This window comes from Emys orbicularis, chromosome 7 (assembly GCF_028017835.1).
Source record: "Emys orbicularis isolate rEmyOrb1 chromosome 7, rEmyOrb1.hap1, whole genome shotgun sequence".
In the NCBI taxonomy this organism is placed as follows: domain Eukaryota; kingdom Metazoa; phylum Chordata; order Testudines; family Emydidae; genus Emys; species Emys orbicularis.
The window spans coordinates 108,652,808-108,775,478 of record NC_088689.1 but is presented as its reverse complement, the minus strand read 5'-3'; the positions used below and the strand labels follow the sequence as shown (position 1 = coordinate 108,775,478).

The following is a 122,671-nucleotide window of genomic DNA, read 5'->3' as shown; positions in this document are numbered from 1 at the left end:
GGCTTGGTGCCATGCAAACTGGGTTGAGAAAACATAAATAAATCATAATCTCTCTGTTGATCAAATTCATGCTTAATGATGGCCTCAAAGACTAGCTCTGCAATGGCCTGCTGTCCTTTGGGCCCATGCACCAATTCAAAGTCAGTTTGACTTTAGAAGGAGGGTTTAGAGCAAAGACCTGAGAACCAGAAAACCTATTTCCCGGCTCTTCCATTGACTTGCTGCCCGAGTTTAGGAAAGTCACTTTGTCTCTGTTTCTCTGTCTGTGTTCCAATGGGAATAATAATACTTAATCTTTAAAACACTTTAAGACCCTGGATATGAAAGCAAAGTCATCTCATTTTGTGAAAGAAAATGATTAGTGTTCATAAGAGTCCTACTTATTTGCAGCAGAGAAGAGATTCTTTTTGCCAACGGTCCGATCCTGCTCTCATTGAAGCCAGCAACAAAAGTCTAGCTTGGTCTACACTTAAAAATTAGATCAACCTAGCTATGTTGCTCAGAGCTGTGAAAAATTTTGCACTCTCAGCACTGTGGTTAAGTTGACCTCACCCCTGATGTAGATGCAGCTAGGTTGACGGAAGAATTCTTCTGTCAACCTAGCTGCTGCCTCTTGGAGAGTTAATTTAACTTTATCAATAGAAAAAACCCTTCTGTCGATGTCTACACTACAAGCACTACAGCGGCATTGCTGCTGGTATAGCGTTGTAATGTAGACATAGCCTCTCACTTCAAACAGGACTACTTATATGAGTAAGGTGAGCAGGATCTGGCCCTAAGTCTCCCTAAATACACATATTTAAAAAAAATCTTGTGTTTAAAAATACACAGTTTGAATATGTTTCAATCTTTTTCATTAATGTTTAAAAGGTGACCCCCTCCTACTTAGTGTTCTAATTTGAGAGCTGGCTGTTTTAATGAAAGAAGCAATAAATGTTAAAACCCATAGAAGAATATTCCTACTGAGAATCAGAGGCATTGTGCATACAGAAAACATGAAGCACACACCCTTCAAAGATAGACAATTCAAAGCTAAAGGCTGAAACTCCACCCCAAACCGTTGTCTCCCTGACAGAAATTGACCAGCTATTCCAGAATAACTATTCCCATATAATTTAGTTATTCTAGAATCACTGTCCTATGTGGACACTCTGTTCCAGAATAAAAATGATTTGTGGAAGGAGTAATTATCTTGGAATAGTCACTTTTATTCTGGAATATTGTCCACACAGGGAGATATTCCAGAATAGCGATTGTGGAATACTTATTCTGCCACGGCTATGCCGGTCAATTTCTCCATGTAGACAAACCCTAAGTATCATGACTGTTACGCTCAGAGGTTGCAGGAGGTAAATACTGCAGTACTTGGGCACTAGAGGCACAGTAATAGCTTCTCTTTATCCATGGCACATATGGGTATTTTGAAGACTATATTTTAACAACCTTCCTTTGTCATGTGCTTTCTCAGTATTTCCCTTTTTGTGTCATTACCAATATTTGTTTCTAAACAGAAGCTTCCTGTTATATAATTAGCCTGTTTGTCCTGCATGATTCACTCACATTGTGAGAGTGAATTGCCATGTTACTACTGAAGCACTTGAAGGGAAATCCTGTCCCCGCCATTATTAGGATAGACAGCTTAACAGATCTGTTCTGGGACGGTATTTCCTGTGTTACTGTGGTGTGGTTTCATATAGCCATATTAGTACATTGATAAGATGTCAGTCCTAACAGTAGAAACAGGAGTTTTTCAGTGCATAGTATGCTATCGAAAGATGCCTTAAAGGAAAAGGTTCTAATCTTTGAACTTTAAAATACATAAAAATAAGCATATGATAACATGGCAAATTCTCTTGTATCTCTTTGTACAGCCTTTTATTTCAAAAGTGCCTATCTATTCTTTTCTCATTTTACTGATGATGGCTACATAATCCACTTTACAAACCTGGCATAATTGTGTCAGGACTAAATAATATAACAAAAAGACATGGTAATTCTGTGGCGGATGGAGTGGTGCTTTATTTTGGTAGCCAAACTGGAAGCATTGACTGAAGAAGAGGTGCTATTGTGCGGCTTGGTTCTCTTGCTGCTTTGCCAATTGACAAAGCATCATCCATCATGTTTTGCATTCCAATTTATCCTTGCATGTTTCTCAGCTCATCATAACATAATTATGTTTCAGTTTCTTCTCGTCAGGGGCCGATACTTTCTTTTACTAAGACAACAGCTGCACAGCACAACCTTGATGAATCCCCATAAGGGCAAAAATGTGTCTGCAGTGTTTGTTTCTGCCTTAGCAACCCAAATGTTAAAGCTGCTTCTGCTTCTTCTTCTTCTTCTCTTTTTTGGGGACAAATGATGCTATTGCTTCTCAAATGCACCCAAGCCTGGTGCTTTCATAGCAGTTCTCAAAGTGGCACCCATGTTGTTTTATACTGTAATTTGTACTTGAAATGTTAAGCATCTTTGCTGGGTTGTAATTTTTAAGTGTTGAAAGGCTGATTCTGTGGAATTGCCTTTTATAGGCCCATAAACACTGACATGGTGTTTTATAGGATCATAATTACTGATAAGGAATTTATTTTATGAATGACTGAAAATCATCACAATAGAGGCTTCCATCTCCCTCTGTTGTGCTTCTGCGATACATGTGAAGTAGGCTTCAATATTGTATATGGCCTTATTAAAATACTTAGCTCTTACATAGCTATTATCAGTGGATGTCAACGTGCTTTGAAAAAGAAGATATGTCATAATCTCTGTTTTATAAAGGGGGAAACTGAGGCCCGGAGCAGTGAAGTGACTTCCTAATGTCAGAAGCAAGCTGGGAACAGAATCAAGTCTCCTGGCTACCAGTCCAGTGACTGGTTCACTGTATCACAGTATTCCATGTCCTGGAGTAAATTTCACCCATAGGCACAACAAAATGAGACTCCATCTTTTGGATCATACATAACATGAATGTTGTGACCCTGTCGCACTCCTGGCACTCTTTGGAAGTGCAGAGATGTTTGCTACAGTGTCCTGGCCAAAATACGGTTTGAGTGATGTAACAGGGTGGTCTGTCCCCTTAAAGGTAATGGGGATTAGGGGTCAGCCAATCCCTGTTCCATGGCATAGCCCTGTTTGGGAGTTCTGACGAGGGCCTAGGAAATGGCAAAGGCAGATACTGGGAGAGAGGAAGTGGTCCTAGGGAAATAATGAATATTTGGGGGAAAACTCACACTACTGTTCCTTTAAAGGTCCGGGACCAGGAGCCTTGTAGTGAAGGATGGAGCAAGGCTCAACTCTCCCATATATGCTGCCTTTTGCCCTCTTCCCTCACAACAAAAAGACAGTAGAAGGGAAAGGACTGTTTGCCTGCTGATCCATCCCAGCCCAAGGGAGAAAGGATTGAGGGGGTGAGACCTGGTCTCCAAGCCATGGAGGAAGGCTGGAAGACTGCACCCCACCAGAAATGCCTGGGTGGAAAGGACTTTGTTAGGAAGGTTTTGTTTTGTATTCTGTTTGTTTGAAAGACTTTGTTGACAGTTCAGGTGGAACTGGATGAGGGTGATTTAAAGGGGCCAGCTGGGAGAAGCTGGCCTAAAGCAGAGTACAGCCCCATGGAGGAGGGATGTGGGGAGGTCACAGACCTACAGAGGGGGGCTTTACTGATCCCTTTTCCAGGAAGTGGCAAGGCATAGCTCTATGAAAGAGGACTGTGGGACCCCCAGAGGGCCAACAAAAACTGTTTGTAACGACTCAGTAAATTAGTCATCCCCTGTCCTGTCCCCCGCAGAAGGGGAGTGTTGTTTTACGTACTTGACTGTGGGATTTATTAGGAGAGTAGTTCTCAACCAGGGGTACGTGTACCCCTGGGGGTATGCAGAGGTCTCCCAGGGGGTACATCAACTCATCTAGATATTTGCCTAGTTTTACAACAGGCTATGTAAAAAGCCCTAGCAAAGTCAGTAGAAAGTAAAATTTCCTACAGACAATGACTTGTGTATACTGCTCTATCTACTATATCAGCAGTTCTCAAACTGTGGACGAGTTTGTTTTAATGGGGTCGCCAGCGCAGGTGTTAGACTCGCTGGGGCCTAGGGCACAAAGTCGAAGCCTGAGCCCCGCTGCACAGGGCTGAAGCTGAAGCTTTTAAGTGAAGTGAAACTTGGGGTACACAAGACGAATCAGACTTCTGAAAGGGGTACAGTCGTCTGGAAAGATTGAGAACCACTGTATTAGGAAGAACTGAGGATGAGGTGCCTGCAGGGCCACTCCATGCTATGAGGGAGTGCTCTAGAGCAGGGGTTCTCAAACTGGGGGTCGGGACCCTTCAGGGGGTCGCGAGGTTATTACATGGGGGGTTGCGAGCTGTCAGCCTCCACCCCAAGCCCTGCTTTGGATCCAGCATTTATAATGGTGTTAAATATATAAAAAAATGTTTTTAATGTATAAGGGGGGGTCACACTCAGAGGCTTGCTGTTTGAAAGGGGTCACCAGTACAAAAGTTTGAGAACCACTGCTCTTGAGAATGCACCCTGCCACAGCTGCCTCTAATTCTTCCTATAGTTTCACTTTCTGGGCTGATCTTTGGGGGTTTGTTACTGCATGCTGTTAAACAGCTGCTACCTTCCATTCCAGGGGTCGATGCATTTCAGCAGTAATAATAATAGTAATAGTGAAATAACTCCTATAAGCAGAGCCAAATCAGGCAACCATGAGGAACTCCACTCCTGTGAGTGCATAAATATGTAAATGATCTAGTCCATTTAGTTTCTAATGTGCTTTGAGATCCTTCAGTATGAACGGCATATATACCTGCTGTAATAATAATTTTTGTTACTATCCACCACATTAATTCCTGGTATAACTGGATGAAACTCCCTTTGGTGTGGATGGAAGTTGCACTCACTTATGCCGGGTTAAATATAGCTCTTCTTATATCTAGCCAAAGAATTGTGAGTACAATTACCAGCCATTCTTGTGTGTTTAAAAAAGACAACTTGTTTATGGCCTTGGTCCTTACCACATATTTATGGATCACTAGTATCAGTATAGCTGGATAACTTGCCATGTATTATTTCTTACCTATAAAAATGTGTGTAAATTCCAGCGGTGGGAATACAATCAGACGTCTCTCTAGGTTTTCTCGCATTCATATTTGGTTTCTTTGCTTAATCCACTTACACATACCAATATATGGCTGTATAAGATGTGAATTTTCTTTGATTTATGTGCAATAATTACTTCCTAACATCTGCATAACAGATTTGGTAGGAAAAGTAACTCTGCAACGTTAAAAAATAAATGTATGAAATCTTTAACATCTCTATTACTGGGTTTTGTTATCCACAGCTGACTGGATATATTCCCAGCCAGGAAGCTGGTTCAGCAAAACAGCTGCATTAGTGATTTAACTGTGGGCCTTAGACTGCTCCTATTTACACCAATGTAAATCAGGAGTGATGCTACTGAAGACAAAGGAGTTACACCTGTGTGAAACTGGTGTGAAAGGAAAAGTAAGCATTAGGGTACAGAACAACCAGGGAACATTCAGATATGATGCTTGATGGTGTAGGATACTGTGTTAGGGCCTGATCCAGCAAACACTTCCTACCAGATACATTGCTTTCCGGTGAGATTATTATTATTTAATAATTTTATATTGTGGTAGGGTCTGGAGGCCAACTAGGTCAGGGCCCCATTGTGGTGGGCACTGTACCCTAGTCCCATGGACTTAAGTGAAACTACTTTTGGTAGTAAGCACTGCACTCAGTAGTGAGTATTTGCAGTATTGGCCCCAAATTATTCATTCTTATTTATACAATGTCTAAAATGTTCTGAGTTCATTATAATTTACTGTGTGATTTGTAGTGCTGGGAAATGTATTCATAGACATTCTTTCAACACTGCCTTAGTACAAGTGATAATTAATCTGGAGCTCTCCTTTGAGAAAGGGAATTTTAACCAAGGAATGTTGAAGTCAAATACAAGCTAGAGCACCTCTCAAGAGACCAGTACATTCCCAGTATTGGACTGACTTCTACTCAGTTGTAAAACAATATACAGTTGTATTACCAGAAATCTTATCATTCTGCCTTGTAGATGGGCTTTCAAGTAGGACAGATATTAAACCTCTCTAGGCCTCTACTGCTTCCTTTAATGAGCTGATTTGTTAATTATTTGCCAATAACAACAGCTACTGTTACAGTATGTGTGAGCTCAAAGAATGCCAGCAATGAATATCGGATCTTGGATCTAATCTCTGATTACTCTTCTAGCAAAGGCACAGGTAGTTTTGTAAATGATTTGGACTCAGAATTATAATGAGCACTTTATCTGGAGGGTTGGCACACATCATAAGAACATAAGAACGGCCATACTGGGTCAGACCAATGGTCCATCTACCCCAGTATCCTGTCTTCTGACAGCAGCCAATGCCACGTGCCGCAGAGGGAATGAACAGAACAGGTAATCAGCAAGTGCTCCACCCCCTGTCGCCCATTCACTGCTTCTGGCAAACAGAGGCTAGGGACACCATCCCTGCCCATCCCGGCTAATAGCCATTGATGGACCTATCCTCCATGAACTTATCTAGTTCTTTTTTGAACCCTGTTATAGACTTGGCCTCTATGTGGATTCATACTGGAGTTCCATGGATAGGACCCCTTGTATTCCAAGGCACAATGGACCTAAATTATGCAACAGATACCCATCAATTCTGGGGCAGAAAACCCTCTATTCTATGGCAATGATAATTAAGGCTATGACTTAGTCATGGGTAATTTTAGTAAAAGTCTAAACACTATGCCCAGCAGTAAGCGTTTGCAGGATTTAAGACTTTTGAAAATATTCTGAGGATGCCCAGCATGTCTCAGTATAATATGAGGGCACACTTGTGCAGATAGCCCAAAGTTTTAACACTATCTTCCTGTTTTGGTTTGCTTAATTCCATGTGAAATGAATTTTTTCCTCTCAAAGAGTTTGAGCTGAACAGTCTGTGACCATATGCCAAATCTCAACATGCCTGAGGGCCATCCTGCATCTTCCAAAGAGAACCTTTTTTTTAAACCAACTTCCGCTGAAATACTGGAACTTCACCCATTTATGTACGGCAAGGCCCTTCTTTTTTGATCTTTGAAGGCAGCAGTGACATGATGGCTGGATAAAGTGCTCATTATAATTCTGGATGCAGTGCAACACATTTTAAAAGCTTTTTACTTAGAAACTAAATAAATTTGTTAGTCTCTAAGGTGCCACAAGGACTCCTTGTTGTTTTTGCTGATACAGACTAATACGGCTACCACTCTGAAACCTGTATGCTATATATATATTCTGAGGTGTTTTTTTATTATTACTAGGAGCATATGTATAAAAACATGATTTTGTATTTTTGAAATCAGTAATTCATTGGCTTCTGTTGGTTATGTCTTACTTGAATAATTAGTATCATAATACACTTTTATACAGGGCCTGTGTACTCTGTGGCAAGCTGGACCCAATTTCTGGAGCAAGGTCTCCTGGTTTCTGAGGTTCTCTGGGCCTAAATTCTGCAGAAAACTGGAAATTCTGTGGCACCTTCAGTTAACGTCAGCGTCTACTGATTTTAAATATGAGTATGAATAATGAATTAATTGCAGTATCCCTGGTGCTGTTCATTTTTATGATATTTAAATGAATTTTACATTGCCTCAGATTTTCAGTCTGCTGTACATTTTTGTATGGACAATACACAGTTGTATGTTGGAACAAAGCCAGAGATTTTGGCAGCAACTTGGAGTTTTTGGCACCTGGGAACATATGGCACCCAGGATGCAGTTGGGACTTTCACAATGGAGAGTGGCTACATTTCTTCTCTTCCTCCTTGTGGACAAGGGTGGAAGGGACTTGAAATTTTGGGATGGTATGTGCCCGCCTAATTCCCCACCACAGCAACTCTTGACACAAACATTGTCCCAGTTCCCCCTGTTCTAGTATCAACAACTATGGTTAAGCAGAATTAGCTAGATATCACTGCCGAAATGATCAACAGTGAAACAGTTAACAATATTGACAATTAAGTCATCATTAAGTTTCAGAGTTAACGCATCACTACAATTAAGGAAAATCACACATCATAGAGCTATTGTTTCAAGCCAGTCTGTTTGCAGACTCAGGAAGCTGAGACAGCAATTTGGTTCACATTTGGTAGTTTTCCTTCAAAACAACAAAATTTTGAAATGTATTGTTTAAAATGAAAGCTTAGAGTCTGTTGCTCAAATCTGCAACAGGATGTGGATTTTGTGGCAGTGCTGTAGCTACAGAACTTCAGAATACAGGAGACGCTTTTTAGCATCTTCCACGTAAGGATCTCACAGCACTCTGAGTACTAATTAATCCCTGTGTTGTAGGAAAGTATAATTATCCCCATTTTACAGATGAGGAAGAGAGGCCTAGAGAGGTGAGAGGCTTGCCCAAGGTCACGGAGAAAGCTGAGGCAGAGCCTGGATCAGAACCCAGGGCCAAATTCTTCCCCAGTATAACTTCACTGGAGTCAACTGAATTACACCCAGGACAAATTGGCCCCAAGTCTCCTAACTGTACCTTATCCAAACAACCACTCTTTGTTCCTTTATGACTTATGGTCATAATCCTCTGTTTCATCACAACCAACTCCAGAGCAACCAACTGAAGGCGGGGCTGGGGGAAGCTCCTGGTACTCCTCTTCCAAGAGTGTACTGGGGCCATTTAGGGGATGTCTCCACAGCAAAGGAAAACCCACGGCTAGCCTGTGCCGGCTGACTCAGGCTTGCAGGGCTCATGCTGCAGGGCTGGTTCATTGCTGTGTAGATTTCTGAGCTTGGGCCTGAGCCTGGGCTCTAGGATCCTGTGGAGTTGAAGCCTGCGGCCCGAGCCCTGCAAACCCGAATTGGCTGGCATGGGCCAGCTGCAGGTTTTTCTTTGCAGTGTAGACATACTCTAAGTGGCTGCTAGTTAGTCAATACACTCTTGGAGTTATAATGCCTCCAGCTCCTGCTGTTTCAGACTGTGCACCTCCTCTCCCCACTTTCAATATAGTTCTGCTTGTGGTATCCTTAATTTGGCCCCATATGTCTAATACAATTGCAGCTATACTATTCTTTCATATCGTAAAAGCACTAAAAATGATGTACAGAAATGTATTTCTGCAAAACTCATTAACCTTACACTGTAAACTTCTTTGCATTTCCTTTCCCACCTCAGCTGATATAAAGAGCTGTTCTGTCCTGTCTCATCAGCCTCTTCCCGCTATCTGATTAGTTCACTGACATCACAGTTCTTTGCGCTATTCCAAGTCATTTCCAGAGAAAGAACCATGATGCTGAGATGCTGGACTGTGGCATTCCTGCATGAAACAGGCTGAGGGACAAGGAAGAGGAAAACTTTTCTTTATATACAAAAGATTTAGTCCTGCCCTCCTTACTCAGGCTACACATTTGCGGAAGTCAATGGAGGTTTTGCCTATAAGCCTCAGCCAGCACATATTACTCAGTAATAACCACTTATCCGCAATGCTCAGAAAGGAAACCCCAGAAGAACTACTATACATGGCAGTTACGTGGGTTGTTTTAGTTTTTTTAAAGCCACCTCAATGTGATGGAGGCTCCTTTTCATGTAATAGACAGAAAGAACCTACAAATGAAACAACATCAAGCCCTAAAGTGCAAAACTGCAATTTGCATACTTCGGGGCAGCTGCTGTGTCTGTCCTTATTACCACCACTGGGGTGCTAATTTAGCCACAACTTTCTCATTTATTTAAATGAAAAAGCAGCGGGTGGCTGGCATGCCACATTAGCTGCAAGAGAACCCGGGAATCAAGTTGACAGAGCTAGAAAGAGATTTCAATTCAGAGGGACTTAGGGGTCTTGCTCCCTGGACTGGTAGACACTGGCAGGTTCAGAATTGTCCTTGGTCTACAGTATAGGTCAACACTTATCTTAGAAAAAAATCAGTATTTGTATTTTGACTGAAATGGAGAACAGATAACAGGATTGAACTGGAATTCTCCATTCAAGTAATCTTTCTCTCTAAAATATATCTTCATCAAAATAGTCTTGTCTCTACAGTAATATAAATAATTAATACTACTCATCTGTGTTTGTACAGCATCTAGCGTAATGGAGTGCCGGTCTACGACTAGGCTCTTGGTGATACAAATAGATAATAATACTCTTCCGCACTCATTCCTCCTGCTACCCTCTAGTGTTCTCACATTGTAAGTGTATTGCATTGACTTGCTCCTTCTCTGTTCAGCCGGCCTCCGGTACAACAGTCAGGTACCCTGCTTGTGCACACCGGCCCTGGTTCAAAAACGTACTTAAACATGTGCTTTACTATAAGCATGTGAGCAGTCCATTGTCTTCAATGGGATTACTCACCTGCTTAAAGTTAGGCACCTTGCTGAACTGGGGCCATCGTGCTGTAGATGATTTCCCAGGGGAAGCAGTAGCGTGCCCCATGTCCTAGAGAAAAGGACTGAACTCTAGAAGAGAGAAAATATTCAGTCACCCTGGGCCACATGTGGAGAGAGTCTGGGCAGCCCCTTCAGTGTGTATGCTGCACCAATTTAGACTCCATCTAGACTTCCTTAGGCCTTCTAGACCCATGTTCACGAACATGGAACCCAGATGTAGTCCACCCCAACTCACAGATCTGGAGCCCCAAGGAACTCCCATGTAGAGTCTTCTGTGGGATCTATAGAGGGGAGTGGACTGGCTAGGGAGCCATTCACAGAGGTGGAGGGAAGCCTAGGGCCTTATAATTTTAGGCTAGAACTTTGTGAACCAGTTTAATGAAACACTTGTGTGAAATTATTAATTTGTCAGCTCAGCACAGGCAGGAACAAAACCACTGAGCAATGACAGGATTGATAATGAGTGAAGACAAGGTTAAACTAGCATGTAGGTCTGAATGTTTGAATGGTGGCAGTAAAAGAAAGTGATCAGATGGTCATGACCCTAGATTGGCAAGGAAATTAAACTATGCTGTATTTTCTGAAGCGGGTATAAAAAGTGACCAAAACCCCCCTACAAAAACCAATTAAAAGTCACAGTTGCTTGTGTATCTACCTGTCACTAACCATGACACAGAGAAAAACTATATATATGGAAGACTTGCATGTATAGCAAATAAGCTATATTCAAAATAGGCTTTTATTCATGGATGAACTGTAACTATAGTGCATTCAATCCTGCTCTCTTTACTCAGAAAAATGTACTTCCTGGAAGTCAATGTGTGTTTTTCTTAAAAAAGAAGGGCAGGATCTGGTCCATACAGCTTGGTATTCACTAATGAGCAATGATCAGAAAGAAAACCCTCTGTTCATGCCAGTTACATGGAAGTTAGTATGTACTGCATGGACAGTGCCATGCAAAACTCCACACCAAAGCCCCAAACCCAACCGGGATTTCCACTCCTTTATATTTACCTGTACATCTGCCTTTCTATGTATGTATCAGTCTTTGTATATATCAGAATCAAATAATACACTAACCTCTGCACCTCCCTGTAAAGGCATTTATATTTTTAAAATGTTAAAAGAATCACTTATTTGTCCTATTATCACAAGTGTTTTTTCCTTTTGCTGTTATTACTAATTTGCTGAAGTTAAGTAAAAACGTTAGTCCTCACCCACTCCTTAGTCAGTCATATTATACTTATAATCACCATGACAACAGATAATGATCTCATAAAGGAAGGATTATGACTCAATTGTATGAAGAAGAGGACGACAGGGTAGGTTTACACTGAAGAAGAGCTTTAATTTAAGCAGAAACATCTTGGGCCTGATTCACCACTATGTTACTCCAGCTTTACACAGGTAAAACACCACTGATTTCAGTGGAGTTACACTGGCATAAAACTAGAGTATTATAGTGATGAGTCAGGCCCCTTGATTAATTTCAATTAATTGCAACAGAAATATTCAGAATTACATTAATGACAAAAATAAATTTGTTTTAAAAGCCTCGGTTAGTGTTTTTATGAAACAGGCTCATTATCCAAATTAGCTCAAGAAATGCACCCAGAAGTGAAACATGATTATTATTGTCAGCAATATGATTTCAAATAAATATAATTTATTACATAAGCAGTCTGTGCTAACCACCAAGATACTATAAATTGTTCCATTTAATAGGGGAACAAGGCAAATTGGGGGATATGGTTCACTTTTATCACAGCTGTGGCTTTTCATCCCCAGTCTAATGTTCCTTCTTGGCTTCTAAAAAAAATATGGTGTCAGGCTGGATATTTTTATTTCTAAGTTAAAGCTGAAGTTTTAACAAGAACAATCTAGTAATTTATACAACCATATATCCATGCAATGTGGTCAACAGAAAAGAGGCGCAGGCATAAAATTTTATCAGCTTAATTTTTTCTTAGTTCAACTAGAAAATTCTATGGCAATTTTTTATAGATGTATTTTTTGATGGGACAATCATCTTAAAAGCAAACAAAATCAGCGGTAGCAGCTGAGTGTGCCTGAGTGTTCTTCCTGGTGCTTTTGAAAAACCTATGATAACAAACCACTGACTGCAAGTAGCGGAATAAAAAATCTTGATAAGGAAACATATTTCAGTTTCAATTTTCCAAGCTATTACAATTAATCAACAGTGTGTTTAAAAAATAAAAAAGAGGGGAAAAAAGATTTTCAGTACCATGAGACCTGCTTTAATATCCCTTTCAAGTAAAACTGTAGGCATAAAATTAATCCATTGTGTGACTTTAATTCTAAGATATATCTTTTCTGTCCTTGCTTCAAAATATATTAAGATTTAAATGATTGATCGAGGGCCTTCAGATTCTCCTCTAATTTACACTGTTTTACACTGGTGGAACTACATTGGCTCATATCCTCAGCTGGTGTAAATCAGTGTACTGTAGCGTCATTGACCTGGCCTCTTGACATCAGGGGATTTACTCCTGATTTGCACCAATGGGAGAGGAGAATCAGACCCTCATGTCTTCATATCTAAATCTCTAACCTAAAATGTCCTTCCCTTTTTTTTCTGCTCAGAGCTGAGAGTTAAGGTCTCAAAGTTCAACTTTGCTTAGGAAACACCCCCAAAAACCTTTAGTTTTAAAAATTAATGCTTCCCTTTTAAAAGGGCCCAATGTCACTTACTGAGCTACCTCAGCTTTAAGTGACCTGATAAGGGCAGAAGAGAGGGATAAATGGCGGGTGAGGGGAGGAAAAGCGCCTCTTGGACGCTGCAAAGCCATTGTCCCTGATTCTGAGCTGTGTCCAAGCAGAATGCAATGCAGCTTAGGGAGTGGTTGTGGACCAAATGATGGTGTTCACCACCTTTCTGGCTTCCCGAATTCTGGGGCAGATGGAGACCAGTTTGATCCCTGGCCTAACTTAGAGCTACCTAAAGGGGCATTACAGAAGCCAAGAATAACTGGAACAGAGAGGTGTTTTAGCCCAATGCCCGTGACAAGCCCTCTATGTCAGGGATTGTAAGTGGGTGGCGTAGAACTATAATGTGGCCTCTGTGCCTTCCAGGGATTTTCCTGAACTGGGGAATATCCAAGGTAGTTGGAGTGGCACAAAGCCACAAAGAGGGGGGATTGACATTATAGCATCAGAGGTGGAAGCCAAACTTGACCAGCTAAACGGGACTAAATCGGGCGGACCGGATGATCTTCATCCTAGAATATTGAAGGAACTGGCGCGAGAAATTGCAAGCCCCTTAACGATAATTTTTAATGAATCTGTAAACTCGGGGGTGATACCGTTGGACTGGAAAATAGCTAATGTGGTTCCTATTTTCAAGAAGGGGAAAAAAAGTGACCCGGGGTAACTACAGGCCTGTTAGTTTAACATCTGTAGTATGCAAGGTCTTGGAAAAAATTTTGAAGGAGAAAGTAGTTAAGGACCTTGAGGCGAATGGCAATTGGGACAAATTACAACATGGGTTTACGAAAGGCAGATCGTGCCAAACCAACCTGATCTCCTTCTTTGAGAAAGTAACAGACCTTCTAGATAAAGGAAATGCGGTGGATCTAATATACCTCGATTTTAGTAAAGCGTTTGATACTGTGCCGCATGAGGAATTATTGGTTAAATTGGAAAAAATGGGGATCGATATGAAAATCCAGAGGTTGATAAAGAACTGGTTAAAGGGTAGACTGCAGCGGGTAGTACTGAAAGGTGAACTGTCAGGTTGGAGGGAGGTCACCAGTGGGGTTCCTCAAGGTTCGGTTTTGGGTCCGATTATATTTAATCTATTTATTACTGACCTCGGAACCGAATGTAGGAGTGGGCTGATAAAGTTTGCGGATGACACAAAGTTGGGAGGTATTGCCAATTCGGAGAAGGATCGGGATATTCTGCAGGGAGACTTGGATGACCTTGTAAATTGGAGTAATAATAATAGGATGAGATTTAATAGTGAGAAGTGTAAGGTGATGCATTTAGGGATGACTAACAAGAATTTTAGTTATAAGCTGGGGACGCATACGTTGGAAGTGACGGAGGAGGAGAAGGACCTCGGAGTCCTGGTTGATCGCAGGATGACTATGAGTCGGCAATGTGACGTGGCTGTGAAAAAAGCTAATGCGATCTTGGGATGCGTTAGGCGAGGTATTTCTAGTAGGGACAAGGAGGTGCTGCTTCCGTTATACAAGGCGCTGGTGAGACCTCATTTGGAGTACTGTGTGCAGTTCTGGTCTCCTATGTTTAAAAAGGACGAACTCAAACTGGAACGGGTACAGAGAAGGGCCACTAGGATGATCCGAGGAATGGAAAACCTTTCCTATGAAAGGAGACTCGAGGAGCTCGGTTTGTTTAGCCTAACCAAAAGAAGGCTGAGGGGGGATATGATTGCTCTCTTTAAATATATCAGAGGGATAAATACCAGGGAGGGAGAGGAATTATTTCAGCTCAGTACCAATGTGGACACGAGAACGAATGGATATAAACTGGCCGTGGGGAAGTTTAGGCTTGAAATTAGACGAAGGTTTCTAACCGTCAGAGGGGTGAAATTTTGGAACAGCCTTCCGAGGGAAACGGTGGGGGCGAAAGACCTCCCTGGCTTCAAGATTAGGCTAGATAAGTACATGGAGGGAATGGTTTGATGGGATAACGTGATTTTAGTCAATTAGGCAATAACGTGCCATCGCTGGTAAAATGAGGGTCCGGCTGGAGATTCTTGCCTGTATGCTCGGGGTTCTACTGATCGCCATATTTGGGGTCGGGAAGGAATTTTCCTCCAGGGTAGATTGGCAGAGGCCCTGGAGGTTTTTTGCCTTCCTCCGCAGCATAGGGCAGGGGTCGCAAGCTGGAGGATTCTCTGCGACTTGAAGTCTTTATATCACGATCTGGAGACTTCAACAGCTGAGTTAAGGGAAAGTGGGTGGGTCAGCTTTTGTGGCCTGCATCATGCGGGAGGTCAGACTAGATGACCACAATGGTCCCTTCTGACCTTAAAATCTATGAGTTTATGAGTCTATGAGTCTATAAAGCAGGAGGAATGGAGTTGTGGGGGCAGAGTCAGGGCCAATAGGCCTGAAGGAGTTCATACCTCTGTAATATAGGAACTGCAAAAGGCACCCTAGAAATAAGAGAATATTCTGTACTGACAACACAGTAAGGGCCAAATCCTGCCATTCATACTCAGCTGGAGTTGTGCACATATATCTGAAGAAAAAGTTTGGCTCTTAGAATTAGGGATGGAACTCTATCCTTAATTCGTCACTATGGTAGGTCAAACCCTAGTCTAAATGTGCTTGGCACAGTGGCATCCCATACTCTCGGGTTTGGGACGGAATCCTACCCTATGAGAGCAAGAGTAGAACCATTTTCTACTGAAGCCCCAGTCCACGTTTCCTTTTATGTAGGAGTGGAGAAAGGCTGATGGATCTGTTTAGGACGGATCTATAAACTTAACTTCTGCCAGTGAGAAGGTGCAGTGGCAGCTGTCTGGTCATGCAAGGATCCCAATGTTTTCTTAATAGCTATATGTGGCTGATGACAAATCAGTTAGTGGAAGGAAGAGGGGTAGTGGGAGACGCCAGTGCCAGTCCAAGGCCTTTCATTTAGTCCTAATGTACTCTGCATGTGACATTAAAACGGCTCCCTCTCACAGCCAGGAACCCAGCCAAGCCTAATAATAGACCCTGGCTCCCCCTCTGTCCACATGAGGCTCTCAGATAAGCAGCAGCCATATGAGGTATCTCTTTGGCTCCCGTTTGCCCCCTCATCTCTCTCTCATGCAGTCTCCCAGACATATGCAGATCCAGAGGCATCGGGGACAATAGGGAGAAAGGTAGATATATCCATTCCCATCTCTAGGCACAAGAGAGAAGGGGATTTGCTGCTGAGGCTCACAAGCAGTGAGCAAGTGCCACTGTGGATTGTTGGGTCGGTGTTATTGTCATGGGCAGGGTTGGAGAGGCCCTGAAGATCTTAGGGGGCCATGTAGGGATGTCAAAACTGGGGCCCATTGGCAGTTACATGGGGAAGATAAATTGGAGCCCTTTGCACCTGTTGGGCACCCCCTGGAGGTGCTGAAACAAAGGTCCTCTCACTTCCATATAGAGCTGTCATTTCAAAATGGGCATATGGGACTCATTCCCAGGGATATCACTATGGGAACCCCTGAGAACAAAACCAGGGGTCTATTTGTACTTATATGGGGTTTGCAGTAGATGTGAAAACAGAGACTCTCTGCAGATGTAGAAACTTGGGGGCCCCAGTGCTGCACACACCAATATAGGGACCTTTGCACTCTCCACAAATCTGAAAATTACATGCACTTTCAGCAAGGGCTCTTGGAGAACCAGTTGCTCTGCTGTCTTAGGATTTTCATGTGCCTAGGTCGGGCCTGGACTGTGGAGTTCTGAATTTGTAGTGTAGGTGTGTAATTGTGAATTGTGGGGTTGTTATGAATTTAACCTGTGTTATTGTGGGGTTGTTCAAGATTTACTGCTATGTTGTTGCCCTGGGTTGCTGGGTTGTTATGGGTTTGAGGTGGGGGAGGGGGGATATGGCCCTACAATGATATTTGCCTGCTACTGTCTGAAACTGAAGCTAGGGAAAGTTATAGGAAAGGATAGATTCACATAAATTGCACAGTGACTAGTGAAATGCTAATGTCAAGGGGTCAGGGTTCTACAACCAGCAAGCTATTTGACTCTTACTGTTGATTGACAGGAGATGTTAACTCTTAGAACACTAGCATTTGCTAACCAGATGACTGCTCTGGTAAGTAAAGTTTTTCAAGGAATTATTGTCAATTATATTTCACAAGTTTTGCCAATTTAAAAAATGAAAGTGGAAATTGGTTTACAAATTATTAAATTACACGTATTGTAATCGCAAAGTAGACCAAACAATTTATAAAAGCAAAAACATGAATAATATTTCAAGCTTTCCAGAATTTTCTGGTATATCAAACACATTTAGACAAACAAAAAGAGAAACTTGAGAGCTTTGGCAGATGGATTTAGCTAACAGAGGAAATTTTAGAAAAATGGCCTTGTTTTCTGAATACATAATTTTGGGTGTGTAAAATACTTGTGCATGCACTTTTTGTGCACTATCACTTCTCTGTGCAAAAGATATTTTTATATACGGAAAACCCATCTGCAAAGTGCAATGCAAACTGAACAAAAATGGGTTTTGTGTGTATAACTTATATCACTTTCATGTACCACTGATTAGTGCACAAAAACTGCCCACACAGGAATTTGCTTGTGCTAATTTTTATGTGCACAAAGTGCCTGATCTAATGCCCACTACAATCAATAGGAGTCTCTTCATTGATTTCCCAGGGTTTTGGAGCATGCTCAAATTAAAGTCAGGCTAAGGCATAATTGAAAAGGTAGCCCACTTCGTCATTTCATTCCTAGCTCTTTGATATTTATGAATCTGTAACATTTTAAAGAAAAAAACATTCCTGGTATTTGCTGAGATTGAATCAGTATTAATCTAACTCCACTTCAGGGCTAGGGTGACCAGACAGCAAGTGTGAAAAATCGGGACGGGGTAGGGGGGTAATAGGAACCTATATAAGAAAAAGATCCAAAAATTGGGACTGTCCCTATAAAATCAGGACATCTGGTCATCCTATTCAGGGCTCTGGGCTGGCAATAAATGCAGCTCTCAATGTCAAAACTTTTCAGGATCACACACCACACAACCCCTTTGAAAAGCAATCAAAGCATCTTCAAGGGTCCACTGATCAAAGACACAGCCAACAGTTTGTGTAGCATTGTAAAATGCTGAAAAGCCCATTGTTAGGTCTTGTGTTGTTTCTCCACACACAAAGAGCAAAACACTATGTTAAGTCCGAATTATTTTTACTTTAGTTTAAGAGAGCAACAAAACCAGGAAGAAGAAAAGTGAGTGCCCATGAGGGAGCAGTGTGTGCATGTGTGTGTGTCCTCTGTAACAATCTGACCTGAATGTAACACAAAATGGCTGTCAGTCTCTGCTGACAGCAGTTAGCATTTTAAAAGTACAGTACACACAAACAGGGTCATAACAGTTACATAGCTATATACATCACAGTAGGGAACACAAGGTCATGTACGCTGCTTGTCAGTAATGATCCTGGGTTTTTTTAAATGAAAGCTGTCAAGCACACCATGTGCATACTGAAGATCACTGGGGAGCCTATCAAGAGCATGTCTAGCAACAAGCTTTCTAGCAGAAGCCAGCCCATGTGTGGGGTGCATAAGAACTCACATTGCCTAGAACTGGGTGAAAATAAATATGTACTAAAGGGTTTTGAAAGAAGAAATGAGCAAAATACACTCACACTGTATGTTATATGGGCCAATCTCATCCCAAGGACAGAATTCTACTTGCAATGTCTACAACCTCAGAAAAGTTTAAAGACTCATCACCCCCATCCATTCCAGCTCAAAGCAACTCAGTGCAAATCACCTAGAACAAGGAAGAGACATATTAGTTATAGGTCTGATCCAGCTCCCATTTAAATCAATGGGAGCCATTCCTTTGACTTCACTGGGACTTGGATCAGGCCCTATGGGCAAAATTTTCAAAAATGCCTGCGTGACTTAGGAGCCTATGTCACAGTGAAAGCCTAAATCACTTTTGAAAATGGAACTTGGGCTCCTAAGTCATTTAGATGGAGGTTTTACAGAAAGTAAAGCCCATTACTAACAACATCTAAAGGCCGTACAGTAATATAATATTGGGATTCTAAACACACAGTTTATAATGTTATCACCCTGATATTGATTTACCTCTCTAGTGGCTGCTAGCCAAGGCATAAAAGTATGTGTAATCAACATATTTTCTTCATAGCTCAGCAGAGCATAGAAAACATAAAGAATATGTAGGCAGAGGCCCCAGTTCTTGGCTTTGACTGAGCAGTGCTTTGTACACAGGGCCGGCTCCAGGCACCAGCTTGTCAAGTAGGTGCTTGGGGCAGCCGCTCCGGAGAGGGGCGGCACGTCCAGGTATTCGGCGGCAATTCGGCGGACGGTCCCTCACTCCGCCTGGGAGCGAAGGACCTCCTGCCGAATTGCCGCTGCAGATCGCGATCGCTGCTTTTTTTTTGTTTTGGCTGCTTGGGGCGGCCAAAACCCTGGAGCCGGCCCTGTTTGTACAGAACCCAAAGGAAGATGGGACAAAGGAGGCTTTGTACCACCTTTGTATCCGCCAGATTCTAGGACTAGCCTGAAGGCTGCTCTATCTTACATCTACAACAAGGAGTCTGGTGGCACCTTAAAGACTAACAGATGCTACCAGACTCCTTGTTGTTTTTGTAGATACAGACTAACACGGCTACCCCCTGATACTATCTTACATCTGACTGCCATCTTCCACAAGGGCTTATTCTGGTGGCTGGGAATTGTTGGAGCACAAAGGTAATCCAGCCACACCCTTTTCCCTCAGCCAGGCTGTCTGTGTAGGGGCTAAAAAGGAATGATAGACTCACAGTGCTGACTCTACCCCAATTGAGAAATCTCTCTACACAAGGGAAATTTTGGGGGGGATGGGCAGCTCTACCTGGTTTACAGTCCCTTTGCATTGGAGCAGCGCAAAGGGGCTGTAGTGGAACTGAGAATCAAGGACAGAGTACGCTTACAGTATGACAGCTTCATAAAAGCTGGAATTCAAGATTCTGAGATCACAACTGTGTATTTATGTTTTTAACTGTTCATGCAGCACCCTAGAGCCTCGGAGAGAGTAAGCTTTCGTTTTTGCATAACATGATGTATTATTATTATTAATAAGGTGCACTTCACAAAGAAGAATATTAAATTAAACTAACAGAACAGGTAACATAAAAATAAAGGTAGCAGACGAGAACAGGAAGTAAATCAACAATGTTGCTCTGAAATAAAGTAACATTTGCAATTGAAGATTTGCAACTAGATCCATTTTTCACAACCAAAAAATATGAAATCATCAAACAAGGCTATAAATATATTTCGGGCGTCTGGTGACCTTACAAAACACTCGAGCATTGTCCTGGAAGTTTTATAATGACATCCAAGCCCTTTGCTTGATATAAATACAGTATCTGGCTGCAATTTACATTTGTCTCATTTATCCTTTCCTTAATATAAATGTTCCATCTTTTCCCTTTATAAGCCAGAGCAGAAAGCAGAGCAGCCCCATTTTATTATTATCCTTTTAATAACCTTTCCAGTAGTGTACATGAGAGTAGTAATGTCCTTCCAGTTACCTCACCTAAATGAAATGTTAAACTAAAAGTCAGGAAGAGAATGATGGTTTTGTAGCTGAAGCATAGGAGTTAAATTCTGGATCCACTGAAGTCAATGAAAGGATTTTTTCACCCCTGGGTTTTATTCCTGGTTCATCTTCAATCTTCCTCAGTAACCTTTCAGTTCTTTGTGCCAAAGTTTCCTCATCTGTAGAATGGGGAAAAATCCCTACCTCACAAGGGGGGTTGCAAGATTTCATTCAGTAATGTTTGTGGAAGTGCTTTGAGATATTTGATTGGAGGAGGCTAAAGAAATGCACAGTTCTTACGAGGAGAGGTAAATATTATAACTTCAGATATGAAAAGCGTTAACTCTGCAGTTAACGTTGAAGTAATTTTCATCCTTCTTCATAACAAAGTATAAAAAAAAGACAACTCCTACTTAAAAAATCATTTGCTATTCAACTTTAAGACCCAATTAATCCTACAAGCCCTATGCAGAACTCCCAGTGAAGTCAGCTACTGGATCAGTAGTGTAATGGGTTGTCGTGGAAAAAGTCACCCACACATTGATTTTAGTTCACAGACTCAAGCCTGAGGCCAGTTTATTGCAATACATACCAACGCATTGGGGTAGCAGTCCGAAAACTACCACACCCAGCACAGCGCGCAGGCTGCTTTTATTCTTACAAACCACAAACATAGTACAAGTTATACGTCATTTACGAAAACAAGCTTCCCCGCTTTATTCCCGGCACCCCCCCCCCTTCGGTATTTTCCGAGAATGGGGTGCAGAGTGGGGGGGTTTCCCATTCTGGTCAGGACTTGGCATTTATCCGGGGTATATTCTCGGCAGGGTGCATAGTACCTTCCGGGGTGTTACGGTCAGTGTACCGGGGCAGGGTTGACAGGACGCTCAAAGAAGGTATCTAATTGGCTAGTTTTGCATTTAGCTGGAATTACAGGGTGCTCACAGGAGAAGTTGCATTTAGTCAGTTTGCATTCAGCTACAGTTACCTATTGCTTCACACAAGCGGTTATTATATTTCAATCAGCCATGAACATATTTCATTAGTGCTGCTGCTGGGGCTTTTTATTCTTTCCCTCCTTGCCCCCCCCCCCCCCTCCTCTGGTCATGACCCTTGACTGAGTTTGGCAGGAGACTGTGTCACTTAGCCTAGTTCAGGCTTGTGGCCTGCAGGGCGGGCCTATATGACGAGTCTTCGCCGATGTTCTGATCGGTGCAAGGGAGGCCAGCCAGGCCTATTCCCCCACAGGGTTCTCAATGTACACAGCAAAAAATGGCTATACTGTCACCTTTGTCACCTTTCACAAGCATAGGGCCCAGTCCTAAGGTCCTTTTTCATTCTCCACTAAGTCTTTATTCCAGCAAAATTCTCACATCCTTTCACTAAGTACAAACTGAGTCATAAGCTCAGAATTTGGCCCTCAGAGATACTCGTTATGGTTTGTTTTCCAGATACATTTTTAAAATCTGGTAATAATCCTGATCCATTGCTCAAATTTGTTGTGTTGAGCTCAAGACTTGGAAAATGGAAAGAAGTGACAAAGTCAATTGATGTGTCTGGCTTTTACTGTAGGTTCAGTGTAAGAAATCCACATAACTTGCTAAAACAGCATGATGACTAGTTATGCAAACATCTTAACAACTGAAAGCACAGTCCTGGGGCTGGTACTGTAACTGCACAGCCCTTCCTCACTTGGGAGATAATTATGATTTCTAAACTTTGACACTACAGAGAGATGTGGACTCTGCCGTGAGGAGCCCCTTAGTGGATTTTTTGATAATTTCATACACTTATGTTTTTCATATTGATGTCTTTTTTGTTAATGAAAATGAGCCTACAGCCTAGAGTCTTGTTAATGCTACAGGGAGCTGCTCACCACAGCTGCAGACTGAGATCCTGCTCCTGCTTGTGTATAATGTTTCTTATTTGAATAGTCCTATTTAGTGTTTGCAGGATTTGGGAGCAGGTTTATGACCGTCTTTATAACAGCTTTCAAACATGGCTATCCCATGACTTTACAGCCTGTCTACAAATCACTTACCCTGTGACATGATTCCTTAACACAGTTCTGTAACAGTACTGTCTCATTATCACCCTACAAACAAAAAGTGTGTTAAAACACCGATGCCTCTAGACATGACAGATACATGTGCATTGGCACAGATTTACAAGGCCTCATTCTCCCCTCACACCGGTTTTATATCAGTGCATCTCCAAGTCCATAGCTTTTCAACTGAATTGGGGAGGTTGTGAGGTACAAAGAAAAAGATTACAAAATCACAGTGTCCTTCACATTTTTTCCCTTTGGATAAACATAAAGATACAGTATATAAATAATTAAAATTCAATTAAAATACCATGTGGGGCCACGATAGATGGCACCAAACTTTGTTAAACAATGTCACTGAACTACGTAAAGGCCTTTGGAAAGGCTGTAGCACACAGTTTAGAAACATGGGCCGGATTCTCCCCTCAGATACCCTGGTGCAAATCAGTAGTAAACGGAGTTACACTGGTGTAAGACAATGCAGACTCAGGCCCATTGTTTAGTCCCAAGCCCCTCCCAACAACACTACCAGATCATATTATTTTAAGTTAATAACTATGCTGGGAGGAATGGCTGTGTTTTAACGGGGTTCCACAACATGGTAAATTTCATAGTGCAGGCAGACAGGACTGTATTTTGAAACACTTGGGAAGAGTGGAGGTCCTCAGATATGATGGTGATGGGTAGGCAAGTAGATAGAACCTAACTCTCTCCCTCCATTCCTCTTTCTTCTGCTTTCCCTCCACTGGTTCTGATGTTTGTCCTCCCCTCCCCACAGCACACTGTCCTCAGATCTAAGAACAATCCCCCACCCTATGTATCCCTGTGGGTCTCTCCCTACTTCCTGCAGCCTTTCTCCCGCTCACCTGGGGTCCTCCTCCCCTCCCTTGCCATGCGAGCACCAGGTCTAAGGTTGCCTCTCCTCAGTAACATCTTCTCTGCCTGCCCTACTCTTCTCCTCAAACCCACAGAGAAGGCTGCCAGCAGGGGGAGAGGCAGGGTGGTATCTGCTACTGCACCAAGTAGGAGGCCGCTTCATGGCTGTCCCTGCTAGTGGGAGGACAGAAGTGCAGGGATTTTTTCTCAATATCCTTCTGCATGCTGGGAGCTGAGCTGGGAGATGCAGTGGGGGACAAATGGGTAGGTGGTGCCACCCAATGTCTGCCGATTGCCCGTTACGTCTTTGACCCCAGTTTGAACAGAGAACCAGGTCTGTTGTGTAAACAGGGCCTTTCTATGGGCTCAGTGGGCTTGAATCTCTACCATCTTGCGTTATGTACATTTACTCTGGTGTAAAATGATAGTGAATCTGAATTCTTCACTCACTTGCATTGGTGGTCATGTTTTACACTTGCTTCACAGAAGTGTAAATGACTATACAAGGTGTGACGCAATGAAGACTCAAACCCACGATTGTTGTTAGCCTTGTGGGCCCATTTCCTGAAGTCCTTACCCAGACAAAACTCCTGCTGAAGTCTTTAAGGAAGAGTGAGCACTGAAGTGTGCTACTGAGCTAAAGAAGCCGAACTATAAGGTGACATTCAGCAAAATCTGCGTGGTGGACTGGTTTTCTTTAGGGGTGTGTGTGTGTGTGTGTGTGTGTGTGAACTGAAGCTTGAAGGCCTGATCCATGAACTTTTACAGTCATTGAGAATCTTTCCATTTGCTTTAATAGACTTTGGATCAGGCCCTAAGAGAGGTGACAGCAGAGAGCCACAAAAGAGAACTCTGAAAGGAAGGTTTGGGGTTTCTTTGACTGACAAGAAAACTGAGGGGAGAAAATGGAAAAATTACTTAACCCCAAAGATCATTTGAGGTGGCCTTTGTCTTTGGAGAACACTGACTCACAAAGTGTTATTCCAGTTATTTGCCAGTGTAAATGCCCTGAAATCAGGCCCTTTGTCTTTAATTTTTATATCTGTGACATGTCAGGAAAAAGGGAGGAAAACTGTGAGCCAAATGGCAGAGATAAAAATATAGTCGTTGAAAGTATATTTTTTCCCTTGGAGTTTTATCACATCTAAAACTAGTCAAGGCAGGCAAAAGACTTTAATTAGGGATCAACCCTGCATTAATTGCACTCGCAGAACTCCCACTGGGTTGCAGAGTTTGCAAGGCAAATACTGCAACATTGTGCTAGCCTATGACAACCTGAAAGTGATTCTAAATGGACTATAAACAGAAGTGAAACTGACCAGTTGATTCTCAAAATCCAGGCTGAGATCAATGTAAAAGGTAATGGTGACAAGTAAATTTTAAATTTCTTTCAATTTTAATAATCTGAGCTGTGAAACCTATTTGTCACATAGGTAAGGTCAATAAAACATATGACTTTTAACCTGTCAGCGTAAGTCAAAATAGGCTCAAATGATGAGTGTCATTGTCAATACCAATAACTGATTTTTAGGCTAAGCAGAAACACAGGGCCTGATTTTCAGTTAGCAGGTAGCTGGATGTCTACACATAATATCAGTAAGAGTTTTGATTGAGTGAGGCCTGGAGGACTTGGCCTTGTAATTTTAGTTCCAGTTGGGACGTAATATTTAATCTCTTGGATCTCTCTAAACAATACCATAAATATTTGGTAGCATGCATTACATCATTATAACATTACTGTAATGCAATATTTTTTCTATTAAACGCCAGTGAGCAGTCAGAATATTAAAAATATGTATCAATTGTAGATGCAAAATGAAAACTATATTTCATTTGTTCAGGCATCAAAAACAAGAGTGAAAATGATATAGTGGTCATCTTGGAATCAAGCTCAGTTTGAAAGTGAAACTGTTATACATGCTCAAGTATGTATTAATGTTTTGTAACCTGTCCTCTAGAAATGCTTACTATTGTTAGGATTTAACAGCAAAATTCAATTGTCTGAGGATTTATTCTTATAAGAAAATTATATGCTTTCCTCCCCCCAGAAATATTTTATGATGAAGTTCATATACTTTGAGAGCAATCGGACATGCAAATAGCTCTTCCAAAAATCAAGCAAGTTCTTGAAGAGATTTAAAAATAGAAAATTTGGAGTTTTATCATGGATCACAAGACCGAAGGGAAAAGGAAGCAGCGACATAGCTTGACTTTACTGGATCAATTAAACAGGATGAAAGAATTAACACAAATGATTGATGTGGTCCTTGTAGCAGAAGGTGAGAAGTTCCCCTGCCATAAACTGATATTGGCTGCGTTCAGTCCCTATTTCAAAGCCATGTTTACCTGTGGCTTGCTTGAATGCACCCAAAGAGAAGTGGTGCTCTATGACATCTCATCAGAGAGTGTGTCCATAATACTTAACTACATGTACAGTGCAGATTTGCACCTCACTCATTTCAATGTCCAAAGTGTTGCTGTTGCTGCATTTTTTATGCAGATGGAAGATGTTTTCAATGTGTGTCAGAAATACATGATGGACCATATGGATGCTTCCAACTGTGTGGGGATCTACTATTTTGCAAAGCACATTGGGGCAGAAGAATTGTCCGATCAAGCCAGGCAATATTTGTATCAGCACTTTGCTGAGGTGAGCTTGCATGAAGAAATATTAGAGATTGAAGCACAGCAATTGCTGAGTCTCATAAGATCAGATGATCTGAATGTATCCCGGGAGGAGAGCATTTTGGACTTGGTCCTCAGATGGGTGAACCATAGCAGAAAATCACGTGTCGAGCACCTGATTGAACTCCTGAAGCAAGTGAGACTGGAACTTGTAAGCCCTTCTTTCCTAGTGGAAGCTCGGAAAAGGAACACGGTGCTTCTGTCTAATTCAGAATGTCATGATATGATTGATGGAGCATTAGAAACTATAAAGAAATCCAACCACCCCTCTCTCAGTCTTCGCTATGGCATGGAGACCACCAGTCTTCTACTTTGCATCGGCAATAATTCTCTGGGGATTCGATCAAGACATGGTAGCTATGCAGATGCCAGTTTTTGTTACGCTCCTGCAACACAAAAGACTTACTTCATTTCCTCCCCGAAGTATGGTGAGGGTTTAGGATGTGTGTGTACCGGTGTTGTCACTGAGAACAACGATATTATTGTGGCAGGGGAGGCCAGTGTTGCCAAAATGTCTAGACAAAAAACCAAGAACATTGAAATTTATAGGTGTGTATCCTCAAACGGGAGGAAAAAATTAATCATTGTTTTAAAGTTAAACTATAAATAATGTTCCTGGAGCAGGAAAAGGTCACCAGAGAAAGCATTCTTCTCCCCATATGTTTGTATACGGATTTCAGTTACCCAAAGCAATTTGTTACAAAGGGCAATCTGTCCCTCTCCATGAAACAGGGAGGCATTTCCTTCTATATTTAGGGCCAAATCCTTACCCTTTTACTCATGAGAAGGCCCATTGACTTAGATGGAATCCTTGTATAAGTAAAGTGAGCTGGATTTGGTCCTAAGTCTCTTTCTGTATACCTCATATTCCCCTAACCAAAAGGTCACCAGTTTGTTAGTATTTTCTTTCCTGGATCATTCCTCCAGGTCATTTATTTAATAGTGGTGCTGATATCTGAGATGTGGAAATTAATGAATGAGTTTGGTCATTCGTGAATCTACACCCAGCTTTAACTATACCATGCTGATCATGCATGGGAGCTAAAATGTAATAAATAATAATAATAATAATAATAATTAATAATAATTAATAATCTTGAAACCTTCACTCTGTTTTTACTCATTCCTCACTCAGATAAACCCACGTTAAGGACATGAGAGCTTTGCCGGAATCAAGACTGATAAAAAACTGAAGCCAACATCAGCAAACGTGGGGCCTAAATTGAGGCGCATAAATCCATAATTAGGCACTTAAATAAATGTGGCCTTCGTTTCAGAGGTGCTACTGCAGCTCTCACTGAGTGCAGTGGGAGTTATGAGTGCTCAGCTCATGCAAAATAAGGACACTTTAATTATGGTCAACATTTTCAAACTTAAGTGCCTAGAATTAGGTTCCTAAATCCCTACTAAAGCCCTGATAGTGCAAACACTTATGCATGTGAGTAACTTAATGCACATGACTAATCCCACTGAGTTCAAGGCTAGAAACTTTTCTTCTCTGTTGACAAGAGAAAGAACTTCTGTTGTCAGTGTAACATCATCTGAAACTGGAGAAGGGAGATGTAAATACAAAATTGATATGATTTTATCAGAACCACAGTTTCTAACTTTGGATTTTCCTACAGGTACCACAGTAGAGGAAACCGGTTTTGGCAAAGTTTGTGCACTGCTCAGTTTCGTGAACTCTATGCCTTGGGCACTGTTCATAATGACCTGTATGTCATAGGAGGGCAAATGAAACTGAAAAACCAATATCTGGTCACAAACTGTGTTGAGAAGTATTCCATGGAGCAAGATAGCTGGAGAAGTGTGGCGCCTCTTCCAGTGCAACTGGCCTGCCATGCTGTGGTAACAGTAAATAATAAACTCTATGTGATGGGAGGCTGGACACCACAGGTAAAGAAGTTTACTAATTATTTTATTATATAAGAGCTAGCGAACCTGGCTTATGTGCTGCCTAACTTTGTGGCTCTTCTTACATAGTTAAAATACCTCAGTTATAAGCAAAAAATAAATTGCACTCATTCCTCTCACATCTTTAATGGGAAAATCAAGCAGGCCAAGGGGAAATAATGTCCATGTCATATAATCTTCAATTTATATGCTACCCGTAATAAAGCCAGTTGTTTCAAAGGGAATTTCTCAGTGAGAAAAAAATTTAAAATGCATCCTGTCTAAACACGATTTCACTCACGTTCCATTTTTACTAAGGGTATGTCTTCACTACCCGCCGGATCGGCAGGCAGCGATCGATCCAGTGGGGATCGATTTATCGCGTCTAGTCTAGAGGCGATAAATCGACCCCTGAGCACTCTGCCGTCGACTCCTGTACTCCAGCTCCGCGAGAGGTGCAGGCAGAGTCGATGGGGGAGCGGCAACCGTCGACTCACCGCGGTGAAGACACCACGGTAAGTCGATCTAAGTACGTCGACTTCAGCTATGTTATTCACGTAGCTGAAGTTGCGTAACTTAGGTCAATCCTCCTCCCCCTTCCACATTGTAGACCAGGGCATAGGCCTGGGGTAAATCCTGAAGTCCTTACTCAGTTTTTAATCCAGCGAAATATTAATTAAAAATAAATCATGGTGATGATTATACTTGGCTCTTCCCTGGCACTATTACATCCCACTAATTAATAATTGTCCTCTATAACTTTTCTATCAGCAGCAAATAGTTGTGTTTAAGAGATGCAACAAATCCTGCATCTTGGCAGGGTTTTAGACTAGATCAGTGGCTCTCAAACTTCATTGCACCGCAACCCCCTTCTGACAGCAAAGATTACTATGTGACCTCAGGAGGCAGGACTGAAGCCTCAGCCCACCTGAGCGCCGCCACCCCAAGTGGGGGGGCCAAAACTCAAGCCTCACCACCCCATGTGGGAAGGGGGGCAAAGTTGAAGCTCAGGGCTTCAGCCCCAGGCAGGCGGCCTGTAACCTGAGCCCCACCACCACCCAGGGCTGAAACCCTTGGCTCGGCTTTGGCCCCAAGTGGTGGGGCTCGGGCTACAGCCCCGGGCCCCAGCAAATCTAATACCAGCCCTGGCAACCCCATTAAAACAGGGTCGTGACCCACTTTGGGGTCCTGACCCATAGTTTGAGAACCCGTGGACTAGATCAGTGCTTCTCAAGCTATCTGATGTGGGGGACCAGCAATTTTTTTTCCCAATGTGCCAGGGACCGGTGCCATATTATTATCCTATTCGACGCTCTTATGAAGAAACTCGCCGGGGATCGGCAGCCGATTGCTCGCGGACCGGCACCGCTCCGCGGACCACCACTTTGAGAAGCACTGGACTAGATGACCCTTGCAGTCCCTTCTAACTCTATGGTTCTATGATTCTAAGACATGGACCCATACTGGAATCCAAAATCCAACCCCTATAAACTCTGGTAAATTTCAGGTCCAAATCCATATATAAGCTTCACAGCTCAGCTCCATTTCTTGGGGAAACTTTTCCGTTTTTAGGTGTTTGGGGTTTTTTTTTATAAAAAGTTAAAACTTTTAGTGGAAAAGCAGATTCTTTTCATCAAAAAATTAGTTTGGTCACAAATGCAATTTTCCTCCAAAAAAATTTGTTAGACTTTATGTGGGACATTTATAATATATGTTGTTGTCTGTAGGATATTAAAAATGTGATCACATCTTGTTGGTTTGGGACCACTTTTTAGAAACAAATCTTTAAAAATTTAAGACTAAAACATGTTCAGAAAGCACAATTTGCATCTGTTAAGATATTCTGAGTGTGGAAATCCCTAAGGAGGCAACAGAATGATAAGAGAGTAGGTCTGACACTGAAACTGAGCAAAGATACTTTCTCTTTTTTAAAATAATTAAAATACAAGAACATACGTAACATGGAAATAATATGGCTGTAAAAAGCTCAAGCTGGGTGGTTTGTAATATAACAAAGATAGATGTTAAGGTAGACACCCAGCTTTTGTCTAGCTTGATAGTGCTCTAAAACTAAGAAGAAAAATGCCTGAGAAGCTATTGTCCTGAATATTGAGCCGAGACTGGTAAAAATACAGGCACCTGGGAACTGATACCTGCCAACTAGCACTTTCTGTGACAATTCACGAGTACGTATCTATGCATACAGTTGTTTGGGATGAGCAGTTTAGCATTAACTGATAAGGAGTTACATAAGAATCTACCTGCACAGGTCAGAATGCATTAGCCACAGTGGTGAAAGACCCAACGACCCAGTGGTAGGTGTGTTGCTTCAGTATTAGTATTCCCCTCTCAGGCACTAAGGGTGTATATCAGGGGAGGGCAAACTACATCCCGCGGGAAACATGCGGCCCTCCAGCCAATTTAGTCCAGCCCTCGAGCTCCCGCTGGGGAGCGGAGTCTGGGGCTTGCCCTGCTCCCGTGCTCCAGCTGGGGAGTGGGGTCGGGGGCCACTCGGCGCGTGCATGCCACCACGCCGCATGACTCCCACAAGCAGCAGCATATCCCCGCTCCGGCTCCTACGTTTAGGGGCAACCAGGGGGCTCCACACACTGCCCCCACCCCAAGCGCCATCCCCGCAGCTCCCACTGGCCGGGAACTGTGGCCAATAGGAGCTGCAAGGGCGGTGCCTGTGGATGGGGCAGCGTGCAGAAGCACCTGGCCACGCCTCTGCGTAGGAGCCAGAGGGGGTGCATGCTGCTGTTTCCGGGAGCTGCTTGAGGTAAGCGCTGCCTGGAGCTTGCACCCCTGAGCCCCTCCTGCACCCGAAACCCCTGCCCCAGCCCTGATCCCCCTCCCGCCCTCCAAACCCCTCAATCCCAGCCTGGAGCACCCTCCTGAACCCCAAACCCCTCATTTCCAGCCCCACCCCAGAGCCTGCACCCCCATCCCAGAACCCCCACCGCAAACCCCTGCCCCAGCCCGGAGCCCCCTCCCGCACCCTGAACTCCTCATTTCTGGCCCCACCCCAGAGCCCACACCCCCAGCCAGAGCCCTCACCCCCCCAGCCCGTGCTCCAACCCCCTGCCCCAGCCCTGATCCCCCTCCCACCCTCCAAACCCCTTGGTCCCAGCCTGGAGCACCCTCCTACACCCCAAATCCCTCATCCCCAGCCCCACCCCAGAGCCCGCAACTCCAGCCGGAGCCCTTACCTCCTCCTCCTGCACCCCAACCCCATGCCCCAGCCCTGATTCCCCCTCCCGCACCCTGAACTCCTAATTTCTGGCCCCACCCCAAAGCCCACACCCCCAGCCAGAGCCCTCACCCCCTCTTGCACTCCAACCCCAATTTTGTGAGCATTCATGGCCCACCATACAATTTCCAAAGTTTGCCCACCCCGGTGTGTATGTATTATATTGTCAAATGAGCAGTATGAAAGCATATTAAAGTTCCTCAGGTTAGGGGTTATCTTTATATTTGCGCAACCCTGAGCACTCACTCCATCAGCCTTGACAAACATTAATGATATAACATTGCTATAGTGCCATAAGTGTACATGTCAATTCACAGAACATAGTCAAAGACATATGCCCTCCCCACTGAGACCTTATAATTGAAATAAGACAAGACGAACTCAAGATAGGTCATATCACAACAGCTCAGGAGAGGGAAGGCCTGACTCACCACAGCATTACTCCAGTTCTGCACTGGTGTAACTGCACTGACGTCAGTGTAAACCTGGAGTAGTGCAGTGAGTGTCAATCAGGCCTGTGGAACTGGGAGTTGTTAATAATGAGAAGGAAAGAAGGATTTTATGAAGGGGTTCTGTCAGAGGGTAGCTGGCCTCTGAAGGGGTCAGGGGCTCAGCCAACCCTATGAAGGCTCAACAAGGGGTACATGAGGCTGCCCAGGTTCACCTGGGACTAATTACCTCACTGAATAACGGGAGGCCATTAATTAGGTAGGGAAGCACCTCGACGTAATAAAAGGAAGCTAATCTCTGTGGGGATGGGCCAGAGAATAGAGGTTCCTGGGGAAGGGAACTGTCCCTACAAGGAGAAAGTTCTCAAGGGGAGCCTGGTGAGGGGATTCACTAGAAAAGGAAACCAATGAAGAATGTTCCTAGGTGGGAGAGGTTCCGAAGGGGAAGAGCTATGAATGCCAAGGCTCAGTGGCCCCTGTGGAAGGACTTCAACAGGTAGCAACAGAAGCCCCTGATCATAGGAATTATAGGCTGTTCTGAGGATGGGTGGTCATGGTTTGATGTCTGTGGGGATCTTGACCCAGAATGAGAGACCCTTCCCCAGCCAATGACAAAATGCCCTGGCTCCAGAAGATGATTCTGGGACAAGAGGGCCTTGCTGGTAAGGGACCTGGACATAAGTGGGGTTGATGGACTAAGGTTAATTCAGCCCCCTCCCCCTTCAGCTAGAGATGCTGAGGGGGAGGCCTGTTTGTATACTGTTCCACCTTTGGGTTACATAAACTAGACCCCTGCAGGGGCCCCATTCAATACACATGTGTCTTGTTGCCCTTATTGAAAGCCCACTGGGGAAACTGAGGCAGGGATGTAATGGTGATGCTATACTGAGAGGATGCTCCAGGAGTGAGGGCCGCCATCACAGGTAGGTTTGGGAGGAGGCTGATGAGGGCAGTGAGATGGTTGCGGACTCTGGGAGCAGTGGAAGAAAAGTGTGAAGTTAAGTGTTCCGTGCACAAAGAGCAAAGCATGCACGTTCAGTGTAATTTACTTTCATTATCTAGGCTTTTATTCCTTGCCCATTGCCATGATGTCAGAGTGTCTTTATACTAAGGAAAACAACAAGCAAAAAAGAACAAATATAACAACCCCATGAGTAAGCAGAGGATGCGTGTGTGCGCTCTCTCTCATTGAAATACTTCAGAGCCCTCCCCCACAGCAGACTGCTTACATTTAAAGGCACCGTACTCTGAAAACATAATTATAGCTACTTACGTAGCACCAAAAGGGAGAGAAAATGGGGAGGAAGACTGGAATGAACAGGGGGAGCAGGAGTTGGTATGGGAGGAGTATAATGGGAACAAAGCTGTAGTTGGAAGCCAGGGGTTTAGTATTAAAACTATTAAATGGAAAGATTTAGCAATTGTTCAGTTTTAATTATTTGTTGATTAAATAAATATATGTTAATTCAGATCAAATATTGTATATAAAGAGGTTCTTAGAGCAGCCTTTAAAGTACCCCATCAAAACTCATGGTACAGCATGAGTAACCAAGTAAATAGAAATCCAGTCTTCAGGAGGAAAGGAATGTATTGAAAAAAGGTTTTGACTTATTCTTAGAGCTTCACAGAGGCCTTATAAAAGAGCTATGTTCTGTCAGAGCTGTGTCTATAGATGTTTTGTTATTACCCAAATCCTCAGCTTTTTTGCTATAGAATATAAATGCACTGTTATTCATCTGCCTTCTACAATCTACTTCCAGCCACAAGTCATGGGTACTGGTAAATCGTAGTGAGTATGAATCACTTCACAGCTATAATTGATGTGTTTGTTATTTATCTGCTCCGCTGTCTGCTGTGATTAATTGCACGCAGGCATGTCCAGAGGGCTCCAAATGTTGTATTATTATATGGCTGTCATATTTCATACAGATGGATCTCCCTGACGATGAGCTGGATCGATTAAGTAACAGAATGTTGCAGTATGACCCAGGCCAAGACAAATGGACAGAGTGCACACCAATGAAGTACTCAAAATACCGCTTCAGCACAGCTGTAGTCAACAGTGAGATTTATGTCTTGGGTAAGAGGAAACAGATTTTTAACAGATAGCACAACCACTTTTTATTTTTCCCAGCAATTTGCCTCCGTGAAATGAAAGATTGCACCTTTTGTTTTCAACAGTAGGGCAAAGTATATTGGACTAAATGGATTGAGGGTTTTTTTTATTTTTTTCATAATTTCTTGCATTCTTAAATTCAGTTAGGTGAAGTTGAAATGAAACTTTATTGCTCTGGCTTAATATAATTTCTTTAACACCTGAGGATCTCAATATTAATGAATCAAGACTCACAACACAGCCCTCTTGGGTAGGGAGGTCTCATTACTACCATTTTACAGCTGAAGAAACTGAAGTACGGAAAGGTGAAGTAACTTGCCTGAGAGATCTGGCAGAGGAGAGACTAGACCCCAGCAATCCCAATCTCATGCCTTAACCTCATGACCAGCCTTTTTTATTTTGGGGTCCAGTGCAACTTCCATTAAAGTCAATGGGAAGATTCCCTTCCCCTTTGCTACTATCAAACATCTTGGAAAATAAAGATAAACCAGAATGAAGAAAAGGTGATGGTTTAATGCAGAAAAAGAATGAAGGTGTTTCAGGCATAGGGAATAGCATAGGGGGGAAAAGTGGGGAAAATATGTAACTTGGAAGGAGAGTAGACAACAGAAAGGGGAGTGGGTGGAAATGAGAGCAGAATTATAGGCAAGGGCTTGACTGTGCAAGGCCTTGAAGATGAGGGTGAGAAGCTTGAATGTGACATGGAATACAAGAGACAGTCAGTAGAGGATTTCCAAGAGGGGAGTGATTTGAGGGGAGTATCCTTGGGTAGCAGAGGAGGAAAATGTCTTCCACCCTGCCCTTATCTTGGTTTAGAGAGACCCTTGTCTACAGTGGAACTGAGTGTCCCCATAGGCATAGCCAGGAATAACCGTCAAAAAGTGGAAAATGGTTATTGCCAAAGGTCACTGGCAGGTGAACTTCAGCATCTTGTCCGATCAAGATAGTGTAGCCTATGTAGGTTCAAAGGTGCTTTGAGATGATCAAATATAGATGAAGTCCGGTCCTCTGTGGTAGGTACAATAATGAAAGCTTGAAACAGGCAATGTAGTGCATAAGTAGAGGCAGCAGCAATGTCAATGAAGAAAGAGGCTCTATTCATGTATTTCAGGAACAAGTGTCCTGAGATCAAGACCAAGAATTCTGTGATGATACAAAAAAGGCAGGGAGGGAGAAATGAAGCAGTCTTCGGATGCATTTGATTAAATAGATTGGCAGTCTTCTATACAGTGAATGTGATACTGTAACACAGAGAAGCTTTCTGAAGAGCTGTGGTTAGTAAAGAAAAACTACATCCAACGTTCTCAGTCTAAAATGTCACATGGCAAGAAATATGTACCGGAATGAATAAAAGAATGAAATATATAATTTTGCTGAAAGTGCCATTTTAGTCTGAAAAGTGGCTGAAAGAATGGCATTGTGGAGTGCCGTGTTTATGGTCTCTTCCTGCCCTTAACTGGAGATTTGCTTCGTTCACAAGTGAAAAGCTGTATTCTGCCATTTACAACTGTCAGTGCCACAAGCTGAGTCAGGGTTCCAAACGGCAAGTTGGGTTCTCTCTTGCTTGCCAGTCAACACCAATAGCAAAGATTCTGTATGTGGAACTTTGCTAACAATTCTGTTGATTATGTGTGAGCCAGGCAAGAAGCCTGCTCCCTCTCCCATCACTGTGTCAATTCTTCAGGTCTAACAGGAGCAAAAGGAGGTTAAACCAGTGGGGCTGACCTTGCATACCTTTATATGCATAGTCCTTCCATTATAGCAGCTCCACTGAAATCAAGGGGATTACTCATGTGAGTAAGGATTTGCAGGATTGGGCCCTGTCATAGGCTTGCTGGTCCTTCAAGAGGATTTGGATTTAGCCTCACCTGTGACAGATCATCTACCCTCCTCCACCCAGCTGATCATGATCAGGTGGCTCAATTCACTTATCAGATCCAGATGGTGAAGAGTTGGGTGGGAGAGCTTATTTGTGGAAGAGAGCTACAGGAAGGAGATTATCTCCTGTGTTAGGCCCTGAAGGGAAGAGGTGGTAGGGAGGAAGGAGTCTCCTGGGGCAGGCCTAGGAAAAAACAACTCCCAAGCAAATGGGCTGGAGGTAGGTTGGGATTAAGGATCCAGTCTGGGGAAAATCAGACTGGGGGAGGGAATCCAGGGAAGAAGCCCTGAGGGTCAGCAGCTTGTTAGGAGCAGGGTCTCTAAGGAGAAAGTGTGGAGGGTCTGCACTCTACAAGAGTAGAGGGTAACCCTGAGGGGCAGAAGGCCCTTTCGTTTTATATTTTCTTTGAACTGGAGACTGCTACTTGACAGAGCCTGTTGGCCTGTTGCAGGACAGTGGTTGGGACTAGGAGGGGAACAGATAGTGTCACTATCTGCAATATGTCACAGCAGGGGTACCAGGATGCTGTGCTGCCACAGACCTTTAGTTTTGTTACTAAAATAAGCAAATGGGATTAAAGTCACGGAGGCCAGAATCTGATCTCTCATATAACAGTGTAAATTGGAAGTAACTCCACTGAAGTGAGTAGAGTTACTTGGAATCAGGGTGACCAGACAGCAAGTGTGAAAAATTGGGACAGGGGTGGGGGGTAATAGGAGCTTATATAAAACAAAGACCCAAATATTGGGACTGTCCCTATAAAATCGGGACATCTGGTCACCCTACTTGGAATTTACATTGGCATTAACTCAGATCAAAATCTGCTCCAGGGAGCAGATCTCTTGAGAAAGACAGTGCTATGTTTCCAGTCACACTGCTGACCATATTTGCACTTCAGTTAAAATTGGCATTTTGTAGGCTGGTTCTGGCAGTGACCACCTTGCTAACAAGACAGTTTCTTCTAGTGTTTAAAAAAAATACAGAAAGAAAACAAAATACAGATTTCTGGACACTTTGTGCCTTTAAATACACTGCAGAAACTCTGTTCTATCAACAGAATTACTGCAGATTTACACCAATGCAACTCAGGGCACAATTGCACTTAGAATTCCTAACAGTAACCATCTGAGTGTCCTGTGTAAAAGATTGCAAACCATTTTCCCTCTCCAAGCCTCAAAAGAATTCTAATATTAAAACAGGTTGGTGACTGCCTGGTAGTCACTGGTATTGGTGTTTCATTCTGCTAGTGTCACAAATGGTCTCATCTCTGGCACTAGGCTCCCACATGCCAACTAGAATTAAAACCTTGCACAAAAAATACATGCTATGGTTTATTCACAGTGACAAGTGTGTGTTACCTTGTGAATTCTCAGACTGTTGGGCTGCGAAAATGGATACACTTTTCCTTATAAAGACAATGGTGATGGTGTCCTTGCTAGGCAGACAGACAACTCGTGACAGTAAAAAGAACAAGTTGAAAGCTTTCTTAATCTGGTTGGTGAAGCTCTTGGTCATGCAGATGACATCCATGAGAGAATGAGAGTGGAAACAACTAGGGCTGATGTGGACAGACCAAAGAATAACTGTCATGGGGAATGGTTAAAACCCATGGCAAGCTGCTCAAAGGCATGGACTCTCAGGACATTACATGGTTTCACAGGGAATGTCAAGCACTGTGGGAGGCTAGAAAAAGACTGACAATGCCAATTTGTTCCAAAAGCCAGATTCTGAAGACACTCTGAAGGAGTCCCTGTATATGGTGTCCCCAGAGATACCAATACTATGCATTATGGCTAGATATGCCATTCCAGAGAAGCTATGCAGACTTGTTAAATCTGCAGCCAATTTGCAGATTATGGTGCAATTTCAGTAGATTTGGCAAAGGGAGGTGTAACTTTTGGTGTTGCTAAGTTTTTGTGGCCTGGGGAGAGAGTTACTCTAGTGGAGGCAAGGTAGTGTTCCTCCCTCTGCGAGGATTCCAGATGATGGGTTTGGCTTTAATTCCCACCAGGGCTCTATACAAGCTCTGCTTTTGGGAGCATCTGAAGTGGCACTGAACAAACCTACTGTACGGGGACTCTGACCATGCTTATCTCCCTCCTAGTGCTACCCTCTTCTCGGGCTGCACTTATGGTATCTGTTGTAAACGTAGTTGTGGCCTTTGTGTGGAAGAACAGTGTCTCCGTGGGTTCCCTGAGAGCTGCATGCATCTCAGAAGGTCCACTGGTTTGTGGAACAAACCTCCCCTCCCCCCATTCAATAAGGGGAAAACCCTATCTTCTTAATAGAATGATGAGAAGGAAACTCCATGAAAGAAAGCTCATGGAGATCCCTGCTGCCTGTGTGATTTAAATAAATAAATGGGAGAGAATATAGCCTCTCCTTGAATAAATGCTCAGCTCATAAGAACGGTATTGCAGAAAGGCTGGACTTAACTCATTTCAAACAAAATTTAACACCTGCATCCAAACTAAATAAGATTTTTTTTTTTGAAGCAGGGTCCGTGTCTTCCTGTATGTTTGAACAGCACCCAGCACCATGAGGCCCCAAGCAGGACTAGGGCCTCTGGGTGCTACTGCAATACAAATAAATAACTAAAGAAATTAGCTAAGACCAATATGAAGCAAAAGGCATGCATGCCGTATTTGCTTTGAGTAAATTGCTGTAACATAATTTTTTATATTCAGGTCCAGATTCTGCTCTCAGTTCCATGGTGTAACTCTGTAGTAACTCTATTGACTTCAGTGGCGTTACTCCAGACTTACACCATTCTAACTGAGATCTGTATCTGGCTTTAGTCTTTCATGTGTTAATTTCTGAAAAGATCTGCTGGCACAGAACATAGAATACACAGACACTGCCCAAGAGTACTTCTCAATCCAAATGAGAACTGAGCATGCTGACCCTGAAGACTGACTACTCCAGATCCTTTGGTTTGAGAGAACCTGTGTCAGAATACGGAAAGTGCTTTATTTAAATTCCAAACTAGAAATACACATTGATAATTACATAAGGCCAGATTCTGGTCACACACCAACTTTACACCTATGTAATTCCACTTACTTAAATTGAGTTATTCCTGTTACACTGATATAAGGGATATGAGAAACACTCGTACTGTTTGAGGGATTGTATTGTTCATAGAACCTGTACCATGTGTCTTTTATCAGCTGTTCTACGTTAGAATTGGCTGTTGCAACAGATAATGTTCCTGGAGACTCTTATGCTATTTAAATGACATACATAATCCTTCCAAGTAAATGAACAGCCTTTCCTGAGGCTCAAAATCCTTTCTCCTATTCACCACATTCGACTGATCTTAGTTCTTTCTCTCCATATTTTCCCAGGAACATAACTATATTCGTTAGAAAGCTCAAGAAAGAGTGGTATTGTGTTCTTAATGACAGAGCCAATTGAGATACTTCTGGAAGAAAACCAGATGGGAAGGCTCTATTTAAGGTCATGCATTTTAATCTCTTGCTTAAAAAAAAAAAAAAAAAAAAAAAAAAAGAAATCCTTTGCATCTGAGACTGTGAAAACTCATTACGACTGATGGGTAAATTAGAAAAAGACCTGCCAAATGCACCAGCTCATGCTAAAACACTTTCAAAAGAACTACAGTCTTTGAAATATAGGTCAGTGGTAAGCGATATTGCATTGGCATAAGGGCATTAGTTCTGCATTGTTTTTATGTTATGTAATCCCTGTTTTTATAAATAAGAAAATATAGAAGGAATTAAATGAAAAATCCTGTTAGTAAGGACTTGGGAATCAAAGAATCTTTGTTTATCCTCCTTACCCTGGAATACCACCTCATTAAAACTGAGTTTTCCCCTGAGCTCTTGCTGAGAGCTTCTCTTTAAAGTTTTAAGCAGTTAAATGAGGTTCAATTAAATTCTGAATGTCTCCCTCATAAAATACTTATTTGAATATGGTACTCAGGGGTCTCTCTGGGAAGGAAGGTTTGTGTAGGAGGAACTGGAAGGAGAAATTTTAACTTTCATGCTTCAGTATTAACTGTGCCTTTGAATAAATTATGCTGCTTCTAAAGTAAACATGTCTATTCATAAATACATTCTGGATTTCCTCTGAGTAGCAGATAATGGGCCCAATTCTGCCCTTGGTTATCCCTGTTCACATCTGACTGTGGTAAGTGAGCTTGCATGGCAGTTGAACCAAGAGCAGAATTTGGCCTGATTCTGGCTATCCGAAGCTCCCCCATGCCATTGAGAGACTACCAGCGTGTTGTAGGAGAAGCTGGAACTGAAATTGTGGTTTGTGTTGGCAACCGTTTGCTTTTCTCATCCCTTCTTCCAGTCAAGCTTTTCCTTCATGTTTTGCTACAAGACGCGTTACGTCATCTGTTTTCTCTGCAATAGTAAAGAATGGCAGGTGGTTTTCAATTCCATCTCTGTAAGAGTCTGTCGGGGCTAGCATTATGGCTCCCTTATTTCTCCCTTAAACCAATTATGCAGCGCTGGTTTACAGGGAGTGAGAGAGCAATGCAAGTCCTAATACTCAGCTTGAGTGCTGTTAAAGAGTAATGAAGGGAAATGTTACATAAGGGTTTAGAGCTATTAAATCCATTGTGGATTCTAGAGATCAATTTAATAGTGAATTATTTTACAGAAAGAGAGGGAGTGAAGGAGCTTAGATTTCACTTGCTTATTGGTGAACCTGCTCTGTTTTTTCATCTTCATTTCTCTTTGATAAAAATTCAAACAAGGACTAAGAATACTTTTCACTGCCTGTGTATTGTGATCAAAGGGCGTGAGACGGTGGGGAAGTATTACAGTCCCCATTTGACTGAGCTTAGATGATCTGTAATTTCAGCTGCATATGTTTTTTTGCACACCCAACTTGGGACCCCTCGGTGCTAAATACCCACCACATTCATGGAAGTTAGTGGGCTTTGTGGGTGCTCAGTTCCATTGAAAATCAAGCCCCATATGTCTCAAGTTGAGTATCAGTAGCACCCAAAATTAGTGGCCACTTTTGAAAACGTAGGCTTCAGTAGCATGGCTGAGGTAACATAACCCATGGCTCTTGATGCCGAGGTCGGTACCGGACCCCCCGCACACACACAAAAGGGATATATTCATGAGTATTTTAAGGCTCTAATCACCATTCCAACTAAGCACCAGCACAGCTGAGTATTACTCGTTACTTCCATCCCTCCCCCACCATCTCTACAGAGATACCCACCCAAAATCCTGATTACTCAATTTTACCAGGAGTTTGTTTACCCATCTTTTCATACCACTGTTCCCCGTACCATTTCCTAGGTTTAGTTATTGTGATGGATGTGACTCAAATCCCGTTTAGTCTCACTGTGTAAGAATAAGGGAGGTGGAGGGGAAGAGAGTTGTCCTAAAGTGAAACAATATTCTTTGCCTTCAGCCAATCAACAACAATGTGTGGGTATATGTAAGGCACAGCACTGTATCTCATTGAAATTCTGAGGCTGTACTGATCACATCACCTACCCTGCGTCGTCGTCTTTCATCAAAAGGCTTGTCTTGTAATCCTGATTTCTCAATAAAGTCTATGTATTGTATTTATATATTTATTTTGCTAATGGAGCCTCAGGTTAAATTTAAAGTCCATTAGAACTGCTGCTTGCAGAGTGCCCTTGAAAGTGTGTTTGATTGCAGAACCATCCAAGCATGATAGGGAAAGCTCTGAAGCATTAATGGCTTTGGGAACACAAAGGTGGCTTTGCTGACTTATTTTAGTCCCACAGTGGCATCTGAACTGTCTCCTGGGGAAAGAAAATAACATAAAGGGTCTATATGTTGAAACGGTGTGTTTGCAAGGGTAGGGACAGTGCTCTGGAATTAAATCCTCTTTTGTGACAGATGTGAAAATGACAGGCAGAGAAATGTTCAAAACTCCCAGGGTGAAATCCACCTCTCCCTGCACAAAGGTCAAGTAATCGGGCTTTGTGCAGAGAACTAAGCTGGGTGGTGGTGGAAAGGAGATTGAATTCACCCACTCTGTTAATGGCAAAAGTCCACAGGGAGGTGGGGCGGGGGAAGGGGAAAACAATGCAGACCTTCTAGCTGCTGTTCCAGACTATAGGCTGAAACAGCAGTTGGTGCTCCTTCACACACCACGTACAGGAGTTTTAGGTCAGTGGAGCCATTTATTTTTCATGGCACCTCTCCACAGCTTTAGGTAGTTTAAGATATGCACAATTAAAATGGTAAAAGTCCAGAATAGAGAGGCATGCCCCCATCATATCAATGTCCTGCCAGAATATTTGGTAGGACAGCTGCCTCCCCCCAATCAGCTATCACATCCAATCTCTTCTGTTTTTTTTCTGGATGCTTCACGAGGCTTTTCCCACTATCTCCATCTTGTGTGGATTGAGCTTCAGCCAGCTCACCCTCATCCATTCCCCAGTCTCAGCCAAACACTGAGTCAGTTACTTAACTGCTCCAGCCAGGTCAAATGAGGTAGAAATGAGTGTCTCCAGCAGCCTGAAGGTACCACAGCAGTCCACATGTCCTGACTAACCCTCCTGATGACTTCATAAACTCATTGTACAGGACGGGCAATAAGGTAGAACCCTCTGGAATGGAGTGTGAGCAGTTGCAATATACAGTAGATTCTGACAAAGAAAAGTTTCTTCATTTCCAACCATCTCCAACCATGCCTCCACTCAAGGGCCGATTTGAGTTTCCTTCACTGTGAGGAATTTCTGTGTTGTGGATTCAAGTTGAAAGGACAGGCCTGAATTGTCAGCCTCTGCGGAACAAAATCTGTGTCTTCTTTCTTGGAGTATAGACAAGTCATGCCGACTGAGATTCTGGAAGCAGTGCAGGAGCTTTGAGCTGCTACCTGCAAGTGTGTGGCTAAGCAACTCTAGCAGTATCTGGAGTTTGCAAATTCCTTTGCATTATCTGCTAGCTTATTTCAGTGTTAGCATTATCTTAAAAGAGAAGCATAAAGCCATTCTCCTCTTAGAATACCCTTTTAGAAGCTTGAAAATTATATTTTATTCCTATCTGATTTTTGTTTCTCATTTTCTGTTTGCCAAGCATTGATTTTTGGCCATGTCTTGAATGAAGCTGAAATTGGATTTCTCTGTAATGGCTTGGTAAGGTCCACATCAAAACTTAGCTATTTCATATCTAGGGGACTTTTCCCATCTGAGTATAACTACTTTTAGACAGGTCAGATTTAAGGCCTAAACTAGTTGATGGCAGTTTATTTAATTTTTTAATATACTAGTCTTTAGTTTAGGCTTTAAAAGTGACTTGTGATACGCCATTAAAGTTTATTTCTTTAATAATTAAACAAAGAAAATGTTTCAAAGTCTTCTCTCCCAGGGTTGCCAGCATGAGTTCCTATATTAGTTGGTGAAGTTTTGGATTTTCTGCTAAAGCAGATTACTGGCATGTTACACACATGGTGCTGATCGAATTCTGTTTTGGTTCAATGCAAACTGTCCTTTTCATTCCTTCCAAAATTGCAGTGCCCATGATTATTGCATTTTTTATTATAGCTACAAAATTTGCAAGATGATTAAAAGAACGGTGGTAATGTTCCTTAGAAAGTTCCAGATGTGGGTCTTCCAGTGAGGCACCTGGGACAATACGATGCTCACAAAAGCTAGGCAACTAATCAGAGTCAGATAAACTTACTGCCATCTCAGTCCATTGCTATTCACAGCTTTAATTTAAACAACAAAGATCTTCTGTCCTTCAGATGAAAGATCCACCTAGGAGCAAATACTTCTGCACCCTACATTGTAGTTCACATTCCATCAGCAGATACCATAGAAGTAGTGCTTTTGGGAGGCCGCTTGATTAAACAGCCTGGCTGTCATATTAAAGGACCAAGAGGTACTTTAAAGGTACCCTTGAGAAACAAAAACATGGTCAGCTAAGGAGGATACAGTGTCCCACCTTTATAGGTTAAGACCAGCATCTTAAACCCTACTAGGAACCATTAAAGAGTCAGGGCCGAGTACTGTGCACCAGTGTAGTATGCTCTTAGTATCAGAGTGCAGCATTCAGCCGTCCAAACTTTCATTGCCCAATAGTCTTAAGGCATAGCTCCATTGAAACGGACTGATGCATGTTCATTTTCATCATCTGAGTCAGATGCCACCAGAAGAAGGTTGATTTTCTCTTTTGGTGGTTCGGGTTCTGTAGTTTCCACATCTGAGTGTTGCTCTTTTAAGACTTCTGAAAGCATGCTCCACACCTCGTCCCTCTCAGATTTTGGAAGGCACTTCAGATTCTTAAACCTTGGGTCGAGTGCTGTAGCTCTTTTTAGAAATCTCACATTGGTACCTTCTTTGCATTTTGTCAAATCTGCACTGACAGTGTTCGTAAATCAAACAACATGTGCTGGGTCATCGTCCGAGACTGCTATAACATGAAATATATGGCAGAATGCAGGTAAAACAGAGCAGGGGACATACAATTCTCCCCGAAAGAGTTCAGTCACAAATTTAATTAACGCACTATTTTTTTAACGAACATCATCAGCATGGAAGCATGTCTTCTGGAATGGTGACTGAAGCATATGAATGTAGAAGTAGGACTGAGTGGACTTGTAGGCTCTAAGTTTTACATTGTTTTGGTTTTGAGTGCAGTTATGTAACAAAAAAAATCTACATTTGTAAGTTGCACCTTTCACAATAAAGAGATTGCACTACAGTACTTGTGTGAGGTGAATTGAAAAATACTATTTCTTTTATCATTTTTACATGTGTGTGTAAATATTTGTAATAAAAAATCATAATATAAAGTGAGCACCATACACTTTGTATTCTGTGTTTGTAATAGTAATTAATATATTTGAAAATGTAGAAAAACATCCAAAAATATTTAATACATTTCAATTGGTATTCTATTGTTTAACAGTGCGATTAATCGCAAATAATTTTTTTAATCACAGTTAATTTTTTTGTTAATGACATGAGTTAACGGCGATTAATCGACAGCCCTAGTTTAAAAACAATCCCAGTGAAGAGGCAGATAAAAAACTCTATTTAAAACATTCAGGACTGTAGGCTCCTTTCACTGACTGGCCATTTTAAATGACACCACTTTAGGGGCAAAGTTTCAAAGGCCCCTCCCCAAAACTGCACTAGCAATATTTGCAGTCATACCCTTTTAAATGTAAGTGAGTAATTAAGTACATAAGCATCCATTTTGGTCTCATACACTTGTGGGGTCCTGAATGGGCATGTGTATTTGGAGGCCCTTTGGAAATCTGATCTTTAATGTGGAAATTGCATGAATATTGCTGTCATTTTATATTTAAAAGTGAGCACACATGCACACACAAAAGAGCTGCTTTAGCATGGAGATGCCATCAATGCTCATTATAGGGTATTGTATCCAGTGGCACAGATGCAGAACCTGCTGGGGTGCATCAGCATATTAATCCTTGAGATCTAAAGGCTGTGAATTCAAAACCCAGAGCTGCTCACGGGAAAATATTTAGAGAGACAGTGCCTGCCATACAATTTCAGTGTGCAAACATTGCACACTGAAGATGGAGTGAGGGTGGGGAGATATTGGTGCTGGATGTTGCAATATGTTCCAAGAAATGAAAACCAGGAACAGTTTTTTTTAATGGCCCAGCCATTCTAAAAACAGAATCCAGACATCTTAATTAAGTCTCAACTGGTAGGGCTTGTTTTAACTCACAAGAAAAATAAGAATTAAAATTCTACTGCTGCTACTGCCCTCACAATGCATTATGTGTTTCCATTTGGAATGTGGTCTGAGAACGGAATTTGAAAGGAATATAAAACCCTACATATTTACCCATTTGTACCATTATGGGATTAGTCTTTCTTGAGTCTCTACGCAGACTGAGACTAAAGAAAACTGGGTTCTAATCTTGAATCTGACACTGACTAGTTATATGACCTTGGACAAATCACTTAATTGATGTGTCTGTTTCCTCATCTATAAAATTGATTTTGTAACACCTGCCTCTCAGAGGTGTCTGAAGCTTAATCAGTTAACATATGTAAATTATTTACAGCAATTTGAGATCCTCTGGTAGAAGGTGCAAATAACAAAATTTATATGAAATATCTCTATTGTTAAGTATCTACCTGAAAACTTGCATTGATGTATCTGATACTATGCATTTCACTGAAATACAGTGGTATCCCATAAGATCAGTTTGGGCAAGTTTTGTTTTGACTTACAACTGAATGATCACTATATCCAGAGCCATAAAGCAGTGAATTTTCAAAATCAGATGCATACAGCCATTCAAAATCACCATCTCACATGTATACAGCAAGTTTTACCAGGCATCTTAATACCCGGGCGGTAGGTCAGACAGATATTAACTGTCTTTCACTGACATTCCTTGCAAACTGGACAATTATTTTATCTGCAGCCAGTTTGCCCTTACAAAGGGATGAAACCCTTTTCTACCTTTTGAAAAATCCAAATGCCTCTTGATTAGTGAGAGTGAAGGGCAAACCCACTGACACCAAATTACTTTTGGAAAGTAATTTTTGATCCTTATAACTGAATGATCATATGATCTGGCCACTACAAACAAACAACAAGTAACTACAGTCAAATTCTATTGTGTAATTAAAAAAAAAAAGTAGGTTGAGTACCTTGGCATTTTGCAAAAGTGCCTCTTGTCCTGCCTGCCATATCTAGATGAGAATGGAGCTCCTTTGGGGCAGCAGTGAGCTCTGTAGTAAAGGTGTGGTGGCTTTTAATTTGAAAGCCTCTTATTACCAAGCTTCTGGAGATGAAGAGAGAAAATCTATTAAAAAAACGGAGAGCATGTAAATAAAAAATAATCCCATAAGGACTAGAAAGCAGCCAGTTTCGGTGGCACTCTGGTACTGCAGTATTTCTGTCTTGGTGTCCTGTGTATCTGATACATATCTTTCTCTGCAGGAGGAATTGGCTGCTTGGGTCGAGACAGGGGACAGGCACGGCAATGTCTTGATGCAGTGGAGATTTATAACCCTGATGGGGATTTTTGGAGAGATGGGCCTCCGATGCCTTCTCCTCTACTCAGCTTACGAACCAACTCCACTAGTGCAGGCTCGGTGGAAGGGAAGCTATATCTCTGCGGAGGATTTCATGGAGCAGGTACTGAATACATCTGAAAGGAGTTTGATGTTTCTTCCATAATTTAAGCTTTACCATTCCATCACACATACAGTCCCTGAGCGGATGACTGAGTAGCCTAATCATCAGGTTTAAAATACCGAAACTCCCCAGCCCCACAGAGTTGCATCCTACCAGAGTGGATTCAGCCGTTTGTATTTCTGATTCTTAATGTCAATATAAATTGAGTTCCATGCTGTTTACTTGCTGTCAAACTTTTGGCTGAAACACATAAGGGCCAGATTCTGATCTCTGCTACACCTGTGAAAATCAGACTCCACTAACTTCAGTAGAGTGACTCCGGATTTACACCAGTACACCTGAGATCAGAGTCTGCCCCTAAGTTTCTATGTTAGGCACACTAAAAAGTTTTGGATATTTTTCTAAGAGTAAGGCTTTGTCCTGAGTCAGAATTTCTGTTCAGCATAGCTACCTGGCCTTCATTACCACAGTATTTGAGCACCTCATTCCCCCCACCCCCTTCCATCCTATGGCTGGAGAGATATTAATGGACTACTTGAATGGTACCTTGAAATATGTGTTAACTACTTATGCTAAACAATCTGTTCCATCTTGTATTTAGCTGACACACTCTAAGGGCTTGTCTACACGTAAAGCGCTTCAGCAGTGCAGCTGCGCCGCTGTAGCGCTTTGGTGAAGATGCTACTACACTGATTGGGAGAGCTTCTCCTGTGGTGTAGTTAATCCACTTCCATGAGAGGCGGTAGTTATGTCAACGGGAGAAGCTCGTACGTTTCCCAGACCTGAAGAAGAGCTCTGTGGAGCTCAAAAGCTTGTTTTCTAATAAGGCCTTTGCACAGCACCCCTGTGAGGTAGGAAAGTGCTGCTATTCCCCTTTTACAAGCAGAGAAATGGGATTTGTCCAATATCCTAGAATCATAGAACTGGAAGGGACCTCAAGAGGTCATCTAGTCCAATCCCCTGCACTCAAGGCAGGACAAGTATTATCTAGACTATGCCTGACAGGTGTTTGTCCAACCTGCTCTTAAAAATCCCCAATGATGGAGATTCCACACCCTCCATAGGCAATTTATTCCAGTGCTTAACCACTCTGATAGTTAGGAAGTTTTTCCTAATGTCCAACCTAAACCGCCCTTGCTGCAATTTAAGCCCATTGCTTCTTGTCCTATCCTCAGAGGTTAAGGACAACAATTTTTCTCCCTCCTCCTTGTAACAGCCTTTTATGTACTTGAAAACTGTTATTATGCCCTCTCTGTCTTCTCGTTCCCAGACTAAACCAAATTTTTTCAATCTTCCCTCATAGGTCATGTTTTCTAGATCTTTAATCATTTTTGTTGCTCTTCTCTGGACTTTCTCCAATTTGTCCACATCTTTTCTGAAATGTGGCACCCAGAACTGGACACAATACTCCAGTTGAGGCCTATTCAGCGCGGAGTAGAGCAGAAGAATTACTTCTCGTGTCTTGCTTACAACACTCCTGCTAATACATCCCAGAATGATGTTTGCTTTTTTTTTTTTTTTTTTTGCAACAGCGTTACACTGTTGACTTTAGCTTGTAATCCACTATGGCCACCAGATCCCTTTCTGCAGTACTCCTTCCTAGGCAGTCATTTCCCATTTTGTATGTGTGCAACAGATTGTTCCTTCCTAAATGGAGTACTTTGCATTTGTCCTTATTGAATTTCATCCTATTTACTTCAGACCATTTCTCCAGTTTGTCCAGATCATTTTGAATTTTAATCCTATCCTCCAAAGCACTTGCAACATCTCCCAGCTTGGTATCATCCGCAAACTTTTTAAGTGTACTGTCTACTCTCCCACTCACAATATCACATAGTGAGTCTGGGACAGAGCAGGAAACAGAACACAAGTCTATTGTATTCCAAGCTAGGATCGTAATTTTTTGAACCATCCTTTCCTGCTAGGTTTACGTTCTTGCACTCCAATACAGGTACTGGCATCTGCCCTCCATATCATAGGTTACTGCAGTGTATGTAGAATCTTTGTAAAACGCTTTGGTATGAAAATCACTTATATAAAACTACACTTCTATTATCTGTATGCATGCACAACTCCCAATATGCACACATAAAACCTCCTGAGATAGCACCAGCTGCCCCATTTCTTTTTTTAGGAGAAAGTAGATAGGCAGATATATTCTCCCTCACTGAGTGTCATCTCAGGCTAACTGTCTTCGTATGGTATCACTCTGAGACGTATCCTTCACATGGCAATGATGCCTGTTGCATTGAGTTTCATGTACATTTTACTTGTGCAGTAAACTCTCATTTAAAGCTGCCTGTCTAGTTGAATGATAATGCTGTTTTGTCACATAGGGTTCTAACTCACCTTCTTTCCCATTACCACTGTGAGGGGGGGGAAAAGTTGTATATGAATATTATCTAACAGGCATGTTCTTGTGTCATCTTTAAGCCAAGAATTTTGTGACCTCAAAGCACTAGTGGTTATGACACATAGTCGTGTTTCCATGGCAAACATTGTGCCAACATATTTTACTAGTTTCTCACAGCAACATTCAGATTCAAAAACAAAAAGCCTAAATCAACTAAGTGCAAATTTCAAAAGACTGATCAGATGCATCAGTAAATGAAGCAATTACATTCAGCATGACTAACTGTTTAGTATGAAACTTTCTGAATAAGGGCACTATGGTAGCTTCAGAGCCATGAAAAACACCCAGTCTGAACACCATCACAGTTCGGCACTGAGTCATATGTAGAGGGTGCTGGTACTGGGATTGGAAGAGGAAGAGAGGGAGGTGTGTGTGTGTGTGTGTGTGTCTGAAAGTCCCCAGGTGGATTTCAGAATGGTGAAAATCTTAGAATCATAGGGTTAGAAGGGACCACCAGGGTCATCTAGTCTAACCCCCTGCCAAGATGCAGGATTCGTTGTGGGCAATGGCTAAACCATCCAAGCCAGATGGCTATCCAGACTCCTTTTGAAAACCACCAGTGAAGGAGCTTCCACTCCCTCCCTAGGCAGTCTGTTTCATTGCCCTACTGTTCTTACAGTTAGGAAGTTTTTCCTGAGATTTAATCTAAAGTGAAGTTTTGTGGGTGCATTAGGTGGGAAGTCAGACTAGATGATCATAATTATTCCTTCAGGGTATGGATCTATGGACTATCAGAAGTTAGGTTTGAGTGGACACTTTTTGATTTGGCCCCCTTGCAGTCTTTCTGTTATGTGTTTGTACAGTGCCAGCATAATGGGTCCCTGATTCCTGATTGGGCACTAGTGCAAAATAAATAATTACATAATATTCTTTTAATGTAGGTGGGCTTTTTATTAGATTGCAAATCCAGCACTTGGAAGTTAGTAAATGTCAGTTTTACAGTTGCCTGTACAATCTTCGTTCTGCCCCGAATACACTAATGAGGCAGGGTCCCTGCAGAAAAAATAGTATGCAATCATGTCACTAAAAACTGTATCATAATGCATGTGCACAAGGGGGCCAAAATACAGCTGTACAGACAACCGTAAATCTGGCATTTGGTTTTCTTACTTTCAGACACTTGACTTTGCAAATTAAATGATGTTCCTTTACAGGTTTTTTTTTGGGGGGGGGGGGGAGAATTTCCTAGTTTTTATTAAAGGAGAAAGGTAAAAGCAGACTTTATTATGCACAACTCTAGCAACCACCAATCACACATCATCAAGAGGGTTTGAACTCTAAGTCATCAGTATGATAGAAAAGACATTGACCACTCATACTACAGGACTAACTGGCAGCAAAAGGCTATTATTCCAGAGGCAAAAATGGGCAGATGGGGTCATGTGCTGGGTCCAGAGGAGTGGTTGAGGTAAGCCTGGTTCTCTCTTCCCTCCCATGTCCCCTGGAAATTGGGGGAGCTCCTGCCCCATGTGGTGCCACTGAGGCAGGAGGAGGAATGAGCCACTGGTGCTATGTGTTGGGTCCGGCCTGGGGTGAGATCTGGGGTTGATGGAGGAAGCCTGGCTGGGCTCTCCTCACCCTCACATAGCTGCTCCAGCAGCTCCCAAGCATTTCCAAAATAGTGTGTGCTGCTGCTTTGGAGCAGCCTGGACTCAGGGCTCTAGAATATTCCTGTTTGGCTGCTATTTTGGCATGCTGGCAACGCTTTCCTCAGGCACACAATGGAGAGAAGGGGTCGGGTAATTTTCAGACGTTTATCACTCTGCCAAACCTGAATGGAATTTCACAGGACAAGCTCCCGGCACATCTGTAACCTCAGCCGAATTTCAAAGGGCTGCTCACTGCTGTGAACTCTAGGGGTGTCAGAGCTTCTCAAAAAAGGCCAAAAGCAATTTTTATAATGAAAGTTGTTAGGCAACCTAAATATCAAGGTTGCTACCAGCTCTCCCTATAATAATAAATCAGTCCAACCCCCACAGCCCTGATTCATCTTTGCTTGTACTTAAACCTAATCTGGATCTAGTGCAGGGCTCAGGTTGCACCTCCTTAGAGAACTGGTATGGTTTGTTTTTGTTTTATGTTTTTGGCTGGCTGCCATTTTGATTTTGCTCCTGTGCCCTTCAAACTGTCTAGCTGCCACTCAGTAGCCATTTTGCGTTGTTATTGGCACCCCTGGAGAATCAGAGGCCAGAGGCACCACATGCAAACACACACCTGGGCTTAAAAGCACCAGGTGTCAACTACCTGAAGGCCCCAGACTTGAATGAGGAGAAAGTCAATACTGCACCCTGGCTACAGCTCCTGCCACCAAGTCCCTGGGCTGCCATTGCCTTAAACTCCCATGGTTGGGGGCTCCACCCATTGCCATCTCTCAAGTCTCTCAGCCTGCCTGAGAGAGTACAGCTGGAGTAGCAGTAACAGCATCCCCTGCAGCACAGGAGGAGCAACAGTAGAGGCAACAATCCAGAGCCCCACGAAGGGGGAGTCAATGGGCCTGTTGAGCCCGGCTGAGAGTGAGCTGAGCCCAGAAGAACATGCCAAACAATGCAGAGCATGCAAGGGTGAGCTGAGCCTGAGATGTCTCCAAGACTCACCAAGGGTAAGCTGAGCCCTGGTAGGCCTCTGAACCCCAGGAATGGCAGAATGGCATTTTGTTTGGATGTTTCCTGTAGGGCAGGATTTGATTGGTGGGTAGAGCTTTGGAAAGTACCACTTTTTTTTTAGTTTGATCCTTGATCCAGATCTGGACACTGACTCATCTCTGTTGTCCTGTTGAGAGCCGCCATCTTCCCGTAATATTATTTCTGACTATGGCCATTCTAGGTACGTGAAAAACCATTTCTGTTCTGCTGAAATTCCAGTTTCACATCTGCTTTAACTTGACTTGGGAAGCTTAATTCTGTAGCCATTAAAACAGGGGTGTACACATTAACTGGCTTGGTTCTCCTAAGAAGTGAACTAATATTAAGGCAGGAGGAATTATTAATCTATTTGTCTCTGACACTCTGCTCCCCCAGGCATCCCAATGTCACAAATGCTATCTGTCAGCAATACTGCAGCCCCCAGCAAGATGCACAGAAATGTGGTGTTTTAATTAATTAAAATCTTGTTGACAATTACAGTCTATAGTTTTGCAGACAATGATAAGTGCTGCTCTTAAACTGAACATTCAGAACAATGCAATGGGCAATAGCCATCTAGTGTTCTACTAGGTGTTTTGCTGAGCTACTACCATAGCTACAGATTTTAAACCAGCTTTTGTAGATTGCCTGCATAATGGTCTTGTTGATACATTTTATATTTCCTTTGCCTTTTTACATAAAATGAAACCCTAACACCTGCACAGGTTGACAGCTATTAGTGTTACGAGCTGGGTGTATGGCATAAGCAGTCACATTAGCATGCTTCACTGAAGGATGTGGCAAGCTCATGTTAAGTTATTCAGCATTACATATTTATAAAATGCCTGCCAGTTGGGTTTCCTATTTCTTTCACTGATTCTGAAGATAAAAACGTTCTTGGGTTAAAATCGTGGAGGGGTGTGTGTGCGCGCGCACCCTGTGTTGGAAGTGGGTTATTTGCTTTCATTCTAGGTTTGCCAAGGTGCAAATTTGTTGACCTTCACATCGTGTTGTCAAGCTTATGTGCTTTCCCAGGCTTTGTGTGCGGCGGGGGGAGGAGGAGGGAGGGGCATTGAATTGATCTGAGGAATTGGTAGAAACTGTACTTTTGCTAGGGGTTTTTGTTTATAGATATTGACCCAATTGTATAATTAAGGGATTTGTAGGAATAAATTCTTGGTATAAATGCAGATATAATTTAAAAAAATTAAATACTATTGTTTGCTAAGAGCACATGCCTAGGTTGTCACTCAAAACTACCACCCGCATATGTCCTTGGCTGTTTTGCAAAACAAAAGGAAAACTACCTGAATTCAGCTATTAAAGGCCCTACCTCAAATACAGGGTCTGCTGCTATTGGCCCATCACATATAAAAGTCCCTCTGATCCTCATCAATTAACTCCACTTGATACTGAGCTAGGTGTATTTGAAGTGGCAGTTGGCCCCTTCTCTACCTCAAATACAGTTCATAGCAGTAATATATGTTTATACCAATGTTGCTACAACGAATTAACGACGTAGCTAGTGTGTTTGTGCACCACGGCCTTCTCCTGGATGAAATCAGAGATGCTTAACTGTGTGTCATAGGACCCATCCTGTTAATAACAACTGGAGAGTCTCCTTTAGCTTAAGTGGTAGGGGAGTCTCTGATTTTGGAGCAGGAAGGCCTGAGTTACATCCTTGAAGTTATTATGAAGTTCCAAGTAGCCACAGTATGCAGCATAGTGACACTCATGAAGTCCTAGCCAACCGTGGAATTGTTACTTTTATATACAGATATTTAAATAGCTAACCCAAATGCATTTAACTGCCTTCTCATTATTTACATGAATTGCACTCTTGAAAACAAATATATAAATTGGAATAGTGTTTAGTTTGTAGCAGGGCAGTGCCATGTTGTAATTGCTGTATTCCAGCCGAGCTAATGACTTTCCTGAGAGTGGACTAGCGTAACGGTTATTTATTTTGACTAATCTACCATAAAGTCTGCTCCCTTCAGTCTCATCCATTTTATTATTTATTTGGAGAATAATTGTTGTGCTTGTTTTGGTTTATAGTGGTTACAGTACATTACTTGAAGCGAATTAAATTTAGACATATTAAGGAGCCTGGCACAGTAAATACTGTACTTGTGAAGTTTGGGGGATGTGGGATTGGAACAAAACGGTTTTTCAGGCACCCTGCTATGTTCCCAGTTAAATAAAGCAGGAGGGCAAGTTCTTGGCTGATTGCTGCCTGTTTGCAACCCTGCTTGTTTCCCTGATCAGTTAGAATTTACTAGGTAACATTGAATATTTAAAGTTCTCCTGTCCACAATGGTTACTTTTTGAATATATTTTCCTATTAATAAATGGGATGCAGAATCCCTGTTTTGTTGTGCACAGAACTAGCTCATCATAGGCTGTCAAGCTGCAGGCACTCAACCATCTATCAAGCCTGCATATGGAATCCACACTAAGAAGCTGCCGAATGACCTTTCACCTAATTTTCACACTAACCAGAGTAATATGTAATTCAGCTCTTGGGAAACATAGGAGCAAAAGAGAGAGAGAGAGAGAGAGAGAGAGAGCTCTAGCAAGCTCTGTTCCTAGAGATGGCTGCCCACTTATCCAGCATTCATCAACCTAAAACACAGTAACTAAGGCTGATATAGGTCACAGAAGTAATGACGATCTGCACCTGCTTGTTACAGCTTCTGAATTTGACCCCGTGTCTCTGATGGGAAGACATTAGTAATCCAGTCACACTTCAGATCAAGGTTCCATTTAGATCTAGTTTAGAAAGGGTTAATAAATGATTAATAGATGTTTTATTAAATGTTCAACAATTGTTATAGAGTCCAATAGGTTGCTTATAAATATGGCTTATAGCCATGTATAACATCTGCTAATGTACTTATAACTGTCTATAACATATTGTTACCTCCTGGGGCCAAAATGTGCGGTCTAGTAGGTTGTTCCAGCTGGCAGCAGAAACTGGTGATAGTCAGGATTTATTTGATGTAGCTTTGTTCATGTGTAAAGAATGTACGAAGTCCTGCGTCTCTGAATGCAGAAGAAACCAAGAACAAAAGGAGCACTTTCTTAGCTTACAGCCCAAGCCTAGGGTTGCCAGTTTTGGCTGGCCGTAGTCCTGGAGGTTTCATCACATGACATAATCTTTAATTAAATATTAATCTTTAATTCCTGGAGACGCCAGGACAATCCTGAAGGGTTGGCAACCCTGCCCAAGCCGCTTTAAACCCCAAAGCTGTCTCTGTACCTTTATCCAGGGTCACCCTGCGCTGAGAGGCTACTGCTAGGCTTCCTTGTGTTTTTTTGCCTCGTCTTTTGCTCTATTTTTACCTATTCACCATTTCAGTGTGTGTGCTCTCCACCCACACACCAGCCCACCTGGTCACAACGCCTCGTCAAACCCTCCGCTCACCTGCTGCTCATTTCTGAGCAGACTCTGTTAGGTTTTGTTTTAGGTGTGACCCTTAAGTGTCTCTTACAACTGTCTTAAATGTGGGACTTGTTCACACATCAGTTTGAATGAAGTTTTAATTCAACCCCTAACCAGGGCCGGCTCCAGGCACCAGCAAAACAAGCAGGTGCTTGGGGCGGCACATTTCTAGGGGCAGCATTCTGGCGCCGGCCATCACAGGCGCCGACTCCGGGGCATGGGGGAAAAGTGCCACCGCCGCCCCAGCTCACCTCCGCTCCGCCTCTGCCCGCTCCCCTGAGCGCGCCGCCACCACTCCGCTTCTCCCCCCTCCCTCCCAGGCTTGCTGCGTGCGAAACAGCTGTTTCACGCAGCAAGTCTGGGAGGGAGGAGAAGCCGGGCGGCGGTGGTGGAGCGGAGGTGAGCTGGAGCGGGGTGTGGTTCCTCTACCCCCCCCCCCCGTTACTTCCTGCGCCCCCCCCATCCTAGCTCACCTCCGCTCCACCTGCTCCCCTGAATGCGCTGCCGCTCCTTTTCTCCCCTCTCCCTCCCAGGCTTGCCGCGCGTGAAACAGCTGTTTCGTGCAGCAAGGCTGGGAGGGAGGAGAAGCCGAGCGGGGGGCGCTCGGGGGAGGCGGAGGTGAGCTGGAGCGGGGAGCGGTTCCTTTACCCCCCATTACTTCCTGCGCCCCACTACCCTAGCTCACCTCCGCTCCGCCTGCTCCCCTGAACACGCTGCTGCTCCGCTTCTCTGCCCTCCCTTGCCTGAGAGGGAGGGGGGAGAAGCGGAGCGGCGGCGCACCTGGGGGAGCAGGCAGAGCGGAGGTGAGCTAGGGTGGGAGGTTGCGGGGGCCCCCAGGAAGCAATGGGGGGGGAAATGCGGCACGCCCGGGGGAGGAGGTGGGGCTGGGGATTTGGGGAAGGGGTTCAGAAGGGGTGGAGTTGGGGCGGGGCCGGGGGCAGGGGGGCCTGAAAAAAAAGGGGGGATGGCCAAAATTTTTTTTGTTTGGGGTGGCAAAAATCCTAGAGCTGGCCCTGCCCCTAACAATGTTTCACACACCTCATAACGATATACTGCTTGTGCCTACAACGTGCTTATAACGTTTATTAATCCTTTCTAAACCATTTATAAATGGGATCTTAGTACAGAGTGGGACCAGTAATTCTGCTTCTATAAGGGCCTGGTCCTGCAGCCCTTACTCATGTGCTACTGAAGTCAATGCATCTAATCTTGCGATGGTTGAAGTTAATGTGAGTTTTGCCATTAACTTCAGTGGGAACAAAATCAGGCCTGAGGAGACTACGCATGAGAGTAAGGGATGCAAGATAAAAGGATAAATAATTACAAAGTTTCTGGATATTGAAACCCAAACAAAGACAGTTGAAATAGCAGTGGAAATGGGAGGTCCTCCCTCTAGGCCACCACATCCACCTTTTAAAAACAGTGTATAATTAGGGAGTGCACTGACTGCTCATGAAAGTGAGACTGTAGGGATAGGAACATTAGACAGTCAGGTAGGCAGATTGATGGAGGCTTTGTCTGTACTGGGTTCATTCTCTGTACAGATGCACTGAAATGTAAGTTACATTGCATCACTGTAAACCCAAGTCACAATGTGCCTCCCAGTTCTCCCCTAGCTCTGGTGGGTCCGTACCCTGCACCAATTCTATGCCTGGCACAATGTGCGCTGGCCAGTGTGCTGAGGGGTGAAGCCCAGGCTTTCCCTGTTCCCTGCACACATGCACAGGTAAGGAGATGTAGTGACTCTGCAAAGGGTGTGCTCTGTGATGTGGGTAGCCAGCTCAGAGGAGTTAGGGGGCACCTTATGCTCCCTTGCTCCCCTGCATGGGCACACAGGATGGTTCACAATCTGGCCCCTAGTGATGGACAGAAATGGGGTTGCGTACGACAGACCTGGAGAAAACATTTTTCTCTTTTGACCTGTTGCAAGTCAGGATTTCATGTCTCCCATGGTGACAGACTAACAAAGCATTTAACCCATTGCAGCAAAAGCATGTGCATTCCCCTGCCCCCAAGCTTGTAACATTGTAACAGGTAATTAGGAGCGCAGCTATGAATGGCCATGAATAATGTGTTGTAGTCATGCTATATGCAGAGAACATTATGTGTTTTCTGGTACAGAGAATCACAGATGTGTAAAGGACCTTAAAAAGACAGGTAAAAACCCCATTGGGTAAACAAACCAATGCTGGAATCAAAGCATTTCAACAGCGACAAATCAGATTTGGAATAGCTGTTAAATGCCAATGGCTGGAGGAATTGGAGAATAAAAGACCAGAATAAGGGTCTGCCAAACATTTTGGGGATCTGGTGTTGGTGGTTGATCTGTAATGCCTGAATGAATCCTTCAAGAAAAGATAAGAGCAGCCAGTTAACAATTTAGCAGCTAGAGTTTTAGTGGCTGTTTTGAAGCTGATCCAGGACAAAAAGAATTAGGGTGCAGTAGAGAGATGTGTGTCAGACATAGAAAAGCGGTATGACGATGTGGGGGGAAAAGCCAGGACTGAGATCAGCAGGTGCGCAGAAAGGACCTGGGAAGAGGAATTCCACAGAAGCCTATTGATGAGAAGCAGACACATAAACTCTAATTCCAGCTGTGACACTGTCATACTGTGTGGCCTTTGTCAAGCCGCTTAATCACTTCATGCATCAGTTTCCTCATCTGTAAAATGGAGGCAATAATATTTACAGCAATGGGCTATTAAGGATTGATTAGATACTGGACCAGATTTGTGCCTGGTGTAACTCAACTGAAATAAAATTAGTAAGGATTAGTTTGTTCCCTTGTCTCTAAAGTGCTGTTCAAATATTTTCCTCATATGTTCTTATGGCTAAAGCACTGGACTGGAATTCCAAAGTTCCAATTGCCAGCTCTGCTACAGAATTCCTGTGTGACCTTGGGCAAGTCACTTTGTTTTCCTGTGCCTTGGTTTCCCTTTTGTAAAACATTAATAATAATACCTATAAAATAAGGGTATGGTGGGGGTAGATTCATTAATGACTGGGCAGCTCGGATAATACAGTGATGGGGTCATGCAAATACTTGGCTAGATTTGCAAGAAATCTATACTTTTTTAGAAATTAACTTTGTATTGGAATGTGTGGTGCTTACACTACAAGAGGGAAAATAAATATCAGAGATCAGAAGTAATACATACCTATATCCACAAGGGAAAGTTGTTACCCCCAAACCACATATGGAATGCAATTTGAAAGAACAGAAAAGCAAATAAAATATTTATAGCATTGCCTGGAGCAATATTGTAGGTCTCAACATGCAGTGGTCCATCTTGATTCAGGTAGCATGAGAAATCATACAACGAAAAATCAGTCCAGTAATGTAGGATAGTGAAATGCATTTAAAAATATAGCTTTTAATAGAATTGGATGTTTCTGAGCATATGGATGGAGGCGGCCATCTTACTGAAAAGTAACATTCTCTGTCAGTTTCATTCTGCTTTAAACACATCCAGAGAAGAACTTTGTTATGTAAAAAATGATAAGCATTTTGTTTACAAACAAAACATTATGGGCCAAAGCGTTATGCAGGATTTTGAAGATTACGCCTGCAAATTCTGCATGCAGAATACTGTAGTTTGCACATATGAAATGTGATTTTTGCATTGGCAAATTAAAGCCTCAGTTACAAAACAAGGTCTTTATTGCCTGGAAAAGGTGGTTTTATAAGTGCAGTATTAGGCCTGGTCTGTACACAGATTTTGCACCAGTATAACTATTGCCAGTTAGGGGGGTGATTTTTACCAATATAGTTGAATCGATACAATCTCTAGTGTGACAAAGTTATACTGGTATAAAGATGCCTTATACTGGTATAGCCGATTCCCCTTCCTATATAAGAATAAGCTATACTGTTATAAATACTTTTATAGTGATATAACTGCATTCTCATTGAGGAGAGGGGGTGTTGCACTGCTTTAACTCTACCAGTATGTCTGTAGACAAGCCCCTAGGGTGTGTATTCAGTCCAGAGTTAACCAGAGCTAGCCTAGCATAGGTGAAGCATCCCCGCTGCAAAGTCCTACCCATTCTAGACCCATGGAACTGCATCCCCACTGGTGCTTTACTAGTCTGTGTATTTGGCTGGATTTCTAGCAGGATATCCCATTGTTCTTAGTGGAATATTAAACTGGACAACTCTCTGAATCCATTCACAGTGTATTGTAGGAGAACTTGTCTGTCCTATGTAGGCAGGGGTGGCCCTATGTATTTTGCCGCCCCAAGCACGGCAGTCAGGCGGCTTTCAGCGGCGCGCCTGCGGGAGGTCCGCTGGTAACACGGATTCAGCGGCATGCCTGCAGGAGGTCCGCCGGTCCCGCGGCTTCAGCGTACCCGCCGCCGAATTGCCACCGAAGCCACGGGACCGGCGGACCTCCCGCAGGCATGCCGCCAAAGGCAGCCTGACTGCCACCCTCACAGTGACCGGCAGGCCACCCCCCGTGGCTTGCCGCCCCAGGCACCCGCTTGGTGTGCTGGTGCCTGGAGCCGCCCCTGTATGTAGGCTCCTGGGAGGAAAACTTCTTATGGATCTTACTCAAAAAAGTACCTCTCGGGATTACTTCTGATGGTTCAATCAGTATCTCTAGCAGAATGAAATCTGTTTGTGTAACAGTGAAATCTGTTAAGTGACCATTTGAGTCACTAAAAAGAAATAATTTGCTTAACGTAGGTGGTTGTCTAATAAAAGTGGAGCAGAACTGTGCTAAATATGTTTGGGGATACTGTGGGGTGGTTTCTTAAGAGAAGTTGCCCAATAAGGGTGATCTCTTGAGTGAGTGTAGGTTCTACTGTGCACTCATAAAAATCACTTCTCAGCAAAATAAGCTACTGTAAGAGATTGAAGCTTAGAAATATAAATTATAATTAAAATAATACAGAAACTGATGAGAGTGTTTAGAGTCACCTGAGTTACCTCTAAGCTAAGGTTTGGGATTCGAGTTAAACCCTGAAGCCAGGCTAGAGACTGGAACCAATGGCCCCAAACTCACACAAGGTGTTCTTGCAAAATTTTGGCCCAAAATAATATTAGACAATAGTGGCAATAAATAATACTTATCTCTTACATAGCAGTGCAAGTCTAATGAGATGATCTCTTTTTGTGAGATTTCTACCCTGTTGGGCTGAAACCTTTCAAGAATGCATTGGCTGTGCACAAACTGGATCTGGAGCATTGGTCCTTTCTGTTTTTAGACCCAACATCTGAAACCAAAATCACAGATTTCAAAGTAGCAGCCGTGTTAGTCTGTATCCGCAAAAAGAACAGGAGTACTTGTGGCACCTTAGAGACTAACAAATTTATTTCAGCATAAGCTTTCGTGGGCTACAGCTCACTTCTTCAGATGCATAGAGTGGAACACACAGACAGAAGATATTTATACATACAGAGAACATGAAAAGGTGGAAGTACGCATACCAATTGTAAGAGGCCAATCAATTGAGATGAGCTATAAGTAGCAGCAGAAGAAAAAACTTTGAAGTGATAATGGAGATGACCCATAGAAGGTGTGAGGAGAACTTAACATGGGGGGGGGGAATTCAATTACGGGTCATTACACTAATTGAATTTTTTCCCCCCCATGTTAAGTTCTCCTCACACCTTCTATGGGTCATCTCGATTATCACTTCAAAGTTTTTTCTTCTGCTGCTACTTATAGCTCATCTCAATTGATTGGCCTCTTACAATTGGTATGCGTACTTCCACCTTTTCATGTTCTCTGTATGTATAAATATCTTCTGTCTGTGTGTTCCACTCTATGCATCTGAAGGAGTGAGCTGTAGCCCACGAAAGCTTATGCTGAAATAAATTTGTTAGTCTCTAAGGTGCCACAAGTACTCCTGTTCTTTATGCAAAATCACAGAACCACATTTGAATTCAGTGATTTGAATTTGAATCCCACCAAAATTCAAAGGGCTTCAGAGATGAAGAACCAATTTTAGCCCATTTCTTGTTAACATACTTTTTCTTTGTCTCAGATAATTCTCTTTATGTGAACTTTCTGAACCAAATGGGTGTAGTTTCCTTTTAAGTTAAGCGAGATAAAATTAGAGAAATTATTGCATCCTTTATTCCAATAACATAGACTCTCTTATCTCTCGAGCGTTGAGAGTTAACTAACACCCCATGTGCTGGAAAACAGAATTCGTAGAGAGCGGAACAAAACTGGTTACAACAGCCTACAAAAAAGGGAAACAAAAGACACTAAAGGTTATGAGTCATGAGGGTCAGGAAAAGACACAGCAAGACTTGTGGGGAGGATTTCTGAATCTTCCTTTGATGTTTTAATTAGGATTTTTTTTTTAAGTGTTGCAATCCTCCACAGAATGTTTTAGACAGCTCCACTGTTTGATTTTTTTCACTCGATTGTCTCATTTTGTCGTGATCCACGCCAAAGAAATTCCTGTCATAATAATTTATGGCATAAAGGAGTTGATCTAATAATAAATAACAGGACTGGAGCCTCCAGTGTCACATACTGGGGCTGCTTGTGTCTTCCTGTTTGCTTTGAAAAAAACCCTTCTCACTCCTGCTGGGTCATATAGAAACAAGAGCTCTTTGCTGGTGCTTGTAGATGTCATTTGTTTACAGTCTCTGTCAATCAAACCTTTCTTCTCCATATTTTAACTGGGTGTTTTAGCAGCTTGTTCTCTTCTTTCATGGATGGATGGTGCTTTCCTACCTATTATTCTTCCTCTTTCCTTGCTGAACTGCATAAGTTTGATAAGCAAAACATCACGACTGGTTAGCTCTCCCCCCCCAGGGCTGTGTGAAGAAATGGAACAAGGGCTATTTAGATGGGGACAAATCCTAAGGAGGTCTTAGTCCAGTTATATTCAGGCTTTACTCAAGCAAACTCCCAAAGGGGAATTAAAGCTAAAGTAAGGGCTCGGGATTTAGTCCAGTGAAAATTTCAGTCTACCCCTTGTTCAAACTTGTTTTCCCCTTTTCCACAATTAATTGTGGGCAAAACTGAGAAAAAATGATGATTTGGGGTTCTGAACTGTGAGACAGAAGCATCTCTTTGTGTTACCATATGAGAAGCTATGTGATCTGAGTTGGTGAATAGTTTCTTTAGGAATGATCATCTGACAGAAGGCACACGTAATTGGAGACAGGGTTGGCTTTGGGTGCTCACCACACCAGTCAATGTGGGGGAGTTACATTCATGTAGATTTACCCCCAGTTATCAGGGTGGGGAAACTTATCCTGAAATTCTTTTTTCCACATGACTGTCCCCCACATCCTGCAAGCCAACCTTCCAGGACAGTTGAAGAGCCCTGGATGTATGTTAGGTCTCGTGATATTGAGCCATTGTGATGCAATTGTTTTCACATGTTGCTCCTAAATCATAAGAAGACATGGATGTTATGGATAAGACTGGGGAACCACTAAGGGTATGTCTACACCCAGCCGCTAGTTCGGCGGCTGGGAATCGAAGTTCTGGGTTCGACTTATCGCGTCTTGTCTGGACACGATAAGTCGAACCAGGAAGTGCTCGCCGTCGACTGCGGTACTCCAGCTAGACGAGAGGAGTACCGCGGAGTCGACGGGGGAGCCTGCCTGCCGCGTGTGGACCGAGGTAAGTTCGAACTAAGGTACTTCGAACTTCAGCTACGTTATTCACGTAGCTGAAGTTGCGTACCTTAGTTCGATTTGGGGGTTTAGTGTAGACCAAGCCTTAGACTGTTCTCATGGGAGAGAATGAATGGCCTGTGCTCCCAAGGTTATGAGCTTTGCAGCTCTCAGAAACTTCAACGTTTTCTTTCCTTTTCTTTCTTTTGCTGGTTGATCCATGAAGTAAAATTGCTGTCAGCCTCAAAGAAGGGAAAGGTACAAACACTGTCACATACACTCACTAGAGATAAATGCATAGGTTTTGAGGGCATGTAAAAAAGGATCAAGAGCAGCCTCTAAAGAAGAGATGAATGCGAGTGCCAGTTTGAACACGCCGTACAATGAAACTTGTCACCAGATTATTAAGTCTCAGAGAAAATATGTTGGGTATTTAATGTTTCTTATTGTGATAGTTCTTCTCTTGGTGGTTGTGAAATGCCTGTGCTTGCGAATCTTTGAGACCCAGCTTTTAGTAAAGCCATCTAGAGAGTCATCAGATGTGGAGGAAGGAGACTGGTAGCAAAACACATTCACATCCTCTTCTCAAAGTAAGAAAAGTTTAGATTAAGGTCACTTGCTGTGAGAACCTAACTTTGAAATGAAAAGAAAAAGTGAGGAAAATGAAAGGCCCTTTTCATTTATAGAAAAGAATTTGGCTTTGAGTAGCAAAACTGCTGGAAAGTTCAGGTCCTGTGTTAGCAAAAAAAGGTTTTTCCTTTTTCCAAGAAGTGTAGTGCAGCGTTGCATCTGACAGAAGCAAAATTCTCCCTTGTGTGTTGGCTCTTTTGTTAAGTTAAGATTTGTCAGCCTCAATAAACAGCGTTTTGTTGTAAGAATGGCTGTGATTTAATATGGTTGCTCTACTCTGATTGTTTATGACAAATTCCTCAAAAAGAGGAAGGATTAATTTATTAATTTTGCAAACTTCTTTGACCCTGTTGACTTTGCCTTTGATATTTTGTTGTTGCTACTATTTTTCAGCTCGCCATGAAATTATCACCAAAGAGATCCTAGAGTTGGATACGTGGGGAAACCAGTGGAATGTGGTGGCCATCAACGTCCTCATGCATGACAGCTACGATGTCTGCCTCGTAGCTAGACTGAACCCCCGAGATCTTATCCCCCCACCCTCTGACCTAGTGGATCAATAGAAATGCAGTTGTTCCTTGTGCTTTCAGATTCTGCTGTAGCTGAAGAGCTCAGAATAGAGAGAGATGTGTAGCTTGACCTTGGAACTGGCCTGAGGTGAAAACTGGGTTCTACAGAAATGAGTCTGTGACCGGCTCAAGCAAGCAATGCCTTAGACCTGTGATTCTCAGCCACTGCTATGTACTCAGTATTGGTACTTCAAGCTTTTGTGATTGATACTATGGGCTTCCCATCCCAATAAGCCTCTGGAGTTGGCCCAGGCACCCTACCACAGCACTTCATCATTTAGCTGTGTAAGTGCTAATGTGCAACGTAGGTTGGGCTGCTGTGGGCCTTAGCCTCACCATCATATTGCAGCCCAAAGCCCATTGCAGGGTAAAGCAGCACAACTGAATGAGAGCCCTAGCAAGTGCAGATAAAGTTTCAAGGGAAGATTCTGCCTTCACTTACATTCTGTGCACCCCATTGATTTCAGCAGGGTTAACAAGGGTATTAAGAGATCGCAAACTTGGTCGAAATTGGTACAGTTGTCCAAAAGGGGTAGGTTGATGCTGGCCCAGTGCATGAGCAGTGGTAGTGGGAGAGAAGAGGCAAGGAGCCTTCATTTCTTTTGCACTCCTGCAGAGGGGCCAAGCATAGTCCCGGTGGGGAGCACAGACTAGAGCAAACAGTAACAGTAACTACCTTAAAGAGGTTGGGATGAATGTGGGCCGTGGCCCTGCCTCCATCCCCTCAACAGCCTGTGGAGGTGAACCAGTTTTGGGGGAGAACATCCTGCATTTTCTCTCAGGGTTCTGAAGCTCCTGCACCAGTGTCAGGAGGAAATCCAACTCTCAAGGGCTTGTGCTGCTTTGTGACCAGGTGTAGCCAGTGCCTTGAAGGTACAATCTGGCTCAGTTTCTAAGCCCTTCTTAGTTAGAACTTTGAATACAATATTTGAAGGGGGGGGGAATGAAACACAAAAATAAAAATTAAACCAACTTTATCATCAGCAGACGAGATTTGCTGCCATGCATCCACACAAAGAGAACAAAGATTCTGACGGCAGCTCCTCAGCAGTCTTGCAGTCGTTGTTTATATCAGGCTCTTGTTTAAATAGAAGTAGCTTTCATGTAGCATGGGGATAAACTCTGCACCAAAAGAGGGATTTTGCTGTTTCCAGAGGGACTAAGAGTAGTTCAGACAGAATGATCACATTGAGCTTCTTGAAGCAGCATTAGGTTCACAGGATTAGATGACAGTAGACTAGAAATGTGCTAAAGTCTCGCCAGATAGCTGATATCCAGTTTGAATTAGTAATACCCATTCATGTGTACTCTGGTGCCTGCCTCATTGTGTGTCTGAGTGTCATTTCCTAGGCAGTACAGGCAAGAGGATTGGGAAGCTGAGCAGTTCTGTTGGGCTGAAACTACAATTGAGAGGATGCTGCTTTACTCATAAAATGAGACCATCATTGGAGAACATAGCAATATGTGTTACAGTGCTGAAACGCTCAATAATTCATTTGCAGCAAAAAGTTGCTGCTTAGGGTCACAAGACCAACAACAAAACTAGCAAGAAGTGATCAGCAAAGACCGACTCAGTCCCCTTCAAGAGTTTGAGGCCAGTTACTTGCAGAGCAGGATTCACATACTGGAATGGTGCGCCACACTCTTCTTGAATCATATATTTGGTTGCAAAAGTTCCAGCAGTTTATAATTCTCCCTGCTGTGACCGGTAGCAGGAGGGATGGAGAAGATGACCCAAATGGCCTTTCCCAGCTCTAATTTCTGTGATTCATTAACTATTCCCTTGAGTATCCAGTGGGACTATCAATCTGTTTTATAAAAACACTCAACAGGAAGTTCACCAAAGTTTGCTGGATATATACAGTACCGCACTGAGGGTCAATTGGGCAGTGGGTATTTTGTTTTTTAAAAGGAAAGAAGAAATGAGGCTGTGATCCTTATGACTCAGCTCTTATCTCCCTGCATGTTCCGTAGGCAGGATATGTTTGACAGTCTAAACTTTCACATTTGTGTCTATCACCTCTGTAATGTTAAATCATTCTCGTTTCTTTCCTAGGTTGACATGTGACCCAGTGTAGCTTTAGGGCAGTGCTGCTGCCAAGATGGCCTCGGTGCTACAAACTAAGGTGGCCAGTTCTTAGGATCTCTCCTGAAAACTTGGGTTTTTAAATGCTCTTTGCTGTCAGTATCCAGGTGACATTAAAGTTGCCCTTTAACGTGTTGTAAAAAACACTAGAGAGTTTACACAATTTCCTAAATCGTAACAAAGGAAATTTTCCTTAACCCTTGCTGTTACTGCAGAAAAATGATATCTGCTGTGTTGAGTCATTACAGTTCAGCTACACAGCTTTCTAGCTGACAGGGAGTGATACTCTTGAGTGACAGCTCACTTAGGTGGAAAGTTCTTAGAGACGTAGTATCTATCGTCAAGGTTACTTTGAACACATCATCAACCTCTATCGGTTTTGTTTCCTTTATTATTTTTCATTTACAGCTTAGTTGGGGGGGAAAAGTGTTGTTTGTTTTTATGACTACTCCTGCTCTGGCTTCTAAGTTTCCTAAGGCTTGAAACTTAACTAGAACTACAGGGGATGTGAAATACACTCCATTATAGAGAGCTGCCTCTGAAGATCCTAGGGGAATTTAGGGGGGGACATTCAGGTTTGTGGTGGACATAGCTAAAGCCCCTCCATCAAGCTTGTATGCCTGAGATGAAGCGATCTTTCCTGCCCACTCCATATCTATTGTTTTTTGTATAGTTATTGAAAGAACTGGGTGAAAACTGTGTAGTCCATCAAGGTCTGTCTTGCTAGCAGGTGGTATCGATTGATATATTGTGTACCCTGTGTGTGGATCCAGCTGTCAGAGCTGGGGTGGGTTCTGGGGGCCGTTGTCATTTAGTGTGGCCTCCCCTCATTAGAGATACCTCATGAAGTGCAGGAGCTCAATCAGCCTCGGCATGCCCTGAGCACTGCTCAGCATTCTAACCAAAGCGAGCAAAACTTTTGTCCCTTGTCCTGAACTCATTTTCCTTTCTTCTTTTGGAGTGAGGATTGTTTTGCTTTGGAGTTGTTTTTTCTGCTCGTTGTGGCGGTGGCAGGAAGAGGATGGGAGTTTTAGATTTTGCTGAAGCCACCCAAGTGTCTCATGGTGGAAAGTTCAATACAGTTGCTTAGGGACATCCCAGGGTGGAGTTCTGGAAATTCTTACAGTTCTGGAAATTCTCTAGTCAATCTAAAAGCTCTGGAAAGCCCAGGTTCTCTAAACTTTCTAAACCAAAATTAGTACCGTAATAAAAGCTTGAGAGGGACAGGAGCAAGCAAGCTTAGTGGTAGATAGTTTTGAGCCAAAATCTTTCTCAGATCTCTTGATTCTTGCAGCCTCACTGCCACCTTCATGGTTTCAGAGTTAATTTCATACTCATGGGAAAGTTTGCACATACCCACAATAATTATTTGTTTCATCCATGGCCCATCTCTGGTTAACTGAGGTAGCCAGTTCTTAGGATCTCTCCTCAACACTCAGGTTTTTAAATGCTCTTTGCTGTCAGAATCAAAATGACAGTAAAGTTGCCCTTTAACGTGTTAACTCAGATTTTTCCCAAGGCTGTGCTGACATCCGTAATGCTAGTATGCAAACAAAGAAGTATTGGCAAGATGTGGCATTGTATAAATGGATGCTGTTAAGCAAAAACAGACATGTTAATTTCAGTTTCGCTTGAAACTCTGAAATACATCACCATTTCCCAAATTGGAAGGGACAATTGAGAGGTAATTTAGAGTATTGCAAACAAAGGAGAGGAGGGGAAAATGAAAACTCTATAAAAAGTTACTTGGCACTGTGTCCATTCTATTTTTTACAGTTGTCCATGCACAACTGAATGCACAAATATCCATGTTCATCATTTGCACATCTAATCATTGTGTTTCCACATGTACTCATGGTAACTGTGCATGCAAACAATCCACTAGTAGATATCTAATTGTCCATTTGCACAAACAGTGATTGTGATTGCTTGGAGGACCACAGTTTGCATGTGCAGGGACTATATACACACACACTTTAGTGTGTGAGTACAGTTCTGAAAGTCTGGTGGGCCAGATTCTGCATTATGTTCTTGCCCCTTTGTGTCTCTCAATTAGCTCAAAAGAACTGGATTCTGACCTTAATTTGCCAGCAGATAATCCCCCCTGGTGGGTATAAAATCATCAGACCTAGTTCCTGCACCAGCACCCCCCACATACACTCCAGCATAGGGGGTGGATTGAGGGCATAGTGGAGCTCTATTATGCAAATCCTCCACTGGCACAGGATCTGTGAAGGGTCTACACCAGTGATGTAATTTAGGGCACCTTCTATGATGCTCTAATACACACTGGAGCCAAGTTGGGGTAGAATGGTGCCCACCCCCACCCCACTTTCCCCCTACCTGAGCTCAGATTCATGGGAGGATTGATCCCTGCCCCTTACATTTATGCCCTATTTCATCCAAACAATTTTAAACGTGTAATGAGTCCCTTCAATCAGCTTAGGTGCAATAAAAACATGCTAAAAATTATTTCTTTAAAAAAGGAATTCAAAAAAAGTTTGAACATGTTCACAAAGGTCTATATTTTGTTGGCTTCCTACAAATCTGTAAAACTAGGGTATTCTTTTAAAAATCTGTTTTCCCACTGGTTGAATTTTTAGTTTTGAGGGTCCTCTTCTTTCTCTGTTATGGCATATGAAGCCCTTCTGGCAATTTGATTCATGAACCATCATGCTTTGAATCCATAGGTCAGAATACCAGCTACACTTGCAAGTTTCTGCGGTTGTCCCTAAAGGTTTTGAAGCAGACATAACAGATCATGTACCAGCAGTTTCCAAAAGAAGGCATTCCACCTCCAGTTGTGCTCAGCGGGAACTAGGACCTTAGCAATTTGCTACCATCTGATACTTGGAGGTTGAAAGTAAAGGATGTATTAAAAATTGGCTGAAATATACACAGGATGTGCTCATAAGTGCACCACCCTTATTTTCCTTGGCAAGCATCTCATCTCTGTGTATGTTGTACCATCCCCTCTGAGCGTTTGATGGAATGATTTAATAACCCACCCTATGATTTCAGCCACAGTGCAGTCTACAATGTGGGTCGTGAATTTATGCTGCATACTGCAAAGAGCAGCAGAGTGTTAGAGGGCCATGACTCCATACAGGCAGGCCTGCCTCGCTATAGGAAGTGTTATTAAATTATATAGCACATACTAATGTATTCTGTAATAGATCTACTGTGTATCTTATTTCTAGATTTTTTTAATAAGTTCTTTACTGCGGGAGATGTGGTCTTTTCCACCAAGCCACATGGCAATTCTGCCCAAGTCCCAACTCAGCAAAGTATAAGCATGTGCTTGCCTTTAAGCATGTGAATATTTTCATTGGATTCAATGGGACTGTTCGCATGTTTAACGTCCTACACATGCTGAAGTGCCTTATTGAACAGGGACCAATAACTGGATACGAAAATCCTCTGTGTGCTAACATCCTCTGCTTTAAATCAATTGAATTGAAAAGATACCCTTTTCCCCCCAGGCAACTTACTATGGCTAGATGCTTTGACCATGTCTTCCCGCTTCTCCAATCCCTTCAGTGCCTGCCACTCTCCTTCCAGATGAAGCTCAAAGCTTCTCATCCTCATTTTCAAAGTCTTGCACAACTCTGGCCATCCCTATATCTTTTCTCTCATGTCTGCCTACATCTCATCCCACGCTCTATGCTCTAGTTTCTCTCTTGATCATTCCATTTGTCTCCTTGGCAAGCTTCCAGCTTGTCTCCTACTTCCATGCTGTCCCTTAGGCTTAGAGCAACCTCTCCATTGATGTTTACCCTACCCAGCTTCCTCCTCCTCCAAAAACCTCTTTAAGATCCCTCTGTTCCATGAACCATTCCAGCTTTAGAGGGTATGTCTACACTGCATTTAAAAACCCACAGCTGGCCTGTGCCAGCTGGCTTGGGCTTGCAGGGCTGTTTAATTGTGGTGTAGACATTCAGGCTTGGGCTGCAGCCCGAGCTAAAATCTACACCACAATTAAACACTCCCATCGCTCAAGCACTGTGAGCCGGAGTCAGCCATGGGTTTTTAATTGCTATGTAGACATACCCAAAGAGCAGGGCTGGCTCTAACTTTTTTTGCCGCCCCAGGCAAAAAAGAGGGGGCACCGCCCCCACCGCGAGCGCCGCGCCACCGTACCCCCGCCCCAGCGCCACCGAAATCCCCCCCTCCGAGCACCACGCCGCCCAAAGCCCCGAGCACCAAGCCGCCCTAAGGCCCGCCCCCTCCAAGCGCTGCGCCGTCCGAAGCCCCCGCCCCCCCTCCGAGCGCCGTGCCAAGCCCCCGCCCCCTCAGCGCCGCGCCAAGCCCCCGCCCCCGTCCGAGCGCCATGCCGTGCCAGCCCCCGCCCCCCCTCCGACGCCAAGCCCCCGCCCCCCCCCCAGCACCGTGCTGCCCAAAGCCTCACCACCCCGAGCGCCGCAACGCGGAAACAAAAAAAAAAACCCTCCAGCACTGCCCCGACGAACCAATAAATAAATAAATAAAAACCCGAGCGCCGCCCTGCCCCAAGGTGCCGCCCCAAGCATGTGCTTGGTCGGCTGGTGTCTGGAGCTGGCCCTGCCAAAGAGTACAGAGGATCCCATACTGAATCCCTGGATTCATGCACCAACTGGGGAAGTTCAGATCCCAACCAAAATTTTGCAGCTCAGTCTCATGGCTAATAAAGATCACCTCTTTTTCTATGTTTGCTGGGCTTTGCAATGTCCTCGGTCTCGTGGCTACAACACAGGCCTCAGAGCCAGGAGACCTGAGTTGTAGTCACAGTTCTGCCACAGTCTCATTGTGTGACCTTGGGCAAGTCACTTTACCACTCTGTGCTTTAGTTCCACTATCTGTTAAATGGACATAATGATACGGACACATCTCAGAATGGGGTGGAAGGATTAATTAGTGTTTCTAATGTTCTGAGATTTTTGGAAGAAAAGGACTAGATGAGAGAACAGAACCAAGTGCCTAGTACGTTGTTCATGCTACACCAATAATAGTAACCTGTGCAAAGTATCACTGTTGTCTCTGATCTTTGAACTTCAGTTGCCACACACAGAGTCTGAAGCATAGATGATGCTACCTTCCCTTTTCCAGGATGGGTCATGACCTAAGACCAGATTCTCTCCTGTGACTACAAAGGGCCCAAATCTCACTAGAGAACCCAGTCTGTAATGTGTAAAGTCTTAATATAGATACTTATTCTGGACTTCGCCTTTTCCCAGTCACCCTTTGTAAAAGTGCATATGATTTTGCCAGCTTTTCTATGGAGAACATATCCCATTCCGGCCTGCTGGTGCTTCTGGTTCTTCATTACCAGAAGTAAAGCACTGGTGCTAAAATGTTATTCAGCTCCACCATTTCATTTTCTCATTCCTTGGCTTCAGAGGGGGGAAAATTTACCTCACCACGCATACAGTAATGCAAGAGAAACTATTTCTCACATTGACCCTACACCTGACCCCTTCCTTCAAAAATGCTGCTGAGATCACCACAGTATTTTAAAATTAAAAACAGTGATTCCTATTTAGAGTCAGGCAAATAAATGTGAACTTTCTAATACAGAAGCAAGTGCAGAGAGAGTTGTCTAGAGGCTAGAGCAGAGGTGTGGGAATTAGAACTCCTGATTTCTATTTCCAGCTCTGTAACTTGGGCAAATCACATAACCTTGTTGTGTCTTGGTTTATCCATGAATAAAGCACATATAATAACACCTACTTTATGCTCTTTGCTGTTAGGAGGTGTAATTACTTAATGTCTGTAAATCACTTTGAGATCCACAGATCAAAAGCACTATAGAAAGGAAAAGTTTTATCATTACTAAATACAATTGCCATCCCTCTGGTTTTGTCAACACCATTCTTCAAAGCTCTCAGAAACCTATTCTTCTTGGGTTAGGAGATATTGGATATTTGCAGATAACAAGGAGTGTTTTGTGCACCCCCTTAACAGGAATGGCAATAAAGGATATCAAATCATGTATAAGGAATACTGTACGTTATCTAGGGAAGGGAGGAACGAGGTATATATATGTGCTCCTTGGCTGCTAGTAATGTTTAGATGCAGCACTAACCACAGAAATGAAAGAGGTCACTCTTTTTGGAGCTAAATTTGAGCTGTAATCATTAAGAATAAATAAATTGTGCTTCTTATGAAAGTGTTTCTGATTTAGTAAATTATGTAATTTGATAAAGTGCACAGACAGCCATCAACAATTGGTAATAGGCAGAAAATAGAAGGTGGTTTATAGCGGCATAGCAGACTCACTGGGTAACTGATACCTGAGCTGAATTTAGACCATACACCGCACTAGCTTTGATTAGGCAAGCAGCTGTTGGAAGTCTCCTGGGATTCCTATAAGGAATATACATCTCCCATTCACCTAACTGGCCGCTTCAAGGCACAGTTGTGCCTAAGAAATCACCTGTAAAAAAACATTTATTAGCGGGAGCGTCAGGACTTTATTAAATGTAAACATAGTGGGATCTATTTGTTGAAATTACTGGAGTTACAACACAGACTAATGAGACCTTATCCATCCTCCTGCATATGTAGCTAATTTTAGCTGACCCAACAAATAATTTATAAGGCTTAAACTCTGGGGTCCCAAAAGTCCCCTTCTTCTAGGGATGGGCAAATTGTGCAGAGATCACCTTTGTTTTTTAATCAGCGGTGAGGTATGTTGACTGTTTGCTGTGGTTTGCAGTGATAAAATACACAGCGAGGTTTACGCTGCAGGAAAAGATTGATTTTAATTAGGAAGCTAGTTTAGTTGCTTTGTTTCACTTGACCTTTTAAATTGAAAGCTTGTGTGAGAGTTAATTGATAATTTCTTAAAGAAGGAAAGCAAGCAAGCAAATAATGAGTAAACACCAATATAAAAAGAGAAAGGGGCCTGACTTTTTACTCCCTTGACTGGTGTAAAATAGGTGTGACTTTTTTTGAAGTCAATGGAGTTGCACTGGTGTAATAAAAGTGTAAGTGAGAGGAGAATCAGGCCTACTATTTCCCCCAAAGTCAAACTCCTCTCAGGAAGAGGCTCACAGTGTTGGATTCTTCCTTTCTCTAGTGAACTAGAAAAGGAAATAGGAATACATGGCTTGAGGGATTGCTAATAGAATAGTGTGCCTTTCCTTCTGGATCACTGGTTCAAATCTAGTGCTGTTCAGCAGGGTTTGAAAGTCATTTGCAGCTGATGGCTGCGCATTGGCCCATGTGAAGTGAGTTGGTGGGTCTCAGTTTAGCTCCTAGTGGACAGATATCCAAATTACTAAAAAGTATCATCATGGTTGGTTTCCTTATTGGCATTCTGAGAAGAAAGGTCAAGGTTTAAATGGGCCATGGAGACTCACATTCCACTCTCAGCCACAGACATCATTCCTCCAGGTCAGGGTCGAGCAACATTGACTGGAGGAAGCTTTCACTGCTGTTGCTTGTAGTTGTACCTCTTCTGTGGATGGGAAGGGGTCAACACCCAGGACTGTCAGTCTGGCATCTCTCATGAGCACTAAACTCCTCCTTTTCAGACGTAAGAAGATAAATAGAAAGGGGGTAGGGTGGGGGAAGAAGAGGAATTCTCTCTCATACCTAGCCTTGTCTTTAAACTCACCTTAGCTGTTGTCTGGCTCCGCTCACAGTGGAAAAGATCATGTTAAAAACAGTGTAACCAGTTATTGAACTAAGGTCAGCTTAACAACTGTGGAGAGGAGAAAGGCAGTATTTACCCTCAGTCCCAAATGTCACAGCAGACACTTCAGCTGTGTTAAGTTTGGGTATGCTTATTTACTGTGCCTGGATAAAAACTCTCAGAATGATTGGCAAGGTTGTCGGTCTGGTGTGTCCTAAGATGTTATTGAGCTGAGGGTCAAATTCTGCTCTCTGTTACACTGAGAATACCACTGAAATCAATATGTTTATGCTGGTATAACTGAATATCTAACCAAATCTCTAATAACAGGTGCCTTGGGCTTTTCCTGGTGATTTAAAAAAACCCACCATGATAAACCAATGGAAGGAGTTGATCCTGCCAAGTATTTTATATGAAGATTGCTTTTGTATGTGGCTGCCATAGGAACTTTGACTATGATAATGTATGCCAGTGATAGAATCCACTGCCCCTGTTACATAATAGCCAAGATGAAAATGTCAATAGAAAGTGGTGTGCTCCCTGAATGGAATGTGGGGTTACTGGTTTGTCCTCTGGCTTCCTTGCTAGCTGTTGGGAAGGTCCATGGCAAGCAAGTTTGCAGAGGTCTTTTCTAAATTGCTCATGCTAAACTGGACGTCATTCACAAAACATGCATTCCTAGATTGCAAGCTGTTTGCAAATGTCACCTGTAATTCAGAAGATACAATGACTTGAGCATTCTTAATACACTAATTATTTTAAGGTGCCTTGAATAGTGAGGCCAGGGGGACAAATTGTGATCCCACTGAAGTCAATGGCAAATTTCCCATTGACTTCAGTGTGACCAAGATTTGAGCCATAGTCATTGTGTAAAACGTTTACATCAGAATACCCTTCAGACAGCAGCACAAATTCAGGGATCAATCTAGAGGAGTCTAAGTTGATGTAACCATGTTACACCAATTTAAACACCTTCTACAGTCCTGTACACATACTTCGATTCCCTTAAACATACTGATTTGCGGGATGCACTCCCACTTTCCAAAATGTAAATTACACCCTTCTGTCCTCACACATCACCTCGGAATTGTGCCTGCTGCAGGTAGCTGAGTGTAAGAGAGTCTCAAACAGTTTCACTCACGTGCTGAAAGGCAAGAAGAGAAGAATATAGCAAGAAAAGCAACTAACCGGAGGATGTGACTTATACCTTCCAGTTCCTCAGTTACACTGATTTAAATTCCCTTACACTCATGTATGTGTTGGTAATGGAGTGTGAAGCAGCCTGACACATAGCAGCATGCGCCTCACTCTGAATTTGGACCTGTAAGTCTCATTCTCTGGAGTGCCTTATGGAGGCAAATAGGCAAAGGCAACATGTGCAACAATAATCATTATGCACAAGAGCCTGGGTTCTTCAGTTATTTGCATGTTAATAGCTTAAGTATTTTACCACTTGTTGGCCTGCCCATGTTCTCATACTAGGATACCAAGGAGAACAGGCACAAAGCCATGGTGTTGAAAGCTCCTTCCCACTATTCATATCTGATATATGATATAACCTTCTGTGTTAAAATACTTTTTAAAAAATTGAATGAGGGTCCTCCCATGTAAAGTAATGCAGCTTGGAAGAGTCATCTGGTGCACTAAATAATACCTATTGTGCCAAGAAACTTGATATTTTCCCTGAACAGCTGAATCCCTTAACTGATGGGGGCCAAAAAAGTTCAAAAAAAGCCACAGTACTGAAAATGTACCGTGAAAATCTCTCCGCCACTTGATAATGTCTGTAAAACTCAAGAGTGTTAACTTTTCTGGGGACACAGCAGACTTGTCTCCTGAACATTTCAATTGGCCAGTGTCCTACTCTATTGAGTTCAAGGAGGATTTTTAACATTCTTGTGCTAGTGTGAAACTATATAGATCAGCGTCTAGATTCTGATTTATTTGCTTAGCTGATCTCTTGCAGCAACAGGAAAATAAATCTTTCCAAATATGACTCCAAAGTAAATGTTGGTTAGACCACCTTCAAATGATGTTTCTGGTTAGGCATCAGAGGGGCATAATCCATCTATACCACAAGTGGGAAGGATACCACTCTGGGGACTTGATCCAGCTCCAGCTGAAATCGGTAGGATTTTTGCCATTGACTGCAGTGGGAGCATGATCAGACCTATGTTGTAAGTCCATTGGCACTCATAGGAGCCCACTCTGAGATATGGAAATAAGTAGTCATTAAAAGGTGACTTAAAAATGGAGCAGACTTGGTGAGAAATTTATACTTAATCTGCATCCACAATATGAGTTTTAAGTAGGAAAGCAAGTGTTAAGATATCTCGTGGGATATCCATCTGGAATACATGTCTGTGATTAACCTAACCAGTTGCTGGAAGTCACTGTTCCACCAAAAATTACCAGAAGAATCATATCGAAGGCAGAGGGGACCCAACTTCTTAAGGAGTCAGTATAAAAATTCTAATAGCATAAGTCTCCTAAGCGACTACGAACACCATCTGCTCTACTTAAATTATAGCAGCTTTTGGGGGGATGTCAATTAAACACCTTACAATTAATTTGATGTTAACAGAACCATTCAAAACAAAACTGAAGTCAGGGAATAGTGGAAATATCAATAGCATCTCAGGGATTGCCCACGAGTCAGAATGCAAAAGAACAGTTTATGGGTTAGTAATACAACCTATCCCGTTTTAATAAGGGAAAGGGAAACCCATTAGAAAAACCCTACAGAGACATTTGCTCCGTTACTAAACATCTGCAGTCACCTTCCACATATTGGTGTATGATGGAGATAAGATTTCATGGTCAAAAAATTATCAAATAACTTTTAAGAGTCAGACAGAGACTGGAAATTCAATACAGTTTTTATTTATGAAGCTTTTGCTCACAAGAGTCCCTGGGAGATGTAAAAGTTCAAATGAAATATGATAAAAATCAAATCACATCGAAGCTCATTCATTCTGTACCAAATAAAACAGGTCCGGTTTCAGCTTTGGTTTTAAAACCAGAAAGGGAAGTTGCTTGATGAATTTCTGCTGCTACGCAGAATTCCAAATCAAAAGAGCACGGTTGCTAAAAGAATCATTTCCAGACAGTTTTGATTTAAATGTTGATATTGTCATGAGACAAGAAGTGCAAGATTGAAGGAACTACTTTGTAAGCTGCAAAGATCCTTAGGATAAACAGCACACTGAATTGGTGGCTTACTTTAAGGGTCAACAATGTAATTTTACATATAGAGCTTGCTTTTCAAGTACTGTATGCATGCAAAAGTATACATGCAATTGGATGTTTAATTTGCATGCACAATTATTACAGCTGCAAGCATAGTTGGACACACAAATGGCTGTGTGCACAGATACCCAGTTTATGTGCACAATAGCAGTAACTTCATGTACAAATTAAGCATGTAATTATGCACATGGAATTGAATGCCCAGGTTTTTGAGATTCATGCCCAAATACAGATTTGATAGATAAAAGGTTGAGGGGCTGTAGGCCCTGGTCCAAGTTCTCGTTTTATATTCAGTCCTGGACCAATGTCAAAATAAACCTGCTAGACTGAAGAGCTCAGTTACAATTTAATGTCCAATATTTTGAAAACCATCTGCCCTTGAAGTCACATCATTCTTATTACCTTCTTGCTTTGCCCTCTCCCAATTTCAATTCGAAACGTGTGTGTTTTAAGCACAAAATGGGTTTTAGCTGATATCTCAAGAAACGTCAGAGGTAAAGATTAATGCTTTATACCATTAACTGGGATTCCAGGCTCTCAAAAGGCATGAAGCAATTATTTCTGGTGCTTGATGATTTCAAGACAGCAGTTACTAAAATCACGTTAGGAATTAAGTGTATTTGGAGAACAAGATAATCAGAATGATGTGAATCTTGTGACCTGCCAGGGCTACAAACACTTAGGGAAGACTGGTACAAATGTTTTCAAGACCAGTACATTTTTTACAAGCACTGGTCCTGGGCCATCGCTCTGAAAATAAAAATATAAACAAATTTCAGTCCTTGGTAGGGTTGTACTGAGAGAGCCTGATGTGGATTTGAACTTGAGGCCTATCATCCTTTACAAAATCCACTCAGAAAGGCCATAATAAAATGAGTCAAATAAGCCAATGAAAAAGGACATTTCTCTAAAGGAAAGAAAGTTTTCTTGTATTTCTTTATGCACACAAAGTTGTTATGGTGACTGCAAGAAGCAAATGTGTTTTTGAAATCAAAGAAGGAGAACATATGCAAAGCTGTAGCCAAATCAAGAATTTGGATGTTTTAAAATAACTCAGCCCTGCTTTGGTCAGAAGTAGAGCAAAACATGTCCCTCCCTGCAGTTATTGGTACCATTCTTTGGGCTTTATAATCTTGCTGAAATATTAGCCTGCTGGTTCACAATGGCTGACATTTTTTGTAATAGCCCAGGAGTGGGCAAACTTTTTGGCCTGAGGGCCACATCTGGGTGGGGAAATTGCATTCAGGGCCATGAATGTAGGGCTGGGGCAGAGGAGTGGGGTGCGGGACGGAGTGCGGGGTGTGGGAGGGGGTGAGGTGTTCAGGAAGGGGCTCAGGGCAAGGAGTTGGGGCATAGGAGGGGTGCAGGTGTACAAGGGGACTCAGGGCAGGGGGGTGGGATGCAGGAGGGGTGTGGGGTGTGGCAGGGGGCTCAGGGCAGGGGGTTGGGGTGCAAGAGTGGTGCGGCAGGGGGTTGGGGTGCAGGAGAGGTGTGGAGTACAGCAGGGGGCTCAGGGCAGGGGGTTAGGGTGCAGAAGGAGTACGGGGTGCGGCAGTGGGCTCAGGGCAGGGGGTTGAGGTGCAGGAGGGGTGCAGCAGGGGGTTGGGGTGCAGAAGGGGTGCGGGGTGCGGCAGGGGGCTCAGGGCAGGGGGTTGGAGTGCAGAAGGGGTGCAGCAGGGGGCTCAGGACAGGGGGTTGGGGTGCAGGAGGGGTGCAGGGTGCGGCAGGGGGTTGGGGTATGGGGTGCAGGAGGGGTTCGGGGTGTGGGCTCTGGCCCAGCACCGCTTACCTGGAGAAGCTCTGGGGTGGCAGCAGAGTGCACTGGGGCCAGGGCAGTCTTCCTACCTGCCTGCCCTGGTCCCGCGCCGCACCGCACCGCACCGCACCGCTCCAGGAAGTGGCCAGCACCACGTCCCTGCAGCCCTGGGGGAGGGGGAGGCAGAGGGCTCCCCCGAAGCTCCCATTTCCCGCAGTTCCCCGTTCCTGGCCAATTGGAGCTGTGGAGGGAGCCGCAGGGACATGGTGCCGGCCGCTTCCGGGAGTGGCGCGGGGCCCGCGGTGCCACAGGGGTGGCAATCCCAATCCAAAGCCCTGATGGGCCGGATCCAGCCTGCGGGCCGTAGTTTACCCACCCCGTCATAGCTTGTTGGTTCACGGTGACTGACATGTTAGGTGCTGTCATGAAATCCTGTTGCTGACAGTGGGAGGAACCAGACGCTTCAGAGAAAGATGCAAACCTCCCTCATCTCCGCCCCATCCCCACACCACAATGCACCTAATTGAGTTTTTATTTGACGGGGGGAAATTTCTGCATGGCCTCAGGTGATCAGCATAATTTGTTTATAACTTATCCTCTGTGAGTGCATTTTAGCAAATAAATGTCAGGTTTATTAAAGAGATTTCTTTTGTTAAAACTCGTACTAGAATTGTTACTCCAATGAGTAATCTGGAGGCCATATTTGAAGATTCGGGACAAAATCTTGGCCCCATTGAAGTCAATGGGAATTTTGTCACTGACTCCAATGTGATCAGGATTTTGCCTTTGGTCTTATATGTGAACAAGGCATATATTATTAAAAGGGATGTATTGTAATGATAGCCAGGTAATTGACCACCTTATAAAAGAGTAGAGTGGTAATATTGCCAGATAAGAACAAAGCCGAACAAAAATACAGTATTATAAAGTATCATTCATACAGTATTATGTGAGTAGCAGCATAAATACATGCAGGGCTTAAGTTATAATGAAAGCGGGGCCGGGGCTCAAGCAATTTTTTTACATTCATAACTGATGCAGCAAGCAGGGCCGGCTCTGGCTTTTTTGCCGCCCCAGGCAAAAAAGCCGCCCCCCGCCCCCCGCCCTTGGCGGGGAGCGTGGCAGGGGAGGGCGCCGAGCCCGGCCGCGGGCCCGCTCTCCCCGACCGGCCGGAGCGCCGGGGGGAGGGCAGCGAGCCCGCCGCGGCTCCGCTCTCCCCGGTGGCCAGAGCGCCGGGAGGAGGGCGGCGAGCCCACCGCGTCTCCGCTCTCCCCGGCGGCCAGAGCGCCCAGCCGGGGCTCCACTCTCCCCGGTGGCCAGAGCGCCGGGAGGAGGGCAACAAGCCCGGCCGGGGCTCCGCTCTCGCTGGCGGCCAGAGCGCCGGGGGGAGGGCGGCGAGCCTGCCGCGGCTCCGCTCTCCCCAGCGGCCGGAGCGCCGGGAGGAGGGCGGCGAGCCCGCCGTGGCTCCGCTTTCCCCGACCGGCCGGGGGAGGGCGGTGAGCCCAGTCGCGGCCCTGCTTTCGGGCCGGAGCGCCGCGCCGCCCCCCTCCAGGTGCCGCCCCAAGCACATGCTTGGTGGGCTGGTGCCTGGAGCCGGCCCTGGCAGCAAGTCCAGAGGTGCTGGGGGCTCAGACCTGGCACAAATTAAGCACTGAGTACATGCAGTGAAGTAAAGTGCCAGGAGCCTGTGTGATAAAATTTGAGAAATAGCGGCCTAGTCGTAAACGTAGTCCAGTATTCAGAACATCTGATGCACAGAACATCTGATACACAGGCTCATGGGGCTAAACTCTCATGTCCTGGGGATGGTATTGAAAATCCCTCTGCTCACTAAAATATCAGACTCAGGCCTGAAGGGAAAGCGAAACCAATTATTTTTAAAGTCCGTAGGGCCACTACACCTACATTTGGATTTAGGTAGGGTTATCATTCGTCCGGATTCCCCCGGACATGTCCGGCTTTTTGAGCTAAAAATAGCGTCCGGGGGGAATTTGTAAATGTCCGGACTCCCCCCCCCATGCAGAGCGCGCGCGGCTAACAGGGCAGCCGGCCGGATGGTGCCACTTACATGGGGCTCCGACGGCCAGAGAGAGCCCCTCCTCCGCTTCCCCTGCAGCAGAGATCACTCCCTCCCTCCCTGCATTCGCAGATGGCCTCCGGCAGTCTGGAGCTCCTCCCCCGCTCTCCAACGTGCCGGGATGAACGGCTCAGGTCGTTCCTGAGCAAGTTCACAGAGACGTTAGGCGAAGGCCAACAAAAAGGGGGCCAGGGGGTCGGAGAAGGGGCAGGGAGGTTTTGGAGGGGGCAGTCAAGAGACGGGGGGGTCGGGAGTTCGGGGGGGGGGCTTTCTGGGGGGGGTGGAGAAGGTTTTGGGCAGTCAGGGTACAGGTAGGGGGTAGGGTCCTGGGGGGCAGTTAGGGTGGGGGGGTGTTAGGAGGGGGCAGTTAGGGGACAAGGAACAGGGAGGCTTAGGTAGGGGGTGGGGTTCTGGAGGGCAGTTAGGAGCAGGGGTCCCAGGAGGGGGCAGTCAGGGGACAAGGAGCGGGGGGGGGGTTGGGAGTTCTGGGGGCGGGGCTGTCAGGGGGCAGGGGTGGGGAGAGGGATTGGAGCAGTCAGGGGGCAGGGAGCAGAGGGGTTTAGATGGGTCAGGAGTTCTGGGGGGCTGTCAGGGGGTGGGGAGTGGTTGGATGGGGCGTGGGAGTCCCAGGGGTCTGTCTGGGGGTGGGGGTGTGGATAAGGGTTGGGGCAATCAGGGTAGAGGTAGGGGGTAGGGTCCTAGGGGGCCAGTTAGGAAGGGGGGAGGGTCTCAGGAGGGGGCAGTCAGGGGACAAGAGGCAGGGAGGCTTAGGTAGGGGGTGGAGTCCTGGGGGGCAGTTAGGGGCAGGGGTCCCAGGAGGGGGCAGTCAGGGGACAAAGAGCGGGGGGAGGGTTGGGGATTCTGAGGGGGGCGGGAAGTGGGAGGGGCAGGGGTGGGGCTAGGGCAGGACGGGGGCGGGGCTCCTCCCGTCCTCTTTTTTGCTTGCTGAAATATGGTAACCCTAATTTAGGTGCCACAGTTTACACCCCCAAGTTTGAAAATTTTGGCACATACCCCCAGATCTGATATTTCCCAAGAACTTTGGGCTGTTTGAAATCTGCATCCAAATTTTGCATCTCGGGTTTATTTCTGTTTAGGGAAGGAAGTAAAGATAATACCGTATCCCATAGAAATTGAAAGTACCATCATTTAGAATGTAGTCACTTGAATTGGAAATCAGATGGGCTATAGGGAAATTAAATTTAAAAATTACCTCCTTCATTAAGCACCCAGATGACTTAGTCACTGAAAATGTTTTAGTTTGTGTGTATCTTGGGGGAGAGAAAGACTAGTACTCCATTTCACATGATGTGTCAGCGTTGGCTATATTTACCAAGTAATTACTCTCTAAATGAATCTCCCACTGCAGGTTTATTAAGAAGCTATCACGGTTTACCTTTTTTTGCATCTATGAACATATTTGTCAACATCTATGCGCCACTGAGGAGCGCTATGTACCTCTTGGCACACAACTTCAAGATTCATATGTAGGCTGGGGAAGAGCATCTCCTGACTAAAGACTCCAGGTGAAATTCTGGCCCCATTGAAGTCATTGGGATTTTTGCCATTGACTTCAATGGGGTCAGGATTTCATCCTCCATTTGATTAAAGGGGCACTAATAAATTGCTTAGATTCACAAGTGAAGATAGGATTTGATTTGATTTTTTATGTTTGTACAAAACCCAATAAGCATAGAAATGTTTTCCTAAGTCTTTAAAATTCTTAGATTCTACTAAAATACCTCTTTAGATTGCAAGCACTTTGTGCGGTTTTTTGTTTGTTTGTTTGTTTTTTGTTTTTTTTATTTCTGAATTTGAGATTTTTCTTTATTCTACTAAGGAACAGCAGAGCAGTTTCTCAAACTCCCTTTATCTTGGAAATGTCTTTAGTGCGACTTGTAAACCCGCAGGAGTAGTATTTTTACCACTGGATTTGATCAATCTTGTATATTAACCAATTGATTAATTAGAGACTCTGTGTCTAAGGTCCCAGTCCTGCAAGGAGCTCCATGCAGACAGATCCCTGTGGGAAGCCTGGTTGAAATCAATGAGGCTCTGTATGGCACAGGGATCCATGTGCATGGAGCTACTTGCAGGATGGTGGACGATGTTTGTACAGCATTTAGCACCAGGGGGTTCTGATCCTGAATGGAACCTCTGGGTGCTACTGTAACAGAACTATTCAATAATAACAATAATGATACGTGCCTAATGTGCATGCATATGTCATGCAAGTTAACCAAGATAGCACCATAAGTAAAGCAGTTCTTCCACCTTGTGGTTAAACAGAATATTAGTCTGTGAGATTTTTGCATTAAATATCAGAGACAGCAAGTGGACAGTAACATTAAATGGACACGTGCAAAACCCCACTGCTACTGTGAAACCCTGCCCCACACTCCTATACTAGACAAATAAACTTCAGTCATATACATAACGTGAATGCTAAGTAGATAAAGTGTACGCATACATATAAGTTAGTGAATGTGATTAAGTTGCCCTCTTGTGATCACAGCCCTATATAAGATGATATAAGACCTAGAATCATAACAGCTAACAAAGAGGCTCCTTTAGCTCTACTGGCAGAGGCTGGTGTTTATTGCAACCTACAAACCTTGTCCTGCTGGTCAAAGTATTGCAGTGGAAAGTGAATGAGAATGTGGTCTTGACAAAGGAAAAAAATTAACCCATTCCGCTCAGCTTCCATGAATGACACAGGTGGAGCTGAGAGGAATCAGTGCACATAGAGGGGATGAGTAATTCGCAGGCCTTCGTCCCTATTCTCACCCTCACCATTCTTCCCATTTCCCGTCTGGCTATTTAAGCAATCTTGCTATTCTTTGTGGGTTCCATTAGGAGACAATTCAATACAATATGGGTCCACCATCCCACATCAGCCACGCCAGAGTGCAGCCCAATTTCAAAAGCAGTAATTAAATGTCAATTTTGCACTAATGTAATCGATGTATAATGAGATATATAATTTTGCAGTAAATGCTTAAAATTTTCACTGTGTGAAACAGTGGAACACATTGGCTAACAGACTTTGCAGCCAGTAAGTGAATATTAATGTTTTTAATGGTCCTAAATTGCACTTCAATTCTGATGCAGGATTATCATGGTTATATAAGAGAGACTGATTTGGTTCAAGGAAGAATGGCAAGGCATGAAAAGAACAAACTGTTTAAAACCTATGGCTGATTCTCTTCAGATGTTGCTTGCTTTTGAACAGTGACTTATTATTATATCATTAATTATTATTATTATTATTATTATTATTGACTATTTCTATTACAATAGCATCTAGTGGCACCAATCAGGATCTGGGTATTGTTATATTAGGTACAAACAAAGAGTAAAAAAAAAAATCCTCATCTGTGACATTTTCTTTATAACCCTGGTCCATGTGCCAAATTTATTCCTGGTTTAAATCCACTGAAGTCATTCGGGTTACACCAGGCAGGCATTTGGCTCATTGTCTCTTCTTAACTGAATATAATCATCCATCTATAACTATATCCCCAGTTTGTTTTGCTCTTCAACAGAACCATTGGGTTCAGATCCGGAGATGAACCCAGACTTCCACCAAGTTCTGTGAAGGAGTTAGCAGGTTTCAGTTCCACTGATCTGGCTCAGGTCATATCTAGTGGTAAGTTTCTTCTTCTTACTGTAGCAAACAAATCAAAATGCTTCATTGTCTAAAGTTATTTTCCAAAACCAATAACAAATCAAGAAATTTGACAGATGGGCAGTGTCAAGAATAGCACAATCTGTTTCTTTAGCTATTCTTATCTCACAAATAAAGGCTACCAATATAAACACTCGGGGAGGAGGGAAGGGACCGCATACCTCCAAGAAGCCAATTTTAAGAGTGGATTTAATGCTGGTGAAAAGAATTGGATTGGGATCTCTGAACACTTAAGTTATTTATTTATTCAAAGAGCAAGTGCAGCAGAGGCAGCTGCATGACAAGCTTTTCCACTCTTTCCCCACTACCCTGTCAATGTGCCACAGCATGATCCAGAGGTACCATCTCTGGGGAGAGGATGGATTTTAGTATCCACATGATGCTGTTTTGACACAATGCCACCATGTGCCAGATCTGATAACATTCTGGCTTACTGTGATAAGGATAAAAAGATTTTGCTTTTCTATTGCACATTTCATCCAAGGATTTCAAATCACTTTACAAAGGTGAGTAAAGATCATTACCCTCACTGGTGATGGGGAAACTGAGGGGCGCAATGTATCTGAATTGACCAAATTCACAAAGTGAGTCAGTGGAAGAGTCTGGCATAGAACCCTGAATCACAACACTGTGCTTAATATACCAAACCAGAGCTCTCTACGTTTTTAACATAAGGTCATAATCCCATCTCTTGGTGTGAAGATGTTCTGAAGCAATGTGACACTTTTTGGACATAACATCATATTGTGTCACAGCATGATGGCATTTTGATGCAGTATTATTCTGTTGCTCCAAAATGTCATCAAGCTGTACTGTGGTACAATGATGACACAGCACAAAAGACATTTTATACAAGTATCACAGGTAAAGACATCCTGATACAACATAATGACATTTTCACATATACTATTTAATGTCATGTTAATGTTTAGTCACAGTATTTGAATATTTTGCTTCAATGCAAAGTCAAGTCCCCTACTCTGTCCACATTTAAGTCCTCTGAAAGATCCACTTCTCCCAGGATGCCTACAGTGAATCTAGTTGACTTGTATTAAAACCCCTATTTGTTGTTTCCCTTTTCCTAACCTCTGTCTACTTGTCTGTCTGTCCTGAATCTTCAAGGCAGGGATTGTCCCTTTATGAATCTAAGGGAAAAAAGGAGTTCAGGAGAGCTGGCAGTTTCTCAGAAAGAATATTAAAGCAAACTATCCTCATGAGAAGATAGTAAGAATAGTAAGAGGCCATATGGCTCCATCAGGAGCTCTTTGATTACCTGAAAATCTAAATCCTACAAAAAGTAGAAACAAACAAATTGTTAAGGATGAGGACAAAAGAATAGCAAAAGCATGTAAGGACAAAATCAGAAAGGCAAAGGTACAAAATGAGTTACATCTAGCAAGGGACTTAAAGGCTATAAGAAGAGTTTCTATAAATACATTAGGAGCAAGAGAAAGACAAAGGAAATTGCAGGTCCTCTGCTTAGTGGGGAAGGAGAACTAATAACAGATGATATCAAGAAGACTGATGTGTTTAATGCCTATTTTGCTTCAGTATTCACTAAAAAGGTAAATTGTGACCAGGTACTTAACACAATTAATATTAACAACGAGGAATGAATGCAATCCAAAATAGGGAAAGAACAGGCTAAAGACTATTTAGAAAAATTAGTTGAATTCAAGTCAGCAGGTCCTGATGAAATGTACCCTACAGTACTTAAAGAACTATTGAAACAATTATTAATTCTTATCTTTGAGAACTCATGAAAGACAGGTGAGGTCCCAGAGGATTGGAGAAGGGCAAACATAGTACCTATCTTTTTTTTTAAATATATATGTTTTTAAAAAGGGAAAAAAAGAGAACCTGGGGAATTGTAGACTAGTCTGCCTAACTTAGATACCTGGAAAGATATTGGAACAAATTATTAAACAATCCTAGAGGCTAATAGGATTATAAGGAATAGCGAAAATGTAGTTGTCAAGAACAAATCATGACAAACCAACTTAATTTCCTTCTTTGACAGGGTTACTGGCTTACTGGATAAGGGGGAAGTGTGTAGACATGACATATCTTGATTTTAGTGTTTGGTGCAGTCTCACATGACATTTTCTTAAGCAAACTAGGAAAATGTGAGCTAGATGAAATTACTATAAGCTGAGTGCACAACTGGTTGAAAGACAGTATGCAAAGAGTAGTTATAATGGTTGGCTGTCAAAGTGGGGGGACATATCTAGTGAGGTCTTGCAGGGGTCAGTTCTGGGTCCAGTATTATTCAATATTTTAACTAATGACTTGATTAATGAAATGGAGAGAATGCTAATAAAATTTTTCAGATGTCACCAAGCTGAGGGGGGAGGTGTTGCAAGCACTTTGGAAGACAGGATTAGAATTCAAAAGGACCTTGAAATTGACGAATTGGTCTAAAATCAACAAGAGTCAATTCAATAAAGACAAGTGCAAAGTACTACATTTAGGGAGAAAAAAATCAAATGCAAAACTACGAAATGCAGGATGCCTGGCTAGTCCATAGTACTGCTGAACAGGAGTGGGGATTATAGTGGATCACAAATTAAATATGAGTCTATAATGTAATGCAGTTGCTGAAAAGACTAATATTGTTCTGGGGTGTATTAAGAGGCGTATCGTATGTAAGACACAGGAAGTACTTGTCCCACTCTACTTGGCACTGGTGAGGCCTTAGCTGGAGCATTGTGTCCAATTCTGGATACCATGTTTTAGGAAAGATGTGTATAAATTGGAGAGGGTCTAGAGGAGAGCAACAAAAATGATAAAAAGTTTAGAACACCTGACCTATGAGGAAAGGTTAAAAAAACTGGACATGTTTCATTTTGAGAAAAGAAGACAGATGGGGGACCTCACAACAATCTTCAAATAAGATAAGGGCTATTATAAAGAGGACTATTATTAATTGGTCTCCCTGTCCATTGAAGGTAGTACAAGTAATGGGATTAATCTGAAGTAAGGAGGATTTAGATTAATATTAGGAAAAACTTACTAACTATAAGGATAATTAAGCACCGGAACAGGCTTTCAAGGGAGGCTGTGTGGAATCTCCATCACTGGAGGTTTGAAACACCTTTCAAGAATAGTCTGGGTTTACTTAGTCCTACCTCAGTGCACTGGGCTGGACTTGATGACCTTTCAAAGTCCCACCCAGCCCTACATTTCTGTGATTCTATGAATGTCTGGAAAGTATGTAGCACATCATGGTTGCTACCATAAACAAATACAATAATAATAAATAATAATTAGGATGCCATCATGTTTATGACACTCTGATGTAACAGTATAATATGTTGATCTAACATCACAGTGTCAGTGACTTTCGCAACTTCATCCTAAATCTTGCAATAAGTGGTGTTTTCATAAAGCCCCAGCTCTTGGAGTCCTGTGAGTGCATGAGAACAGTGGCTTTCATTTCTGAAAAAACAATAAGTACGTATCCCTCACAGACGCAGAGAAAAACTTGACATGGGAGCTACTAAGGCTTAAAAACAGGCTTTGGGCAAAAAAACAAAAAAGACCAATCAATAAAACCATACTAGGGTTGCCAGGTGTCTGGTTTTCGACTGGAACATCCAGTAGAAAAGGGACCCTCGCGGCTCCGGTCAGCACTGCTGACTGGGCCGTTAAAAGTCCGGTTGGTGGGGCTGGCAGGCTCCCTATGTGGCTCCATGCAGCTCCCAGGAAGCGACGACATGTTCCTCTGGCTACAAAGTGTAGGGGTGGCCAGGGTGGCTCCACGTGCTGCCCCCGCCCTAAGAGCCGGCTCCACAGCTCCCATTGGCCGGGAACCACGGCCAATGGGAGCTGCATGGGCGGCACCTGCGGGCCGAGGCAGCACGCACCGTACAGAGCTGCCTGGCTGCACCTCCGCATAGGAGCCAAGGGATACGTCGCCGCTTTCAGGGAGCCCCCTGAGGTAAGCGCCACCTGGAGCCTGCTCCCCACACCCCAGCCCTGAGCCCCCTCTCTCACCCAAATACTCTCCAAGAGCCCACACCCTGCACCCCTTCTTGCACACCAACCCCCTGCCCCAGCCCTGAACCCCCTCCCACAGCCAAACTCCCTCCTGGAGCCTGCACCCCACACCCTGTCCTGCACCCCTGCCCCAGCCTGGAGCCCCCTCGCGCACTCTGAACCTGTCATTTCTGGCCCCACCCTGGAGCCCGCACCCCCAGCCGGAGCCCGCACCCCATTCCCCTGTCCCAGCCAGGTGAAAATGAGCGTGTGAGGGTGTGGGAGAGCGAGGGACAGAGGGAGTGGGATGGAATGAGCGGGGATAGGGGCCTCAGAGAAGGGGCGTAGCAGGGGCAGGCCCGAGGGGCAGGACAAGGGTGTTGTCCCTCCAAAACTTCCAGGTTGCCCCTTCCTGTAAGAAAACTAATGTGCATAGACCCTCATATTTAAAATGAGGGTCTATGCACACTACTACAGGACAGGCCCAACAAGGACAATAACAGAACACCACTGGCCATCACATACAGCCCCCAGTTAAAACCTCTCCAGCGCATTATCCACGATCTACAACCTATCCTGGAAAATGATCCCTCACTCTCACAGACCTTGGGAGGCAGGCCAGTCCTCGCTTACAGACAACCCCCCAACCTGAAGCAAATACTCACCAGCAACTACACACATCACAGAAACACCAACCCAGGAACCAATCCCTGTAGCAAACCTCGTTGCCTACTCTGTCCCCATATCTACTCTGGCGACACTAGGGTTACCATATCTATTAAATAAAAAAAGAGGACCCTCCACGGGCCCTGGCCCCGCCCATTTCCCCACCCCCAGCCCGCCCCAACTCCGCCCCTTCCCCGCAATAACTCCGCCCCCTCCTCCCTCCCACTCCTAGCCACGGGGAAAGGGCTGCCCGAGCGCTACCGGCTTCACGGTTTGCCGGGCAGCCCCCAGACCCTGCGCCCCCGGCCGGCGCTTCCCCAGCGTAGCTGGAGCCCGGGAGGGGAAGCGCCCAGCCGGGGGCACAGGGTCTGGAGGCTGCCCGGGGAAGCGCCCAGCCGGTAGCGCTTAGGCTTCGGGCAGCCCCCTTGCCTCCGGACCCTGCGCCCCCAGCCGGGCACTTCCCCTCCCGGGCTCCGGCAGCGCAGGGTCCGGAGGCATGGGGGCTGCCCGAAGCCGGTAGCGCTCGGGCAGCCCGGCTCTGTTTAAGAGCCGGGCTGCCCGAGCGCTACCGGCTTCGGGCAGCCCCCATGCCCGGCTCTTAAACAGAGCCGAAGAGTCAGGGGAGGAGCAGAGCCGCGGAGGCTCTGCTCCTCCGCTGACTCTTCGGCTCTGTTTAAGAGCCGGGCTGCCCGAGCGCTACCGGCTTCGGGCAGCCCCCATGCCCGGCTCTTAAACAGAGCCGAAGAGTCAGGGGAGGAGCAGAGCCGCGGAGGCTCTGCTCCTCCGCTGACTCTTCGGCTCTGTTTAAGAGCCGAGCTGCCCCAGCGCTACCGGCTTCAGGCAGCCCCCTTGCCTCTGGACCCTGCGCCACCGGAGCCCGGGAGGGGAAGTGCCCGGCCGGCGGCTGGGGTCCGGAGGCAAGGGGGCTGCCTGAAGCCCATAGCGCTCGGGCAGCTCGGCTCTTAAACAGAGCCGAAGAGTCGGGGAGGAGTAGAGCAGCCGCGGCTGGAGGCTCTGCTCCTCCCCTGACTCTTCGGCTCTGTTTAAGAGCCGGGCTGCCCGAGCGCTACCGGCTTCGGGCAGCCCCCGTGCCTCTGGACCCTGCGCCCCCGGCCGGGCACTTCCCCTCCCGGGCTCCGGCGGCGCAGGGTCCGGAGGTATGGGGGCTGCCCAAAGCCCGTAGCGCTCGGCTCTTAAACAGAGCCGAAGAGTTGGGGAGGAGCAGAGCCGCCGCGGCTGGAGGCTCTGCTCCTCCCCTGACTCTTCGTCTCTGTTTAAGAGCCGAGCTGCCCCAGCGCTACCGGCTTCGGGCAGCCCCCGTGCCTCCGGACCCTGCGCCACCGGAGCCCGGGAGGGGAAGTGCCTGGCCGGCGGCTGGGGTCCGGAGGCAAGGGGGCTGCCTGAAGCCCATAGCGCTCGGGCAGCTCGGCTCTTAAACAGAGCCGAAGAGTCAGGGGAGGAGCAGAGCCGCCATTTTCCCGGACATGTTCAGCTTTTTGGCAGTTCCCCCCGGACGGGGGTTTGAGTGCCGAAAAGCCGGACATGTCCAGGAAAAAGAGGACGTATGGTAACCCTAGGCGACACCATCATAGGACCCAACCACATCAGCCACACCATCAAGGGCTCATTCACCTGCACATCCACTAATATTATACATGCCATCATGTGCCAGCAATGCCCCTCTGCCATGTACATTGGCCAAACCGGACAGTCCCTCCGCAAAAGAATAAATGGACAAAAATCGGACATCAGGAATGGTAACATACATAAGCCAGTAAGTGAACACTTCAATCTCCCTGGTCATTCTATTACAGATTTAAAAGTCACTATCATTGAACAAAAAAACTTCAGAAACAGACTTCAAAGAGAAACAGCAGAACTAAAATTCATTTGCAAATTTAACACCATTAATCTGGGCTTGAATAGGGACTGGGAGTGCCTGGCTCATTACAGAAGCAGTTTTTCCTCTCCTGGAATTGACACCTCCTCATCTATTATTGGGAGTGGACTACATCCACCCTGATTGAATTGGCCCTGTCAACACTGGTTCTCCACTTGCAAAGTAACTCCCTGCTCTCCATGTGTCAGTATATAATGCCTGCATCTGTAACTTTCACTCTATGCATCCGAAGAAGTGAGGTTTTTACCCAGGAAAGCTTATGCCCAAATAAATCTGTTAGTCTTTAAGGTGCCACCAGACTCCTTGTTGTTTTTGTAGATACAGACTAACACAGCTACCCCCTGATATTTAAAATGGCGGCTAAACAAGCGGAGACTACAAGTCCCAGCAGGCCATGGGTCACCTTGGGAGAGAGCCTAGACCCAAGAAGGCACATGGAATTCTGGGATTTATAGTCCCCTGGGTCCAATAGGTACAAGGGAATAGTCTGCGAAGCGCGTCTTGCAGTAGTGCATGCTGGGTGTTGTGGTATCTGGTGGGCGCAGTGCATGATGGGAATGATAGCGCCTGTGGCCAGGGCGGGACTCGGCGGCGATGACTGCCGGGAAATTGTAGTTCTTGGGGGTGCCGGAAGTCTGCAGCGCCTGCGCGGAGGAGCTCGGCCGGCGACCCCGTGCGTGGCAGGAAGCGGAAGGGGGCCGGTAGGGCTCGAGCACTGACGTGTCTCTCGGAGTGAGCAGGCGTCTCCGCCCGGCCTCGGCTCCCTCTTTGGACAGCAAAAGCGGCCGAGATGGGGAGTGAGTGTCGGCGCACAGCCGGGGGCCGGGAGCTGGGGGCGATGGAGGGGTTCCTGAGGCGGGCTCGGGGCGGGGAACCTGCTGCGTGGTCAGGATCCTCTGAATGATCCCCCAGCTGTGCCCTGGGTTGGCAGCGCCCCGCTGCCCTTCTCCCCCCCCCCCCCCAGCTGTGCCCTGGGTTGGCAGCGCCCCGCTGCCCTTCTCCTCCCCCCCTCCCCAGCTGTGCCCTGGGTTGGCAGCGCCCCGCTGCCCTTCTCTCCCTCTCCCCCTCCCCAGCTGTGCCCTGGGTTGGCAGCGCCCCGCTGCCCTTCCCCTCCCCCCCTCCCCAGCTGTGCCCTGGGTTGGCAGTGCCCCACTGCCCTTCTCCCCCCCTCCCCAGCTGTGCCCTGGGTTGGCATCGCCCCGCTGCCCTTCTCTCCCTCTCCCCCTCCCCAGCTGTGCCCTGGGTTGGCAGTGCCCCGCTGCCCTTCTCTCCCTCTTCCCCCCCCCCCCAGCTGTGCCCTGGGTTGGCAGTGCCCCGCTGCCCTTCTCCTCCCCCCCCCAGCTGTGCTCTGGATTGGCAGCACCCTGCAGTGTACTCTTTGTGCAGGGGCTGGGAGGTGCTATTGCTTCCTGAAATGTGCTGCCATCCCAGGGTCTGTCCAGAAGCCTTTTCTTCCCCACTAGCCTGTGTTTGGCAATAGGCCCTATGGGGGGTATTGAAGCGGTTACATTTCTGAGAGCCAGGTTGAGCTCATAATGCTGTTTGACACATTATAGATCTTATTCTTTTATCAAACTGTTAAAACAAGATTATCTTCTTGTAATATGAATGTGCACACTGAGCGGTTGAACATAGTTTTCCTTGTTTCCTTTCCCGTCTCTGCTGCCTTGTAAGTTTGCTTGTATTAGAATCAGGGTTAGCTTTCTCATGATGGCATCCATTCTACCTTTTCTTAGGCTTTTCTTATTAGCTGGGCATTCTAATTTTGGTAACATCAGGAAAGAAATTTTCAGCAGCATGCAAAGGAGCAAATACAAATTCTCTTATGGTAGGAAGGCTCTGTATGATGCCAGGAGGTCAGGCTAGATGACTTGACAGGTACTCTTGACTTCACTTGCCTGTGGATCGTGTAAAGGTCCGTAGGAGTGCCAGGGCATCTGTTGCAGTACCATAGTAAAATGAAACTGCAAGCTGAGTGGGTCATGGTCAGTAGCCCTAAGCTAAAAATCAGTCATTCTTCCTGAATAACAGAAACCCACAGCAATGAAAGACATTCATGTCCCTAGTTAAAAGAAGCTTCAAGAGGAAGAGGAACTGGTTAGGTTCTGGAAAAGAATTTTGGTTTCATTGTTGTAAAAGGTAGATGTGGTATTTGCAGAAAGTGAAAAACCACAGTCCAAGAAATTTCTGTTGGAAATTAATAGCTTAATATTTAGTAAACTGTTTCTGGTCTAGACTTAAACAGGGTACATTTAGTATGAATTTCATATTTCCACAGAGCTACTGAAAGTGATCGAGTTTCAGTGCCCTTGTGCTGTCTTTCATGAAATGGATATAAAGGAAGTAAATCCTACCACATAATTTCTGAAATCTGAGATTTGACTGTTGTCCTGAGAGAGTCAGCCTACCTCCCTTTGAATTTCCTTGGACCTAATGTTCCTGTCTTGGAAAAACAGTTTATTTTATAGATGTTAAATCTGAAAGAAGAATTCATAGTTCAGGCCTGTATTATAGATACCTCCCCTTTCCTTAAATCTTAAAGCTCAGGTAACTTTCAGACCACACTTGCTTTCTAAGGATAAACCTCCTCATGCTGGTGAGCAGTTTCACACACAAATCTTGTGGGATTGTTTGAGTAACTGTTTAACTAGTGCCTGTAAGGGGTTCAATCATTCATCCCCAAAGTAGTTTCAACCTTCCACATAAATTCAGTTATTCACATTATGCCTCAAATAACCACCATCAAATAGAAGTTGGAAGTATGTGGAAAAGTATATCTCTAGAAAACAAAATAAGTTAGTGAAACTAACATTCTCTTCCTCATCATTCTCAAGAAAGTTTCAAAACACCCAAATCAGCCATGTATAATAACTTTGTCATTTGTTATCACACTTTTTCAAAGGTGCAACTGCTTTGTTAGTGCAGTTAGCCAGATGTACCTAGGACAGATAAGGGTGAGGTGACCACCTAGTCCCTAGCGTTGGGGTCAGCAACCTTTCAGAAGTGGTGTGCCGAGTCTTCATTTATTCACTCTAATTTAAGGTTTCGCGTGCCAGTAATACATTTTAATGTTTTTAGAAGGTCTCTTTCTATAAGTCTATAATATATAACTAACCTATTGTTGTATGTAAAGTAAATAAGGTTTTTTAAATGTTTAAGAAGCTTCATTTAAAATGAAAATAAAATGCAGAGCCTCCCCAGACCGGTGGCCAGGACCTGGGCAGTGTGAGTGCCACTGAAAATAAGCTCACGTACTGCAGGTTGCCTACCCTTGCCCTAGCCCTTGCAAATTTAGAAATTTCCATTTTTTAAGATGTCAGTAACTAATCATCAGGATTGCCATAAATTCCATATCTGTATGTTCACTTTACCATCTAACTTTTTATTTTGTTTTACAGTTAAATTTCTTGAAGTAATCAAGCCCTTCTGTGTTATCTTGCCTGAAATTCAAAAGCCAGAAAGGAAGGTATGTTATTGAGATGTCCTTCAGGACTCTATTTGTAAGAGATAAGTTTTCTAAGCCTAAGGTGTGGTCTACACTCAGTTTTTGTACCAGTGTAACTGTCAGCAGTGCAGCTACTTTTAACTGAAATAGTTACACCATTACAGCCCTTGTGTGAACAGTTATACCCAATCTAAGTCATCTTTATACTGGAATGAGTTCATCCACGGTAGGTGTTGTACTGCTGTAATTATACCAGGACAGTTGAAGCAGTACAACTTATGTGTCAGCAAGGCCTGAGGTATATGACGATATATATCTAAGAGAGAATTAATTTCAGAGTAGCTAAAAATGGTATCTTAAAATTCAAAATACTCTTTCTTTTCCCCCCATCTCCCTTAAAAACAACTGATTTGAACAAATAATCTTAGATTGGCATTTTTGCTGAGAGCTTTTTTTTTTTTGGTAGGCCATTAAACTAAGAATCCATTTCAGTGGATCAGTACTGGAATTACCTTATACTGCTTGCATAAGATTGTTTGCTTGGATGAAAGTTTCAGTAAAGATTTACTATCTTTCCTTCTAGACTTCATATAGTGTAGATGGGATGTAAAGGGATTTAGTAATTTGCTTCTGTCTAGTATTTTACTATAAGTATACAGTTACATTATAGAGTTTAGCTGACTTGTTTAATAGACCAGCTGTTGTGACCAGTGACAACCCATTCAGTTTAACTCCTGTCTTTCTCTTTTTCTTCAGATTCAATTTAAGGAAAAAGTGCTATGGACAGCTATCACACTTTTCATCTTCTTAGTATGCTGCCAGGTATGTTTGTAACGTTCTTTCATTTTCCTTTCAAATAAAAAGGAGAACAAAGTCAGTGCTTTAATTTAACCCCACTTCACTTTCATTGCTTGGAAATTCAGATTCCCCTGTTTGGTATCATGTCATCAGACTCAGCAGATCCTTTCTACTGGATGAGAGTGATTCTGGCTTCAAATAGAGGTAAGATCCTGCTTCAGGTGGCTCAGTTGCCAGCGCAGGGTTTTATACTTCCAGTGGCCGTGTAACTTGGTTTGTTTGAACATTTGGGATTTTAGTCTTAGTTTATAGATTTATTTTTTTTTCTCATGAAGTAAACATCTGGATTGGAGCAATAAACCCTGCATAATAGAAAATAAATGCTAAATCTGGGGATTGGAATTGGCACAAATGCATTAACATTTTATATGGATAGACACATTATCAATTGCATATATCCAAGTGGAGGGCAAATAGCCTTTGCAGAGAAAGTGGAAACAAGACAGCTCATAAATACCCATATATAATAGAAGTTACAAAACTCCTGCAGTACATTTCATGTATTCTGATGCACATTCCCAGCTATAAGATCTCTTTGTACTTTTTTTCTTACTGACACCTTTGGTCAGTCACACAGAGTAAAACCTATGCTGGCTGCTCAGTTGTCCAGTTGCTCATTGAAGCTTTTTTGTGCTGATATAAATCAGATACAGTATCAATCACTTCAATGCACCATTTGATACTAGTTCAGGTGTGTGTGTGTATATGTATTGGGTGATATTGATTGATTGTAGCATAATGTGAAGTGCAGAGATGTGCATGTCACTGAAAAACGTTGCACAGTGACCGATTATACCAAAAAATATTTGAATGTTCTCCTTCAAAGGAAGAGAGTGAAGCTTTACCATTTCTACACCATCTTATATCTGGCATAGGTACGCCAGAAAGCAGTAACTTTAATGCAGGGCACGTGATACTAAGGAGTGATTCATTGTCTAGCAAATTAATTTTCATCAAACTTCAGTTACCTTCTAAAGCTTTTCTTTTTAAACTGAGTCAGAGAAGGAAGTGCCATGTGTCTCTTATTGTTCTATCTGTACCATGAGGAGGTGGGAGGAATGAAAAGTCAAACTTTGCACTTTGTGGGGGTCTAGAAATGGTGAACTGCAACAACTGTCATTCTGCTTTCTGCATCTGACAGGAACGTTGATGGAGCTGGGTATTTCACCCATTGTCACTTCTGGGCTCATCATGCAGCTCTTGGCTGGTGCCAAGATAATTGAGGTTGGGGACACTCCAAAAGACAGAGCTCTCTTCAATGGGGCGCAGAAATGTAAGTAGCAGCTGATATCCTAGAATATCAGGGTTGGAAGGGACCTCAGGAGGTCATCTAGTCCAACCCCCTGCTCAAAGCAGGACCAATCCCCAGACAGATTTTTGCCCCAGATCCCTAAATGGCCCCCTCAAGAATTGAAGTCACAACCCTGGATTTAGCAGGCCAATGCTCAAACCACTGAGCTATCCCTCCCCCATATCAAGGAGGCTCATCTAGAATGAGGCCTGACATTAACAAAGGAAGTTGTGAACTTGATCCTCTGAAAAATCTTGGAATCTTATGTGTAGGCCTCCCCAGATGTTAGATTTCTTGAATCTGAATTTGTCAGTACTTCAGTGCTCTGATTTATTGTCTGCTGTTTCTTGGCCTATGTGAAATTATCTGGTGAGTTTCAGTTGAGTTCTTAGTGGTTGTCACATGATGGTGTCCCTGCTGCAGTCTCAGCAGAGAGGCCAAATATTAAATGGACCATGGAGACCCAAATACCGCCCAGACCTAAAACTATGATCAAGGCAGTTTTGATGTGGGAGAAGGGTGACGCAATTCTGTGCTGCCGATGTCCCTCTTGTGTGAACCATCTTGAGACTCAAGTCCTTTTAAAGTTGGCTCTTTTCATTAGTAAATGTTGCTATGCTCTCTCTGCAAGATACAGATTTCAGTTAATTTTAGTCAGATCTTCTCTACAACTTGTTTCTATACAAGGAACAATTAAGTTCCAAAATCTGTTTACTGAAGAAGAACTCCCCTAAACTGTTTACGTATCAGCTTAATGCTTTACTTTGTATTTTAAAAAATATTTCCTGCAAACAAGAGTGTTTAACACTGAGAATGTTGCTTCATCTGTTTTAGATTAGTTTTCTCTCTCATTGCTACTGTGCAGTTTCTCTGTTGATCTTAGAATTTCCAGTGACTGATTTCAGGGATCAAACTTCATTTTGACATTGCATTTAGATATCTATTTCATTAGTTATTGTGTACTCCTTCTCCCTGCTACCCTTTTTCACTGGTCTGCAAATGTCATATAAACAGACAGTATTTTTTGTCTTCTTTTACAGTGTTTGGCATGATTATTACAATTGGTCAGTCTATCGTCTATGTAATGACGGGGATGTACGGAGACCCATCTGAGATGGGTGCTGGTATCTGTTTGCTTATCACAATTCAGGTAACTTTTATACCACACCCTCTACATCACTCCTCAAAACCATACTTCCCTTTTATCCTAAAAGAGTCTAGAGGGTGCAGTTATACAGCCTCATGGAGTGATGGGAAAGGAGTGAGGAGAATTGAAAGCACACGTGTCTGCCAACCAAAGAGGATATCTGATCTTCTCCTTGTCATCCTTAATGGAACAAAACATTTGTATCAAGTTAGCATTATTATAAAAAATAAAAAGGGATGATGCCTCCAGTAAATAATGCTATTTCTTTTCTTGCAGCTTTTTGTAGCTGGACTGATAGTTCTACTATTGGATGAGCTTCTACAGAAAGGGTATGGTCTTGGTTCTGGCATCTCTCTCTTCATTGCTACCAACATCTGTGAGACTATTGTATGGAAGGCATTCAGCCCCACCACTGTGAACACAGGCCGAGGTAACTCATACTCTGTGTTCTTTGGTTGTGTTAGGATTTAAGTATTCTGTAATATGAAAGATGACTAGATTATCTGAGTAGCTTCACGTGCACTCTTCCACATTCTGAAGCTCCAACCCATACATAGCAATTTCTATAGTAACCTTCCAGAGCACAGAGAATTTCAGCAACAGAAAAGTTGTATTTCTATGCACAAAAGAAAAAAATAAGGAAATTAAGTGAAATAGTAAATAAATAGTGCTCCTGACCTCTCATCCCATGTAATTTTTATCAAGTGGAATCCTAATTATAATAGAGAAGTTTGTATGCAAGGTGCAAATGCATGTGTAATGCAAATACTGTGAGAGAAGACTCCAGAGGTTTAAGATCAGTTGTATTTAGGCAGCATATTACCTTGCTTGAGGGAGGGAGTGCCTCCTGTCACTCAGCAGCTACCCTTATTGTTGATTTGAGTGGCACTTTTTCCAAAGACTAATCAAATCATCATCAGTTGCAAGGATAGGGAATGAGATTCCATAGGGGACACGAAGAACTGCAGGGAGAGAGGAGATGGAAGTATTGGGTGCTTACAGGAAGGCAACTAATTTCAGTTGTGCAAATAAACTGTAACTCTATAATATAGGATGATCAAGTGTTCAGTCCATAGCGTTCTCCATTTACTTTGCATTGTCCATTGTAAGTCTGCAGAATACATCCACCAGACTTTGCCATTCTTCATTCCAGATTCTGATTACTGTTTCCTTAAATGTATTCTTTAATCTTAACAACATAAGAATGGTCATACTGGCTCAGACCAATGGTCCAGCTAGCTCAGTATCCTGTCTTCTGACATTGCCCAGTGCTGCATGCTTCAGAGGGAATGAACAGAACAGGAAAGTTACTGATGATCCATCCCCTGTTGTCCAGTCTCAGCTTCTGGCAGTCAGAGGCTTAAGGACACCCAGAGCATGGGGTTGTGTCCCTGACCATCTTGGCTAATAGTCATTGATGGACCTATCGTCCATGAATTTATCTAATTGTTTTTTGAACCCAGTTACACTTTTGGCCTTCACAACATCTCCAGCAACAAGTTCCACAGGTTGACTGCATTGTGTGAGGAAGTACTTCCTTATGTTTGTTTTTAACCTGCTGACTTTTAATTTCATTGGGTGATCTCTGGCTCTTGTGTTATGTGAAGGGGTAAATAACACTTCATTTACTTTCTCTACACGGTTCATGATTTTTTAGATCTCTATCATATCCCTCCTCAGTCGTCTCTTTTCCATCTCTCCTCATATGGAAGCGGTTCCATACCCCAATCATTTTTATTGCCATTCTGTGTACTTTTTCCAATTCTAATGTTTCTCTTTTGAGATGGGGAAACCAAAACTGTATGCAGTATTCAAGGTGTGGGCATACCATGAATTTATGTGGTGGCATTATCTATCCCTTTCTTAATGGTTCCTAATCTTCAGAATTGGTTGCTGGGAGGCTTATGAGTCTGTCATTTCAAAATGTCACTTTTATTCAAAGGGCAATGGTTTTTTCCCGCAGAATTCATAGTTATGGCAGAATCCAAGCTGCTGATATTAAGACTCTTGGGTCCATAAATTTTGAACGCTCTTCTTTCTGTGTGATTTTTCAGCAGGACAGGAGAGTAAAAATTGCTTGCTTTGTGATAGTGAGTTCTCAAAGCACAGAACTTCAAAGTAGGAAAACAAAACAATGCATTTCTTTGAAATGTAGCTCTGTCATAAAAAGTGATTACAACTTTGTTTCCCTTTTAATCCCATGCAGCTGTGTTTTGCTCTGTCTATTGCTGATAACTACTCTGGAAAACCTAGATTTCTAACAAGAAATTTGTTCTCTTGTGCAGATTGCTAGAACTTTTTTGGATAATTCAGGGCTTCATGATGCTCTGAATTCTGCGGGTATAAAGTGTGCTGTTTACATCTCTCTTGTTCCCTGTGTGTTATAGAATCATTGTTTTGTCTTCTAGTCTGTTCTTTGGCACTGTCTAAAATAATCATATGGTGTGGAATCCATCCCTGTATGGCATTAGCAGATGTACCTTACGCTATGAAGACAATTGCATTCTTCCTTATATTCACATGTTTCTTATAGAAGGAATTGCCTTTAGGGTGGGATTTTCAAAAGTGCTTAGCATTGGTCTAACTGATCCTATAGAAATCAATGGTAAAGCCCTTACTGACTTTAGTGGGATCAGAGTTAGGCCAACAGCAAGTGCTTCTGATAATCCCACCCTAAATATTGTATTTCAGAAGCCTAGTTAATGTCTCAGTTCAGGTATTAAGATACCTGAACTCATTGTCCTTCCCCTCTCCCTTTCTCATTTAAGGAATGGAGTTTGAAGGAGCCATTATTGCTCTGTTCCATCTGCTGGCTACTCGTACGGACAAAGTCAGAGCTCTGCGAGAGGCCTTCTACCGCCAGAACCTACCTAACCTCATGAACCTGATTGCCACCATTTTTGTCTTTGCTGTTGTCATTTACTTCCAGGTCAGTCAGAATCTAGAATAATGTTTAAAACTACTGCCAGTGGATATAGTAAAGTCATCTATTTCCTGGTACAAATGCAGTCTGATAAATTTTGGGTACAGATCCTGACAATACTTCCATAGAAAAGTTGACAATTGTGAAGATAAATATGAATTTAAGAAGTTCAAAATCTTAGGCTCTTTTGTGGCTTTTTAAATGAGAACTGACATGGCTGGGTGTTTTAAAAATGGATTTTTTTTTCTGCAGCCTGAAGAGTTAAACTTCACCTTTTTAGTGCATACAGAAGACTCCTAATGACTAGTAGATGTCAGCCAGGGCTTCAGTTACTTGATCTGAAAAGGCTGGAACTCCACCCTTGGCTTTCTGTGGCCTCCAAAAGGCTTGAGAATTATTGTAGGCTGAGAGAGATGATGGATGTGCAATAACAGACCTTGCCAAAAATGCCTCAACATTTTGCTGAAAATACCATGAACCCATAAAAACCTGAGTCCATTTTGGAATTTATTGCAGCAAAATGACCAATAAGTAGCAAATGAGGGGTTTTTGTGTGTGTAGCTTTGAAATTTCCGCTTCTGGGCACTATGCTGAGTTCTTCCTGCAATTTCAGACTCGCCTTTGAATATTTTGGCATTTCATAAATTCACATATTTAAGCTACCCTGTCCAACAGTCTGAGTTGGTCTGAGGTCTTGGCAGAAGGGTTTAAATAGAGGGCTGAGCTAGTAGAATGTTTGACACTCACATGGTTCACGGCAAGATTTTTGTTGAGACGTTATGTGGTGCCTGTGCTGTCTGCATGTTTTACTTCAGTTACAGTGGGGTTTTTACTTGGCATTTTTCAGGGCTTCAGAGTGGACCTCCCCATCAAATCTGCCCGCTACCGTGGCCAGTACAACACTTACCCGATCAAGCTGTTCTATACTTCCAATATTCCCATCATTCTTCAATCTGCCTTGGTATCTAATCTGTATGTGATCTCCCAGATGTTGTCTGCTCGCTTCAGTGGCAACTTGTTGGTTAGCCTGCTGGGCACCTGGTCTGTAAGTATCCACCTGTTTTCTGTAGCCTGTTGTACATCATGCAGGGGCCCCACTAGAACGCCCAGCTTCGCACATGATCTCTGTAAACATAGTGACACTTTCCCTGGCAAAATTATGCACATTGAGACTAACAGCCCAACATGTGATGTTGCTTTTTAATGAAGGGAAAACAAAGAGTCCTGTGGCACCTTATAGACTAACAAACGTATTGGAGCATAATCTTTCGTGGGTGAATACCCACTTCGTCAGACGCATGGGAAGGTGCCACAGGACTCTTTGTTGCTTTTTACAGATCCAGACTAACACGGCTACCCCTCTGATACTTTCCCTTCATTATTGACTGTGGAATACATGGTCTTCTACATTTAGCATGTGTATTTAATCTGTGGCTTGCTATTTTTTCCTCCCTTGCAAACCCAGTATATTTTATTTTTTTATTTGTCCCTTGTGTTCCTATCTTTAATTTAGAAACTGCTCATAATCTGAAACTTGAATTCCCTTGTGCAGCCCATGTGTACACACAAGCTCGACCTTTTAATGAAGAGATGATGCATTTAACCAGGGTTAGTCTAACTGCTAACAAATAGGGACACAAAACTAAACAGTACAAACCTATTTGTTTCTTTTCAGGATACTTCATCTGGAGGTCCTGCTCGCTCTTATCCAGTCGGTGGACTTTGCTATTATCTGTCACCCCCTGAGTCCTTTGGTTCGGTGTTAGAAGACCCTGTCCATGCAGTTGTTTATATTGTGTTTATGTTGGGTTCCTGTGCTTTCTTCTCCAAGACATGGATTGAAGTTTCTGGCTCCTCTGCCAAAGATGTAAGTTAAAGAAATAGGTTTACAGGATAAAACCAGGAGAATTATTCTGCAGTAATTACTTCCTCAGCAGTAATATTGTGAAATGGACAGTATAGGCCTGGTGCCAGACTTACCTCTTAGTAATATCACCACTTATGTAGAGTGCCTTTTTGGCTGTGGATTGCAAAGCACTTAAAGTTGGGTAAGCATTTCTGTCCCCATTTTACAGAGGGGAAAACAGGCACACAGGTAGAACCCTGATCTCCTGATTCCCATTTGGTGCCCTATTCGCTGGATCACATGGCCTCACCCAGCCCCTCCCAAAAAACCCTAGGTGGGTGGTGTAGGAATAGAGATGTCTGAGATGCTTGAATATCACTTGAGTCGCATAGATAGAAACAGAACAATATGAAAGTGAAACTTCTTAATAAGGAGCATAGCGCGTAGTCTGGAGCACTACGTTTGGAGCATAGTGGTCAGATGACAGCTGCACTGTGTGAAGGTAATTATCTCATGAAAAACATACACACCATATTTTAATACTTCTGTGCCTGGAAAAAACAAGCTCTTCAAGAAGGCCAACGGCATATTGGGCTTTATTAGTAGGAGCATTGCCAGCAGATCGATTATTCCCATCTATTCGGCACTGGTGAGGCCACACCTGGAGTATTGTGTCCAGTTTTTGTCCCCCGCCCACTGCAGAAGGGATGTGGACAAATTGGAGAGAGTCCAGCGGAGGGCAACGAAAATTATTAGGGGGCTGGGGCACATGACTTAAGAGGAGAGGCTGAGGGAACTGGGGTTATTTAGTCTGCAGAAGAGAAGAGTGAGGGGGGATTTGATAGCAGCCTTGAACTACCTGAAGGGGGATTCTAAAGAGGATGGAGCTAGGCTGTTCTCAGTAGTGGCAGATGATAGAACAAGGAGCAATGGTCTCAAGTTGCAGTGGGGGAGGTCTAGGTTGGATATTAGGAAACACTATTTCACTAGGAGGGTGGTTAAGCACTGGAATGGGTTACCTAGGGAGGTGGTGGAATCTCCATCCTTAGAGGTTTTTAAGGCCCGGCTTCACAAAGCCCTGGCTGGGATGATTTAGTTGGTGTAGGTCCTGCTTTGAGCAGGGGGTTGGACTAGATGACCTCCTGAGGTCTCTTCCAACCCTAATCTTCTATGATCTTTATGGGGACTAATAACTGGAAGTAGTTGTGTTTCAGATTCGCTTAATTGGAGGTATGTTAAAAATAGTTCAGCGCATCTACATACTAGTAGCTGGCCTATCTAAGCTTCAGTCATTCAGATGTGTAACACTCAAGAACAAAATATTTCATTCTTAAATTGCATTGCTTATAGCTATTGGAGATGGTAAAATGGCTGGCAGTATGGCAGGTTTTAGTTAGGAAGAAATAGCTTTTTGCATCATGAGGAATAATTAAAGAAATGGAATACACACAATGAACATTTTCATTTGGGATGGATCTGGCTGCTTGCTGCCAAATGTGGCTGAGGTCCTACCTGGAGCTCTGTATAGATCTTGGTTGGGTTTTGCTTGTGTGTCACTCTATTAATCATGACTTAGAATAGTGGAACAAGGCATCTTACACTTTAAACATAATAATTGGGAAAAGCTCCACTTTGTTTTTATTCTGTTTCTTGGAAAATGGCTGATATGTAATCACAGAAATGTCATGCTTTTAATTCCAGATAGCTAGGTGGTTCTGTGAAATTAACCTAAAAAAATGAAACTAAATTTCTTGGCTCAATACAGGTTGCCAAACAACTAAAAGAGCAACAGATGGTAATGAGGGGCCACAGAGAAACCTCCATGGTCCACGAACTAAACAGGTGAGCTACAAATATGTCAGTGGCTATATGTACCAAGTGTGGAATATACTGCTGTTCATGTAATATCAGTGCTACAATAAGCATTGTCTTCAGAAGATTAGAACTTGGATGTCCTTTCAAGCTCAGTCCTAGGGTGATATGCTAGCTTACTGCATAAGGTCATGTCTCCTGCTGGAGGCTGGGCCTATAAACACTGCAGTCTACTGCTACTTCACAGCTGAAGGATTTAGCTCTAGTAGTAGACCTGTGTCTCTGGTGCTGAAGGTCCTGGGATCAGTCCTTGCTGACAGCCATGGTGTGAGCATGCAAACATATATGGTTCCTCGCACTAATATAAAAGCCCTCACACAAACAGGCTAGCAATCAGCTGGCCCAGTTACCTCCAAAAGTCCTCCATTGCAGGGTGATGGGTATGGAATCACCTAACTTTGTAAGTAGTTATTCTAATTGTCTTGAGCAGTGGCTCTCAAACTTTTGTGCTGGTGACCCCTTTCACATGGCACGCCTCTGAGTGTGACCCCCCCCTTAAAAATTAAAAACACTTTTTTATGTATTTAACACCATTATAAATGCTGGAGCAAAGTGGGGTTTGGGGTGGAGGTTGACAGCTCGCGACCCCCCCCCATAATAAGGTTGTGACCCCCTGAGGGGTCGCAACCCCCTGTTTGAGAACCCTGGGTCTTGAGTCTGCTGGTGGTTGTGAGGACTGCAAAAGCCTGAAAGATAAAAACTTAAGAGATGTGGCTGCATGCACGCAACAATTTTCATTCATTTTTACTGCATCGTTAGTAATATATTCAGCACTTTACATTTTCAAAGTGTTGCATAAACATTAATCTTTTACAGTAAATATTATTAATCATAGTTGCAGATGTCTCGGTTACATACCTCTATGGGTAAGAGCTACAGTCTTCTAAATGATTTTGTTTTAAATCCCAAACAAATATTTAATAAACTACTTGGTGCAGTGGTGGGGCACAAAGTGACCCTTTGAGTTCTGCAGAGCTTCCCACTGCAGTTCTTATCTCTAATATGGAGGTGTAATATGTGGCGAGACTACAGGTCCCAGTCTGATTTGCCCCATCTCAATCCTAGCTATAAGCCACTTGAAATGAGATGGAGTATTTCCTGGGACCCAATTGCCATTGTGTTTAAAGATGTGGCTGGTTGCAGTCTATTCCATTCCATTCCCAGGCAGCTTGGCGATGTTTGTCCTCAGCTGGGTCATGCTTGGGCCCCCTTGCCTAGTATGCCGAGCCTAGTGCATGTTCCTCCTCTTGGATTGCTGGACCAGGGAGGAAGAGGGTGTTTTGTTACTGAGGGCCTTTGTTTTTATTTGTAATAGTTATCTTAAACTTCAGGGGAGCTGCTGAAAAAATATTTAAGGTGCCTAGTTGTATGAGGTCTAGCTCCCTGTTCTTTTAAAGGGATTGATTTTTCCCTCATAGAAAACACTCACCTCTTCGATTCAGACTGTTCTCCCAGCTAGGTATATCCTACAGCAGAGGTCCCCAAAGTGTGGGGCATGGCACCCTAGGGGGATGTGGAGGAACCCTTGGGGGGGGCACAGTGGGGCCTGGGCCAGCCCCCACAGGGGTGGGGAGCGCCAGCCAGACCCTCACCACCCCCAGCTCTGCTCTGGTCCCACCCCCAGCCGTGTCCACAGCTCCCAGCCCTGCACCTGTCCCTGTCCCTAGCCTCGGCTTGGCTCCACTCCCAGTCCCCAGCCTCGACCGCTGGCCATGGCTCCATTCCCAGCCCAGGGCTGAGGCTGGGGGCAAGGCCGGGAGCGGAGCCGCACCTGGCCGTGGGCCCATCACAACCCGGCTGCAACTTCGCTCCCACCCCCAGCTTTGGCCCATGGCCCCAGCCTCGACCCCCTTTCCCCGTGGCCACATCTCAGGCTGCAGTGGGGGCATGACCCTCAAGTTTGGGGACCACTGTCCTACAGGAATACCAATCCCTGGTGCAAAAGGTAGCTTAATGTCTGACTGACTACTTTCCTTTTACCATTGTATTTTACAGGTACATTCCCACAGCTGCTGCATTTGGTGGTCTCTGCATTGGTGCTCTCTCTGTCCTGGCAGACTTCCTTGGGGCAATTGGGTCTGGAACTGGAATCTTGCTAGCTGTTACTATCATTTACCAGTACTTTGAAATTTTTGTAAAGGAACAGAGTGAAGTTGGGAGCATGGGAGCTCTTCTTTTCTAAACCCAGCTTCTCATGGACCTAGGAAAGGGGAAGGCGTATTCTTGAATTATCCAGTCAGGTGAAAAGAAATAAAACAAACTCGGGCACATCATGCTATAGGAACATGTATTTTAATAATGTTTCCAAAGTGCATTTCCTTTTGTTCACTTTTTAGCATATTGTTTGTGTTTTATAAATGTTGGAAAATGTGCAAAAACACTTTTAAAGAAAATGGATTATTTTTAATTACTTATTAGGAAAACCAACTTCCTGAATTGGATTTAGTTTGACAGCTCTTTAATTTTTCATCCCCTTGCAGGAATGATAGATCTGAAGCCTTTATAGGTTTCAATAAATAGACATGGGGGGAGGGCTATGTATTGGAAGGGATGTTTTTTCCATATATTTTGTGTTTGCAACTCCTCTGCAGTGGATTAGGTGAGAGAAATCTCTCCCTCTGATGCTGGAGTTCATTAATTATGGTTGTAAGCACAAACAATGTTTAATGTGTTCAGTTTTGTATATTTTTTGGAATATGGCATATTTGGTGAGGCATTTTCAGTGTATTTTTACAAAGGTGTCTCTCCTTCCAAATGTCTTGTAAACTAAGCTAGGTCTTGTCAAATGCTGAATATTGGCTTAAGACTGTTGCCTAGTTTCTATAGAGGTTAGAAATGCTTTCCCTTCCATAAGCTGAAAACTCAGGTCAGTGTAGGTTTCTCCAGGGGGAAGCAATTATTGTGCCTAAGAGTTGTAACCTTAAAACTTGGTAATGTGGGGAAGCCTTGTAAATGTTCTAACTACCATTGACCACAGTCATTTTTAGCTCGGGCACTGAAACTAGTTGGGAATTGCATGTCACAACTTTTTAGAGGCAAATCTTCTTTTGATAAACCCAGACTTCTCTCATTAAAAATAAGTAATAGTCTAGCAGCAATGAGGATATCATCATCTGACTGCTTGTTTCTAGTGAATTGTGTGAGATTCATTGCTACAGAATACCACAACTGTAATTTACTTATCTGTCCCACAGTACCTAATTTATGGTCCTGCACAGGAGATTAGTTTGATAACTTTGTCACTGCCCATGTAGAAAGCATCCTTTTGCCATCTCTGAAGTATGCTTAAAAATATACCCTTGCTGACTTGAATAGTGTGTAGTGAAAACACTTGCCTGGACACCTATGGCCTCCTGTTTTGTTTTGAGGGCCACTCCTATCAAAATGGAGAACTCACCTTAAAAGGCTTAAAGGAAACTGAAAAAAATCCTCAACTTTTAATTTTAATTTAGATTGGTCCTAGGCACATTAAATGTTGATAAATGCAAACATTTTGTGTACAAAAGAATCCTGCAAGTAAAGTTTCTTCCTCAAACAGTATTGGTCAACCTGAGAACCAGAATGGGAAGTGGTAGTGCTGGAGTGTTTCTCTGTACTGCACCAATATGACTGTATTTTCTATTGTTACTCTGAAAATGTAAAAGATGGTTTGTGCTTCGATGAATGACAGAATCATTTCTATTACATGTTCCTGAGAAAAGTAGAGACAGGGCCAGAAACTCATGCTGTATTTGCCACCAAGCTCTACCAAATGTGTGTGAATTTTGCAGGCTCTGTATGCTATGTACCTATCAATAGAAAATTAAACGCTTAAAATGGGACAAGGACCTGAATTGGAAAAAGGGCAAAAGTGATGGAATAAAGTAGCCATGAATAAAGAAAATGTTATAAAAGTCCACTTGTTAACTTCACACAACATTTGTTCTGTTTTTTTATCCAGGGTCTGTTTTGAAATAGCAGCATGTGACAACAGAGTTTTTGATACAAAATCTGAGATAGTTCAGAGGTGACTTTTGATGGGGGTGTCTTTCAGAAAGACCAGTCAAGGACCTCACTTCTGGGCACACAGTTCTGGCTGGGCTGGAACTGTATTTGTGTTTTCAGTTAGAACTTTTCTTTGAACTGGCTGCAGTTTAGATCAACAGTTCTTGAGTTCCTGGTGAATAGCACTTGTTCCGTGCATCTGAATTTTGTTGTCTAGTGGTGGAACTTTATACATCTTCAAGCAGATATGTCCTGAAGGCAGGATCTGATGATCATACAGTGGACATCTAGAATAAAAACAAAGAGCTAATGCCTAACCAATCTGCTTTATAATTAAATAAAGTACATCTTTGGAACTAACAGTTGACTTTTAGTGCTTTAAATACTGCTGCAAGTGCATGCCTAAAAGACTCTGAAAATGAATGTTAAGACTGATGCGTACTAAAGAGTGTATAAAGACAGTTCCTGCCCCAGAGAATTTAGCTATAAAACAGGATTCAGCAGGTATCTTAAGACATGCAAATGAGCATCACGACAGGGATGATGAGGTGAAAAAACCAACAGAGGTTGATAACAGCTGAAGTATTGCCCAATATCTAAATGTTACTAAATGCGTCTCTACGAAAGTTCTTTGTAGCATGACCCTATTTAATTAAAAGAATCAAGGGGTGAGTGGTTTCAGACTATTTTCTGCCCTGTCCTCTGAGGTCGCAGGTTTCTGATGTGGTGGGGAAGGAAGACGTTAATTTGCCTTTTAGGTGGCACTCTTTCCTTCCTCTGAAAATGCTCTTCACTCTGCTCTTGTGAAGTTCAACCTGGGCTGTCATTTGTAATGCCACTGTAGAGCAGAGATTCTCAGTGGTGTGTGCAGCAGAATGGGGCTGTGGTGCTGTTCGATGCACTTTAGCAGCTTGGAAAAAAGGACATCTGAAATAATGTAAATACTTTCTATATAAGCAATAGTTGTAGTTGCCATAGGGATATTTTATGATCACAAATGGGAGGAAGTGGTCCACACAATTGTAGATATGAGGGGAGGCGTCCATAAGGTAATCTCTGTTAAAAAGTTGTCTGCACCAAGGAAAATCTTAAGAACCCCTGTTGTAGGCAATATTCTAAATGGATTGTGTAGAGAAGGGGCCAGTCCCTGGTGCAACTGTAGCTAGCACTATAGAGAATTTATTTACAGTGGCAAAGCACTTTGCAACTAAGCTATTGATCATCTCTATGTCTCTGTCACTGAGGCGTAAAACGAGATTATGATTTGTGCAATATGCTAGTTAGGGCAAGTCTTCAATAAATGTGGAATCTTGACTCTACCTTCTGCTTTTCCCACTTGATCTCCCTTTCAATCAGTGTCGGTAAGCAGTGACATGTTTCAGGTGGCCTTCAGCTCCCTCCAGCCTCACAAAGTCGCATGCAGCTTTTTGTGCACTGCTGTTTGCTTATTGACAGGGTATGACATAATTGACAGGTGCTCAGTCAGCTTTGTGGGTGCCTGGAATGCTAAGGCAGTTTCCTGATGTGTGTCTCAGTATGCTGACTGAAGTTTATGCCCTTGGGAAGGGCACTATGGCCCAGTGGATGTACTCACTGAAGGAGGAGGGGACCTTCACAAAGAAGTGTACACAGATATGGAGGAAAGCTAACGAAATTTTGAAGCTCTCTTATTTCGTATGCTGCTTGAACTGTCTACCTTTGGAGTTTTTCTGCCTTTCCCTTTGCCAGATTTCTGACATGAAATACTAGCCTTTGCCTGCTTCCTGCCTAAAAAGGTCCCAGTTTGAACTTTGGCCAGCAAGGATCAACATCGCTGGCATCCTCCCAGCTGTCCAGGGACATCTGCAGGTGTTCAAACAATGACTGCTTGTTGAAACTTCTTTTGTTCCATGAAAGAGGATCTTCCAGTTTATCCAAACATCCCTGAAGGACTCTCTTGAAATTGTAACAGCAGCTTTCCCACTGGGGGGTGCTGTTCTACTGCAGTTCAAGGCACTAGTTCCTTGATGTTGAAAAAGCAGTTAAACATGCATCGCAGGTATAGTTGTCTTTTTGCTTTATTTTTTGTTTTGTTTTGATGTGTTGCACTGATATGCGGTACAGGGTAAAATTGTAGGGAACAGTGTTATCAAATATATTGTCATAGCCCCTAGAATCAGAATTGAGGCCCCACTGTGGGGAGCTGTACAAATGCATAAAATTGTAGTCCTATTTTAGTGCTTACAATCTATGAAAGCATTTGGGCCACACAACCTGCGTCCCAGGGAGGCTGCAGCTGTCAGTGTCACTTAATCTGCGGAACTTTGCCACACAATTTGTGCGAAATTGACACCTGGATTGGGACAATTTTTACAGGATGAAGACATGAAATTGCAGGGGGAAGAACAAACTTAAAAACAAAACAAAAATATATTCTATGTTGGGGTCCTAATTAGTCAGCAAGACTTTAAGCTTCCATTTCACAATGAGAACAGACTGGTCTACTAAAACAGGGTACACGTTCTAGGGTCTAGTTTCTTGTTGACTCCCTGGCTATTACAAATATCATACTAGCCAAGTTGGCAACACTTGCTAGAAAGGAAATACCATGGCAATTGGCACCTCTCTTGGCAGTTACCGGTGAGAGGCTAGGGACTGCAAGGGAACAGAGACTGCCATGCCTTGTCACCATGGAGTGGATGCTCACGGTCAGAAATGGGACACAGGTGATCAGGGATGTGGGGGGTAAGGAAGCCTCTTCCAGGCATCAGGCCTGTTGATCTGAATGTACTAGAGTTTAAAAAACAGAAGGAAAACCATTGGATAAGCTATGATTCAAACACTTCTTCATTGCTTTAGTGAAATCAGAAGGATGATCTGTATGGATCCCGTCCCAGACCTCCTGTCATGTATGCTCTGGACAAGCTGCAGCTGATAATTCCCACATATGAAGTGAGCACTGGCTCTCACTGAGGAAGACACTAGCCATCTGAAACTGAAACATCCATTTTTGAATGTTATTGTGTCTGTAGCCACTCATTGGTTTACAGATCTGGTAGCTGTGCTTTCTGTGGTATAGAGAAGACAGCATACAGGTTTTCCTGGCAGAGTCTCCCTCCAGCTGGGTAAAGAAGAGCAAGACTCTTCAGCTTTCTTCTGATTTTTTCAGTGCTGTCCGTTTCTGGAGCAGTCCAGGCTAGTGAAAGCAGGCTAGAATTTGTAATAAACTCTCCCCTTAAATGATGAGGCCAGTAAAGGTTTAATTATGGAGCATGGCCTTAGACAACTGCCAGCAGCTGAGAAATATAAACTTTTCTATTTTCATTCTGCTTCAAGCTCTTGTGTGTGTTTTTAGGGGTCGCAGGCTGGAAGATTCTGTTGTGGGTGGGTCAGCTTTTGTGGCCTGCATCATGCGGGAGGTCAGACTAGATGACCATATTGGTCCCTTCTGACCTTAAAGTCTATGAGTCTATAATGGCTGCCTGGCTGTTTCGATGATCACTTTGGACCAAGTTGACGAGGAGGTGGGGACAAGCTCTTTACTTCCTGTGATGCATATTGTAGACAGCATTTTTAGTCTATAGGCAAGAGGAGAGGTTAATTTGTCACTGGGAGGGACTGTGCCAATAAGTGATCAGAGTAAGTAGTGTTCCTTTTTTTTTTTTTTCAAACCACTTACCAGGCCTCATTAATTTCAATGCAGTCTTGCCACTGACTTCAGTGGGGCCAAGATTTCACCCTTTGTGGGTGAAGCTCTGAGATGCTCAGTTGCAAGATACTAGGAAAAGACAAAGGCGGGGAAGAGGATGGTTTTTAATAATTTACATATTTACACATTTTTACAACTCAACGGGTCCATATAAACTATAATTTAAAATAATTTTCCTTTCTAATTAGATCCTTGTGTTCTATTACCTGGAAGCTCAGTTCAAGAGCATTCTATGGAAAAGAAGTTGCAGAATTAACCCTTTGGAGACAATCCATTCTGCTAGAGACCGAGAGGTGTATGTGTAAATAGGGCTTTTCTAGATGGGTCCTGGCCCTTGATTCTGTTTGTATGGGGGGAGAAGAGGGAGGGGTAAATATAAGGTGAAGAATTAGGATAAATATTCAGCTCCTTGGTGTAGCTCGGGGGCATCTCAATTTCCCCCCTTGTTTTATGCATCTCCAGTCCCTCAGGCCCCACGTTATCTCCGTCATCCTCCCAGCTGAGGAGATTTCGTCTGGACTCTACTGTGAGCACTGTAACTGGATGGAGTGGGATCCCTGCCTCCTGCAGAGAGCAAACCTGCTGCCTCCGTTGCTGGGCCCTGGAATAGGAGATTCTGCCCTGAGCCAGGTCTCCCACATGGCAGTGTAGAGAGCACGAGGCCATTGGTCAGTTAGTCACTTTTTAATAAACAAAAGGTGACTCTGAGCATTTCTCCACCTGGATCCCACTGTAGGTGCATGAGCCATATGCATGCAAGGTTGGAGTCGTTTAGCTAGCAGTGTCGTTAGGTCTACATTTGCCTTGTAACACTCCTTACAATGGGGGTATAAAGGCAGAGCAGCCCTAGCTACTATTCAGTTCCTTCTCACCATCCTTGGTAGCTAGTCAGAGCTGCAGTGTCCTGCTTACCCCATAGCTTAGATCGTGAGGCTCAGTAGTGGTTAGCTACCTTGTGGTGCAGCAATACATTTCTTATGATTTGAACTTACAGTCACTGTATTAGGAGAGTGATAAACTATATCTCTCCACCTCAACCCTAAGCTTGTTACCTCGGCAGTGAGCCCCAGACTGTTGGAAGCAAAGGGGGGCTGTCAGAGAGTCAAAGGGGGGTGAGGTAAGCGTGCCGTCAGTGCCTCAGTGTAGTCATGTCTTTTTTTTCGTTGGCTGATTGTCTGTCTGATCACAACCCTAACTTGTTTTTTATCCATGCAGAATGTCCCCAGCGGCAGGGAGAGTGCTTCCTTTTAATGAGTCCAGTAGGTGATGGGCAAAGCTCTGAGAGTCGTCGACACTTTACATTTACTAAAGGAGAAGAGAAAAAAATTAGCTTCTTGTGTCTTAAAATATATATTTTTTCAAAGCCTCATCTTATGCCTGGAGTGAGGTGACAGAGGCGTGGAACTGGCTACAAGGTTCTGCAAAGAGAACTGAAGGAATGAGGAGACCCCTCATTCTTGACCTCATAGGCCTGCTAGCACTGGAGGATGCAGTGTTGTTAACACCCTCAGAGGGAGGAAAGGAAGGAAGGGGAGAAAGCAGCTCGGGCAGGGAAGAAGGGGGGTTGTTATCAGGTTATAGATTGTTGTAATAAACCATAAATCCAGTGTCTCTATTCAGTACGTGATTTTTAGTGTCTAGCAGAATTATGAATTTAAGCTCCCAGGGTTGTCTTTTGAAAGTGTGCAGGTTTCCTTTGAGGATGAGGACTGATAGGTCAGTTATAGAGTGAGCACTTTGTGAAAAGTGCTCACCCAGAGGTGATGTGTTGTTGTCTTTTATCATTTTCCTGTGTAACCTCATTCAAGAGCATAATGATTGTCTGGTTTCACCCGCATAGTAGTAGTTGGGGCATTTAGTGCACCGGATGAAGTAGACCACATGTTGTGATAGGCATGTGTAGGACCCATGGAACTTCCAAGGTGTGTTGTAGGGGGAGAGAGGCAGTATTGATCATTGTTGTGGTATATGTATGTATGGTGTATGTCTGCAGGTTTTGCATCTGTTGTTCTGGCAGGGTCTGGTGCCGCTTTGAGTTGGTGTGTCCTGGTCTGTGGGGAGTTTGCTTCTGATGTGCTTGGAGAGGTTGGGGGATTGTTTGAAGGCCAGAAGAGGGGGTTCAGAAATGATTTCTTTCAGGATGGGGTCCCCATTGAGTGTGGGTTGTAGTTGTTTGACGATACCCTGTATGGGTTCCAGTTATGGGGTGGTAGGTGACAACTCGGGTGAGAGCCTCATATGATGAGTAGAATGAAGTAGAAGGGCTCTCTAGCAATAAGGAAAAATGGTGGTCCTGTGGTAAGGGGTGAGCTTAGAACTTGGGGGACACTGTCTCAATGCTCTACTCTGCCACTTCCTGTGTGACATCAAGTGAGTTACTGAATCTCTCTCTACCTTCGTTTTTTGATGGTAACTGGGGATAATACCTCACAGGGACATTGTGAAGATAAATACATCAAAGATGTGCTCAGATACTGTGTTAACAGGGGCCTTATAAGTATGATAGATCCGGTTGGAGGATTCATTCTTTTGTGGCTTTGACCCACCAGCATGGTACATGGGGTGTGTGTGTGTGTGTGTGTGTGTGAGTGAGATTCTGCTAACACCCCCACGTCTTTAGACACAGAAGTAGAGTGAGACGATTCATTCTCTTATGCCTCTGATGCCTTGTAGTGGGGAAATCACTTGATACCTCAGGAAACTGGACACATTTCACTCTCCATATAAAAATGCGGGGGAGATTTTCTAAGGCACTCATGATAGTTAGGCCCCCGGCGAGGCACTGAAAGTCAATGGGAGTTTGGTGCCTACCTCTCACTTATACCAGGGAAGATTTTCCAAGGTACGTCTAATGCTGGCGATACTGAGCTGGAAATGGAATTTGTTTTGCATTCCCAAAGTTAACAGAAGGCAGTGTTCTCTGGGACTAAGACAGGGATCTGGGAGTCAGGGCTCCAGGTTCTGTTCTACCTTTGCTACAGACTCACTGTGATAGCTTGCAGGCAAGTCACTTAATCACTTCCTGCTTGTGAGATGGGGATACTGCTGACCTTCCTCAAACCAGGATGTGAGGCTTCGTTCATGAGTGGTTATAAAGTGCTCTGAAACTTGCAGTGTGGAAAAACACGGATAAAAAAGCAACGTGTTGTTATAATGAATTACTCAAATGGAGTCAATTCCTCCTTCTACTGAGAATTTTCTTAAGTGGACACTTTTCTTAAGTTGGTCTTTTACTGAAGGCTGAACAACATTATACTGGAAATTATGCAGTTACTATATTATTTGTATTACAGCAGTGTCAAGAGCCCTCCAGCCAGATCAAACCCCCACTTCACTAAGCATGAACTCTTGCCATGAAGCGTTTACAGTCTTAGAATAAAATTTTGAAAAGCTCCTAAGTCACATAGGAGCCTACATCCCATTTTCAAAAGTGACATAGGTGCCTCATTACCATTGACTTTCAATGAGGCTTAGGCGCCTAAGTTGCTTTTGAAAATGGGATGGGCTCCTAAATCACTTAGGAGCTTTTAAAAAATGTTAGTCTTGGTTTAAGACAAGTTGCAACAAATGACTGAAACAAATGGGAGCAGGCAAGGGATAGCAGTGACCTTGTGTCTGCGTAAGCCAACAGTTCGCATATCTTTGCTATGTTAATGTAGACCAGTGGTTTTCAACCATTTTTCATTTGCAGACCCCCAAAAAAATTTCAAATGGAGGTGCAGACCCCTTTGGAAATCTTAGACATAGTCTGCCGATTTCCAGGGGTCTGTGGACCCCAGGTTGAAAACCATGGATGTAAACCAATAAGCAGATCAGGAATAGGGGTATTTAAAGGAAGACGGGCATCTATGTAACCCTTCATGATCTAACCTCTGATCTCTCCAATTTTTAATACACCCATCCCTGTGGTATCTAGATGCCGGAGACAACATTAAAATGGTAGAGTGTATCCATAAAAGACATCATCTTTCCACCTTCCTTTTGATTTCAGCTGCTCATGTTCATGGGAGAGGTGATTTTCTGTGTTTTCTCCATTAGACACATCACAGGGCCAAACTGCTGCCATCATTGTTGGGCAGGTTTGTGGTAAAAGTTGGTGTAACACTGACAGACCCCAGTTGTCAGCGGGCAGGATCGAATCTGGGACCTAGTCTGGAGCTAAATGCATGAGCCTCTACTGCATGAGTTAAAAACCACATGGCTAGGGTTACCATACATCCGGTTTTTCCCGGACATGTCCGGCTTTTCGGCAATCGAACCCCCGTCCGGGGGGAATTGCCAAAAAGCCGAACATGTCCGGGAAAATGCCGGCCGGGCACTTCCCCTCCCGCGGCTGCTCTGCTCCTCCCCTGACTCTTCGGCTCTGTTTAAGAGCCGAGTTGCCCGAGCGCTATGGGCTTCAGGCAGCCCCCTTGCCTCCGGACCCCAGCCGCCGACCGGGCACTTCCCCTCCCGGGCTCCGGCGGCGCAGGGTCCGGAGGCATGGGGGCTGCCCGAAGCCGGTAGCGCTCGGGCAGCTCGGCTCTTAAACAGAGCCGAAGAGTCAGGGGAGGAGCAGAGCCTCCAGCCGCGGCGGCTCTGCTCCTCCCCTGACTCTTCGGCTCTGTTTAAGAGCCGAGCGCTACGGGCTTCGGGCAGCCCCCATGCCTCCTGACCCTGCGCCGCCGGAGCCCGGGAGGGGAAGTGCCCGGCCAGGGGCGCAGGGTCCGGAGGCCTGGGGGCTGCCCGAAGCCCGAGCGCTACCGGCTTCACGGTTTGCCGGGCAGCCTCCAGACCCTGCGCCCCCGGCTGGGCGCTTCCCCTCCCGGGCTCCAGCTGCGCTGGGGAAGCGCCGGCCGGGGGCGCAGGGTCTGGGGGCTGCCCGGCAAACTGTGAAGCCGGTAGCGTTCGGGCAGCCCTTTTCGCGTGGCTGGGAGTGGGAGGGAGGAGGGGGTGGAGTTGGGGCGGGGAAGGGGCGGAGTTGGGGCGGGGCTGGGGTGGGAAATGGGTGGGGCCAGGGCCCCGTGGAGGGTCCTCTTTTTTTATTTGTTAAATATGGTAACCCTACACTTAGCTAAGGCTGTTGCAGACTTATTAATCTCTAAGTGGTCTCGGTGCCACTAGAGGAGACACAGCACCACACCCAGGAGGTGTGGGTTATATTGGGTCTTGCACTGTACCCTGAAGACAGAGGTTCCATTGATGAGGTCCTTCCATTGAGACTATCCTGCAAGTGACTCCCAAATCCCCCTCCTCCTTGGGGCTGTGTTGGCTCCAGTGTCTCCAGTGAACAGAGCTGTTGCCGAGAACAGGGCAGTCTCTAAGGTAGCCAGGCCCAAGCCTGTGAAGGGTTAAATATGAGGACCAGGACAAGCCTCACTCCTATCCGTCAGTGATCACCTGTGTGGCCAGAGCTCTTCTGCAGGCTCCCCAAGGTGAGCGCTGCACATGCTGGCTCCCTCCTGCGATGTCCTCCAGTCTCAGCCCTGTGGGAGGGAGGATGCCTTTGCTCTGGAGAGACACTATGTGCAGTGTTATTATTGCCGCCATAAAGTGCAGTTCTGACAGCACAGCTTCTCTGCCTCTCTTGTAAATCGTTTGGCAAGCACGTAAGCCTCCTGCCAAACATGTCCTGAAAGTCCCAGGGGATTTAGGGAGTGGAGATGAATGCCCTGACAGGTGATCAATGGAGGGCAGAGTCGGCCTTTCTTCAGAGTCAGACCTTTGCACCGGTACAAAAGGGAGAGTACAACGTGCACTGGAAAGCACCAGGAGCTTCATCCCCTTAGTCCATGAGTCCTGGGAGAGACAAGCGCCCTCGCCCTGCAACTAGCCTGACATGGCCTCCCTCCTACCCCACACAGAGCAATTGACTGAGTTAATTCTTTTGTTTCTGTTCTGTCACATGCAGGTCTGAAACCCTCTGGGAGGTGCCTAGAGTTGTCCCCTCCATTCCTCCCTCCCCCCCCCCCCCCATTCTGTCTCTTTTATAAAATTGCCTCCTCTTCCACCCCTTGGGGGGGAGGGTTGTTCATGCTTTGATCCTGAGGCAAACTAGGGGGAGTGGGAGTTTCTAAAACTAAAACTACAAGATTTGAGGATTTGGGGCGACAACAGGGGCAGTGGGAGGAGGTGAGAAGATTTTGCATGTTCCTGGAAAGAGCCCTGCTGCATTCTGGACTGAGCAAAATAAATACAACCCCTGAAAAATCTACCCAGCAGGACAGAACTCTGTTGGAGTATTTAGTTATCTGTCTCTCTAATCTCAGGTGCCTAACACCTTGAAATCCAAGTTAGTACAAGATAGATGGCCAGACAGACTGGATGCATTCAATAAAGCTGCTCCTATAGTTCTTTACATTAATACTGAGCCTTAGCATGTCACTCCCAGTTCTAGAAGGTAACATACAGCTCTAAGAATCCTGCAGAGTTTGGGATAGAGAAGGAAAGGACCCCAGGCACTGACAATGGTGTAGTCAGAGTCGCAATGAGCTGCCCACGACCCAGAATTTAGACATTCCTCTGTTCCTAGAGAACTGTCCTGTGGGCAGCATTTGGCGCTGCAGGTTCCAGTAATGCCAACTAAAAGTGCTGTGAATGGTTGATGCTAGTATTGCTTTTGATAAGGGATTGGACAAAAGAGCCATTGGTCAGGTGTTTGTTATTGTTTCTATTTCTAATGCTCCAGACAGTGAGGGTGTGGCTTCAGTAGGGGGAGCAGACAGCAAGTGTGAAAAATCGGGACGGGGGTGGGGGGTAATAGCAGCCTATATAAGAAAAAGACCCCAAAATCGGGACTGTCCCTATAAAATCAGCACATCTGGTCACCCAGTGACACTGCAAAGCAGCTTCCTCCAGGAATGAACTGCACTTAGCAGAAACCTTACTATAGGCGCATGTATAGATGTGGGGGAAACACCAGCATCACCTTTTTCTGTCCTTTGTGTGAATGTGGTGCAGGCCTGCTCCTGCTCTCTTTGAAACCACTGGGGGCCGGATACTACAAGCTGTCAGCATCAAATTCATAGCTTACCCATGGGATCAGGGCCGGCTCCAGGGTTTTGGCCGCCCCAAGCAGTCAAAAAAAAAAAAAAAGCCGTGATCGCGATCTGCAGCGGCAATTCGGCAGGAGGTCCTTCGCTCCGAGGTGGAGTGAGGGACCGTCCGCCGAATTGCCGCCGAATACCTGGACGTGCCGCCCCTCTCCGGAGCGGCCGCCCAAGCACCTGCTTGACAAGCTGGTGCCTGGAGCCAGCCCTGCATGGGATGAATTTGCCCCTAAGTTTTAGTTTTGCAGAGGATACTCTGATGGCCCTGATTGCATGCTAAATTCCAGCACTGCAAGGGTGATTGTGTCACAGACACACCCTGGGGGTGGCCAAGTGCGAGGTTCAGCAGGTTCTGAGCTCAGCACTGACACCACAAATTTACCATGAAATGCTTCCCTTCTCCACTTGGATGTAGGAGCTCAGGCTGCACACTCCCGAGAAAGTTAAAAACCTTTAAGGGAGTATTTCAGGCTGAATCTGGGAAAATGTGAATCGTGGTTACGTTAGCTGGGACCAAACCAGTGTTCTGGATCCAAGCAACCCTGAGCTTCAGAGAGGATGTGAAATTTGGATCCAGGCTTTGTGACTTCGGTCCATGTCTAACTTCTAGTGCATGGGACTGGAGAAAGGACGAAGGGATTGGGGACCTTGTCCCTCTGGGATCTCTGGGGGCTGGTGGTCACAACCGGCTCTCCTCCATCCCCTTAGGTGTGGAATTCATTAATTTCCCCCAAAAATGAAAAATTGTCTTGTGCTCCCACTCCAGAAGGGGCCGACTCTGATTATTTCCTCTGCATGGAGAACACATGCAGTGGTGGCTTTGCCCTGCTCCCTTTTGTTGGCCCTCTGGCTCCTTCCTCTCATCTCTGTTCTCCCTTGCTCCACTGGACACCTCTGTCAGTTCTCATTTAAGCTCCTTTACATCTGTGCAGGCTTCAGGGTACAGCACGGTCCCAGTTTGACGGCTGTTGCTGAGACTCTCTCATCGTTGGTATGTGAATCAGGAAGATCAAGGCGTTCTCTGACAATGGGGACATTATGCCAAAGTTTCTGTATGTACTGCATGGTCTACAGAGTGGAGAGACCACCCCTCCCCCGCATTGCCAGCTAGTGAGAGAGTCCCTGTATCCCAGCAGGCTGGATAATGTGACTGATGTCACAGCCATGAATATAAAATGTAAAAGGAATTCAGAGTAACTGTCAGTGTTTTCACCAGTTAAGATTATTGCAGGATACAAAGCAGCTGAAGCCAACTGTAAAATGATAGCAGAGAGTGCAGGGATTGGGGCCCTATGTGCACGTTTGCAGAATGGTTTGGTAAGCATGTGTATGTGAGATCTGTAAAATGAATGTAGCTGTAACCCATAGCTCCACGAACAGCCTCTGTCTGCTCTCGATCTTGATTGTCTCCTATTCAAACACTTCACTGTGTTTTACGGGCCTCGAAATTTCTAGGAAAGAATGTTGTCAGTGAAACCTGCTGTGTCTTCCTTAGCAGTGTTGTTCCTTCTCTTGCCCTCTTCTCCATCCCATCTTTCCTCTCCTTTACCTCCTGTGTTTCTTCCCCTCTTGGATTTCCTGTAATATTCAATCATGTTTGAAATATTCCTGTTCCGTTTTCTCTCCACGCTAGTTGCTTGCTCCTTTGTGCTATCATGTCCAATACACTGTCATTACTTCCTTTTGGTTTCCCGCCCCCTTTTCCCTTTTGTTAGCCTAGTTCCCTCCTCTCCCTCTTTCTTCTGTGTTCTCTAGATTTTCTTTTCCCTTTCCTGTATTCTCTCCTTCCATCTGAATGTTCCTTCAACCCCTCCTTCCCCACCCCATCTCTCCCTTTTCTCATTAGCTACTTGCATTCTCTTACTCTACCCCCTACAACTTAAATTCACTATTCTCTCTCTCTCTCTCTCTCTCTCCTTTCATTTACCTTCTTCCCAAGCCCTCCAGTCTCTCCCATATCTTCAGCACCATAGTAATGAAGTGAGGATAACTGAGGAAAGACAGTGGGTGAGCAAGCTCAGAATAACTTCCTTGTTTCTTCATTGTAGGTCTTCTCTGCTTTAACTCCTTCGCAGCCATATTGAAGAGCAAGACTTGCTGCTCACGAACATGCTACTCACACAGTGCACAACAGCCTGAGAGAGGTGTGATGACTTTCAGGATCTCAACAAGGGCAGTCAGGACCAAGGGTCAGCGCAGGGGCAAACCTGAGGCTGGGAGTACCAGAGGAGTTTGTAGTGAGGGTCCAGGCCAGAGGGTCAGAATCAGAAGGTGAAGTCCAAATCAAGCCAGGAATGGTCTTGGCAGCTACAGGAGATCCATATTGTTGCCTGGACAGTTCCTGGAATGCCCCTTAGATTTATATGGGGGGGGGGAGCCAATCAGGAGCCATGAGGCTGCTGCCTGTCAGACCCCTAAAGGTGGGACTTCCCATGGTCTGGTGGCCACAGTGAGGCACGGGCAGTGGAGTGCAGGCTGGTAACAGCTGCTGCTGGGTGGCAGTTTGGCAGGCCTGGGTTCTAGATACATGGGGCCTTACAATGACCCTTCCATTTTGAGAACCTCAGCACTCCTGCCGGAATGCCGAGTCCGCTGTCTCAGATGGTGCTCCTTTGTGGCAGCATGTAGCCCCCAGTAACTGAGACATCGAGCAGAATGTATGTTAGGCTTTGATTATTCTACAGGGCAAATCCTGTTGTGGGCTACTCCTGGGCAACTCCCCTGAAGTGGATGGGGCTGCATGGGTTGAAGAGACAGCGGAATCTAGGCCTGTGAGATCTGCAAAGAGCAATGTCCAGCTGAGTCCAGCTCATCTGACGGGAGGATTCCCTTGGGCTCACCTAGCAGAGCTGTTGCCTATGAATGAGAAGAGATCCATTGGGGTCTCTCTTGGCTGTGGTAATGCGTGGGCTACACATGAGTTGAGTCTAGCCAGAGATTGAGGGAGTCAGCTAATTCTTGGACAAGTCCACTCTGGCATTTTGCTACTAGCTAGTAGATACCAGCATAAAGCATTGTGACAGTGGCATTCTGTCTCCAGGACTATGCCAATACAGCAGCTAGATTAGCATGGACCCTGACCCGGGCACCACGGAGAGCTGAACTGACAACTTGCTAGGTTCCTGAGAGCCACCCTTAATTTTTTGGTTCTTGTGTCATCCTTGACAGCTGCACAGAAATAGCCTTTGACTGTGCTAGGTCACCAGCAATACAATCTAATTGATCAGCTTTCTTCTCACTCTGTTTACTGGGAGAGGGTAGCTACTGGTTGCATTTGGTAGCTCTTCAGTCCACATTTGACTATTCCTGGCCTAGAAGAAGCCACTTTTAAT

The 122,671-nt window shown here is 44.0% G+C and overlaps 2 protein-coding genes across 2 annotated transcripts; both read left to right on the top strand.

Annotated features, from left to right (window-relative positions):
• The first annotated feature begins 25,769 nt into the window (after positions 1–25,769).
• Positions 25,770–64,236, top strand: KBTBD12 (kelch repeat and BTB domain containing 12). The gene is made up of 5 exons (XM_065408668.1): positions 25,770–26,839; positions 27,916–28,186; positions 33,812–33,962; positions 46,779–46,976; positions 64,067–64,236. The coding sequence occupies exons 1-5, from the start codon at positions 25,770–25,772 to the stop codon at positions 64,234–64,236; spliced, it is 1,860 nt and encodes a 619-aa protein (XP_065264740.1).
• Positions 64,237–91,952: 27,716 nt separating this feature from the next.
• SEC61A1 (SEC61 translocon subunit alpha 1) lies at positions 91,953–108,944 on the top strand. Its single transcript, XM_065408640.1, has 12 exons — positions 91,953–92,054; positions 94,656–94,723; positions 95,459–95,524; positions 95,626–95,704; positions 96,702–96,833; positions 97,892–98,001; positions 98,275–98,428; positions 100,767–100,927; positions 101,769–101,966; positions 102,597–102,788; positions 104,533–104,609; positions 106,635–108,944. The coding sequence occupies exons 1-12, from the start codon at positions 92,048–92,050 to the stop codon at positions 106,819–106,821; spliced, it is 1,431 nt and encodes a 476-aa protein (XP_065264712.1). The 5' UTR covers positions 91,953–92,047; the 3' UTR covers positions 106,822–108,944.
• The last annotated feature ends 13,727 nt before the right edge of the window (positions 108,945–122,671 follow it).

Bases quoted from the DNA above. Each gene is read 5' to 3' on its own strand.
- KBTBD12 (XM_065408668.1), top strand. From the start codon at position 25,770: ATGGATCACAAGACCGAAGGGAAAAGGAAGCAGCGACATAGCTTGACT. The intron at 26,840-27,915 runs GTGTGTATCCTC...ATTTTCCTACAG, and splicing joins AAGAACATTGAAATTTATAG to GTACCACAGTAGAGGAAACC. The intron at 33,963-46,778 runs GTAAGAGGAAAC...CTTTCTCTGCAG, and splicing joins CAGTGAGATTTATGTCTTGG to GAGGAATTGGCTGCTTGGGT.
- SEC61A1 (XM_065408640.1), top strand. The intron at 94,724-95,458 runs GTATGTTATTGA...CTTTTTCTTCAG, and splicing joins TTCAAAAGCCAGAAAGGAAG to ATTCAATTTAAGGAAAAAGT. The intron at 98,002-98,274 runs GTAACTTTTATA...CTTTTCTTGCAG, and splicing joins GTTTGCTTATCACAATTCAG to CTTTTTGTAGCTGGACTGAT.